At 36.8% G+C, this 144179-nt stretch overlaps 2 protein-coding genes across 2 annotated transcripts; one reads left to right on the forward strand and one right to left on the reverse strand.

Annotated features, from left to right (window-relative positions):
- Nucleotides 1-56807: 56807 nt before the first annotated feature.
- Nucleotides 56808-85716, forward strand: LOC114273419 (very-long-chain aldehyde decarbonylase CER3). The gene is made up of 11 exons (XM_028215201.2): nt 56808-57219; nt 58184-58410; nt 59107-59342; nt 65790-66009; nt 68536-68663; nt 79788-80044; nt 82506-82613; nt 83549-83755; nt 84596-84706; nt 84852-85025; nt 85298-85716. Exons 1-11 carry the CDS (start codon nt 57088-57090, stop codon nt 85451-85453), a joined length of 1956 nt encoding a protein of 651 aa, XP_028071002.2. The 5' UTR covers nt 56808-57087; the 3' UTR covers nt 85454-85716.
- A 104-nt stretch (nt 85717-85820) lies between these two features.
- LOC114273420 (ABC transporter I family member 17) lies at nt 85821-95274 on the reverse strand. The gene is made up of 4 exons (XM_028215202.2): nt 94983-95274; nt 94209-94556; nt 87028-87215; nt 85821-86295 (listed from the first exon to the last, which is right to left on the reverse strand). The coding sequence occupies exons 1-4, from the start codon at nt 94996-94998 to the stop codon at nt 86041-86043; spliced, it is 807 nt and encodes a 268-aa protein (XP_028071003.1). The 5' UTR covers nt 94999-95274; the 3' UTR covers nt 85821-86040.
- Between the last annotated feature and the right edge of the window lie 48905 nt (nt 95275-144179).

Genomic DNA, 144179 nt, shown 5'->3' on the forward strand with positions numbered 1-144179 from the left:
TATGGCACCTCAGCCAATGTTGCGACGCCCTTCCGGCCACTCTTTTCCAATCCCATCCTGGGGATATGTTGAAGTTTGTTCATGAAGTATACTGCTTGAGCACTGACATATACCCCCTCGTTAGCGGCCAAGATGTCTTGTACAACCCGAGCCTCAGCAAGGGTGAAACTTGACATAAACATGTCCTCCATGCCGTGCTCAATTTCCAAAACTGGCGTAGATACTTCCGGCGGTGGATGGATCGATGAATTCCCAAAAACAATGGCTACTCCCTTTCCATAGGGGTATTTCACCATTTGATGCAAGGTAGAAGAGACTGCCTTGACTTGATGCAGCCACGGCCGCCCCAAGAGTAGATTAAAAGTGGCAGGAACCTCTAGGATGTGAAAGTCAATTTCATGCTGCCTTGGCCCAACCTTGGTCTAGATCTTCACTGTTTCCATGACTTCTCGGCTTGTATTGTCGTATGCCCGAATCACCTGGGCTATTGGTACGAAGTCCGCGGTCTTCAAGCCAATTGCATAGGCAGTCCTTGCTGGACATACATTGATGGCGGAGCCTGTGTCGACAAGTACCATGGGTATCCACTTGTTTCTGCACTCCACGGAGATGTAGAGTGGCTTGTTGTGGTTCGCACCCTCAAGTGGCAGTTCTTTGTCAGAAAAGGTCAACATCGGGGTAGCTCCTCCCGAAAAAACTAAGCCTACTAGCTGTTCTGGCGTAGTCTCTATCGAAAGCTTTGCCTTGTCCATGGCTGATAGGACAGCCTGTCTGTGCACTCGTGATGCCATAAGCAGTCCCCAGATGGAGATGTCTGCCTGTATCTTTTTTAACTGCTTTAGTACAGCCTCTTCTTCGACTTGCTTCTCTTTCTGTCTCTCAGCTTCCTTATCTTTCCCAGATGTCTCCGGCTGGTCTAGGTGCAGGGGCTTGAAATACCGTCCGCTTCTTGTCATGTGGTCGACTTCTCCAAGGTACCAGGTGTCATCGGGTTGGTTGTTCTCCGAATCTTCGTCCATATGGGAAGACATAAATCCTCATCTTCCCACCACATTCCATCAACAGCCGACAGACACCTGTCTGGTTCTGGCATGATTGTTCTCGCACTCACGGTGTCTTCCACCCCTATGCTCGCAGCATTCTCTGTTCCTGCGCACACAGTAATTTCAGCCCTTACATGGGCCTTTGCCTTTCTGATTCTCGCGGGATCTTCAAATCTTTCTTGTTCCGACCGTATCAACACAGCTGGCTGCTATAATTCCTGCATTCAAAATGCTCCAATCTCTAGCGGAATTCTTAACACCGGCGCTCTCCGGCGATGTATTCTGTTCTCTGACTCTTTCGACTATCGCCGACATTCGTGCCCCTGTCGGACTCTGTCCTGGTTGGAACTCTTCCACTACATCTGGTTGATCATTTAACCACCCAGTGGCCTCTGCTGATTCCTCATAGTCAAACCAGTTAACTGTTGCGCCCCCTGGATCTTGGTCACTGTAAAACTGGAGATTGGCAAGGTCTTCTTCCACAGCCTTTAAATCATCTGTTCCCTGTCCCAGACTATCCCCTTCGATCACACACAGTTCTCCTCCTGTTGGTAATTCCACATCTGGCCCATCCTAGTTTGTTGATGAAATGTAGTCACCCGGACTATATGTCTTCTCAACACGACTTCCAAATTCTGCAGACTCTGACTCAACAACCTTCTTCTCCTTTGGGATCTCCCCTCTCTTGTTCTCGATAGTCACCACCATTGGCTTAGGTCGGGTCATGGAGGTGTCCATCATGCACAAGTCGGTGCAGTCGGGAAGGAGTACCTCTGGTTTAGGCAGGTGGGAAGGAGTGATATAGATGCTAGGATCGTAAGGCACGACCCCAATTTGGATGAAGTTGATCCTTTTAGGCGGTGGAGCTTGGTTATGTGTGGGGAGAGGGTTTGTTGTAACATTGGGTTTCTCGGGAGGCAGAATCACCCCATTATCAATGAGATCTTGAATCTCATGACGTAATCGAAAGCACAGATCGGTGTCATGACCGTGCTGTTGGTGAAATGCGCAATATTTGGCTGGGTTGTGGGTAGGGGGAAGTCTTTCTGGTAGGGGCCGCGGTTCTAAGGGCTTCAGATGCCCTTTTCTGATTAAAACCCCCAGAGCTTTGGATAGGGGCATATATAGTGGAGCGAAGGTTCTCGTGTTTTGGGTGGGTACTTGGCTGTTTGGGTATGGCTTCCGGACGCGCCGGAGAATAGCGCAGCTGCCATGGTTCTTGGAGGGGGGTTGTGGTGACCATGCTCACATCAGAGGCTCTTGTAGTTATAGTACCGCTCGAACCTGCATTAGTGTTGCGGTTGAAAGTTCTTCGGGGTTGCTCCCGGTCATTACCAATTAAGCCTTGCTTTAAGGCATCCTCAATCTATACCCCCATTTCATATAGATCAGAAAAGGTAGGGAAGGGGAGTACAATCATCTTTTGCATCAACTTCGGCTGAAGATTGCGCACAATCATCCGAATCTGGTCTTTGTCTGTAGGCCTTAGGGCCATCATTGGAGCCTTGGCCCTCCATCTAGTCATGAATTCTGAGAAGCTCTCTTTAGGCTCTTGCCTTGTTGTCTCGAGATCACGGGTTATAATCTCGATTTGTGTATTGTATGAGTATTGCGTAATGAAGGCCTCGACTATCTCGTCCCAGTTTCTCTTGACATCATCTTCTAATTTGGCATACCAAATGGCCGCCAAACCCGACAGGGTTCGGCCGAACAGAGACAGCTTCTGAAGTCTGCTGAGGCCCATTGGCCTTAAGATGTCTGAAAACAATCTCAGGTGCACCATGGGGTCCCCGGACCCATCAAATCGATCAATGTGCGGCATTTTGAATCTGTCAGGCAGCGTCACAGCTGCGTCGGTATACCCATCTTCGATGTCAGGGATGGTCTTGACTCCTTGAGATCTTTTGAACAGCTTTTCGAGCTTCCTCAACTTCAATGCTGTGGGATCTGTCTCGAACTCAAAGGGAGAGTCCGGTAGGTTGGTGGGTGTTTTGGATAACTGGGGTTGGATTTGGAGTAGGATCGGGGGTGGAGGTGGTCCCGTGGGAATGTCCGTGTCATTCTGAACATTAGCTGTCTCCCCGGGGGTGGGAATTCCTGGCGAGGGAGGAACTTGTTGCGAAGCAGATGCTCCGGTTTGCTGCTGTAACCTTACGATTAACTCTGCTTGTTCATTCATAACCGTGGCCTGCTGCTTGGCGAACTCTACCTGTCGGACAGCATCCTGCTGCATCATTTTCATACTCTCTTGGAGCTGGCGCACCATCTCCTCTAAATTGGCCATACTGTTCTGATCTGACTGAATTATCGGTGTATGTTCCCTTTCTATGGGAGAAACAGAACCCTGATCCCTACTGTACTCGGGTGGGGTAGACAATGCCCTCTGTACTGATTGCTGAACTGATATCCTCTACCTAACTGCCCTCCGTCTAGTAACCGGGGGTAGAGAGTGGTACACTAGTTGTCCGTCTACCAGATCCTCAGATCGATGGAGCCAACGACCTCTAATCCAGAGTGCTTGTGGAATATCTACTGGGTCAGAAGCAATTGTGCTCGACTACCTAGTAAAAAGATAAATAAAGCAAATAAATAAACGGGCAATTGGACAACGTAACAACGTAAAATAAACATAACACGCAGTTGGGTGTCACAACAAATTGCCCACAAGCTGAATGTACTGTTCCTTAATCACTGATCACCATTTCCAAATTGCTGTCCCAAAGTCCAAATCCGATACCCATAGATGACTGATTCCCAAAAACACTGATGCCCGCAGGCCTGACACTCAAACTTGCGAACTGATATGTGTGTTCCCCTGCATAGATACACTCTAAAACACATAGCAAGTAAAGAGAGCCAAAACACCCCTATAGAGGGGTAGGGTTTCCCTGTCCTATTTTGTCAGGAGCTAGGGTTTCACTATGCACGCAGCAGTTTTCAAACAACCTAACATCGGGTAAGCAACCTGTCCTAATTTGGAATGGTCACTATGGATTTCGATATGTACTAGGCCGAATGGTCGAAAAGGTTGCCCCGGTAAAACCAGGGTTTGTGTTCCCATACTGTCAGAGCCCACAACCGGTTAGCCTTATGGCATGCTTTGACAAAGTCAAGCCTCCGGCAAACCGTTCAGGAATGGCAGATGGCAAACACGGTGTCCTAGGCACACCAATGCACATGCAACGCAAAGAGACACATAAACGAAATCAAAACAGGATATCACGAGTTCGAGTCAAGCTCTCGAATCCCCAGCAAAGTCGCCAGAAACGGTAGACGTCCCCGAACGCCCCGGGAGGGTGAGTCCCGTTCTGTTCATTTGGGTTCACAACAGTTCGGACTCTCGAATTGTCACGGTTCTTAATCTGAACCAAAGAGTCCAAATCCGGCAAATCGTTTTGAGAAAACAAATTTTTGAAAGAAGTGCCAAACATGGACTGCTTTGCCAGATACAGAGTCGCCACCTAAATATTTTATTTTGGGGGAATTTAGGAAACCCTGACTCGGTGCCAAAGGCCACGTGTCCGTCATCACCAAAGTTGCCTCGGCTCGGGAACTTGGGTACTATTGGGGAAGGTCAGCTATGAGCACCCCCTCTCGCCCGATCCGAAGATCGGCCTCTACTAACCATGATATCCAATTTTGAAAACATTATGTGTTCTTATTCCGGTTATTAGCCTAGAATTACTATGTTATGCGCACAGCAAACAAGTATAGACCAAATCGCCTGAATTGGAATAAAACATAGCATGTTTGTTTTGAAAATGGTTTGCTACTCGCAAGTAGGCTAAAATGCAGGTTTTGCCACCCTCAAGTGGACTTTTAGAAAAAATGGTTCTACCACTATCGAGTGGGCTTAAAACTCACAGTTTTAATCCATTATCCCAATTTAGGTAAATCAGCCTCCATCCACAGGCATGCAAGCAGTTATATCACATAAGCAGCTAGCCTCATGGTAATCATGCTGTTATGGCAACACTCACACGCATGCGGTATGCTAAAGCATGAATGCTTACCGAGTACTCCGAGCCAAAACAAAACTAGTTAGTAATCATATGCATAATCCTAGTTCATGTTAAGATGGCTAATGCAACACATGAAAAATGCGACTAAGATAGGCTCGGCTAACCTATAATGACATGTGAAATGCTACAACTAACACGTATTCAATTTGGAATTGAAATACAAATGCAATTAGAATGATGCGCCGAGCCCGGTGCATGCAAGAGAAATGTATGAATGCACGCATGCATAGCATAAGGTATGCTAATTTAAATATGCCCTAGTCTACCATCATAAGCGGGTAAATAAAAGGGAAGAAAGACGTGGGGTTGGAAGACATACACACACTCACGCACACTTATTACACAATTCCCCTCGCTCGGAGGGTCCAAATAAATATTACAGATTTAACTAATTAACTAGCCGACTAACTAATTAATTAATTACAAAAATTCTAATTAATCAACAAATTAATTACAGAAATAGTCTAAATATGAAACTAAAGAGACCGCCACAGCTCTGCCTCGGAATGCGTGGATGATGCATGCTTGACTCGCCTTGCTCGGAAACCCGTGCCATGCCACTGTTGCCTCTGTTTACACTGCTCTGCTCTTCTGAAAATTGTGCAACTCCCAAGATGCACTCTCTGGACACTGGGGAGCATCACCGACCAAGTGGGATCACCACCGGCCATGTCCGGATGGTTATCGGCCATTTGTAAATCCATCGGCCAACAATGAATGGCCAGTCGGCAGTATAGGTGGCCGGTCGGCCAAAGCTTCCTGCAGAACCTGTTTTTGACAACAGCAGAGGGCAGACAGTGCATGGCAAGGAAATTCAAAGCAATGTATGCATGGCCACTCTCCCTAACATGCAATGGACTCAAGGGAGCATGGCCCTCGACCCTCGGGCCATCAATTGTGCACTTTTGATGCATGATGGCCTAAGAGGCCAAGTTAGCAACTTTGATGTAAATGCATGCAACAAACAAATGAGTGCCAATACCCTATCATATTGAGATCAAGGATATCGGCGACCGAGGATTGAGACGTGTTACGTCACCTTGAGTACGAACACTCCTCAATCTTCGTGCTTGGTTTGACACCCCAAACCAAGCAATGTAATGCATGTATACAAACATGGCTCAAGTGTACAAAAGACTAAGTTACAAAACATGCCAAATGCAATGTAAGCTACTATGCAAGTGTGCAATATGCCAAGCATGCAATGCTACAATACAACCTAGTTAGGCAACCAGGCAAAGTGGTAAACATGCAACAATGCATTGACTACAAGGATGCGACAAACATGCAATGTAATGAGTATATTACAAGATACAAATGCACGGACTTACACTAGGATGGAGGAACCTCAGCCACCTCCCCAAAACAGTGGCCAAAGTGCACTAAAATAATGATGCCAATCATACAAAAGAAGCATGCAAAGTAATGAGCCTAAGACTAAGGCATCAAAGGTAGCTTTCAAGGGCACTCAGAAGATGACAAACATGGATGCTAGGCTAACATATTAAGCTCTGAAAATGCATAGAGGAAGATGCCAAAATCATCCATGTCATGCAAGCAAGGCATGCAACAATGATCCAAACTTGAAGACAACCAAGAAGGGTCGAACCATGGCCATGTTAATCAAACCTTAAAGGACCAAAATGACCTAAAATAGTCCCAAGGGACCCCAAAACAAGACTAAAGCGTACATAGATCATGGTCAAAACAATGCCAAGGAATGAGTCCAAAACATGGGCATTTAAGGCCAAAAATGCGAGCGTTGCTCAACACCTCCCCCAAGCAAGCACGACATGAACTTTTCAATACAAAACGGAGTTTTAGCATGCAAAAAGGGCCCTCAAAACCCACTGATATGGCAGCCTAATGTCTAAACACATAGGCATGCACAATGACCATTTTCCAAGGCACAAAAGAACAACCTTTCAAGACAAGAAAATGATGATGAATGTGGGCATACAAGCATGGATTAGGGACTGAAATGGCATATGAAATGACTCCAAATCATTGAAACAACCCAACTAAAGCATGCTAGTGACTCACACACCCAAGGCTCGCAAGCCAAAATACAAAGGGGCTATACCAAACATGGAAAATATGACCAAACCAGCACCCAACAGACCTCAATCATGATAAATCATGACCAAAAGCTTCACAAAGCTAGGCGAGAATATGCAAGCACGATGGTCTAATGGCTAGATGCATTTCTAGGCAAAATAGGGGAATACAAAGCAAGTGTATTAAGCATGTAAGGGACCACAAATCCGACCAAAAATAGAGGTAAGATATGCCCAAATAACACCCAAAAATCTCTGAAATAGGGCCAAATACAACCAAGCATACATGCTACCCTTATGAGCCAAAACATGAGCAAAATGAGAGACCAAGGGAGAGGGGTGTCTCTCCCCTTTACAAGACCTCAAAACCCCTTCTTCACCACTGAAAATCCACTGGATTTCAGTGGTGAGAAGGCTAAGACTCAAGAGTAACCAAAGCTTAAGAAAGAAAGCACCAAAAGGGCCAAACAAGGCCTAAGAGGAGGAGGTCGATCCCAAACCACAAAAGGACCTTAATGAAAGATCTCAAGCATGCAAATACAAGACTTTTTCATGTTATACACAAAGCTTAAATCAGCATGCAACGCAGGTCAAAAACTAATGCAAGATTGGGGAAAATAAAGCAAAAGTCTTACCCTTGAAGAACACTTCAAGAATAGCTGGTCCAGCCACTCTCTTCTGACCAAAATCAGTCCAAAACTTCAAAAACAAACCCTCAAAGCCCCTCAAGGTCGAATCAAGGTGTAATGGTGTGTGTCTTAGTGCAAAAATAAGGTCAAAACACACTTTCTAGGCCTCCAAACACACACTAAGGATGAGAGCAAGGGAAATATAGAGAGAGAGAGAGTATATGACAGATGTATATATGTATAATCTCTGGTTTTTTGTTCAAAATCTCTAACCCTCTATAATGGAAGAAGAGAGGTGCTTATATAGGCAAAAGAAATGGTTCTAAGCTTCTCAAATAAGCTAAGTAAAAGGGGGCAAAAGGGGCAAGGAGGTCAAGGCTTCTTGAGGAAGCTAAGACAGCTGGCCAAGCTTCTTGTGGAAGCTTTGACAAAGGGTCAAGCTTCCTCAAAAGCTTTGACCAAAAGGGGGCAAAAGGGGCAAAACAGCCACATGTTAGCCCCGGGGTAGGTTAGGTGTATTCCAGCTGGCACAGCTGGCATGCACCATGCCTGAAGAAGGCAAAAAGGTGTTACCGGCCAAAAAAGGAGGTCGCCGGCCAAACAGATAGCCGGCCGGCCATATGGAGTGCTGACCGGCCATTGGTATTACGAAACCATGGCCGGTGTCCGCAATTAATGGCCGGTGATGCAAAGGGAAGGCCGATGGGGTGTGGGGATTGTCAACAAACCATTCCCTACCCCTCAAAGCAAAAACACAAGTATTTGGTGCGAAACCAAACGCAAGACGAACAAGTTGAGAGATCCTGAGGCAAGGCGCGCAACCAAGGCCTCCGAGAACTCAAAACGAAAACGAACATGGATGATCACCGAGTGTTCGAGCGGTGACGTCCAAGTCTTGAGGACGGTAAAAAATGGGGTGTCTACAGTATGCCTCATTTACCGACCATTGAATGAGCTCCATTTTTTTGCATTCTGAACCATCATTTTTTGTCATTTCCCCACTGTTTTAGACCTGCCTAGGGTCTATTTGGGGTTGGTTTTGCCATTGGTGCATTGCTTTGGGTACCTCTAGTGTGACGCACTTCACTAGTTTCGGTACCCGGGCCCTCTAGCATGCATTGGTAGACATACTTGCATGTTTCGGGACCATATTTTATGCCATTTCAGAGCGGTATCATGTGCCATCTTATGCCATATTTCATTCCTTTCCATGCCTTGTTAGAGTCGCATGTTGTACCTTAGGATTGGTCCTTTGCATTCGTGCATGTTCACATATATTTTGGTTGTCTCATTTTCACCGTGTGGCCACTGATGTGAGTGTGGCTGACGTCCACTCATATTGGTTTAAGTCCACCTTGCATTGTGTATGCCATTCGGCTCATGTTGTTGCATGTTTGACCATCGCATTGTGTATGCTTTGATTATGCCTTTGTGTATGTCCATCTTCGTGTGTTCATTGCGTATGCTAGGTTGTTAGTCGCATTGTGTATGCCATATAGTTTATAGCATTGCGTATGCTAGTAGCATGTTTGCATCTCATCCTTGCATGTTTGCATGGTTAGGTCGCATTGCATTAGGATTGTATGCTAGTTGCATTTGTGCATGTCATGCATATTGCATTGTGTTTGGAATAGGAGTTAGTCCAAACACGGGAAACGAGGGACGTTTCATACTCCAAGTGATGAAATGTGCCTCGATCCCCGGTCGTCGGCATTCTTGATTACCCATGATAGAATTGTTGGCTTCATGTATTCATACTTGCATTCATTCCATTGAGTCGTGCAATTCGACTCCTCGGCCATCATGCATCGAGATGCATGATTGGTGGCACGAGGATCGAGGTCTGCACTCCCTTGAGCTTGTACAAGGACGGGGAGAGTAGTCTTGCACACATATGTTGAAAATACCTTGCTTTCTCTCCCTCTTGCCTTTGTTGCAGAAAAACCAGAATCCAGGGACAGAAAGTGGTCGGTCGACCAGGTTTCCTGGCAGGCCGACCACCTTTTTTGGTTTCCACCACAAAGGGTGGTCGGCAGGTGTCTCCCAAGCCAATATCTAGTCGCTAGCCTTCCCAGGGTGGAGTTTCAGTCTCTTGGAGCCTTGTGTAAATTTCTAAAATCAGTTGCAAACAAAGGCGAGATGAGGCATCGCGATGGAATTTCCCAACGAGGCGACTCGAGCATGCATGCATCCATCGTCATCCAAAATAGAGCCGAGGCAGTCACATTCATGTAGTTTACATGCTTACTTAGCTAGTTTGTTAATTAGTTAATGTTGTGTAATAATTAGTTGTAGCTGTTATTTATTGAGACTGTATTATTTATTCGGACCCCTCGAGGGGGGGCAATGCTGTAATAAGTGTGCTTGTGTGTGATGTATGTCTTCCAACCCCACGTCTTTCTTCCTTTTATTTACCAGCTTATGATGGTTAGATTAGGGCATGTTTTAATTAGCATGCTTATGCTTGCATGTTTGCATCATTCATCTGTCTTTCATGCACCAGGCTCGGCGCGTCATACTGACGGCATTGTTTTTCAATTCCAAGTTAAATACTTATTAGTTGTAGCATTTTACATGTCATCCTTAGAATAGTCGAGCCTACTATAGTTGCATTTTGCATGTGTTGCATTAGGCATTTCTGTATAGTTAGGATCATGCATGGATTTCTAACATAGCTTTTGTTTTGACTTGGAGTACTCGATAAGTGTTTATGTTTCAGCATCCTTGCATGTGTGTGAGTGACTGCCATGATAGCATGCTTACCATGAGGTTATGTGCTTATGTGATATATCTGCCTGAATGCCTGTGGGTGAAGGTTGGGTTATCTGAATTGGAATAATGCATTGACTGTGAGTTTTAAGCCCACTTGAGAGTGGCAAATCATCTTGTTTTCTAAGCCCACGTAAGGGTGGCAAACTCGCATTTTAGCCTACTTGCGAGTAGCAAACCGTTTCAAAAGCAAACATGAGGTGTTTTATTCCAATTCAGGCGATCCAATCTATACTTGTATGCTGTGTGCATCACGTAGTAAATCTAGGCTAATAACTGTAATAAGAATGCATAATGTTTTCAAAACTCGATATCATGATTAGTAAAGGCCGATCTTTGATTGGGCGAGCGAGGGTGCTCACGAAGTGACCTTCCCCAATCGTACCCAAGTTCCCGAGCCGAGGCAACTTTGGTGATGACGGACACGTGGCCTTTCGCACGAGTCAGGGTTTCCTAAATTCCCCCAAAAATAAAAAATTTAGGTGGCGACTCTGTATCTGGCAAAGCAGTCCATGTTTGGCACTTCTTTTAAAAAAATCTGTTTTCAAAAGTGGTTTGCCGGATTTGGACTCTTTGATGATTCATCGGTCTTGCATTACACTCTGCAAGATTAGATACAGGACCGTGACATTTGAGTCCGAACTGTAGTGAGCCCAAATGAACAAAACAGGATTTCCCTCCCGAGACATTCGGGGACGTCTACACTTACCACGAGGCTATGTGCTTATGTGATATAGCTCCCTGAATGCCTATGGGTGAAGGTTGGATTATCTGAATTGGAATAATGCATTGACTGTGAGTTTTAAGCCCACTTGAGAGTGGCAAACCATCACGTTTTCTAAGCCCACCCGAGGGTGGCAAATCCACGTCTTAGCCTACTTGCGAGTAGCACCATCAAACCATTTTCAAAATAAACAAACATGAGATGTGTTGTTCCAATTCAGGCAATCCAGTCTATACTTGTATGCTGTGCGCATCACGTAGTAAATCTAGGCTAATAACCGGAATAAGAATGCATAATATTTTCAAAACTCGATATCATGGTTAGTAGAGGCTAATCTTTGATCGGGCGAGTGGGGGTGCTCACGCAGTGACCTTCCCCAATCGTACCCAAGTTCCCGAGCCAAGGCAACTTTGGTGATGACGGACATGTGGCCTTCGGCACGAGTCAGGGTTTCCTAAATTCCCACAAAATAAAATATTTAGGTGGCGACTCTGTATCTGGCAAAGCAGTCCATGTTTGGCACTTCTTTCTAAAAATCTATTTTCCAAAACGATTTGCCAGATTTGGACTCTTTGATGATTCATCGGTCATGCATTGCACTCTGCGAGATTAGATACAAGACCATGACTTTTGAGTCCGAACTGCAGTGACCCCAACGAACAAAACGGGATTTCCCTCCCAGGACGTTCGGGGATGTCTATAGTTTCTGGCGACTCTACTGGAGAGTTAGAGAACTTGACTCGAACTCGCGATATCTTGTTTTGATTACACTTATGTGTTTATTTGCATTGCATTTACATTGGTGCGCCTAGGACACCGTGTTTGCCATATGCTATTCCTGAACGGTTTGTCGGAGGCTCGCTTCGAGAAGCGTACCATAAGGCTGACCGGTTGCGGGCTCTGTCACGACGGGAACACAAACCCCAGTTTTACCGGGGCACCCGCTTTGACCATTCGACCTAGTGCATATTCGGAATCTATAGTGAATATTCCAAACTAGGACAGGTTGCTTACCCGATCATAGGTTGTTTGAAATCGTTGCGTGCGTAGTGAAATCCTAGTTCCGGACAAAATAGGACAGGGAAACCCTACTCCAACATAGGGGTGTTTTAGCTCTCACTTGTTTGCTATGTGCTTTTTGAGTGCGTCTCTACCGGAATGCATGTATCAGTTTACAAGTTTGGGTATCAGGCCTGCGGGCACCAGTTCAGTATTTTGGAAATCAGTTATCTGAGGGTATCAAATTCAATTTTTGGGGCAGTAATTTGGGAAACATTGATTAGTGGTTGAATATAGTTATCCAGCCATGCCTATATCTGTCCTAGTAAAATTGGGCTGAGCTACTGCCTGTTTTCTCTTTCAGCTCGGAGATTCAGTTCAGAGCAGTCAGTATCTTCCTTCGCTGAGGCAAAGTAGAGAAAGGTCAGTTAGGGCTCATCGGTTCATCTGATCCGTCAGTCACCAGTCACATCACCTCCAATCAGTTCAGCGAACTCGTGATGACACAGAATTCAGAGGAAATAGTGGTTATGGAAGTCGTATTAAACCAGGGAATCATCATACAGGGTGATACCGACGTTGAAGTGCCACACCCACCCGGTCACCTATTGCACATCCGATCTGGGAACCCCAGTTATTTTAAACCCGTGAGCCCACCACTTTCGAGTTGATGGGAATGATTGGCGATCTTCAGAGATCCGTGGCTGATCTAGCCTATGGAATGTCGGCCTTGCCACCAACCACATCGTATGCCGGGAACTTCATACTAGAGGAGCCCCCACTACTGGGGCGAATTGTAATCGAACTCAGCCAACCTGAAGCCATTCCAAGTTCCGGCAACGGCATGTCGATAACAATGGGGCTCCACTCTAATGTAACAACTCAAACCTTCTACCAAGCCGAGGCGAGTGGTAAGAACAAGGTGAAGGTGGACACCGATCCCTACGAACAACTCTTGTGGGCTGTTGAGGCTTTAAAAGCCGGAGGACTAAATAAACAGCAGGTGCTCACTGTTGCTGTAAAAACTATGGATGACACTTTTCCCACTCAGACCGAGAGCAGTTCAACCCAGATGGAAAATCGGGATAGGGACCATCGTACCAGAACAGTTCCTTCCAATCCTAACCCTGCACCTGGAAAAGATTAGAAAGCCAAGGCAGCACCTGCCGATCCTTTTGCTGGTGCGTCCGACAAAAGTCAGCAAACCTCGAAGTACTTACCCCGAGGTCGCAGGGTCTTCCATGCCCTCTACATGCCTTTGTCTAAGGCGCTTCAAATCCTTGTTAAAAAGGGGCATCTCAAACCCCTCGAGCCGTGGCCTCTCCCGAATCCCCTTCCAGCTAAACATGATGCAACTCAGTACTATGCATACCATCAACAAACCGGTCACAAAATCGACAACTGCTTCCGTCTTTGCCACTAAATGCATGATTTGATTGACAATGAAGTCATCCTCCCGCCAAGCTCAGCAAAGTCTGTCAGCGCTGGGTTGGTGGACTTGGAGGATAATGCAAGTTTGTGATCAGGGGTTAAACCACCTGCAGGCGGCGCCTAGTTTACTCCGGATGTGGCGTTTGGCACGCACTATTTTGAGCATTTGCGAATGCTAGTTTTGTAGTTTCTGACTTGGGTGTTAAGTCAGTTATGTAGTTTTGTTTCGAGTCTATCTCATTGTCTTGAGTCAGTCTTTTTGATTAAGGGTCTGTCTTGTTGTATCGAGTCAGTCCTGTTGTACAAAGGTCGAGTGATTCCGGGGGTGTTACCTTAGGCATCACCATTTTGTTTTGTGTTTGTCTTTTTGCTTTCTCTTGAGTCTGTTTCTGCCGTGGAGCCAGTTGTGCCAACAGATTTGAATGAACAGCAGTGATTTTCACACCCTTGTATTTGCTTCTGCCTTGCGCCAATTATGCCAGAAAGTTTGAATAAAACGACAGTACTTTTTTGCCTACTTTTCTGTGCCTCGAACTCATTGCATTGACCTAAGTTTTTCAAAACTTTTCAAACACTGTGATGAAAACGAAGAGGGAAGAATTTCTCGGGTTTTGCAAAATTTGATCAACTGAGAGAAAGAGAGGCATGCTAAGCCTTTAATGAATGAAATCATGTTTGTTAATGTGAGTACTGAGAAGGACCCTGACTTGATCCAAATTGGTTCTACACTATCTTCAGCGCGAGCGATTTGTCGCTTTCTTAAAAAAATTTCAAAAAAATGTTTTGCGCAGTCCTACGAAGACCTGTGTGGAATCGCTCTTGAGATTATGCAGCCTAGGATCGCTTTCAGCCTCGAGACTCGACCCCTTGCTTTTCAAACCTTGGACCTTAATTCAGAATGTTCAAAGGTCAATCATGATGTGAAGCCTGTGTGGCCAGATTTGAAGCAGCCCTCAAACTAGGGACAAGAAAGTCAGATCAAGAAGATCAGATGTCATCAAAAGAAGCTTGCGAAGCTAGATCAAAAGCAGCCCTTGAACTAGGGACAAAAATGTCAGATGCGCTCGAAGAGCCGAAGATGGATCATTGCTCAAGATAATGAAGATCGGCAAGAATGCCAAATCCCAGAAGGGGGGAAAGAAGAAAGTATTGCTGAAGGAAAATTGAGCTTCTATCCGCAACACCAGGGGCAAATTCAACCCCCATTGGATGAACTTCTACATCATCAGCGAACAGCAGCCATTCTCCTAGATTCAGATGGCTTCAAGATCCTAAAACCATTCAACATGGACAGAGCTAAACTTTTACCCTTGAGAGGCTCGCTGGGCCGAAAACCCGGAAGGGCAACCTAGGCAAAAGTTAGAGCAAGAAAAAGAAGAAAAAGAAAAAAAAAAGAAAAATGCGAAGAATGAAAAAAAAGAAAAGAAGAAAAATGAAGAAAATGAAAAGAAAAGATGAAAAAGAAAAAAGAAGAAAAGAAATGAAAAGAAAAGAAGAACAGAGCTCGCAAGGTTGAAAACCCAGAAAGGGCGGCCTTGGCAAAAGTTAGAGCGCAAAAGGAGAGGTTAAATACATGAGTGTACCTTAACCCCGAACTACGTAAGGCTTGATTCCCATGTTTGGGATACGTAGGCAACTTCGTTCTGAAGTCCAGCCGTAAAACACTTCAAATTCAACTGTGTCCATGTGATGGTTCTGGTCATCTTTGTCTTCTCTGTATCCAAGAGCTCGGTTGTGATCGTCACCTTGAAAACTGGTTACAGTGTGCTACGGTGCTATTCAAACAAGGGACAACTTTCCGTTGCCATACAGCGTGCTGCGCTGCTATTCAAACATGGGGCAAATTTTCGTTGCCATACAACGCGCTGCGGTGCTATTCAAACAAAGGGCAACTTTCCGTTGCCATACAGCACGCTGCGGTGCCATTCAAACAAGGGGCAACTTTCCGTTGCCATGTAGTGCCGTTCAGATAAGGGACAATTCTCCTTCGGATCTGAGGTTGTGCATCTCGAGAGTTGGTTCCGTGCTCGTTGAGCAATGGCCATTTGCAAAAATAGTTTTGAGAATTTTTACTGAGGTTGACTAATTCTCTCGAAAATTATTCCACTTTTCCAAAATTGGACCATTTCTTAGACCCAAAAAGGAAAATTTTCAATGCTCATAACCTAACTTGCATGATTTCAAATCAGAAAATTGAACAAGCATGTTAATCTAACTCTCATGTTGGTCAAAATTGTTTTAGTAGAAAGCCAAAAACAAAAAATGGTCAAAATGATGAACTAGGGGCACAGTTGAGTCAGGTTTTCTGTCTTTTCCCCTTTATCAACACACTTGCCAGAAAGGGCATCATACCTGCCAGAAAAGGGCACCATTGAAGCTGACCGCAAAAGGGCAAAAAGCTCTCACATCCTCCAAGCAACGAGGTATCAAGCCAAGTGCGAAGCACGAACTAGAATGGTGCAAGATATTCCACTCCCTCATCTGGACAAGATCTGATCACGTCTAAACTCCCCAGCAGAGCATCGTCAACCAATGTCAGCTGCAGATTTGCTACACACCCAATTGTAGCGCAGCCCCTCTGTGGAAGAAACTCACTGTTGTGAACAAGAAGAAGAATCTAGCGGAAGGCTAGGGGCAAGAGCCCGCAGCTTTCTATTTATCCATCAACCGCCTAGGGGAGGGATAAAAAAATGAGAGATTAAAGAATAGAGAGATGTGCGCTGAGAAGAAAAGCGAGGAAAGGGTTTTGAGAGAAAAATAGAGCCTGAGGGCCGAGTGATGTGAGAATCACGAATGAGAAAGGGTAGGAAACAATACCCGGAGAAACTGGCTCCTCGTGCACTGAGAGGTCTCTTGCCATTGGAACACGTCTGTGTGTCGTGTCAGTCGTTTTGTTTGTCTCGATTCTTGTTTTGAGTCGTTTCGGGTGTCTATAGATGTGTTTAGGTTGTCTTACCTTGCCTTTCTCTTTGTTGTTGAGTCGTGGTGTGTTGTGTCCAGTCATAGGCTCAATACCCAGTTGAGAATTTACTCTCACTCTCAATTTCAAAAAAATCGTTTTGTGCTCAAAGTGCCGTGTCGTTCTCCACATTTGTGTGAAACAAGATTTTGTTCTTTCAAAAACCGTAGGGTTCAACCCGGGTCATATGAGAACAATAAAACCAGGACCTATCTGAAGCTATATAGGTTCCAAACTTTGAAGGAAAAGAAAAAAAGGAAAATGTCGGGCATCTGAGTTTGTTTCAAACTTCTACAAGTTCCGTCATCGCATGTTGTATGTTCAAAATGAGCTGGGTGTTCAAAATTAAAAGAATACTGTATTATGAGCCGTGTGTTCAGATCGAGCAGTGTTGTGTTATGAGCTGCGTGCAAATGAAAACGCTAAGCTGCGTGTTCAGAATTGAAATGTGTGAGCTGAAGTGAATGAGCTGTGTGTTCAGAAATGAAAATTTATGAGCCACGTGTTCAGAATTGAAATGTGTGAGCTGCGTGTTCAAAGTGAAGTGAATGAGCTGTGTGTTCAGAATGAAAAAATGCTGAGCTGCGTGTTCAGAACAAAGAACGAGCAGCGTGCCCGAAAAGTGAGCTGCGTGCCCAAAGAACGAGCTGTGTGCCCGAAAAGTGAGCTGTGTGCCCAAAGAACGAGCTGCGTGCCCGAAAAGTGAGCTACGTGCCCAAAGAATGAGCTGTGTGCTCGAAAAATAAGTTATGTGCTCGAAAGGAACTGTGTGTTCAGAATGAGCTGTGTGCCCCAAATGTGTTGTGTGCCCCAAAATGTGCTGTGAGCCTGAAATAAACTGTGTGTTCAAAATGAGTTATGTGCCAAAAATGAGCTGTGTGCTCGAAAAATGTGTTGTGTGCTCTGAAATGAGTTGTATGCCCGAAATGAGCCGTGTGCTCGAAAAATGAGCTGTGTGCCCCCAAAATGTGCTGTGTGCCCGAAATGAGCTGTGTGCTCGAAAAATGTGCTGTGTACCTTGAAATGAGCCGTGTGCATGAGAAATGAGGTGTGTGCTCGCAAAACGTGCTATGTGCCCGAAATGTGTTGTGTGCCCAAAATGAGCTGTGTGCCCGAATGAGCTGTGTGCCTAAAAGAGCTATGTGCCCAGATAAACAGAGTGCTGTGTTTCGAGCTGCGTGCCGAATGAATAGAACATTGTGTTGTGAGCCGCGTGCCAAACAAACAAAGTGTTGTGTTGTGAACTGTGTGCCGAATAAATCGAATATTGTGTTATGAGCTGCGTGTTTAGAATGAGCAGTGTGCTGATCTGAGCTGTGTGTTCAAAGTGAACAGAATATTGTGTTGACTATTTCACTGTTGCAAATCAGAAGTGCTCTCCCTGAGTACCATTCCCTATCAGAGTAAAGCGGTTTACCGCCACTCACTCCATGAGGTGCTTTCTGGAGTGCGGCTTTGTCTGTTTATTGCATTCCCTTAGCATCATGCTCCACATTACAGTAGGCACCCCATTTTTGACCGTCCTCAAGACTTGGACGTCACCGCTTGAACACTCGGTGATCATCCATGTTCGTGTTTGTTTTGAGTTCCCGGAGGTCTTGGCTACGCGCCTTGCCTCAGGATCTTTCGACTTGCTTGTTCTGTGCTTGGTTTTACACCAAGGACTTGTTTGTTTTTTTTTGCACCTGAGGGTAGAGAGTAGCTTGCTAGCTACCCCTGATACCCACCGGCCGTGGCTTGAGGCCACCGGCCGTGTTTTGAGCCTACCGGCCATTGGAGAAATAGTCAATTGGCCGGTCGGCACTTTGTGTGGCCAGCCGACCATCTGTTTGGCCGATGGCCTCCTTTTCTGGCCGGTACCACCTTTTTGCCTTTTTTAGGCATAATGCATGCCAGCTGTGCCAGCTGGAATGCACGGACCCTGCCCCCCATGCACGGGTGTGGCTGTTTTGAACCTTTGCACCCTTTTGGTTCAAGCTTCCTAGAGAAGATTGCACCCTTTGCTCAAGCTTCTTGAGGAAGCTTGACCCTTTCTCATAGCTTCCTCAAGAAGCTTGCACCCTTAGCTTAGCTTCCCTTGGAAGTCTTGACCCTTTTTGAATAGCTTCCCTTGGAAGCTTAGTCTTTGCATTGTCTATATAAGAGACCCCGCTTCTCCTTTGATGGGTTCAGCAAAAAAACCAGGGTAAAATACATATATATATCTGATATACATCTTCTCTCTCTATATCTCCCTCTCTCTCTTCATTTGTGTGTGTTTGAGGGCCTGAAAGGGTGATTTGTTCTTACTTTTGCACTAAAACACACACCATTACACCATACTTCGGCTTTGGGAGGTGTTGAGGGTTTATTCTTGAGGTTTTGAGCTGGTTTTGATCAGAAGAATGTGGCTGGACTTACTGTTCTTGAGGCGTTCTTCGAGGGTAACACTTTTGCTATAGATTCCCCAATCTTGCACTAGCTTTTGACTTGCTTTGCATATTGATTTGAGCTTCGTGTATAACTGAAAAAAGTCTTGTATTTGCATGCTTAAGATACTTCATTAAGGTCATTTTGTTGTTTGGGGTCGATCTCCCCCTCTTAGGCCTTGTTTGGCCCTTTTTGTACTCTTTTTGCTAAGCTTTGGGGACTTTTGTGTATTGGCCTTCTCACCACTGAAATCCAGTGGATTTTCAGTGGTGAAGAAGGGATTTTGAGGTCTTGCATAGGGGAGGGACACCCCTCTCCCTTTGTCTCTCTTTCTTTTGCATTTTTGGCTCATAAGGGTAGCATGCATGATTAGTTGTTCTTGGTTTCATTTCAGAGTTTTTTGGGTGTTGTTGGGTCATATTATGCCTCTGTTTTTTGTTGGATTAATGGCCCCTTTCATGTTTAATATACTTGCTTTGCGTTCCTCTCTTTGGCCTAGAAGTGCATCATGCATTTAACCTACCATGTTCTCATGTTTTGGCCTAACTTTGTGAAGTTCTTAGCCATGTCTTACCATGCTTAAGGTCTGTTGGGAGCTTATTTGATCATATTTACCATGTTTGGTATAGCCCCTTTGTATTTTGGCTTGTGAGCCTTGGGGGTGTGAGTCATGAGCATGTTTTAGTTGGGTTGTTTCAATGATTTGGAGTCATTTCACATGCCATTTCAGTCCCTAATCCATGTTCCTATGCATGTATCCATCACCCTTTTCATGCCTTGAAGAGATGCCCTTTTGTGCCTTGAAATGAGCATTGTGCATGCTTATGTATTTAAGTTTTTGGGGCTGCCATATCAGTGGGTTTTGGGGCATATTTTGATGCATAAAAACTCTGTTTTAGGTTGCTTAGTTCATGCCATGTTTGCTTGGGGTAGGTGTTGAGCAATGCTCTCTTTTGTGGCCTTGAATACCTTCTATTTTGCATCCATTCCCTAGCATGTCTTGGTGTCATCTTTTGCATGCTTTTCAGAGTTTAACATGAGTGTTTGATGTCCAATCATATTGCCTTTAAGTATGCTTAGAGTTGTCTCCTTCCATGCTTAGATGATAGGCCTTGGTGTGTGCATGCTTGCATGCATAAGTTGTGCCATCTTTGATCCTTTTGGCCACTGTTTTAGGGTGTGGCTGAGGCCTCCCATTTTAGTCTAAGTCCATTCTTGTACATAGTTGTATGTTTGACTTGTTGCCTCTCTTTGCATGCTTGCATTGTACCATGTTTGCATCACATGTTAAATTACATTGTATTGCCTCTTGCATGATTAGAACATTGCATGCTTGCATAATAGATTGCATTGCATTTGGCATGTTTTGCATCTTAGCCTCATGTTGCATTCTCGAGCCGTGTTTGTATACATGCATTGCATTGCTTGGTTTGGGGTGTCAAACCAAGCATGAGGGTTGAGGGTGTTCGTACTCCAAGTGATGTAACACGTCTCAATCCTCGGTCGCCGACGCCCTTGATCTCAATATGAAAGGGTGTTGGCATTCAACTCTTTTGTTGCATGCATTTTACATTGAATGGAAAACTTGGCCTCTTAGGCCATCATGCATCAAAATGCATAATTGATGGCCCGAGGGCCGAGGGTCATGCTCCCTTGAGTCCATTGCATGATGGGGAGTGTAGCCATGCTCACATTTGCTTGAAAATTCCATACCATACACTACTTTTCCTCTGCTGCTGTCAACTGCAGGATTCTGCAGGAAGAAATAGCCGGCCGGCTACTGGGAGTGCCGACCGACCAAATACAATTAGCCGGTGGCTCAACTAATGGTCGATGACCATTCCCTTCGGCCGGTGGTGTTCCCACTTGGTCGGTGATGCTCCCCAGTGTTCAGAGAAGCATCCTTGGGACTTGTACAAATTTTCAGAGGAGCAGGCCAGTGTAAACAGAGGCAACAATGCTATGGCAGCGAGTTTGCGAGCAGGACGAGTCAAGCATGCATATTTGCGCTTTCTGAGGCAGAGCTGCGGCAGTCTCTTTAGCTTCACATTTAAATTATTTTTGTGATTAATTTGTTAATTAATTAAGAGGGTCTGTAATAATTAATTAGCTAGGATAGTTGATTCATTATTCGGACTGTATTATTCTTTCGGTCTCCCCGAGCAAGGGCGAATTTGTAATAAGTGTGGGTGAGTGTGTGCATGTCTTCCAACCCCACTTCTTTCTTCCCTTTTATTTACTAGCTTTCGATGGTTAGTATTAGGACATATTTAAATTAGCATACCTTATGTTATGCATGCGTGCATTCATACATTTGTCTTGCATGCATCAGGCTCGGGGCATCATACTAACTGCATTCGTGTTTCAATTCCAAATTGAATAGGTGTTAGTTATAGCATTTCGCATGTCATTTTAGAATACTCGAGCCTATTGTATTCGCATTCCTGCATGTGTTGCATTAGGCATTTCTGTATAGTTAGGATCATGCATGGATTTCTAACATAGCTTTTGTTTTGGCTTGGAGTACTCGGTAAGCTTTTACGGTTGAGCATCCTTGCATGCGTGTGAATGTTGCCATGACAACATGATTACCATGAGGCTATTTGCTTATGTGATATAACTGCTTGAATGCCTGTGGATGGAGGTTGAATTACCTGAATTGGAATAATGCATTAAAACTGTGAGTTTTAAGCCCACTTGATAGTGGCAAAAACCATCTTTTCTAAAGCCCACTTGAGGGTGGCAAAACCTGCATTTTAGCCTACTTACGAGTAGCAAACTGCTTTCAAAAAAATAAACATGAAATGTTTTGTTCTAACTCAGGCGATTCAGTCTATACTTGTATGTTGTGCGCATCACATAGTAAATCTAGGCTAATAACCGGAATAAGAACGCATAATGTTTTCAAAACAAGATATCACGATTAGTAGAGGCCGATCTTCGGATCGGGCGAGAGGGGGTGCTCATAGCTGACCTTCCCCAATCGTACCCAAGTTCCAGAGCCGAGGCAACTCTGGTGATGACGGACACGTGGCCTTAGGCAAATGAGTCAGGGTTTCCTAAATTCCCCCATTAAAAAATATTTAGGTGGCGACTCTGTATCTGGCAAAGCAATCCATATTTGGCACTTCTTTCTTAAAATCTGTTTTTCAAAACGATTTGCTAAATTTGGACTCTTTGGTTCAGATTAAGAACCGTGATGATTTGAGAGTCCGAACTGTAGTGAGCCCAAAACGAACAAAACGGGACTCATTCTCCCGTGGCGTTCGGGGACGTCTATAGTTTCTGGCAACTCCGCTGGAGATTTAGAGAGCTTGACTCGAACTCGTGATATCCTGTTTTGATTTCACTTATGTGTTTCTTTGCATTGCATGTGCATTGGTGCGCCTAGGACACAGTGTTTGCCATCTGCCATTCCTGAACGGTTTGCCGGAGGCTTGTCTTGTCAAGGCATGACCATAAGGCTGACCGGTTATGGGCTCTGATAGTATGGGAACGCAAACCCCGATTTTACCGGGGCACCCTTTTTTTGACCATTCGACCTAGTGCATGTCGAAATCCATAGTGACCATTCCAAGCTAGGACGCGTTGCTTACCCGATCATAGGTTGTTTGAAACCGCTGCGTACGTAGTGAAACGCTAACTCCTGACAAAATAGGACAGGGAAACCCTACCCCAACATAGGGGTGTTTTGGCTCTCTTTTACTTGCTATGCGCTCTTAGAGTTGGCCTCTACAGGACTGTACGTATCAGTTTGCAAGTTTGGGCATCAGGCCTGCGGGTACCAGTATTTTAATCAGTTATCCGCGGGTATCAGATCCAGCTTTGGGGACAGTGATTTGGGGAATAATGATCAGTGTTTGAGAACAGCGTGTTCAGCTTATCGACAGGGTGTTGTCATGCCCAACCATGTGTTATGTTATTTAAGCTGTTATGTTGTCCATTTATCTGGTCGCTTATTTCCTTATTATCGTTTTATTTATCTTTTTGCTAGGTAGTTTAGCACGATTGCTTCTGACCCAGTAGATATTCCCCAAGCACCCTGGATTAGAGGTCGCCGACTCCATCGATCTGAGGATCTAGTAGACGGACAACCAGTGTACTACTCATTACCCTCGGTGCCTAGACGGAGGGCAGCCAGGCAGAGAATATCAGTTCAGCGATCAGTACAAAGGGCTTTATCTACCCCACCTGAATACAGTAGAGATCAGGGTTCTGTTTCTCTCACAGAGAGGGAATATATACCAGAAATTCAATCAGATCAGAGCAGTATGGTAAGCTTAGAGGAGACGGTGCGCCAGCTCCAAGAGAGCATGAAAACTATGCAGCAAGACGCTGTCCAACAGGGGGAGTTCGCCAAGCAACAGGCCACGGTTATAACTGAACAAGCAGAGTTAATCGTAAGGCTACAACAGCAAGCCGGAGCATCTGCTTCGCATCAAGCTCCTCCCCCGTCAGGAGTCCCAATACTCGGGGAGACAACTAATGTTCAGAATGATACAGACATTCCCACAGGGCCACCTCCGCCCCCAATCCTACCCCAGATCCTACTCCAGTTATCCAAAACACCCACCAACCTACCGGACTCTCCCTTTGAGTTCGAGACAGATCCCACCGCATTGAAGTTGAGCAAGCTTGAAAAGCTGTTCAAGAGATCCCAGGGAGTCAAGACCATCCCTGATATTGAAGATGGGTACACCGACACAGCTGTGACGCTGCCGGACCGATTCAAGATGCCGCACATCGACCGGTTTGATGGATCCAGGGATCCTATGGTACACCTGCGTTTGTTTTCAGACATCTTAAGGCCGATGGGCCTCACCAGACTGCAGAAGCTGTCTCTATTCGGCCGGACCCTGTCGAGTGTGGCGGCCATCGTGTACGCCAAATTAGAAGATGATGTCAAGAGAAATTGGGACGAGATAGCTGAGGCCTTCATTGCGCAATACTCATATAACACGCAAATCGAGATTATGACCCGTGATCTTGAGACAACGAGGCAGGAGCCTAAAGAGAGTTTTCGGAGTTCGTGACCAGATGGAGGGCTAAGGCCTCAATGATGACCCTAAGGCCCATAGATAAAGATCAAATTCGGATGATTGTGCGCAATCTCCAGCCTAAGCTGATGCAGAAAATGATCGTGCTCCCTTTCCCTACCTTTGCTGATCTGCACGAGATGGAAGTACAGATTGAGGATGCCTTGAAGCAAGGCTTAATTGATAATGATCGGGAGCAACCCAGAAGAACTTTCAATCGCAACACCAATATAGGCCCGAGCGGCGTTACAACTGCAAGAGCCTCAAAAGTGAGCGTGGTCACCACCATTCCCCTTCCCCTTCCAAGACCCATGGCAGCTACGCCTTTCTCCGGTGCGTCCAGAAACAATACACAAACAGCCAGATACCCACCCAAAAACCAAAGAACCTTCGCTCCACTATATATGCCCATGTCCAAAGCTCTAGGGGTTTTAATCAGAAAAGGGCACTTGAAGCCCCTAGAGCCGCGGCCATTGCCGGAAAGACTTCCCCCTACCCACAACCCAATCAAATATTGCGCATTTTACCAACAGCACGGTCATGACACCGACCAGTGCTTCCGATTACGTCATAAGGTTCAAGATCTCATCGATAACGGGGTGATTTTGCCTCCCGAGAAACCTAATGTTACAACAAACCCTCTCCCACCACACAACCAAGCTCCACCTCCCAAAAGAATCAATTTTATCCAGACTGGGATCGTGTCTTACGATCCTAGCATATATATCACTCCTTCCCACCTACCTAAGCCGGAGGTGTTCCTCTCTGATTGCACTGACTTGTGCATGTTGGACATCTCCAGAACCCAACCAGAGCCAATGGTGATGACCATCAAAGACGGGATAGGGATGATTTCAGAGGAGAATGGGATTGTTGAGCCAGAAGCTGAGGAATCTGGGAGTTCAGCTGAGGAAGCCTACAATCCGAGTGATTATATTCTATCAGTAGGCCAGGTTCGGCCCATTGTAGAATTGCCGGAGAGGGCAGAGCTGTGTATGATCCGAGGGGATGGATTTGAGCTGAGGACAGGTAATTTGACGGCTATGGAAGAGGACCTTGCCAACTTCTAGTTTTTCAATGACCAAGACCCAGGGGACGCAGCAGTCAACTAGTTTGATTATGAGGAATCGACAGAGGCTACCGGGTGGTTGGATGATCAACCAGATGTTGTGGAAGAATTCCAACCAAAACAAGGTCCGGCAGGGGCGAGAATGTCAGTGACGGCCAGAAGGGCCGAAGAGCAGAGTACATCGCCGAGAGCACCGGTGTCGAGAATTTCGCTCAAGATTGGAGCATCTTGAACACAGGAATTATTGAACAGCCAGCTGTATTGACACAGTCAGAACAGGAGGTTTGAGGATTCTGAGAGAATCAGGAAAGCTAAGGCCCATGCGGGAACTGAAAGTGCTGTGTGTACGAGGACGGAGAGCGCTGCGAGCGTGCGGACGGAAAGTACTGCAAGTGTGATCATACCGGAGCCGGACAGGTGTTTGTCGACTGCCGATGGAATGTGGTGGGAAGACGACGATCTATGTCTTGCCCACACGGATGAGGATTGGGGAAGTAACCAGCCGGATGATACCTGGTACATCGGCGAGGTCGATCATATGATAAGGAGTGGACGGTATTTTATGCCTCCACATCTAGATCAGCCAGAGGCATCTGGCAAGGATAAGGAAGCTGAAAAACAGAAGGAGAAGTTACTTGAAGATGAGGCTGTGCTCAAATAGCTTAAAAAGATACAAGCAGACATCTCTATTTGGGGACTGCTTATGGCATCGCGAGTGCATCGACAAGCTGTCTTATCGGCCATGGACCAGGCCAAGCTCTCAATAGATACCACGCCCGAACAGCTGGTGGGCTTAGTTTTTTCGAGAGGAGCTACCCCGATGTTAACTTTCTCCGACGAGGAATTGCCACCTGAGGGAGCGAATCATAACAAGCCACTCTACATCTCTGTGGAGTGTAGAAATAAATGGATACCGGTGCTTATTGACACAGGGTCCGCCATCAATGTGTGTCCAGCAAGGACTGCCTATGCAATCGGTTTAAAGACTGCGGATTTTGTGCCGACAACCCAAGTGATTCGGGCATACGACAACACAAGCAGAGAAGTCATGGGGACAGTGAAAATTCAGACCAAGGTTGGGCCGGGGCAACATGAAATTGACTTTCACGTCCTAGAGGTTTCCGCCACTTTCAACCTACTCTTGGGGCGGCCGTGGCTGCATCAAGTGAAGGCAGTTTCTTCTACCTTATATCAGATGGTGAAATACCCCCATGGAAAGGGAGTAACCATTGTTTTTGGAAATTCATCGATCCATCCACCGTCGGAGGTGTCTACACCAGTCCTAGAAATTAAGCATGGTATGGAGGATGTGTTCTTATCCGGTTTCACTCTGGCTGAGGCCCAGGTCGTGCAGAACATCTTGGCTGTTAATGAAGGGGTGTATGTCAGTGCTCAGTCAGTATACCTCATGAATAAGCTCCAACACATCCCCGGGATGGGATTGGAAAAGAGTGGCCGGAAGGGCATCGCAGCATTGGTCGAAGTGCCACACAACGCACATACCTTTGGCTTGGGTTATCTGCCCACCAAAGACGATTGGATAAGGAAAGGCAAGGAGATGGCTAGAAGAACCAGAGCGAAGCAGACGGGGAAGCCTTTTGAATTAATGCACTAGCCCGTCCAAGGTACCCTAAACGGACGCTTCGTCCGGGAGAGGGAGGACTTTCCATTTTGTGGCTTCCCAGAGCCATGGTTGAATGCGAAGAGGAAGCGCGTGCTGGGGCTTGAGATCTTCTTCGACCTGCAGTTATCCGGGGATGACGTTGCCGAAGAGTAGGCGGACCTATTAGCTGAGGCTGAGCAAAGCAAGGAAGTGGAGTCTGAGGACTTTGAAATTGAAATGGGGGTAGCACTAGCTTGTCTACTTTCAGATCCTCCGATCGAACAAAAGTGCTTGGGGGATAACTTCTCGGTGTCCATGATCGGGAATGAAACGGCTGCGGGCCTACCAGCAAACATTTTGGATGCATCTATCGCACCCTCTCTCATTTGGCAGTATGAAGAGGGATTTTTATCAAGCAGCACTAGGTCAGGTAGTGAGCCGGAATCTGATTCCACCGAGTCTTGTGAGTCAGAATTAGGTTCCAGCTCAACTGAGTCTGAGTCTGAGTCTGGTATTCCTGGGGGTGATAACCAGGATGCCACAGTCCTGTCTAGGTCGTCTTTTTCTTTCTCTTTCGAGTCTGTTGTAACAGAAGAATCGGACGGTTTGGAAGTACTTAATGAGAATGATGTGGATGTGGTTTCTGAGTCCTTTTCTGTGCCTTTAATTTATTGCTTGAATCAGGACTTTCAAAATTTTGACAAAAACGACGAGGAATAAATTCCTACGGTTTTGCAATAATTAATTGATCAAGAGCAGGAGAGATTTGTTAAACCTTTAATGGATGCAATCATTACAGTGAATGTTGGTACTGAGAAGGACCCGCGGCTGGTCTAGATCGGGTCCACGTTGTCTTCGGAGGAACGCGAGCGCTTAGTCGCTTCATTAAAAGATTTCAAAGATGTTTTCGCGTGGTCCTACGAAGACATGCCTAGAATTGATCCTGAGATTGTACAGCACCGGATCCCTCTTGACCCCGAGGCCCAACCCATCAAACAGAAACTCAGAATGATCCGCCCCGACTGGGCCATCAAGATTAAAGAAGAGGTCACCAAGCAAATTGACGCAGGTTTCCTACTAGTATCTGAATACCTGACTTGGTTGGCCAACATTGTTCCAGTGCCGAAGAAGGATGGTAGGATCTGGGTATGCGTGGATTTCAGGGACTTGAACAGAGCCAGTTCGAAGGACGACTTCCCCTTGCCCCATATTGATAAGTTGGTGGACTTCACAGCGGGGCATGCTTTGCTTTCGTTCATGGATGGCTTCTCAGGCTATAATCAGATAGTGATGGCACCTGAAGACCAGGAAAAGACTACATTCACCACCCCGTGGGGGACTTACTGCTACAGAGTGATGCCATTTGGGTTGAAGAATGCTGGAGCTACATATCAACGGGCTGCGACCACAATATTGCATGACATGATCCACAAAGAGGTTGAGGTGTACGTGGACGATATGATTGTCAAATCCAAAGAAAGAAAGGGCCACTACACCGCCTTGCAAAAGTTCTTTCAAAGGATCAGAGAATTTCGGTTGCGGTTGAATCCTCAGAAGTGTACGTTTGGTGTTACAGCAAGAAAGATGCTGAGGTTTCTGATTACACAGAGAGGTATCGAAGTCGACCCTTCCAAAATCAAGGCCATCTTAGAAATGCCACCACCGAGGACTGAAAATGAGGTGCGAGGCTTTCTGGGTAAAGTGCAATTCATAAGGCGGTTTATCTCAAAATTAACATTGACTTGTGAACCACTTTTTGGTCTCCTGAAGAAAGGAACGAAGTTCCAGTGGGACGGCCGATGCCAAGCTGCTTTTGAACAGATCAAAGAATACTTACAGAACCCACCCGTGTTGTCACCACCAGAGTCAGGAAAACCGTTGATATTGTACCTTTCAGTAACTAAGACTATAATGGGCTGCATGCTCGCGCAAGAATCAGAGGACAAGGTGGAGAGAGCCATCTATTACCTGAGCAAGAAGATGCTAGAGTATGAGACCCGTTACACACCGTTGGAAAAGGCTTACTTAGCCTTGGTATAGGCTACCAGGAAGCTGTGGCACTACCTGTTAGCTCACTCCGTAATGTTGGTTTCACGACTGGATCCCATCAAATATCTTTTCGAGAAACCAACACTTACGGGTAGGCTGGCTCGTTGGTTGTTGTTGCTTTCCGAATTCGATCTGAAATATGTGACGCGCAAGTCAGTTAAAGGAAGAGCAGTGGCAGAATTCTTAGCCGATCACCCGGTGGAAGGGGGTAAAGCAGTTGAGTACTTATTCCTAGATGAGGCCATTTTGCACATCGACGACGTACTTTGACGGAGCGTCAAACCAGCACGGGTATGGGATAAGGGTGTTGCTAATAGCGCCCGACAATTCTCGTATCCCTCTAGCTTTCAAACTCCGATTCAAAGTCTCAAACAACGAAGCAGAACATGAGGCGTGCATTGCCAGTTTACAAGCAACCCTAGAACTAGGGGCAAAACGGTTGGACGTCATCGGGGACTCGAACCTTGTTGTGTCTCAAGCAAAAAGAGATTAGAAAGTCAAAGAAGAAAAGATGATAATGTACCACTAGACCTTGGACTTGTTGATTCCTCAGTTTGAGAAGTTAAACTTTGCTCATCTAGTAAGAGAGAACAGCAGGTTCGCAGATTCACTAGAAACTCTATCTTCCATGATAGACATCCCATTTGGAGTCCGGATGCATCCAGTCATTGTTGACCAGAAATTTGCGCCAGCCTACGAGTCGATTGCTGCTATAGATGAGGTTCAGGACGAGGACCCATGGCATTACGACATTTGGAACTTCTTGGAGAAAGAGGCGTATCTACCAGGGGCAAATGCCAAAGATAAAAGGGCAATCAGAAGAATGGCCGTTTAATTCATCATCTGTGGGGGTAAGCTGTATAAGAGAGGTCATCTGGGAATGCATAAGCTGTGCGTTGAAGCCGAAGAATCGAAGCGCCTGATGGAGGCCATTCATGGGGGGGAATGTGGTTCACATATGAACGGGGTAATGCTAGCCAGGAAGATCCTCAGACAGGTTTACTACTGGTCCACCATGAAGGAAGACTGTATCGGCTTTGTTCGGCGATGCCACAAATGTCAGATCCATGCAAACCATATGAACATTCCACCGTCGAAGCTGCACAATATGACTTTGCCATGGCCATTTTCGGTTTGGGGAATCGATATGATTGGGGCTGTCACTCCAAAGGGGTCAAACGGGCATGAGTTCGTCCTGGTCGCGATAAATTACTTTACAAAGTGGGTTGAGGCCCAATCCTATGCGGTGTTGAAGGCTTCAGATGTTGCGGAGTTCATCAGAAACAACATCATTTGTCGCTGTGGGGTCCAAAATGAGATAATTTCAGATAACGGTTCTCACTTCAAGAAGGAAGTGATTGACTTGTTGGAGAAATACAATGTGGCTTTTCACAAGTCATCCACATACCGGCCTCGAACCAATAGAGCGGTTGAGGCCGCCAACAAGAATGTCAAGCACATTTTATAGAAGATGGTGGAAACCTACAGGGACTGGCAAGATAAGCTGTCGTTTGCTCTGTGGGGCTACCAGACTTCAATTAGAACTTCTACCGGGGCAACTCCATACTCATTGGTTTATGGAATGGAGGCTGTTCTACCTATTGAAATTGAGGTTCCGTCTTTGAGAGTGCTGGCTGAATGTCAGATAGCCGAGGCAGATTGGCAGCAGAACAGATTTGAAGAACTCATGCTTTTTGATGAGAGAAGACTGAAAGCACTATACCATGTTCAAGGTTATTAACGTAGAATTGCCCAGGCTTTCAACAAGAAAGTTAAGTCCAGGAATCTAAAAGAAGGAGATTTGGTGCTCAAGGACAACCAAGCTCCCATCCATGACCCAAAGGGCAAGTTCAGGCCCAATTGGACTGGTCCCTACATCATTAAGTCGATCTGGTCAGGTGGGGCTGTGGTTCTGATGGATCTAGATGGCCTAGAGTTCTCACAACCGATCAACGTGGACAAGTTGAAGAAATATTACCTCCGAGAGACTCGCTAGGCCGAAAACCTAAAAGGGCGACCTAGGCAAAAGTTAGAGCACAAAAAATTGGAAATTATAAAAACTGAGCTCGCAAGGTTGAAAACCCGCAAAGGGTGACCTTGGCAAAAGTTAAAGCGCAAAAGGAGAGTGAAAATACTCGAGTGAACCCGAGCCTGAACTACGTAAGGCTTGATTCCCATCTTTGGGATACGTGGACAACTTCATCCTGAAGTTCAGCCATAAACACTTCCCCGATCAACTTTGTCCATTTGATCACCTCGGCCATCTTTGTCTATTCAGCATTCAAGAGTTTGGTTGTAATCTCCGGTACGGTACTACTCAGACTAGGGGCAACTTTCCAGTTGCTAGAATCCGAGGTTGTACATCTTAGTGACAGATTTCAGGCATGTCCAGTTCTGATCCATATCGAAAATGACTTTGAAAAGTTTTGGTAAAAGTTGACTTTGTTCAAATTAATCTTTTTACAACTTAGACCATTTTTAGACCAAAGCGAAAAATTTTCAGTACCCACAACCTTCAATTTTATTGATTTCAATACAGAGTTCTCCTGCTCTTGCATACAAATTGAAGTTGTTTTTTTTATTATTACATTCATAAATAAAACTTGAAAGTTCTAATAAAGCAATAAATCTGGGGCATAGATAGGTCAGGTGTTCTTGCGCCCCCTCCCAGAGCTGGTCGAAGCCTCTGATGCCAAGCTGGGCCCAATCTGCGCCTCTTCATTGAGCCAATCTATGCACTCGTCAGACAAGGTGCAATTGAAAGTGGAAGCGGGGGCCCAGAGCTCTCTAGTCCTCCACGCTATGGCCTACCGAGCAAGCTGCACACCTCGGGCTGGGAATGCAGCTGGATACTCTATCCCCTCTGGTGGACAAGTCTGATCATGGCCGAACTGGCGCTGGAACCGGAATGGAAAATAGAACACACAGTGAGTAAAGCCAATCAACTGAATCCCAGTCTGCCGGGACATGCTATAGCCCATTGCCGGTAGGTTAAGCCAAGGGCACCACCAAGCAATGCGGTCTGCGGGCAAGCTACACATCCAATCAAACCACCAGCCCTCATCAAGGGCATCGACTAGACGTTGTCAGAAGAAGTAACCGCGAGCTGAGTATGCTGAGCAAGAGTCCACGACCTGTAGCTTATCTATCAACCATACCTGGAAATGGATGAAAAATGAGAGAATAAAGAATAGAGAGATGTACGAGAAAAGAAAAGTGAGCAGAGGGTTTTGTGAGAAAAAATCGAGCTTGAGGGCCGAGTGATGTAAGCAGTATGCATGTGAGATTGGGTGGGAAACATTACCTGTAGCAGTAGTGGACTCCCCGCAAATCTGGTCGTCTCTCGGCGATAAAAGGCATCTAAGCCCATCAATGTCTCAGCCAGAGTCATGGCAACGCAGCTCTTGCCCTCCTTTAAGCCTCGGGCAACCTCGATCAACTGGACGCTAGATCCTCTGGAGCCTGAGACAAACAAAAAATGGGACAGCATGCACAAACAGAGGGCGTGTCGTCGGAAACCTTGCCAATGATGGTCGTCGCGGTCACCGGCGTCGGAAAATCGGCAAATCAAACTCGGAATATCCAACATTCTATCACAAATCAGAGACCGAGCATCGTACATAGTGAGTCCACACATTCGCCCTAAGGTTTAAGCATGGCCAAAGTCAAGCTGGGGTAAGATCTCCTCGTTGCGCTCAAATTCCATTAAAGCTTGGAAATCTTCAAAGGTAGGACATACTTCTTGCTCGTTAAAACTAAAGACATGCGTCACCGGATTCCAAAACCTCGCCGCGGCGTGAAGAAATGAAAAGTGCAACGGGGTGCGACTCAGAGTGAATAGTGCATTTATGTCGAAGCCCCGGAAATTCAACTTTTTCGAGCCGTCCAAGTTGGCAATCCAAGCTTGTGAGATTTTGGGCAAGAAACTCTTCCATTTGGAGCAAATCAGTGTGGAATTGAGAAAAACTACGAAGCTGAATCCTTTTGTAGAGGATAAGGTTGAGTGGAGGACAGATGTCAGCATTCTGCTGGTCTCTGCCATTTATGGCCGGCCGGCCAAATATAGTGCCGACCGACCACCACTTTTGGCCGATTGATCAGATCTGCTGGCCGATGGCCATTTCATGAGGCCGAAGGATTTCCCTAGTGGCCGGTGATCTTCCTTCTTGTCCCTTGAGCTATTTATATGGTTGAACATGCTAAGAATTTGGGGAATGCCACCACTTCCGATGCCCTCCGATGATGATTTTTGCAACGTCACACCTATTTGCTTATCGAGTTGTTGTAAATTTGCTTATCGAATTGTATTTCACATTCCCCAAATCTTTGCATTTGCTTAATCAAGTTGTATTTACACCTGGTCAGCTTATCGAGTTTTTTTGTTTTGCTTATCGAGTTGTAAGTCGGTTCGCTACCTGATCATCACGATGCAAGTGCTCAATTTTCAAACCAAGTTCAATTTCGTTCACATTGTTATGTGATACCATGCGATGTGATGCATAGAAAGCACAAATGTAACACCTTTTTGAACAAAATAGCTGTTTCATTTCCCTCATGTGTTTTGCAAAAATACACACTTTTGAAAAAGTAAAACCTGCCTAAGGCAGTGCAATGTGCTTAAACTACTAGAAAAAAGGAAAGTAAAGCAAAAGAAGAGCATGGCAGCAAAGTATCGGAATTGATATCGGTAAACCTCCCCTTGCAGTCAATACACCTCCCGTGCCCTTATCCGGGTCAACTATGTGGTTTAGCACCTTCATTACTCAAGACAGTGCAAGGAAGCGCACTTTCGGAACATTGGTAGGGCTTCGAGTTGACCTCAAGCCGTATCTTCTATGAGCGATGCTCGGTGCGTGCGAGGAACGCCCCTTCCCGTATCCTTTTCGTATCTTGTGAATTCCAAAAATCGCTTCAATTATACTGTGTTGTAGTGCTTTGCATTTCAATTTCATGAATAACATGTCTTTACCATGCTTCAAGTTGAATATGCCCCTTCAAGTTCCTTTTTATACACATTGCATGCGTTGTCGCGTTATGCTTTACTTACATGTGTTCAAGTTCCTTTCTGTATACATTGCATGCGTTGTCGGGTTATGTTTTACTTACATGTGTTCAAGTTCCTTTCTATACACATTGCATGCGTTGTCACGTTATGCTTTACTTATATGTGTTCAAGTTCCTTTCTGTACACATTGCATGCGTTGTCGCGTTATGTTTTACTTACATGTGTTCAAGTTCCTTTCTATACACATTGCATGTGTTGTCGCGTTATACTTTACTTACATGTGTTCAAGTTCCTTTCTGTACACATTGCACACATTGTCGCATTATGCTTTACTTACATGTGTTCAAGTTCTTTTTTATACATATCGCATGCGTTTCTACGTGTGCTTTACTTACATGTGTTTATGCGTCTCACAGGAGGTCACACATTGCTTGCGTTAACCCGTATGCTTTACTTACATGTGTTCAAGTTCTTCTTATACACATTGCATGCGTTATCGCGTTATGCTTTACTTACATGTGTTCAAGTTCTTCTTATACACATTGCATGCGTTATCGCGTTATGCTTTACTTACATGTGTTCAAGTTCTTCTTATACACATTGCATGTGTTGTCGCGTTATGCTTTACTTACATGTGTTTACCTTCATGGCATTGTCATGCTTGTTTCAAATCGTATTTGTCATGCGTTCTATTCGACTTGCGTTGTCATGCACTTTCAATTGCATTGTTATGCATATTGCTAATGATATTGTACCTATTAAGTTTTCTTTCTCTTTCAGGCATGATATTGTATGTACGGTTCATTTGAAGCTGGTGCAACCAGACGAGCTACACAGGTATTGTATTCTCCGCGTGAAACGTAGCGAGAATTACATAATTCTCTTATATCCTTTCTGCATTATAATGTAGTTGGATTTGTGTTTGATTACTTAAAACTGTTGCATGATATGCTTCGTTACAGCTTTCTTTGCATGATCATAAGTTATGTTCGGCTTCTTGCATTGTCAGTTGCATTTTGCCCCTACCCTCGGGCGCATATCTTATCTGTAGCTTGTATGTTTGTCTAAGTCTTCAGCCTTGTCAAAAATGGGTCGTCTCTGGGCTTTGACACTCACTCCCGTCATTGTTATGACTTTCGAGTTCTGTCAAAGAGGGGCAACTGTAGACACCCTATTTTTGACCATACTCGAGACTTGGACGTCACCGCTTGAACACTCGGTGATCATCCATGTTCGTGTTTGTTTTGAGTTCCCGAAGGTCTTGGCTACGCGCCTTGTCTCAGGAGCTCTCGACTTGCTTGTTCTGTGCTTGGTTTTACACCAAGGACTTGTTTGTTTTTTTTGCACCTGAGGGTAGAGAGTGGCTTGCTAGCTACCCCTGATACCCACCGGCCATGGCTTGAGGCCATCGGCCGTGTTTTGAGGCTACTGGCCATTAGTGAAATAGTTAATTGGCCAGTCAGCACTTTGTGTGGCCGGCCGACCATCTGTTTGGCCGATGGGCTCCTTTTCTGGCCGGTACCACCTTTTTGCCTTTTCTAGGTATAATGCATGCCAGCTGTGCCAGCTGGAATGCACGGACCCTGCCCCCCATGCACGGGTGTGGCTGTTTTGAACCTTTGCACCCTTTTGGTCCAAGCTTCCTAGAGAAGATTGCACCCTTTGCTCAAGCTTCTTGAGGAAGCTTTACCCTTTCTCATAGCTTCCTCAAGAAGCTTGCACCCTTAGCTTAGCTTCCCTTAGAAGCCTTGACCCTTTTTGAATAGCTTCCCTTGGAAGCTTAGCCTTTGCATTGTCTATATAAGAGACCCCTCTTCTCCTTTGATGGGTTCAACAAAAAACCAGGGTAAAATACATATATGTATCTGATATACATCTTCTCTCTCTATATCTCCCTCTCGCTCTTCATTTGTGTGTGTTTGAGGGCCTAAAAAGGTGATTTGTTCTTACTTTTGCACTAAAACACACACCATTACACCATACTTCGGCTTTGGGAGGTGTTGAGGGTTTATTCTTGAGATTTTGAGCTGGTTTTGATCATAAGAAGGTGGCTGGACTTGCTGTTCTTGAGGTGTTCTTCAAGGGTAACACTTTTGCTTTAGATTCTCCAATCTTGCACTAGCTTTTGACCTGTTTTTCATATTGATTTGAGCTTCGTGTATAACTGAAAAAATTCTTGTATTTGCATGCTTAAGATACTTCATTAAGGTCATTTTGTTGTTTGGGGTCGATCTCCCCCTCTTAGGCCTTGTTTGGCCCTTTTTGTACTCTTTTTGCTAAGCTTTGGGGACTTTTGTGTATTGGCCTTCTCACCACTGAAATCCAGTGGATTTTCAATGGTAAAGAAGGGGTTTTGAGGTCTTGCATAGGAGAGGGACACCCCTCTCCCTTTGTCTCTCTGTCTTTTGCATTTTTGGCTCATAAGGGTAGCATGCATGATTAGTTGTTCTTGGTTTCATTTCAGAGTTTTTTGGGTGTTGTTGGGTCATATTATGCCTCTGTTTTTTGTTGGATTAATGGCCCCTTTCATGTTTAATATACTTGCTTTGCGTTCCTCTCTTTGGCCTAGAAGTGCATCATGCATTTAACCTACCATGTTCTCATGTTTTGGCCTAACTTTGTGCAGTTCTTAGCCATGTCTTACCATACTTAAGGTCTGTTGGGAGCTTATTTGATCATATTTACCATGTTTGGTATAGCCCCTTTGTATTTTGGCTTGTGAGCCTTGGGGGTGTGAGTCATGAGCATGTTTTAGTTGGGTTGTTTCAATGATTTGGAGTCATTTCACATGCCATTTCAGTCCCTAATCCATGTTCCTATGCATGTATCCATCACCCTTTTCATGCCTTGAAGAGATGCCCTTTTGTGCCTTGAAATGAGCATTGTGCATGCTTATGTATTTAAGTTTTTGGGGCTGTCATATCAGTGGGTTTTGGGGCATATTTTGATGCATAAAAACTCTGTTTTAGGTTGCTTAGTTCATGCCATGTTTGCTTGGGGTAGGTGTTGAGCAATGCTCTCTTTTGTGGCCTTGAATACCTTCTATTTTGCATCCATTCCCTAGCATGTCTTGGTGTCATCTTTTGCATGCTTTTCAGAGTTTAACATGAGTGTTTGATGTCCAAGCATATTGCCTTTAAGTATGCTTAGAGTTATCTCCTTCCATGCTTAGATGATAGGCCTTGGTGTGTGCATGCTTGCATGCATAAGTTGTGCCATCTTTGACCATTTTGGCCACTGTTTTAGGGTGTGGCTGAGGCCTCCCATTTCAGTCTAAGTCCATTCTTGTACATAGTTGTATGTTTGACTTGTTGCCTCTCGTTGCATGCTTGCATTGTACCATGTTTGCATCACATGTTAAATTGCATTGTATTGCCTTTTGCATGATTACCACATTGCATGCTTGCATAATAGATTGCATTGCATTTGGCATGTTTTGCATCTTAGCCTCATGTTGCATTCTTGAGCCGTGTTTGTATACATGCATTGCATTGCTTGGTTTGGGGTGTCAAACCAAGCATGAGGGTTGAGGGTGTTCGTACTCCAAGTGATGTAACACGTCTCAATCCTCGGTCGCCGACGCCCTTGATCTCAATATGATAGGGTGTCGGCATTCATCTCTTTTGTTGCATGCATTTTACATTGAATGGCAAACTTGGCCTCTTTGGCCATCATGCGTCAAAATGCATAATTGATGGCCCGAGGGCCGAGGGTCATGCTCCCTTGAGTCCATTGCATGATGGGGAGTGTAGCCATGCTCACATTTGCTTGAAAATTCCATGCCATACACTGCTTGCCCTCTGCTGCTGTCAACTGCAGGATTTTGCAGGAAGAAATAGCCGGCCGGCTACTTGGAGTGCCGACCGACCAAATACAATTAGCCGGTGGCTCAACTAATGGTCGATGACCATTCCCTTCGGCCGGTGGTGTTCCCATTTGGTCGATGATGCTCCCCAGTGTTCAGAGAAGCATCCTTGGGACTTGTACAAATTTTCAGAGGAGCAGGGCAATGTAAACAGAGGCAACAGTGCTATGGCAGCGAGTTTCCGAGCGGGACAAGTCAAGCATGCATCATTCGCACATTCCGAGGTAGAGCTGCAGCAGTCTCTTTAGCTTCACATTTATATTATTTTTGTGATTAATTTGTTAATTAATTAAGAGGGTCTGTAATAATTAATTAGCTAGGATAGTTGATTCATTATTCGGACTGTATTATTCTTTCGGTCCCCCCAAGCGAGGGCGAATTTGTAATAAGTGTGGGTAAGTGTGTGCATGTCTTCCAACCCCACTTCTTTCTCCCTTTTATTTACTAGCTTTCGATGGTTAATATTAGGACATATTTAAATTAGCATACCTTATGTTATGCATGCGTGCATTCATACATTTGTCTTGCATGCACCGGGCTCGGCGCATCATACTAACTGCATTCGTGTTTCAATTCCAAATTGAATACGTGTTAGTTGTAGCATTTCGCATGTCATTTTAGAATAGTTGAGCCTATTGTATTCGCATTCCTGCATGTGTTGCATTAGGCATTTCTGTATAGTTAGGATCATGCATGGATTTCTAACATAGCTTTTGTTTTGGCTTGGAGTACTCGGTAAGCTTTTACGCTTTAGCATCCTTGCATGCGTGTGAATGTTGCCATGACAACATGATTACCATGAGGCTATTTGCTTATGTGATATAGCTGCTTGAATGCCTGTGGATGGAGGTTGAATTACCTGAATTGGAATAATGCATTAAAACCGTGAGTTTTAAGCCCACTTGATAATGGCAAAAATCATCTTTTCTAAAGCCCACTTGAGGGTGGCAAAACCTGCATTTTAGCCTACTTACAAGTAGCAAACTGCTTTCAAAAAACAAACATAAAATGTTTTGTTCTAACTCAGGCGATTCAGTCTATACTTGTATGTTGTGCGCATCACATAGTAAATCTAGGCTAATAACCGGAATAAGAACGCATAATATTTTCAAAATAAGATATCACGATTAGTAAAGGCCGATCTTCGGATCGGGCGAGAGGGGGTGCTCATAGCTAACCTTCCCCAATCGTATCCAAGTTCTCGAGCCGAGGCAACTCGGGTGATAACGGACACGTGGTCTTAAGCAAACGAGTCAGGGTTTCCTAAATTCCCCCATTAAAAAATATTTAGGTGGCGACTCTGTATCTAGCAAAGCAATCCATGTTTGGCACTTCTTTCTAAAAATCTATTTTTCAAAACGATTTGCCGGATTTGGACTCTTTGGTTCAGATTAAGAACCGTGACGATTTGAGAGTCCGAACTGTAGTGAGCCCAAAACGAACAAAACGGGACTCATCCTCCCGGGGCATTCGGGGACGTCTACAATTACTTGTAACATGTACTCTATCATCACACTTATTGCGTTTATTTGCATCTTGTGTTATCTTGTATCATTTATCCTTTTACACCGAGCTACGTTTAGGATCGTTGTCCTCCGAGACTTTCTCAGGTTTCGCCGAGCACGCGCCTGATAGTTTGTTGGACCTCCTCTCACGATTTCAGCGTGGTTTGAGTGCCCCGTTCCTTACACAATTTCAGCGTGTTTGGAATTTATCCCAAGTTGCGTTGTAGACGCGCTGGGCGGATTGTTGGACCTCCTCTCACAATTTCAGCGTGGTTTGAGTGTCCCGTTCCTTACGCGATTTCAGCGTGTTTGGAATTTATCCCAGGTTGCGTTGTAGACGCGCTGGGCGGATTGTTGGACCCCCTCTCACGATTTCAGCGTGGTTTAAGTGTCCCGTTCCTTACGCGATTTCAGCGTGTTTGGAATTTATCCCAGATTGCGTTGTAGACGCGCTGGGCAGATTGTTGGACTTCCTTTCATGTTTTCAGCGTGGTTTGAGTGTCCATTTCCTCACACGATTTCAGTGTGTTTGGAATTTGACTTAGGTTGCGTCGTATGCGCGCCTGATTGATTGTTTTTCCTCCTCTCATGATTCCAGCATGGTTGGAGTATTTTCCCCTTTACATTCACCATTGCATTTTGCATGCATTGCATCGCACTATCTTGCGCACCTTACCTGTATAGCACTATTTTGTGCATTCACCCTACTAGCACTGTTTTGTACACCTTTAGCTCGCACTATCTTGTGCACTCTCTGGTCCGGGAGACCTTACATCCTCTGGTCTAGGAGACCTTAAATCTTACATCTTTATTCACACTATCTTGTGCACCCTCTGGTCTATGAGACCTTAAATCCTCTAAAGGTACAATTCCTTTGGTGTTTGTCGTGCCCGAATGACTTCCGGTGGTCTGGTATAGCCACCTGTCTGTGTTTGCGGTGAGTTCCTAGGAGACTAACTGAGACGGTGGAAACTACAGTTCAAATGACTCATACCTAGAACGCAAAGGTTCGGGATTTCCGAGACTAAAGTCTGGTTTAAATACCCAGGGGTCTATCCTCGACTTGAAATCTATATGGCAGCCCCATAGATTAAGATAGCATGTGTATGCGCCTCAATTCTGGATACCGAATCAACCTAGTCTGCCACCCTGTTGGAGAATAGGGAAAGTTGCGACCATAGTCAGGGAGAAAAGTACTACATGCGGTTCAACTGAGAAAAAAAGGAAGATTCCCACATCAGCATGGGGTAGGACATTGCTGAGGTAGATCATTGCCAAATGCCCCTGTAAGGTACCTTCGCTTCCTAACTACTACATCGTCTAGTATGTCCATTGCATTGCATATAGAATACATTGCATTATAGTTTGCATGCATTTACTGTATTATCCATCTATGGCTTGTGCCTTTCCATGTTGAGCTTGGTCTGGTATGTGCTCATACTTTTCACATCGAAGCATGGTTATGAGATTTTGTGTACGCACCTATTCCACTAATGGGATTGTGGTTTGAGAGTGACAGCACCATTTCCGTGTTAGATGTGGTTTGTTTGTGTCCATGCCTTTCCTAGGCAAGATACGGTTTGGCCGCGCGCCTTATCCATTGCATTCAATGCATTGTAGTGTAGCGTGTTGCATCCAGCATTTAGGATCATGATCTTTCCTCAGCAGATCATCCCTCACTTATATCATGCCACCCAATTACTTGTATCTTGTGTTCCGTCTACACACACATAGTTCTGCATGTATACGAGCCTATTCCACTGATAGGATTGTGGTTTGAGGGTGTCGACACCTTTTCTATGGTAGACGAATTTTGCATCTCCATCATCTTTATGATATTTGTGTGGTTTTACACTGCTTGTGGTTTGATCTTCTCAAATGCATTGCATATCATTTGCATTGTTTCATTACATTGTATTGCATAAATTCTGAATTTTCAAACCGGCTTCCCGTAGCATATAAGTCCAATTTTCAAACCAGCTTCGCGTAGCGTGTAAGTCCAATTTCCAAACCGGCTTCGCGAAAGCGTATAAGTCCAATTATCAAACCAGCTTCGCGTAGCGTATAAGTCCAATTTTCAAATCGGCTTCGCGTAGCGTATAAGTCCAATTGTCAAAATCTTCTTGCATATCACTTTGCATTTTGCCCCCTGCCTGCAGGCGCATCTCTTTTATCTTGCCTGTTTGTCTAAGTCTTCGGCCTTGTCAAAAATGGGTCGTCTCTAGGCTTTGACATTCACTCCCGTCACTTATGACTTTCGAGTTCTGTCAAAGAGGGGCAACTGTAGACACCCCATTTTTGACCGACCTTAAGACTCAGACGTCACCAACTGAGCGCTCGGTGATGTTGCATATTGTGCTCGTTCTGAGGTTGCAAAGTCTCGGCTGAGAGCCTTGCCTCCAGGCTTTGGAACCTTTTCGTGCCTTGCCTCGGTTTGCAAACCAGGTCCTGTTTTCTCTGTTTTCTCTTCCTAAAGGGAGGGAGAGGTCTCGTAGACCATCTCTCAGTGGCTGTAGGCTACGTTTCGTGGTCGTAGGCCATTTTTCCCGTTTGGAGACCAGTTTCCGATTTTCGGAGCCGTCGACCATGTGCCTCGGTTCGGGACCGCTTAACTATCTCTGTTTGCTCCACTTTTTGGCACACCCCTTGTTTTCTCTCCTTAGATGGACACTGTGGCCGGGAGACCACCTTCATGGTCGCACGCCACTTTCAATGCTTATTAGTCAGTTTTCGGGGCCCCCGGCTGCGCGTTTTGGCCCCCGAACCTTCGTTTCGCATCGGTGTGGGTTCATTTTTGGCATGGACCCTAGTTTCATTGTTAGGAAGGTGGTAGTAGGGTGGGAGACCACCTTTTCTTCTTGGAGACCACCTTTCCCCAGTCGGCCGATTTTTCTTGACAGGTAAGTGGTCTCCCTCACTTTTGAGCCACAATTTCTGGTCTCCCATACCACCATTGAGTTGCATTCACCTGGGAGACCACCAATATGGGTAGGCTGACCACCTTTTCAACTTGAACCTTTTGACCCCTGGTCGGCCGACCAGGGCAAGTGGTCGGCCGACCACTTGAACTGGTCGGCCAGCCTTCTGCTTTTTTGTCTCTTTGAGTGCTATCCAGCTGTGCCAGCTGGGAGGCATTTGCCCCATCCTCCGAGGAATGACCCTCTTGTTTTGACTTCTTAAAGAAGATTGGTCCCTTTTTCTTAGCTTCTAAGAGTAGCTTGACCTTTTGTTAAGCTTCTTAAGGAAGCTTGGCCCCTTTGGTCTAGCTTCCTCAAGAAGCTTGAGCTTTTTGGTTTAGCTTCCTTTAGAAGCTTGGCCTCTTTGCTCCAAGCTTCTTAGAGAAGCTATGGACCTCCTCTTCTATAAGAGGGAGCCTCTCCCTCATGATCCAAGGTTGAGAAATTTTGGCTAAGGCATATATCTCTCTCTCTCTCTATATCATTCTCTTTTGGTGTCCAAAACTCCTAGTTCTTGGCCCCATTGCACTACACCTCCAAGCACAACACCTCCATGGTCAACCTAAGCACCTAGGAGCTCATTTTTAGAGGTTGAAGAGTTCCTATTTTGGTCCAGAAGCTGCTGGCCTTCTTCTCTACAAGGGTAAGTCTCTATTTCCCTCTTTGTAGCCTTATTTTGCTTCATAGTTTAGCTCTATTTGCAAGCATATTTAGGCTTTGTTGTAAACTGAAAAAAGTCTTTTCTTCGGCTTCTAAACATGTTTTTTTAAGGCCATTTTTCTATTGGGGGTCATCTACCCCCTTGCATGCTTCATTTCCTCTTGTTTTGAGCTATGCATTAGAGCATTTGTGTTGGCCTTGGTTTGGCCTTTTAGCCACTGAAATCCAGTGGATTTTCAGTGGCTAACATGTGTTTTTGAGCATCAAAATTAGAGAGGAGTGACCCTCTCACCCCTTGTTTTGTTTACTAGCTTTGTTGGCCTTACAAAGGAGCCCCCATTTTCATGTTTCAAAGCCATGTTTCAGGCCACTTTTTGTGAGTTTTGTGACCTGCATAGGCTCTTTCCAGAGCCCTTTTTGCCATGTTGAATGTCTATTATGCATGTATAGAGTAATCCTCTTCAAGGCCTTCCAAAGGGGCTTTTACTTGCATGCTTCCTAGACTTATTTCAGGCCCTTTTCAGTGAGTTTTAGGGCCCTCATAACCTCTGTCCAGAGGCAGTTTTTCCATTTTGTGTGTCCATCATACATGTGTAGAACAACCCTCTCATTGGCCTTTCAAAGGAACACTTCATTCTAACATGTGTTGACTGAGTTTCAGTGGGTTTTTGGTCATATTTTGGCATGCCATATTTTTGTTTTTGGCTGGTTTGGTGGCCCCTCATGTGCTTCATATACATGTAGTGTAAACCATGCTTACTAGCCTATGTTGCATGTTGTTTTGGCGCTTCATGTTAGCACTTTTTGGCCATGCCTTAAACTAATTTTGTGCATATTTTAGACTGCCTTAACTCTATTTTTGGGTCTCATGGTCGAATGATGCTTGTTTTGCATGCTTGTATTTCAATATCCATGCCTAGCTTTGAGATTTGAGGTCTATCGCATGCATATACTGAGGTGCTTTCATGTTTTGGGGCCACTGCACATCATATTTCAGAGCTTATATGCATGCCATATTCCCATGATTTCCACTCTTTAAGTGCATTAAAGAGTCGGGCTTGTATGCCTCATTTACCAACCATTGCATGGGCTTCATTTGAATCCATTCCGAGACATCATTTTAGACCAATTTTCCACTGTCTTGGACCTGCCTAGGGTCTGTTTGGGGTTGGTTTTGCCATTTGTGCATTGCTTTGTGTACCTCTAGTGTAACGCACTACACTAGTTTCGGTATTCGGGCCATCTAGCATGCATCGGGTGAAGTGTTTGCATGATTCGAGACCATTGTGCATCATATTTCAGAGCTAGATCATGTGCCATTCTATGCCATATTTCATCCTTTGCCATGCTTTGTTAGAGTTGCATGTTGTGCCTTAGGATCGGTTTTTTGCATTCGTACATGTTTGCATGTATTTCGGTAGTCTCATTTTCATCATATGGCCACTGATTTGGGTGTGGCTGAGGTCCACTCATGTTGGTTTAAGTCCATCTTGCATTGTGTATGCCATTTAGTTCACGTTGTTGCATGATTTGATCATTGCATTGTGTATGCCTTGTTCGTTTCATTGTGTTTGTTAGTCTTCATATGCATTGCGTATGCCATATAGAATCATCTTGCATTGAGTATGCCATTGATTATTTCATAGCATTGTGTATGCTAGTAGCATGTTTGCATGTCATCTCTTGCATGTTTGCGTCATTCAGTGGCATTTGCATCTAGGTTGCATGTTAGAGTTGCATTCATGCATGTCATGCATATTGCATTGTGTTTGGAGTAGGGTTTAGTCCAAACACGGGAAACGAAGGACGTTTCGTACTCCAAGTGATGAATTATGCCTCGATTCTCGGTCGCCGACACTCTTGACTATCCGTGATAGAGTCGTTGGCTTTAGTTGCTTATATATGTATTCATGTCCCATTGAGTCGTGCAATTCGACTCCTCGGCCATTATGCATCGAGATGCGTGACTGATAGCACAAGGATCGAGGACTACACTCCTTAGAGCTTGTGCAATGATAGGGAGAGTGGTCATGCACACATTTGTTGAAAATACATTGCCTTTTCTCTCTCTTGCCTTTGTTGCAGAAAAACCAAAAACCAGAGGTGGAAACTGGACGACTGACCATATTTTCTGGCAAGCCAACCACCCTCTTTGGTCTCCACCACAAAGGGTGGTCGACAGGTGGTCTCCCATGCTAATAACTGGTCGGTGGCCTCCCCAAGTATGCATGCATCCTTCATCATTCGGAACAGAGCTGAGGCAGTCCATTACACGTAGCATAGCATGCTAGTTTACTTTGCTTACCTAATTCATTTGTTAAGTAATTAGTATTGTGTAATAATTTGTTATTTATTTTGGTTGTGTAATATTCTTTCAGACCCTTCGAGAGAGGGCCAATTGTTATAATAAGTATGCATGTATGTGATGTATGTCTTCCAACCCCACGTCTTTCTCCCTTTTATTTACCAGCTTATGATGGTTAGTTTAGGGCATGTTTCAATTAGCATACTTATGATAACATGTTTGCATTCATTCATCTGTCTTGCATGCACCGGGCTCGGCGCATCATACTAACTGCATTGTATTTCAATTCCGAGTTGAATACTTGTTAGTTGTAGCATTTCACATGCCATCTTTAGAAATAGCCGAAACTATTGTAGTTGCATTCCTACATGTGTTGCATTAGGCATTTCAGCATAGTTAGGATCATGCATGGATTTCTAACATAGCTTCTATTTTGGCTTGGAGTACTCGGTAAGTGTTTATGCTTTAGCATCCTTGCATGTGTGTGAGTGACTACCATGATAGCATGCTTACCATGAGGCTATGTGCTTATGTGATATACCTGCCTGAATGCCTGTGGGTGAAGGTTGGATTATCTGAATTGGAATAATGCATTGACTGTGAGTTTTAAGCCCATTTGAGAGTGGCAAACCATCACGTTTTCTAAGCCCACTCGAGGGTGGCAAATCCACGTCTTAGCCTACTTGCGGGCTGCGCCATCAAACCATTTTCAAAATAAACAAACATGAGATGTGTTGTTCCAATTCAGGCGATCCAGTCTATTCTTATATGTTGTGCGCATCACGTAGTAAATCTAGGCTAATAATCGGAATAAGAATGCATAATGTTTTCAAAACTCGATATCATGGTTAGTAGAGGTCGATTTTTGATTGGGTGAGCGGGGGTGCTCACGAAGTGGCCTTCCCCATTCGTATCCAAGTTCCCGAGACGAGGCAACTTTGGTGATGACGGACACGTGGCCTTCGGCACGAGTCAGGGTTTCCTAAATTCTCCCAAAATAAAATATTTAGGTGGCGACTTTGTATCTGGCAAAGCAGTCCATGTTTGGCACTTCTTTCTAAAAATCTGTTTTCTAAAACGATTTGCCAAATTTGGACTCTTTGATGATTCATCAGTCTTGCATTGCACTCTGCGAGATTAGATACAAGACCGTGACTTTTGAGTCCGAACTGCAGTGAGCCCAACAAACAAAACGGGATTTCCCTCCCGGGACGTTCGGGGACGTCTACATTGAGTAAATTATTTATGCAAAAAATCAAGTTAATTAGACATTTGCAACCATTTATTTGTGGTCAAATTATTATACTTTGCCCCCTTAACTATCTCTGTTTTTCACTTTATCCCCTCAAACTAAAAATTAATACAATGGATCCTCTTCATTTTCTTAAAGTTTTCAATTTAACCCTTATGTTTTCATTCTGTTAACAAAATAGACAAAAAAAATTATATATAATGTGCACATATCATATTTATGATGATATTTAAACGGTATTTTCGTCATAACTATGACATGTGCACATTGCATACACATATTTATGACGATATTTGTATTAATTTTTAATTTGAGAGGATAAAGTAAAAAATAGTAATAGTTGAAGGGAATAAAGTGTATTTTGTCCATTGTTTTTCAAAAAATAAGTTATCATAATTTTGATAATTTTTTAAAAGTAATTAAAAGTTGATAAATTAATTTAATTTTTTGTAAATAATATATAATAGAAATAATTCGAATTATCAAAACAAGATAAGAAAAAATCTCCAAAAACGCTCATAACAAGGTTGTTGTGCCTTCAGCAACCCCATATCAGAAGTGTTTTTAAAAATAAATAAAAATAAAATATTTAGTTCGTTTAAGGTGATTTGCGTGTTGGACTTTGTCACCTTCACAGACAGTTGGAGAAATAATCACTCTCATAAAGAATTCAGAAACAGTTTACAAATAAATAAAGTAGGTTATTTCTTTTTATATGATTGCTATGAATATCATTAAATTTTGAACATTTCGTAACATATTATTTGAGAGGTATGCATTTTTTTTTTTTTCACTTTATTTGGCAACTACGTCCCTTTTACTTAGGCAAAGTTATTGGTTGGTCTTGAAGTATTGTCACGTAATATTCTAACGGTATTGTGATTGGTGGAGGTAAAGTTTATGAATTTGTGTTGGGTGATTAAAAAATATAAAAATTTATAGTAAATTGTGATTAATAAGAGGTACAATTATGTGACATTTTTGAATTAACCAATAATTTTTATTCGGCATTAGGACCAATAAATTGCATGCTTGAATATTCCATCACCATTGTTATGAGTGTTTCTAGCTAAATTGACAATCCACATGTCAATATTTGATTCGACATTAGGATCAATAAATTGTAAGTGTCCTTTCAATATTTATTATAGGATTGGATTCTCTTTGCTTTGGATTCCATTGTTGCCCCCTTTTTTAACATAGAAAAAACAATGATTTGAGGTGTCATCACTATATTCGTAAATTTAGATTCCGAGATAATCAGTGGTCGACTAGATTTAACACAATTCAAAGGAAGGGACCTATCACCGAGGCACTAGTGGAGCTCAATCACAAGCCACAGACGAACTCAGCGTTCAAGAGGAGTACATGCGAGGTTTTTGAAGAAAGCCAACTGCGAAGTAGCATAATTCACCCCTCCCAAAAATCAAACCTAGGTCACGCTTGTGGAGAGGGATGGCTTCTCCACTAGGCCACCACCCTGGTGGTCATTGTTGTCCCTTTGTGGAGTTCATTATTAGGATAGTTGGAACGTATAATTCAGGTAAAAAAATTAGATTTTGAAATATTTTAATTATATGATCAAATTATATTTATTTTTTAGAAAAATAAATAATTAGTATGATTATTTTTTAATGTAAATGTGATCAAATTATATGATTACAAATATTCAATTATTATGATTTTTATCAAATAAGTCTTACAAAATGAATTATTCAATTTAGAATCAATATCACCCTAACTTGGAAATCCTAACTGTAAAATTTTTAATTAGAGATAATCACAATCCTATAGTAAAAACAAAATGCGACAATCCACTAAATGCACCCCAAAAGTTTGATTAAGAATCCCATTTTCTCAAAATAATAATAATAATAATAATAATAATAATAATAATACCATTTTACTCTCATACAAAATTACTAAAAGAACCAAAAAACCCCAACTCCAGCAAGACCAACCCAACTTCAACCAGCCTCCCAGCCGCCACCTTTTCATTCTCTTGTTGTTACTGCCACCACCTTCCCTCCTTTAACCGTTGTAGCCACCATCTTCTACTTTCGCCGTCACTATTGCTACCTTCTTTTTTCCCCTATCGCAGCACGCCACAACCACCTCCTCTATCACAACTACCACCCTTTTTTTATCATTCTCCACCACTATGAGTCCCTCTCCCACTGCAAATCTCCCTGCGAACGACGCTGCAACCTAACCTCTCTCTCCATCATGAACCAGCCTCCCTCTAGTTGCGAACTCTCTCCCATGCTCATAAACCCTATATCTATGGTTTGAGAGGAAGAAGAAGAAGAAGAAGAAGAAGAAGAAGAAGAAGAAGAAGAAGAAGAAGAAGAAGAAGAAGAAGAAGAGAAGCGGGAAGAGGAGAAGAAAAAGGCGGTGGTGAACGGCAGGGAGAAGAGAGGTAGAGGCATAGGGGACGGGGTAATGGAGATAGAGGTGTCGGAAAACAGCGGCAACAGAGTAACCGGTGATAGAGGTGGCTGGGAGGGGTTTGGGAATGGTGGAGGTAGGGTTGGAATTATTTGGGGTATTGAAAGGGAAAAAATCAAAATTTGAATTTGAAAATGGAGTGTCTTGAGTAATGGAATGTCTAACCTAATTTTTGGAGTGCATTTAAAGCTTCTCAAAGGAAACTATGTATGGTAAATTCTAATACCAAACTTGTCCAAATAAAAAAGATATTTTGCAATTATTTAAATAATAATTATTGATTTGTACAAAAATATATCAAAATCACGACCAATTGCACTACTTTATTTTGTACACGCATAATTAGTGCAAAGGTAAATTACAAATACACTTTTGAAATTTCTGTAAAACATTAATTGTCCCTATGGTTCTGTAAATTATATCATGCCCCTTGACGTTTCAAATTTCATAACAATTGGCCCATTGCATTGAAACGAAAGTGAAAAATCTAGATTTAGTGTGGAAAAGCCTTTTGAAATCTAAATGCGTCCCAGATAACGTGATTATCGATTTGGACAATCCAATTAAAAATTAATGCAACCATGATCAATATAGAAAAGAGAAAAAGAGTAAGAAAAAAACAATCCACGACACAAAAGATTTTTTAAATGGAAAAATCACAATTGGAATCCACCAACTTGTAATAAAAAACAATGGGCCCTCGACCAGACGAATAATCCATTATGCAAGAAAGGTAATACAAGAGATATCTTATAAAGGCCAATCCTGGCAACACGAGTCCACTCACCGGCGCACGTCTTTGCTCACTCTACAGGTACCTCCACAGTCTCCACTGGATATCTGTCATGGTTGTCGAATTGCCACGACACCAATGACCTTGGAATCCACTGAAGTCTACAATCTTGGAATCCACTAAGAAGGTTCACTTTTTGAAAGGGGTGAATAACTTATTATAGCTTGATGATTAGCTTTGAAGCTCCTATAGACTTAAGGCTCATCAAGCAAATGAGAGTAAGAGTAAGAAAAAAAACAATCCACGACACAAAAGCTTTTTTACGTGGAAAAATCACAATTGAAATCCACCAACTTGTAATAAAAAACCATGGGCCCTCGACCAGACGAATAATCCACTATGCAAGAAAGGCAGTACAAAAGATATCTTACAAAGGTCAATCCTGGCAACACAAGTCCACTCACTGGCACACGTCTTTGCTCACTCTACAGGTACCTCCACAGTCTCCACTGGATATCTGTCATGGTTGTCGAATTGCCACGACACCAATGACCTCGGAATCCACTGAAGTCTACAATCTTGGAATCCACTAAGAAGGTTCACTTTTTGAAAAAGGTGAATAACTTATTACAGCTTGATGATTAGCTTTGAAGCTCCTATAAACTTAAGACTCATCAAGCAAATGAGAGTATTACAAGAAATTCTCACTATTCAATTCACTCTCAAAACACTCTACAAAATCTCTCTACAAAAAATATGTCACTCTTTAAAAATAATTCTCACTCATAAAAACAAACTCTCTCAAGGTTGGAAGTATTTAAGAGAGATGAAGAGAACACTTAGAAAATATAAGTATGAGTGATACTAAACAAAACACCCTGGAGGCCTTTAAATAGACTTGAGCAGGGCAAGTTGACGGGAGTGGTCCTATGGTCACGGGAGTGAGGTTCCTTTGCGAGTTATACAGACAAACTTATGAGAGCTAGACTTTTTGGGCATAGCTGATCACTGGCACGAGTAGTGTGATCTCGAGTGCAATTGCCAATGGTTACAGGCGTGAGAGTGGTCCTCGCAGGCACGATGGACTTTCCTGCAAATCGCAGCCACGAGATGCTATGTCGCGGGCGCGACTATACGTGCATGCTGAGTTGTTTTTGCTGACTATTTGCTCTACAATTTCGGCCATGCTTTCCTCCATGCGTTGTCACCTTATCCCACAGACAAGTAACCACCCTAAGCCACCATTTAGCTCTATAAAGCGAATCCCTTTGCTCATGCTTGTCATCCATGAAATGTCAAAAAATTTCCACATGTGAAGCTCTATCTCTTCACCAATGTGTTGCCACCAAAAAGCTGAGATAAACAGCCAACAAATCTTTGTCCCAACATGCTCAACTCAACTTTGAGCCACCAAAATTAAAAATTTTCATTTCATAAAGTCAAGAAGATAAGAAAGGAAGAAAACCAACTAAGAAACAGTTTTGTCAATTTTGTCTCGGTATTTGCCAAAATAAATCACATGCAATTTAGGATTAAAAATCCTAATAGAAGGGATGCCTTTAATGATATAAGAAATGACAATTTACAATACATGTAAAACGACAAGTGGCTGGACAAATTTATTTTAGTTCAGCAACATGACACTAAAATAATCTAATTTGTATAGTAATATCACTGACCATGCACTTCACAAATGGACTACAACTAATTTCTTGTCAAGTAAAATAAAATTATTCAATCGAAAGGCAACAAATGACTGGAACAAATTAGTTTGTCTAGTAACATGGCACTGGTGGAATTCAAATTCTTTAACATTGTATTACCAAAAGTTATCGGTATAAAGAGACAAAATTGAAAAGGTTTTGAAGAGTTTTTAGTTTATGGCTAGTCTTGGTAGTATAATGGGTGTAATGAGAATCATATTTTTTTTAGTGGTGTAATGAAATAGAAGTTACAAAGGTAAACTAGTGGCGTAAGTAGAATGTAACAACCCTCATTTTATCATAGTCATGCTCACGTGCATTTGCATGATCTCTGTCTTTCTTAAACTTGTATTTGCAGACCTTGTTTTGTTTTGTCTAAAATGTTGCTTACATGCTTTGTTCCTTGCTTGGTGTGTGTTAAGCTGAGGTCATCTTAAGCCTAGGTCACACCCTTGAACCTCTTATATCTAGGACCATCTTGGAACCACTTTGGTTGACTTCCACCTTCGCCCTGGCATATTGGCCGAGATGTGCATCACATAGGCCGAGATGTGTATCATCTAGGCCGAGATGTTATCATCTAGGCATCCTAGATTTTTGATCCCTGCACCTAGTGATCTTGTTTCTGGACTGATATGACCTAGACCGAGGTGTGGCACATCTAGGCCGAGGTGTGGCACAGTTAGGCCAAGTGTTATCCTTCCTAGTCGAGATCATCGAAACCTTCTTGTCGAAGCCTATGACTTGACCCGAGGTCATTGCCTTGTCAGAGTGCCCTTGTCACCTTACTTGTTGTACACACTCTGTCATACTCTTGTCTTGTCATTCAGTCACGTTTTTGAGGAAACCCAATCCGGTAGTGCCATGTGTCCCGGCAGAGGGTTAAGTCAGCCGGCAGTAGAGAGAACATATCATTTGCTATATCTTTGTCCTAGAAGAGAGAGAAGCTCTAGGAAGAGAGGAAGAAGAGTTCTTAGAGTGAGAATAGATTTCCAAGCTTGATCTTCACACATTGAACCGTTAGATCCGTGTTTTGAGGTTAGATTCTTGATCTACTCTTGTTATTCTTTATGTTCTTATGATTGCATTGCATGATCTAGCATGATTCATGAGCCATGCATTGATTTAAAGCTTGTTTTAGAAAGAGAAGATGGTGTTCTTGTGTTCTTAAAATAAAACCATCCTTTGATCCGAAAGTTTATAACAAGTTCCATGTTTTGTGTTTGTTTTCAAGAAGATCTTCAAGTACGGGTACCTAGGTCCATGCTTTTGAACCCATATCATGAAATCTCAAATTTTGGATAAAGAAGTTATGATTTTAGTATTCATGTTCTTCAAAAAGAAACCCAGAATTTCCAGACTCCGTTTCCCTAAATGTGGTCATCGGGACCATACCTCGGCCAAGACCTGGTTGGTATCCAGCATGTTTTCCCGAGATAAGAAATAGTGTTTTAACTCCCAGCATGTGTTTTGCTTTGTCTTAACTGAGTTTTAAAAGAAATGCCGAGATCATTTATACTCATGCAAAGCTTGTTTTAGAAATGCATTTCATATCCATCTTTGAGCATCTCTTCTTGTCTTCTTGAAATGCATTCAATGGGATTTATTATATACTTGTTGGCCTTGGATCCTTGCTTGTAATCTCCACACCCGAAGAGCTATGTGAGTGGTATTTTTAATAAAATTATGTTATAAAGTTTTGATAAAGCTTTGCTTCGTTTTGGAAAAGTATTTGATCAAGCATAAATGATTATCCTCTAATTTTTGTATCAAGTATTACGTTTGTTTTGATGACATTCTTGAAAAGTCTTTAGTGTTGGGGGACTATAATGCGACTAGCACGTTTGTCTTGGAAAGTCCTTAGTGTTAGGGGACTATAATGCAACTAGCACCCTTATTTGAGATATCTCATTTGTCTTGCCATCGACGGTTTACCGCGTGGGTTTGTCCGGAATGTCATCCCTTGTATTATGTAGATGCTAGTAAGCATCCCTTGAAGATTTGAAAGACTTGATAGATGAACTTGATTCATCCCATGTTTGTACAAGTTATGCTATGTATCGCTTTAATAAAGATCTTGGATATCATTCATTCAAACCTTTATTACTAATATCATTCACTGAGTATCTAAGCTCACCCTCTCCTTATATATGTGTAGGTGACGAGCAAGAAGGCGGTGACGCCTAGATGATTATTTGCAAGATGTTTTTGGATTCATATTTTGTAGCATCTTGAAGATTATGCTTATTGGCTTGGTAGTTTATTTCTTTTGTATATGTGGGTTTGAGAAGCCTCTTGATCAAGATGTAACATGTATCTTATTTTATTTGTATCCAGGTTGTAAGTCATGTTAAGTTGTATGTCATTTCATTTGATCTATGCACAGCTCTTATGGACTATTTAGATTTAAATTTATTGCTTTCGCACATGTAAGCCCCATATGTATACTCTGATTGTGTGTAACTTTGTAAGTTGGCCTTTGGTAATATCGGATTATTGGTCATCATGGCACCATTCTACTAGGGGCGGAATGGGATCGTGACATAGAATCACTTTTATCTTAACATTCTTACATAATCAAAGTATAATAATAATAATAATATAATAAAATAAACTAAGAAAAAGACAAAAATATCCTTTGCTGTTAGCATCAGAGGATAATTAATTCTTGATAACTAAAGAGATAATGATACAAAAAATTTGAAGCAAGTGTCCCCATCATGTGGGCCGTTAGGTAGGATAGCAGTTAAAGCTTAGTTACTACATTGATATATGCACAAAATTAAAATTATAAAAAAAATTCAAAAATATTATATATAATTTAAATTTATTTTAAGTATGACGCACGCAACCCTCATTAAAAATCTGAATTACATATTATACTTTTTATTCATTTTTTATATTTAAATTTTGTATAATTATTATTTTCTGTATTTGAATTATGGGCAACATTATACTTGTTGGTGCCCTGACGTTTGTACCGTCTACGTTGTAACTAACACTTCCCACACAAAATCTATGAGCACAAACAAACGCGCACACACACTACACTCCCATTATCCAATTCACTATTAATCAAATTACTGTAAACTCATTATTAAATTATATTTATTTTTTAAATAATAATTAATTAATTTTTAAACTTACACTTGTTATTTTTTAAAATAAATGTGATATAATCATGTTATTACTATTGTCTAAATAATCTAATTTTTTGTAAAAATAATTTACTTACGAGTTTTATACTATAAATAGTTTAGATTATCAAGATGGTCACGGTGGTGGGCCAATGAATACCAACAACAAAACTATTTTGAGATTTAATTGATGAAATGTTTATTCTTATGATGTCATATGTTATTTTATCCAAAGTTTAAAATTATTTTTTCTGACAAGGATACGTGTAAAAATCATTTTCAGGTTTAATTGATGAAATGTTCATTCTTATCAATATGTTATTTTATCCAAAGCTTAACATTATTTTTTGTGACAAGAATGCGTGTTGAAAAGTCATCAGTACCAAAAAAGTTATCAAAAAATTGGTCAAAAAAGTCACTGGCAGTAGCAACTGGTGTCAGCGAGGTTGCCAAATATTTTGACAAATAGGTGAATATATTGGTGACACACATACATATAAGCAATATTTGAACCAATAATTAGACAGATAAGTAATACGTGTATATATATGTGATATTTTAGATAAATATATGACATTTGAACGGATAAACTGATATGCAAGTTTCGAACTAGATTGATGTCCTTTTAACCCCCAAAAATTTAAACCTATTAACTCAAAAGTTTCATAGATAGACCTCTTACCTCAGTGTCTTCTTTTTTTCTTTTTCTTTTTTTGGAGAATTATACTAACGGTTCTTATAGTTTGGGACTTTTATCATTTTGGTCTTTGACTTTTCAATTGTGATACATTTAACCTTAAATTTTGAATCTTATTCTAAATAAGAACAATTGAAGATACTGTTGCTTCATTTAAAAGGCAGAATAGTTAATTTGATAAAATATAAACTAATTTGATAAAAATAAATGTCAAAAAATTACTTTTGAATTCCTAAAAATTATTTCTACCTACCAAAGATAAAATTATATAAAAATGATAAATCTTTTATATTTTTATATTTTTACCAAATTAATTTTTAATATATTTGGATGATGATCATGTGTAATGTGTGGTTGTTTTTGTTTATGTTTCTAAATGGTTGTCATATAATTTATGGTTATATCATGTAATTGATGGTTATTAGGCTTTTAATGTGTAATCGATACATTTAATATATAAAATATTTTTAGTTTTGAATTTTTTGATTTGATAAATTAGTTTAATAATGACATCAAAATTGTTGTCATGTTTAACTTTTGAAAAAATAAAAACTAATTTAACGAAAATAAATATAAAAAAAATTAAAAATTATTTTTACCCTTTCAAATGATAAAATTATATAAAAATGGCATGTTTTGAAATTTTTTTCACCAATTTAATTTTTTGTTAGAAAAAAAAAATTTGAAAATAAACTTTAAAACTTAACCAAGCAAAACTTTATAACCAAGAAATTTCTAACATTATTTATTAAAAAATGGCTCATTACATTTCAAACAGTATACAAGTTAACCAATACAAAATAAGTTGTATGGCCACTTTGCTATTGAAATGGACTACTTGCAAATGAAATATCTTTGATTGTCTTTATTTAAAACAAATTCAAAATTCATGATCAATTACATCACAATTAAAAAGTCAATGATCAAAGTGACATAAATATTAAATTATAAAGATTGTTAGTGTAATTCATTTTTTTTTAACACCACTCTCCCCAAAAAAAAAAACAAAATAAAACAAAAAATAATTTATACCACGTTTGTCAATTATATATTTTAATTAAAAAAATATTATAAATTATCATGTCACTCTTCTTATATTTATATATATCTTTATATTAAAAAAACTAAACAAATATTAAAATAATTTGTTCCTGGGCAAGACTCGAGAGAAAAAAATATTAAAAAAAAAAACATCCACAGCCCCTCAACCGACCCCCAAATAACTGACCCCTCTCTCTCACATATTAATTACTTGGAATTTCTTGGCACCGCAAAACAGCTGTCGGCTGCTACATACATGCGGAACAGGGGTCACTGCTGTGCTCACGCACAGCAGTGACTGTGGTGCATCCATTTAGTGTGTATTATGACTTTATTTTTATGATCCAAACCGTTCATTTTGTAGGGTTTGTTGAGTACTTCATGCCTACCAAAAATCATATTAATCGGATATCAAAAACTATATGATCGAACTGCATATTATTTATGTTATTTCTCAAAATAAAACTTATTAGTTATTTTTTTGGTTACTGATCATATAGTTTTTGATATCCGATTAATATGATTTTTGGTAGGCATGAAGTACTCAACAAACCCTACAAAATAACGGTTTGGATCATAAAAATAAAACCATAATACACGCTAAATTGAGGCACCACAGTCACTGCTGTGCTTCACGCACAGCAGTGACCCCACACAAATGTGAAATGTCTTTAAATATAATAGGAGGTTTTGTCTGATCAACCTAAATTTGTATACTTTCCAAAACTGAACCCATAAACACTACTCTCTTTGATCCACAAAGCACAACCCACTTTTGCCCTTCAATTTCTTCAAATCCCACTTCAAGCTTTCAAGCAATATGTATATGTATATGCATACTTGGGTGAAGCATTGAAGAATCATTGGGATTGGGATTGGGATTGGGATTGGGATTGGGATAGGATTCAACAATAACCAACCAACCGAGCAATTGTCTTTCTATCTTTTGGATTCTGTTTGGCAACTGTCATTCTTTTTCTATGTATCGAATGGAGAGACAGGATAGCAGAACAAAAGAGAATGGAATTGTTGAAGATGAAAGTGCCTGTTTTCCTGGGGAAATGGGTGCCCCTTTGTTTGCCTGGCCTTGGCAGAATTTGGGAATTTACAAGGCAAGTCTCTCCTCTCCTCCTCCTTATCATTCTTCTTTTTGTTTTCCCCTATGCTATAAGTCATGTTTGGTTTGATTTTCGGTTTAATCACAGAAAAGTGACCTCTGTGCTAAACCAAGTAGTCGAAATTTCAGAAGCCATTTTAGATATTAAAAAAAAATAAAAAAAAAATAATAAAGAAATTAATTTAATAAAATAAACATTAAAATGGTATTTTAAATTTGTAAACATTAGTTTTGACCTCCAAATGATAAAATTATATAAAAATAGTAAAAAAAAATTTATATTTTTTACTAAATTACTTTTTATTTTTTTTTAAATCAGAAATAAATTTTTAAAAATCAAATCAAGCATGCTCTCTCTCTCTTTTTTCTTTTTCATTTTTAATGGTGAAAACTATTTATGTATTTTTGATGATATGACAGACAATAAAAGTCACTGAAAATGTTTTCCTATAATTAAAGGAAAGTAAATTTAGGATTATTTACATGCTAACTCTTGAAAAGTATCATTTTGACCCCTCAACTGTACAAATATATAAATAGACTCTAAAACTATTGAGCAAGGATCCTCTAGAGTGATTTTTCTCTAAAGTTTCCTAGAGTGCTACATTGTGTGGTTGAGATTTACTGGCAAATCACATCAATTTTTCTGATGTGACTTGCCAGTAAATCTCAACCACACAATGTAGTACTCTAGGAAACTTTAGGAAAATTTCACTCTAGAGAATCCTTGGTGAAAACTATTGAGAAGTATCGTTTTGCTTCCTAAACTATAGAAATATACAAATAGACTCCCTAAACTATTAACGTGTTTCATTTTGATCCCTTCCATTAAGAATCTAATTAATACATTTTTATAATTTAAGGAATCAAAATGGTACTTGTTTAAATCTAGTGTTCTTGTTTTAGTACTTCTGTTTTAATTTGTTTGCTAACTTAATATGGGGATGAAACAACAACAGTATTTGCTATATGGAACATTCGTTGCAAAGTTGGTGTACTCTAGTACTAGTTTGGAAGGGACTGAGAAAGATAGTAGGCTTTGCGAGCATGTTCTCCACCTATGTATACTCAGAGGCCTTGTTCATCAGCTATGGAGCTCTTACAATGCCATGCTTTTTCTTAATCGCACCCGTCGTGTCTCTCCACGTGGCATAGATTTCAAGCAAATTGACAGAGAATGGGATTGGTATTTATTTCTTTTCTTCATTTTCTTACTCCATAATTTGTTTAAAATCACGTGAATATATATATATATATATATATATTGTAATTAATTATTATGTTAATTACACTAAGACTTTCTTAATTATTAACGAATATCACTTCATCTCTTTCCTTTATGAACTATACATACTAACCTTTCAATTACGAAAACCGTACAAATTCACTTTTTTTTGGAGTGGTTTGAAGGGGACAACATGGGTGAAAGTGATACATATTTGTGTGAATTATGCTGACATCTCTTTAGATTTAGCAAAAATACAATAAGATTCATAATTTTGATATAATTACATTAAATTCCTTTCAAATTTTAATTCATATATTATTTTACTTCATTTTCATCAATAATTTCGTAGTTATATGGATAAAAAGTGATGATATCATCTTTTTACATGAAAATGTGTACTTTAAGTTATTTATTGTTGTGTTTTCATATTATCTAGATTAGTTTCGGTCCATTTACCTTACTAAAAGGGAGGTTAGTGTAATTATGTCAAAACTGTATGACTTCTTACTATATTTTTTTCAAATTTCAAGGAAAGTTAGTGTAATTTACCGTATATTTTTTATAATTGATGAGGTTAAATGTTCAAATTTATAGATAAATAATATAAAGTGAAATTTACTAGAAGGGTCTTGATATAAATAATTATTTTGACAGGGACAATTTCATAATTCTTCAATCTTTTGTGGGTGCATTGGCCTGTCTAAGCTTCCCATCATCCATGGCCAATCTTCCCATGTGGAACACAAGGGGGTTAATCTGCTGTGTAATGCTTCACGTGGGACTCTCAGAGCCAATTTACTACTGGGGACACAGATTTATGCATTCTCAACACCTCTTTACTCATTACCATTGGTTACACCATTCCTCCAGGGTCACACATCCCTTCACAGGTACCTAACGATATACACAGTATCCGTACGAGTTTCTCTGTTCTTAAAATTTATGTCGTGGTTAATTCAGTTTCAATCACACGGTCATATCTTGAGATTATAATATTTTGATATTTTTACTATATCGTACCATCTATACTTACTATGTATTAAGTAAAAAGAGATTTTTAATCCTCAAGATCTGTGGGAGTTTCAATATATTAATTTTAATTTTTTAATTTTTTATTTTTTAAAAAAAAAATTAACTTCAACATTTATTAATTTCTCTCAACCCATAAGACTTTTTGACTTATTTCATAATTACTGCAGTACCTTTTTCAAAACAAATAATTTGTATATTAAAAAAAATTAAAACAAATATAAATATCTATATCTATATCTATCTATTTATTTAGATGTATCTCTAACCCTCAAGTTTTGTAAGAGTTCTAATATCTGAACCTTAATTTCTTAACTTTTTTTATTTTTTTTGAAAAAAAAAAATTTAACACTTATTAAATTCTTCCAAGTCTTTTTAACTTCTCCAATACACATACTCTTTTTAACTTTTCACATACCTATTGCAAACAGTGAGTCTTCTTTTTGTTTTCTCCTTCTTGACTTTTCTTTTTGTTTACTGTTTTAATATTGTAATTAGATAGCGCATAAAAATATTTGTGATTTGTCTAACGAATAAAAAATTATAACTTGATTTTTTAATATGATTGAAATTAGATAAATATAAACCCTCATAAAGAGAAAATGTGATTATAATTAGTTGAGTAATTCTTTTTTTTTTAATATGATTATAGTTAGTTTAATAGTTCTTTTTTTTCATTTACTTATTTTATTGTGGGAAAAATGTGATGTGATTGTAGTTTGTTCAATGGTTCTTTTTTTTAATATGATTGTTGTAGTTAGTTCAATGATTTTTTTTTTAATGTTATTTAATCTTTTTATTTACTATTTTAATTTTATTTTTAACATGATCGAAATTAAATAAACATAAACACTCACAAAAAAAAAAACGTGATTGCAATGTGATGTGATTGTAGTTTGTTTAATGGCTCTTTTTTTTAATATGATTGGTGTAGTTAGTTCAATGGTTTTTTTTTTAATATTATTTAATCTTTTTATTTACTATTTTAATTTTATTTTTAATATGATTGAAGTTAGATAAATATAAACACTCACAAAGAAAAAAATATGATTGTAGTTAGTTCAATGATTCTTTTTTTTTTTTAATGTGATTGTATTTAGTCGATGGTTATTTTTTTCATTTATTTATTTTTTTTATTATGAGAAAAATGTGATGTGATTGTAGTTTGTTCAATGATCCTTTTTTTAATGTGATTTAATCTTTTATTTACTGTTTTAATGGTTTTTCTTTACAATTATTTATGAAAAAAATATGATTGTAGTTAGATAGTATAAAAATATTTGTGATTTCATTTGATTTTTTTCTGATTTGATTTTTAAAATACCAATTATTGATAATGATTAGATTGTATTTTAAAAAAAAAATTGTAATTAATTTTTTTAACTCACTGTGTTTTTTGAAAAAAAAATTATTATGTTTTTTTAACTATCAATTCACTTTATTTGTGATTTGATTTTTAACTCACTGTGTTTTTTGAAAAACAAAATGGATTGTACTCATTAGGATCACATAATGTACCAATTATTGATGATGATTAGATTGTATTTTGACCAAAAAAATTATAATTGATCTTTTTAACTCACTATGTTTTTTGGAAAATAAATTATTGTGTTTTTTAATTATCAATTGACTTAATTTATGATTAATTTTTTTAATTATTGATGATAATTAGATAGCATTAAAAAAATTGTGATTTGTATGATTGAAGTTATCTTCTTTTGTTTATAATTTTATTTTTTAATATGATTGAAGTTAGATAAACATAAATACTCACAGAAAGAAAAATGTGATTGTAGTTTGTTCAGTGGTTCTAAATAATCTTTTTTATTTACTATTTTAATGGTTATTTTTTAAAATTATTTTTTTATTATGAGAAAAATGTCATTGTAGTTAGATAGCATTAAAAAAATTGTAATTTGTATGATTGAAGTTATCTCCTTTTATTTATAATTTTATTTTTTTAATATGATTGAAGTTAGATAAACATAAACACTCACAAAAAGAAAAATGTGATTGTCGTTTGTTCAATGTTTCTAAATAATCTTTTTATTTACTATTTTAATGGTCCTTTTTTGAATTATTTTTTTTATTATGAGAAAAATGTGATTGTCGTTAGATAGCATTAAAAAAAATGTGATTTGTATGATTGAAGTTATCTCCTTTTGTTTATAATTTTATTTTTTTAATATGATTGAAGTTAGATAAATATAAACACTCAATAGGGTTTTTAAGGAAAATAGGATTTTTAACCCCAAGGCCTGTGGGAGCTTCAATATTCCAATCTAAATTTTCTAAATTTTTTATTAAAAAAAAAAGAAAAAAATAGCATTTATTGATTTGGTCAAAATCTCCTAATCAGCATTTATTAACTTTTTTTCAATCCACATGCCTGCATATATTGATTTGGTCAAAATCTCCTGATCAATATTTAAAATCTTCTCATACAAATAATTATAGATACAATCTGTGTATAGTTACTGCAGTACCATTTTCAACTTTTTTTATGCACTATGGTTAGTGATAAGATTGTTAAATTATTTTTATAAAAAATCTTAAAAAACATAATTTATATATTAAAAAAAATCTAAAACAAATATAAATATATATAATTGTCCCGTGCATAGCACGGATGATAGGCTAATTAAAAAATATAATAGATTCAAGATAATTGAATTTTCTGAGTATAATTGAATTTTTAAAGCTTGGAAATTTCTATTTTATCATATTGTCAAGAACATATTAGATTTTACTAGGCTCTTTATAGCCCTTGATTAAAATTGGGAGTGTGGGATGGGTTCGTTGACATCCTCCCCCAGATTGGCTTGGAGGGTCGGGTCTAAAGGGCTCGGCATTTGAAGTTTCCGAGTCATCATAAAAAAAGGAAAAAAAATATGCATTAAATACAACAAGAAAATTGGGATTTTGTGTACTGAATGGTTACTCTAGCAACCATTTATATATAAATGTATATTCCATTTATTTATTTTTAAATTCAAAATTTTACTTCCGTTTTTTTTTTTTTTTTTTTTTTTTTGTGATACTTTTTTTTAGATAGAGGTGTGGAACTTAAAACCTCATATGACATGCTCATACTTACCAAAAATTTAAAAAAGAAAGATATGTCTTTTTTTAAAAAACTTGAGTGGGTAGTGGGTCAGGTCCCAAACTGCTCAATCTCAAGACTAAGGGTTGGGTTGGAAAGTCGATTGGTTTTTTAATTTTTTAGTTATTTTATTTTGTTGCTAAAAAATTTTATTTGGGTTAAATTTTTTGATTTTTTTTTATATTTATGAAAAAAATATAAAATGATTATGATTTGAATATAATATTTTATTTTGTTGACTTCTTATTTTATTTTATCTTTTTATAACTATTTTAGACCACAATCTCATTTTAGTCTCATGCCAAACGAGGGCTAAGGTCGTCCCATTTGCATGAAAATAAACTTGCAACTTTATTACGTTGGGTTTTGTTCCCTTGGTATATGAGTTTAGATAAGAATTTGAAAAGACAAAAGAAAAACATATGCAAAATACGTATTATTTCATTCATATCAACTTTATAATTTTTATTTTTTGAAAATAAAAAATATCTTTTCAAATCCATGAACCAAACAAAACTTAAAGTGGAATTGGGATTGGCTTATTTACTATTTTAAAAATAAAATAAATTAAAAAGACTAATGTATTTAAAGAATTGTTATAAAAAAAAATTGTAAATAAAAAAATTGATATGACTTTTAATTTTCTGTAGTCGATAACAAACAAGTTAATGATTTTTTTATTATTATTAAAATTAATTAATTTTTATTTTTTTTTTTATTTTTTTATTTTTTTTTAAGTTTTAAAGATTCCTTTGTTAGCAAGTTGCTATCACAGTGGGCCAAGTGCTGGACCACCTCATAGACTCATGTTTAATGTCTGAGATTCAGTGGTGGACCACATAAGGATTAGCCTATGTGTTTCTATTCAATTGGTGGACCACATAAGGATTAGCCTATGTGTTTCTACTCAATTTTTTAAGAGAAAAATAGAAAATAGCGGTAATTTCATAAAATATTTTAAAATTCATGAGAAAATAATTTTAAGTGTAAATTGTATTTACTTCCATTAATGTTTAATAAAATTACAAAAACATCCCCCAAATTTTTTGAAATGACTTATAGCTTTCCTGAAATTTAGTTTTGAATTGTATTGACTTCCTCTGAGATTTAATGAAATGTAGAAACATCCCCTTAAAGTGTTTGAAATGACAAAACTATCCTTTGAGTTTTAGTTTTCAACTACACTAACCTCTCCCGATGTTTAATCAAATTGCAAAAACCTTTCCTAAGGTTTGTGAAATGATAAAAACCTCCCTAGAGGTTTAATTTTTTATTATTGATTCCCTCTTCTGTTACTTTATTGTAAAAAAAAAACAGAAAATACAATTTCTATTTTTTCTTTTTATTATTCATGTAATTACTGTTGATTGTATATACCTCCTTTATCCAAAACCCTTTGATATCATTTAAAAAAATGACAAAAAAAATGTTGACATCATCAAATAATTTAATTACGTTTTCAATTTTACCCTTCAAAATTGTGTCCAATTACAAAGAAATTAAATATATATATATATATATATATATAATTTCTATTGGGGTTTTGGACAAACATACATTCACTTTTTAAATACAAAAATATGTTGATTTTTTGTATTAGTAATCTTTTTATATATAATTTGTACTTTTTAAGTGTATTTAGATTAAATATCTCTAAAATGTAATAAAATTTGATCAAAATATTAAAAGAAAGAAAAACCAGTAAAAATCATTAAATATAAATAGAAAACTCAAAAACCGTTTTAAAAAACTCCAAAACCAAAACTGAGTTTTGAATTAATTATATCTCCTCTTCTTTTCTTTTCTTTGCTTTTCTTTTTTCTTTTTTATTTTCTCTTCTATTTTTCCTTTTTTTGTTTTAAAAAGATCATTGCTATTTGTGTTAATTTTGCTAAAAATTTCTTATAAATTTTATATTATTTTTCTTTCATTTATTTCTCCACACTCTTTACCACCTGTTTTATTTTTATTTTTTTATCTTGTGTAATTTCACTCTCATTTTTATTTTTTATTTATTTGGAGTAATAGTGATTTCTCACCATGTTCAAAAACTAAAATAAAATCCTAAATGAAACGAAAGTTGGATCTCTAACATATAACTTTGACATCACCTTAATATTTAATTCAACAATAATAAACACCCCAAAATGTGTACCATATGTTTGACATTTGCGATTTTTTATTATGATTTATTATGCTATTAGTTATGTATTACTTATGATTTAGTTATAGTTCATTATAGTTATTAGTTATAATTTATTGTACTGTTGATTATGAACTAGTGCCATTATTATTTGGAAAGTGTTTATGCAAGGGCATATATAATTTGTGTAAATTTTAACAAACACACGTAAGTTATCTTACAAAATAGAATAATTTAAACACAAATTTACGTAAGTTAACTCATAAAAATTTAAAAAATCACAACTTGACGTAAGTTTTCACAAATATCTGTAAGTTACCTCATAAAATCAGGTAACTTAACACAAATCGCTTAAGTTAACCCATAAAACATAACAAAAGTTTGTAACTCAAGTCACAAAAATACATAAGTAAATAGGGTTGCACAACCAAGAATTACCCTTATTATTTTGGTTATACCTAATGTGGTGTTTGTTTATGGTACATTATTTTATTTTTTGTTATAATTAAAAATGATTTAGTTATGACATTTATGGTAATTGACTCCACAAATGTCATAACTTGCACTGTTAGTTTCTTTATTTTGACCCTTGTATCATTTTGGTCTCTATAATTTCAATTTACCCAATTTTAATCCTTAATTTATGATTTTATCTCAATTTAATTCAATTAATTACAATTGCTATTTTAAAAAAAAAAAATAGAAAATACACACATGAACATGAAAAACATGTGTTATGCTTTCGTATGCAAAATTATAAATTTGTTTAACTTAATGAGTTAACCTCGACCAATTTAGTGACAATTTTTTTTTCCGACAATTCTAATTGTTATTATGTATATATTTTAGAAAGATAATTATTTTTATCAATTGGACCAAATTTATACAAAATTTAAAATTAAAACTTAAAATCAAACTAATTGAAATTATAAAGACGGTAATAATACAAGAAGTATCATGTAAATACCAACAATATAATTTGCCCTTTAAAAAATGTAAGGTTTTGTAAATATAGATTTAGTGACTAATAATTCATGGTTGTGCATTTTGTGTATGGTGCAGCTGGGTATGCTACCTTTCTGGAACACATATTGATGTGTGTGATTGTAGGGTTGCCCATCATTGGGACTATCCTTGTAGGGTTTGGATCGATAAGCATGATCTATGGCCATGTTTTGATCTTCGATTTCCTAAGATGTTTGGGGCATTGCAATGTTGAAATCATTCCTCATCAGCTATTCGATGCCTTCCCACTTGTAAGATACTTCATCTACACTCCCACGTAAGTATCTATTTATTTTCTAATTTGTGTTTGGATTTTGAATTTGAATAATAATTTAAAATTGGAAAAAAAAAATGAAAAAACATAAACTTATATATTTTATTTATATTTATTTTATTTTTTATTTTTTCATTAATTCATAATTCAAACATAACAGTAATATTAATCTTTATTCATTTCCATAGATGGATTGCAAATAATCAATCAGGTCTCGTGGCTCTCACTGATGGTTTAATTTGTTAATTTATTATTATTATTATTACTATTATTATTTTTAATTTTATGTGTATAATAGACAACAAGTATGATTTTGAAAATAAACTAATCCTTTTTACCATGACAAATGTGATGAAATCAAGTGCTACAAATGTCAACAATCTAATTTTTTTTTTTTTTTATGGATAATCTGCACATAAAAATCTAAAATTCAATGAATTAAATCATTAAAGTATGGCTCGTTGAGGACCATAGGCCTGGATTGCACTGTTCAATTCTTTTAAGGATGGGAGATTAATTTTTATAAAAACATAAGAGAGTTGGATGTTATAGATATATTGAGCAAGTGAAGAAGAAAATAGAGTATAGTGAAGAGATATTTTATTATGATAATTTTAAATTATCATATTTAAATCATTATCATAAAAAATAAAAAAATAAAAGAAGAAGCTAACCAATCTAAATTAAACCAAATCAAGCCTTAAGTCTCATTAAATTAGATCGGCTATATGAATTTTTCTTCTCCACTCGACTCTATCAATGGCCATATGGTTAGTTAAATTAAAGAAATTCATATCTCTATTTACTACACTCGCCCACATCAATTTCGGTATGTCCCTTCCCCTAACACTTCCATATACTATCACTGTATCACATCTCTTCACTACTGTCTCTGTTAGTCTCCGTTGTAGATGACCAAACCATTTCAATCTATTCTCTCTCAGCTTATTTTCTATTAGTTCTGCTCTATCCATTAACAAATATACTAATTCCTAATTTTATCTTTTCTAGTCTTACCACATATTCACCTTAGCATCCTCATCTCAGTAACACTCATCTTATCTACATGTTATTCTTTAATTGTCTAACATTCCGTTCCATACAACATTGTTGGTCTAATAACCGTTCTATAAAACTTTTTTTTTAATTCTAGTGGGTACTTGTTTATCACATAGTATCCCAAACACACTCCTTCACTTAAGCCACCCTACCTTAATTCTACGGACCACATCTGCTCCAATCTCCCATACCATTGTAATAATCAATCCTAAATAACGAAAATGTTCACTATTAGGTAGTTCTTAGTCTTCAATCTTCACTTTTCCTCTACTTCCATTGTTACTGTTGCTAAAATCACACTCCATGTACTCAGTCATTGTTCTGCTTATCATAAACTCTTTAGATTCAAGTATTTCTCTCCACATCTTCAGCTTAGTGTTAACTCATTCCCTAGTCTCATCCATTAACACGATATCATTTGCAAAAAATATACATCATGGCACATCATCCTAAATAAAAATAAAAAATAATAATAATAATAAAAAGAAGCTATCATATCTAAATTTGAGTTATTTTTCTTAAATAATTAGTCTCCAAATCATTTATTTTAAAGGAAAAATTATCAAAAAATCCCATATGGGAATCAATTACTTCAAATAGTATCATAGATTTTCTAATACACTGATAGGTTTTGTTTTTTTGACAACCTTACCGTGAGATTCTATTTTAAATTTTGATATGATTTAGTAGACGTGTCTTCCCTTCCTCATTAGGGCACGCCATCTTAGGAAAGTTGGATACAAGTTTTGAATCACGTTTTCGTTACTCCAATGTAACAACATAACACACTAAAAAACTCCTTAGTGTATTTTTCAAAGAAGTAACACTCTTCCAATGGAACACACTAAAAGACTACTCCAACGGAACACACAAAAAAACTCATTTGTGCACTTTTTCCAAACGTAACATTGCAACATTCTAACGCAATACACTAAAAAACTTTTTAATGCACTTTTCACAACGTAAAACACTAAAAAATTTCTTTGTGTACTTTTTACAAACGTAATACTCCTCCAATGTAATACATTGAAAAACTCATTCAACGTAACACTTCAATTTAACACACTATACTAAAAAAAACTCTTTAATGTACTTTTCACAAATGTAACACTCCTTCAACGTAACATATTAAAAACTCCTCCAGCATTACACACAAAAAGACTCTTTAGTATACTTTTCCAATGTAACACTAACATACTAAAAAACTCTTTAGTGTATTTTTTTCAAACATATCACTCCAACGTAACTCTCCAAATGTAACAATTCAATGTAGGGACAAATGAGCCATTACATACCTGAAAAGACTAAATGGATTCCAAAATATGATATCAATCTCCCTATTTGGTGAATCTATAAAATCTAGCAATTTTTTTTTCCATGTAGAAATGAATTGTGGCAATATATAACTTATTGGTACTCAAACATAATGTCATTAAATTTATAGGTTTTTTTTTTTTTTTTAATGTATAGATACCACAGCTTGCACCACACAGAGATGGGAACCAATTTCTGCCTCTTTATGCCTCTCTATGATGCGCTGGGGAACACCATCAACCGCCATTCTTGGCATATTCACAAAGAAATTAGTTCAGCTGCAGGTGAGCAACATCAAACTATTTTTTTATCTCTTTATTTATTTATTTTTCTTAATTTTAATTTCTTTGTTTTGTGAAATAATAATTGGAGAAAGTAAGAGAAGATAGAGATGAGCGAATAGAGAGAGAGAGAGAGAGAGACACAATTGTTTCTATAAGTTGTATATTTCATTTACACAAAGAAGGCACTCTATTTATAGAGGATGCCTTGGATGCCTATGAACAATTAAATAACACTACACTAACATAATGCTATAATGCTACACTAACATAATGCTACACTACACTAACATAATGCTACACTAACATAATGCTACACTACACAAAGATAATGCTACACTAACATAATGCACTACACTAACATAATGATAATGATACACTAACATAATGCACTACACTAACATAATGATAATGATACACTAACATCCCCCCGCAAACTCAAGGAGGGAAAGCATCAACCAAGTTGAGTTTGGAAACAAGATCATTGAAGCGGCCAGGAGGATGAGCCTTAGTGAAGATATCAGCGGGTTGATCGACGGAAGCGATAGGGAAAAGACGAACAGTACCACAGGTAACATGCTGGCGAATGAAATGACAATCAATCTCAATATGTTTGGTGCGATCATGAAAAACATCATTGTGAGCAATCTGAATGGCACTCTGATTGTCACAATAGAGAGGGGTAGGATCAGAAGAAGAAACACTCATATCAGCAAGGAGCCAGCGAAGCCAGAGAAGTTCCTGAGTAGTATCAGCAAGAGCTCGGTATTCAGCTTCGGTGCTAGAGCGGGCAGTGAGGGATTGTTTTTTGCTACGCCAAGCAAGAAGAGAGTCCCCTAAGAAGAAGCAGAATCCCGTGGTGGAGCGTCGATCCGTAGGATCCCCAGCCCAATCAGCATCGGAAAATGCACGCAGTTCAAGAGAGGAGGAAGCAGAGAAGTGAAGACCATGGAACAGAGTGCCTTTGAGGTAGCGAAGGATGCGGAGTAGAGCAGTATAGTGGGGAGTGCGAGGAGCCGACATGTACTGACTGACAATGTGAACAGCATAGGCAATGTCAGGACGAGTTACTGTGAGATAGACAAGGCTGCCGACGAGTTGGCGATAAAGAGTAGCATCAGAGAGAAGAGTCCCATCAAGAGGAGTGAGACGAATCTGAGGATCGACTGGAGTAGAGGTAGTTTTGCAATCAGTCAGACCAGCACGAGCCAGAAGATCGGATGCATATTTGGCCTGGGACAAATAGGAACCAGTAGAATCATGAGAGACTTCAAGGCCTAAGAAGTAGTTAAGAGTACCAAGGTCCTTCATCTCAAACTGGTGGTGGAGAAACTGTTTGAGGTGGAGAATACCAGCTTCATCATTACCAGTGATAATCATATCATCCACATACAGAAGAAGAAGAGTGGTACCATGAGAAGTAGTCCGGATAAAAAGAGCAGAGTCATAGGAGCTAGAGGTGAACCCAAAATCATGATTGGTAGAACTGAACGTAGCAAACCAAGCACGAGGTGCTTGCTTGAGGCCATAGAGAGCACGCTGTAGTTTGCAAACCTGATGAGGGGGAAAAGTGGACCCAGGTGGAGGTTGCATGTAGACCTCCTCAATAAGATGACCATTGAGGAAAGCATTTTTGACATCCATCTGAAAGAGCCCCCAGTGGCGAGCAGTAGCAACAGCAAGTAAACTGCGAACAGAGGTTAGCCGGGCAACAGGAGAGAATGTCTCCTCATAATCAATACCATATTCCTGGTTGAAACCCTTGGCAACAAAACGAGCTTTGTAGCGTTCAATAGAGCCATCAGAATGTGTTTTGATTTTGTAAACCCATTTGCAGCCAATGGCAGTCTTGCCAGGAGGAAGATCAACAAGATCCCAAGTATGAGCTTTGTCCAAGGCCTGTAGTTCATCGGTCATAGCTTGTTGCCAAAGAGGATTAGTACAAGCCTCACGATAGGAGGTAGGTTCATAAGTAGAGAAGGCAGCAGATCCAACAATATAATCACGAAGATGGATAGGAGGTTGAGTTACCCGGCGTGGTCGACCCGTAGGAGGATCGGTGGGAGGAAGAACCGGTGGAGAAGGAGGTGTGGCAATAAGAGGTAGACCTTCAGGGAGAACAGGCTGGACAGGATCAGGAGTGAGCAAGGGCGTCTCGATGGAGGAGGAACCTGTATCAAAATCAGCAGAGAAAAGATCTACAGAAGGATTAGTAAACAGTACAGTAGTGGAGAGTGCGGGTAAGTGAAAAGAGGATAGCGAGGAAAACATTTGGTGCTCCCAGAAAACGACATGGCGGGAGATACGAAGACGTTTAGAGAGAGGATCCCAACAGCGAAAGCCTTTATGTTCAATTCCATACCCAAGAAAGCAACAAAGACGAGAACGAGGTTCAAGCTTGGTGTGTTCATGGGATTGAAGTAGAACAAAGCAGGCAGAGCCAAAAACCCGGAGATTGGCGTAAGGAGGGGGAGTGCCATGTAGACGTTCAAAGGGAGTTTGATTATGGATGACAGGAGAAGGAGCACAGTTGATAGTGTAAACAGCAGTGAGGGCAGCTTCCCCCCAAAAGTTTTCAGGGCAGGAAGAAGAGAGAAGAAGGGCGCGAGTAGTGTCAAGAATATGCCTATGTTTCCGTTCAGCACGGCCATTTTGCTGGGACGTGCCAGCACAAGAACGATGAGGCAGTGTACCATGATGCTGAAGAAAGGAAAGGAAATCAGAATCCCGATATTCCATAGCATTGTCAGAGCGAAAAATTTTGATGGTTTTGGAGAATTGGGTGTGGACCATTTGGGCAAATCTATAATAAATGTGTTTAAGTTCAGACCTAGTTTTCATGAGAAAAAGCCAAGTAAACCGGGAAAAATCATCAATAAAGACAACAAAATAGCGGGATCCCCCCATAGTAGTAGTAGGGGAGGGCCCCCAAATATCAGAATGGATAAGATCAAAAGGTGCAAGGGAAACTGAAGTACTTTTATTAAATGATAAAGCAGGTTGTTTGGCAAGTTGACAGGGGATACAATCGAAATTATCGGGAATTACATGACCCAACTGTCCACTAGAAACCAAAGACCGTAAGCGATTAACAGAAATATGCCCTAAACGACAATGCCAAAGATGAAAGGGAGATAATGAGGAAGTAGATGTAGGAGCAGCAATCGGAGGAGAGGCAGGAACATGAAGGTGAATGAGTTCATAGAGACGTCCATGCTTACGGCCGATCCCAATAGTCTGCCCCGTCTGAGGGTCCTGTACCAAACAATCAGTAGCAGAAAATGTGACAGTTAGACCAAGTTCACATAATTGACCAATGGAAATAAGGTTTAAGGTAAGAGCAGGGATATGATAAACTTGAGGGATAGATAAAGAAGAGGTGGAAACAGTACCAACATGACGGACAGACATAAGGGAACCATCAGCAGTATGTATTGAGGGAATATGAGGAGATGAAGAGAAGGAAGAAAAGATAGTAGAACTGGAGGTCATATGATTACAACAGGCAGAGTCAAAATACCAAGAAGAGTTACCTGGGATTACAGACAAAGCAGTAGGAGGAGGTGTACCAGATGGGGAGAGAAGTTGTTTGAGCATGGCCTCTACATCCGTTGGAGAAAAGCGAGGGGTAGACGGAGCAGACGACTCAGAGAACCCCGCAGAGGTGACAGCATCAGTGTGGGGAGACTGATTCCTGGAAGCAGCAGCAGCAGTGGGATGAGGCTGATTCCTAGAAGCAGTAGTAGCAGTGTGATGAGACTGATTCCCGGAACGATGAAAGCTTCCCCGGGCAGAGCCACCGCGAGAGGAGTGGCTATTGGACGATGATCGGGATGGATTGCGAAAACAATCCTGTTGCAGATGACCAGGACCAAGTTTGTTGCAGTAGCGGCAGGATCTGACGGGGCAATTGACCAGGAGATGGGTTGAAGGAAGACCCCGATTCTGACAATAGAGGCAAGCAGTGGTCCGTTGGGTAAATGATGGCCGGTACGGAGGAGTGGCCAGAACAAAGTCCACATGATGAGTTTGGAGAGTACCGAGACGCGTCTCCTCTGATAGCAACTCAGAAATTGCTTGTTCAAGAGTGGGCAATGGATGGCGATGAAGCAGAGAGGCACGTACGGGCTCAAAGGAGGAAGTAAGAGCCATAAGAAAATGCACCAACCTTTGCTGGTTGCGATAGATAGTAAATAAAACAGCATCTTCGGGGGTATGCCAAGTTGGTTCTGAAAGAGCAAGCTGATCCCAAACAGAGTACATTTGAGAAAGGAAGTCATTAATGGACTGAGTGGATTCTTGGCGCATGCGGTGAAGTTGGTTCTGAAGTTGATATTGGTGGGCAAGACCAGTAGTCTGGTATCGTTCTTTCAAGAAATCCCAGATGTCTTTTGCAGGAGTAGTTACAGAGTCAAGCTGAAAGCGACCAAACTGAAGACTGATAGATGTAACAGAGGTATTACGAAACCAGGTAATGATTTGGTAATTCTTACTGTCCCATTCCTCAAGTCGGTCTTCAAATGTAGCAGTAGGAACAGTAGTTTCATTAGTGTCACTGTCTTTCACCGGTTTAGTCACATCCCCGGTGACAATTCGCCAGAGCTTCTTCCCTTTTAGGAAGGAGGACATGGCTTGGGCCCACAGAACATAGTTTGAACCATTCAAAATAACGGAAATAGGATGGGAGGCATCATGACGATCCATAATACTAGTTGAATAGGGTTTAAAGTAATATGATAGACCTGTAGGAGCAAAATTAGGTAAAACAGAGTGTACCAGTGAGTCCGGAAGGTCGAAAATAGCCAGGAAAGGTATGCTGGACAGAGATGATGTCAGCAAATATGTCAGCGGCGCACGTTAGCAGAGTGCAGGAAGGAACACGTTAGCAGGAAGCGGCGGTGCACGGTAGCGGCAGACGCAGACGCGGCGCACGGTAGCGGATTCGGCGCACGCGGGTGCACAGTAGTGAAACGGCGCACGAGAGGCGCACAGTAGCAGGTGCGGCGTACGGGAGAGACAACGGATGGCGCGTGCGGGCACGTGTGAGAGTGGTGGCGGAAATGGTGACGCGCAGTGGACACTGGCGACGCGTATGGGCGCGTGAAAGGTTTTCTGAGGCTGGGCTTGGTGCCGTTGGAATCGTGAGGAAATTCCGAGTGGTTTGATGTAGTGCCGCTGTGGATGGGACTAAACACCAAAATTGCAAAATGCCAGAAATGTAACACTGTGCTCTGATACCATGAAATAATAATTGGAGAAAGTAAGAGAAGATAGAGATGAGCGAATAGAGAAAGAGAGAGAGACACAATTGTTTCTATAAGTTGTATATTTCATTTACACAAAGAAGGCACTCTATTTATAGAGGATGCCTTGGATGCCTATGAACAATTAAATAACACTACACTAACATAATGCTACACTACACTAACATAATGCTACACTAACATAATGCTACACTACACAAAGATAATGCTACACTAACATAATGATAATGATACACTAACAGGTGCCTCATGTCTCTTTATGGGTTTGACGAAGTACAATGAGTTTGTTCGGATTTAAAATCAAACAGGTCAAGAGGTGGAAGTGAGCTAACCCAAACTTGAAAAACTTCAGATTTAGGGATGGACTCAGTATTTTCATATAAGGGAGGCAAACATATATGTCCTAACAAATTTTTTAAAAATAAAGTATGAACAATAATATCAATTTCTACTAGTGTAAAAAGTGAAAATATATATAAATTACATGTGTTTTTGTATTCACAATTAGTTTAAAAAATAGAAACTATAAAACAATCTATATAGTAAAGTGAGACATTTTGAGTTGTAATACTCGATACTCTTTCATGTTATTAAAAATATCTATAATAGAATTGATATTAAAATTTCTTACAATATATTTCTCAATGAACCTGATTAAGTAATTAACTGATACCTTATTCTTTTGTTTAGAAACTTGGACTTGTTATTAACACTAGTTATAAGAAATTAATTTTTTTCATTTTTTTAAGGGGTATTTACACATAAGTCTTAATTTATAAATTTATACTCCATTAAGCCTTAACTAAGATTTTTTGGACCTTTAAGTCCCATTACATTTTTAATAAGCAGAATTACCTTCGAACAATGATTATTCATCATCTATAAAGGAATATGATGATTTGACATATATTTTGATTTTCAAAACTTTAAAACATCAACTTTCAAATTGAAAAAACTAATATATATATATATATATGTGCAAAAAAATAAAAATAGAAATTGAAAAAACTGAATTATTTTTTTGTGCAAAATTAAAAATTTTGTGTCTATAAACGAGCATGATGATAGAATATTGATATGCAAAACTGAAGAAAAAAAATTTAAAATGAAAAAATTGATAATGTTCTTGATTTTATTAGATAGTTGAATCAAATCAACAAGTAGAAGGGCAAAAACGTATAATCTCATGCTTTGTTTTTTTTTCATCTGTTAGTGAAACAATTAGCTGGAACATTACTATGCACAATTGATAATATTTTTAGTTTTAAAATTAGAAAATTTGATAATATCTTCAGTTTTGCTAAATAGAACTTTTATGTAATTAACTCTTTTTTTAATGTTACATTTTGATTTTTATGTTTCTTAGATATAGAGCAGCATTCACTTAAAATTTCTAAAAAAAGAAAAACTTGGGAACGAGTCTCTTTAATATGTAGGTAATTTTGACTAATATTACTGCAATAAAAAATGTTATTGAATTCGTAAGGGGCGATCACCCCCTCTAGGTCCATCCTAATTCGGATTGGTTCAAGTTGGTTCCTTAGGTCTAATTTTTTAGTATATGACTTGACTTAATTAAAAATTATGCCTATGCATCTTATTATAAATTTGCATAATTTTATTACAAAAATTCTTAACATTAACCACAAAATGCATAACTTCATCATAAATTGGTGTAACAAAAATTGTTATAACCAAGTCACAAACTTTTATAACATGAACCAAAAAATTTTAGACATTTTTTTATACTAATTTGTGACGAGATTACGTATTTTATGTTAAAATTACGTCTATTTATGATATGGTGGATATGATATATATCTTTGAAGGGGTGCACACCAAAGCTTTTTTTACTCTCTATTGAGTAATTATGTCAAAATATTTTATACAGCTTTTTCTACTAATTTATAATTCAAAAAATGACTTAAGTACGGAGGGAAAAAAATGACTAGAAAATAGATGAGATACTTTTAACTTGGCAAAAGAGTTAAAAATATGGCAAATATCAATTGCTTATATACACACTAAGACATGTCAATTAATAAATAAAAAATTATATGAATCCACCTCATCAATTCATAATTTATTCAGAATATATTTGTATGGTGAAAATTAAATTATTAAAGTATAGAGTTCATGAGTAAAATGAATATGGACCATTTATTCATTTTTTTGAATAAATTCTGATTTAATAAATTTAGATTTGTAGTGTTGTGGATTAATAAATTATGGATATTGTTAACATGTGTACTTGGGATACATTTTGGGATCTACTAAAAAAGACAAAAAGTTAAAAAAAATTACTCAAAAAGTTAAAAAGTTATCACTATTCATCTAAAAAAAATTAAAAAAATAATTTTTCACACATCAATTCACACAGCCGTACAACTCATCATCTTCACCCGTGAAGCTTGTGCTGTGTTTGAAAGGAAAAATTGCATAGTTTGGTGCAATTTTCACACACTGCTGTTCGGCTCATGGGAGCCATCACGGGTCCCGTTTTGATAATCTGAACTGCTACATGTGTAGAAATTGTCGAGGACTATATGTCTATAAAAAATCACATTGATCGGATATCAATAACTATATGATCAAATCAATTTTGTATAAAAAAAAATAAATGGTGTTATAATTAACGATTGAAAAAAAACACATATGATCAGATAGCTATCGATATCCATCAACGTGATTTTTTATAACCATATAGTACTTGACGAGTTCTACGTATTGAACGATTCAGATTATCAAAATGGGACCCGTGATGGCCCCCTTGGGCCGAATAAAACCGTTCAGTGCAATGTCTAAAAATTAGCCAATAATTTCTTACCATCAATTCGTCCCCACAAATTGTACGACTGTCGACTTTTCACTTCTAATCTTCTCCTACACACTTCTTTATACAATTTTTTCATAAAAAGTCAAAAAGTTAACCCAACCATCCATATTTTTTTCCTCAATTTTTAAGTCCAAAAAGATAAAAAGTGCACTTATTTAGGACATCACAAACAACAAGTAAAACTCAAATAGAAATATATATGGTGATTTTCAAAAACTAGATATTTTTCTACATAAACAAAAATGTCCTTACTTTTGCAATACCGAAATTCAATAATTTATAAAAATATAAAATGGTAGTACCTTCTTGAATAAAAAATAAAAAATATTAATGTTTCATTATAAATAAAAATTAGATTTATAAATCACACAAAATAATAGTGCTTTCTCTATTTAAAGGCTCATTTAAGCTGAAATAATTTCTTGAAATGGATTGATGAATTTTATTTACAATTAGGTATTCATCCATTAATGCTATAATAATCCATTGATGTTATAAATTACAACAAAAAATAAAAAAGTATTTCAGTGATTTCAAAAATTAATAAGTTAAATAAATAAAAATACTTTCTTTAGAATTACATAATTATTGTATGTGTTACAAATTAAAATATATATATATATATATGTAATTATAATAAAATAAAATAACAGGTGGGAAATTAATGAGTGAAATTGAGAAAAAATACAAAGAGGGTATTTTGGTCTCTATGTAGAAAAAATTATTTATTCTTTAATTGTTTAAAAGTTTTTACTACTTTATATACAAATGGGCGTAACTGTACCCATTTAATGTCGTTCTCAATATATACCGAACGAATAATGTTATTTGTATTAATTAGTATATCAATTAGTGTATTAATAAATAATATAATATAATTTTATAGGTTTTGAGTCTTTGTAATTTATATAATAGGTAGTGTCATAATTTTAAAAATCGGTGTTGCCACATGCACCAATTAGTATATTAACTAATGTACCAACATATGTTATGACATTATTACTAATTTCACCTATTATACAAATTATAAATATTCAAAATATCTGAAATTATGTCACATCATATGTTAGGACATTAATTGGTATATCAATTATCACATATAACATTATTTTTTTAAAATAATATCATAACATATGTTGGTATACTAACTGATATATCAATTAATGCATATAGCACCACCAATATAAGACACATGTTAACAAAAGTCATAAATTCTAATGGGTTTTGTTAACAAGGATGCATTTAATATATTTAACTACCTCCACTATCATAGCCAAAAAGAAATACTAGTATAAATATATTTTGTTAGAGACTAGACTACATTTTTCTTTAATTTCTTCTATTTAATGGTATATATACTTTTATAATAGAGTTTGCTTTTTTTAAAACATTTTTTTATCATAAAAATAAATGCCTTTTATTTTTAAATAACATTTTGTGGATTTTTTTAAAAAAATTTTAAATGCTCTTTATTTTCAATCATAATTAAATTATATGGGGTAAAGAAAATGAATCTAAAAATTGAAAAAAAAAATAGAGGACATATCAAACAATTTTTTTAAAAAAATACGAAAATTATATGTCCATTTTCTTTACACCATATAATTTAATTATGATTGAAAATACATGGCATTTAGAAATTTAAAAAAAAAAACTCCACAAAATTTTATTTAAAAATAAAAGACATTTACTTTTATGATAAAAAAATGTTAAAAACAAAATCCATTATCAAAAATATATAATGTTAAAATAGAAGGAATTAAAGAAAAGGGTAATTTCTAGCAAATATATTTATAATTTTCTCTATTTTCTATGATAATGAAGGTAGTTAAATATATTTAATGCATCCTTAGCAATTAATAAGAGCTCTTCTTAACAAATACGCAATTATTAACAACCAATAACTTAGGTCAATTATTGAGTTGTCTAGAATTAAATTGATGTGATTAATTCTAAGACTTTGGGGCTAAAAAAATCCAATTCAAATCAATGACTTAAATGAGGTTTGTTGCAACTCGTCAATAAATGAGGTTTGTTGCGTTATGTGATACATGGAAAATATAATTGGTGTTTGGCAAGTTAAGTTTTGGCTTTTTGGGGGTTAAAAATAAATAAATAAATAAAAAGAAGAAAAAGAAGAAGAAGAAGAAGTTAAAATAGTTAATAAGACAAAATGTCATGTCAAATCTTTAATTATTTCACTTTTTTCTCTCACAAATATTATATCTAACTACAAAAAAATTTAATCATCTTCCCACATACAAAAAATTTAGCTTACTAAAATAGCCTACTAAAATAGCCAACTTTCCAAACAAGGCCATAATAGTCTTGTAGTATCACATAACTATACACTTTCATCAATTACCATTCACTATGCCTTCTCATATTCCTCAACCACCCAACATAACCTCCACCTTCTATTACAATCATATTACTATAGAGTATCACGTGATCGTACTCCCAAACTACCGAATAATCACCCGTGATACATACACCTTTTAGGTGCCTTAAATGTAGAAAGTTCACTTTGTCTGCTAATTGTGTAATTAATCATTAGTACATGGACAAATCATTCATCTTACATAAATAATTGAGAAATAAATAATGAACTATTGAAGTTTTTCAATTATCCAGGATATTATTACATAAACAATATCATATGATACTAGGAGAGTATTTAATAATTTTTTCAATTAATCTCACAGGAGTCTTCTATTCAAAAATATTTTTATTTTTATTTTTGTTTGAAAAATACTCTCAACAACATAATTATGTTTGGATATTTTCATATTTCAAAATTATCGCATGATGCAACGCAAAAGAGTATTTTGAAACAGCAAGATTTAGAAACAAAAAATACTTAACCATGCTAATATTTATTTATTTATTTATTTATTTATTTTTATAGTTGTGCTACTTGCACAGAAAATATGCGTAAACGCATATTTTCTGTGCAAGTAGTTTTTATGGGTGATATTATTTAATATAGTAATTTATTTTATTTATGTTTTATTTATTGATGTGAAGGTAAAAAAGGAAGAGTGCCTGAATTTGTGTTCCTAGTACATGTGGTGGACGTAATGCAGGCAATGCATGTGCCATTCGTATTCAGGTCATTTGGGTCGGTCCCATACAGAGTACAACCTTTCTTGATACCAATGTGGCCTTTCACTTTCTTGGTCATGCTTGCTATGTGGGCCCAGTCCAAGACTTTCTTGCTCTATTTCTACACCCTCCGAGGCAGCCTTCTCGAGTCCTGGGTTGTTCCCAGGTATGGTTTTCAGGTATTCCTCCTAAGCCCACCACCCCAACTCCTCACACTCCCTTGCTATTCCTTTTTGAAATCAACCGTTAGATTGTGTTTGAAATATGGATTTGAGTAGAAATTTTAAAAATAAAAAGAAAAAAATGTGCGAAATATAGATGAAATGTAACTATATTTCATTAAAGGCTGGGCTTCCCTCCAGTTTGTGATCGGACTGGAGGATACTATTGGACCCGTGGGGGCCCACCACGGGTCTCGTTTCGATTATCCGAACCGTTCAATGTGTAGAACTCGTCGAGTATTATATACCTGTAAAAAATCACGTTAATTGGATATTGATAGCTTTCTCATCGGATTAGATTTCTGTCAACCATTTATTTTTTCACCGTCTATTTTTTTTTTTTTATACAAAACTGATTTGATCACATAACTATCGATATTCAATCAACGTGATTTTTAACAAGCATATAGTACTCGACGAGTTCTACACATTAAATGGTTCAAATTTTTGAAACGGAACCCGTGATGGACCCCCACAAGCTCAACAGTACCCTCCAATCCGATCACAAACTGGAGGGAAGCCAGCCCCGTTCATTAATATTTCACCTACATTTTCGTTCATTTTCAAAATCTCTACTCAAATTCATATTCCAAACACAACTTTATAGATATATTATTCAGTAGATTATGTACCAGTCCTATGTGATGGATTTAAATACTTATAAGCTTTGTACACTTTTTAAATGTATCATAAAGTCTTAAAATGCTAATTTCGTCTCAACACCTTTTGGGGATATAGATACGTAAAAAAGGAAATAAGCCTTATTGGTAAATAAGTTCGGTCAATAAGACTGACCCATAAATTCACTTTTATGGATTGACAGTTACAAAGGATTCATATATTTGATTTCGACAATTACAAGAGTAATTTAGGAATAAGAAAAGCTATGATAGAAAGGTGTTCATTCTAAGAACTCTATAGCCATGTTTGTTTGGGCGGACTGGATTAGCATTCTCATGACTAATAGTCCTAAGACTACGAATTCGTTGGATTATGTATCCTATCTTAACTAATAGTCAAGTTTAAAATAATTAGTCCGTACTTCAATTATTTAATCAAACATCGGATTAGTAATTTTATTGGATTATTAGTCCAATCCCAAGCTCATGTCCACCCAAACAAACATGACCTATATGTTTTATATAGGGCAAATTTCATATACCTCTCTCGAGCTTTAGCTAAATTACAGATACTTTCTGAGGTTTCAAAAATTACAAATACCCTCTTTAGATTTATATTTTTGTAACAAATTGTCCCTGAGGTTTATATTTTCATAACAAATTGCCCCCTAATTTGTTATGAAAATATAACCTTTAGGGAGGTATCTGTAATTTCTCAAACTTCAAGGAGTATCTGTAAATTTGCTAAACCTCAGGGTATATGTAATTTGCCCTTTTATATAATACTAGAAGTGGTCACACATGCAATTTGTGTGCATAAGATTGTGGAGTGTATAATTGAACTTAAAATATGAAAATTGGAACATTTTACGAATCTAAAAAAATCAACAGTTGAGAGATTAAAAAATAATAATAATTTAGGGCATAACCGTAAGTAACTGCTTTTATGGGCATTTTGGAGGGGAAAAAAATGGGCATCTACACGAAGTGTTGTGTTTTTTTATTTTATTTTATATAATAGTAGTGTCCGTTTTGCAACTTCTCTTTTTTGGCCTCCGTTTGGCAAGTTGGTTTATAGGTTTTTTTGACTATTTTAGCCACAAAAGACAAAATAGGCTATTTTAGCTACAACAAACAAAATATCACATCTAACCCATAATCATTACACTCTTCTCTCACAAAAAAAAGTTAAAAAAGTCAAAAAGCCAAAAAGTCCTTTCCAAACCAAGCTTTTTAGCCCAGGCTAAGATAGCCAAAAAAACCAAAAAGCCAAAAAGCTAACTCACTTCCCAAACGAGATGAAAATAGTTAGTATGTTTGGAATGATTTCTCTCATATTCAATGTTGATGCAAGTCACTATTTTTTTAAAATGATAGATTTATAAAATAGGCTTTTACAATTTGGCTAGTCCTTTGGCGAGGTCTTGGGTTCTATTCTTAGTAATGGAATGGGGGAACAAGATTTTCTTGCAAAGATGGATGGATGTGAGTTTCAATTCTCTTGAAATGCTAATTTAAGAATTAATAACTAACTTTCGCCGATCAAAAAAATAAAAACAAACTTGGCAAATAGCATCAGCCAGCTAGAGGAAAAGTTTAATAGTGATATTATATCGATATTTTTCTTATCAGATTGTTTTATTATTAGCTATAAGAATTTACATTACAAGGTAAAATTTACTATTACTTCTATGTCTAATAATAAAAATAAAAATTAGTAAAAAATATGTTTGTGTAGCAATTTTCAAAATTTGTTGTTATATGAAATTGATTGTGATATATATGTATGTTTGGGGCAGTATTTCTTACCATTTGCTAGGGAAGGAATTAATAAACAAATTGAAGAAGCCATCCTCAGGGCTGATAGACTTGGTGTCAAGGTCCTTAGCCTTGCTGCATTGAATAAGGTTGCTCTCTCTCTCTCTCTCGCTCGCTCTCTCATCCTAAATTTTTTTGTTACTATCTGTAATTAATTTGGAAGTTAGGTAGTCAATATTGTTATTGAAAACCATGTGTCAAGCTAATATTTACTCTCACGTGATTTTATTATGAGTGATTATTTGCTATTGGGGCTCGTAGACAATAAATTTTTGGACAATTTGCATCGGTAGTCCCTACAATTTGTTGCTTATGTCATTTTGGTTTCTATACTTTTAGTTTTTGTGCCAATTTGGTCCAATTGATAATGTCATTAATGTTTTGACGGAAAATAATCACTAAATTGGTTGATGTTAGCCAATTAAGTTAAGCAAATTTATAATTTACTCTTAAAAACATAATACATGCCACTTATATGTGTATTTTTTATTAAAAAAAATTGCTAATAATTATAATCAATTTGATCAAATTGAAATAAAGTCATAATTTAAGATCAAAATTGAATTAATTAAAATAATATGGATCAAAATAATACATGAACCAAAGTATAGAAATTACTGTCATAATTGCCCTAAATTTCTTAAACCTTTAGGTAGTGAGGGGTTTCTTTTTATTGCAACATCAGACAAATTTTTTTATTAGGTTTTGAATTTTATTTTATTATTATTTTTTTAAAGCTTTTAGACTAGTAACTTAACATTTTGAAACCTTTCAAAAAAGTGGAACCTTCCCCAACTAAAAAACAAAAACAAAATAAAATGAATGGAGCCTTAGGCTGTTGTCTTGCTTATCTAATGGTGGATGGCATTAGCTTTCATACCACAATAGGATACCAAGAAATGGACAAAACAAACTATGAGTTTGATGTTCTATTGAACTTTATCCAATTATGTTGTTACTTGTTTTTTTGAATGTTTGATTTGAGAATTTAATGTATATGAAAATGCTGTTGAAATTGTAACAGAATGAAGCTCTGAATAGAGGGGGAACATTATTTGTAAACAAGCACCCAAACCTTAAAGTTAGAGTGGTCCATGGAAACACATTGACAGCTGCTGTGATTCTCCATGAGATACCTAAAGATGCACAAGAGGTCTTCCTCGCCGGGTCTACTTCCAAGCTTGGAAGGGCCATTGCCCTCTACCTTGCTCGTCGTAAAGTTGCTGTCATGGTAAGACCCAGTACTCAATGAATTTTGAGGACTGCTATATGTCACTGCATCGATTTCACTATGTATTTATTTATTTATTATTTTAACTTCCCGTTACACAGGATGCTAGAAAAAATTGTGAAACAATAATTTTTTGTGAATTTTTTTTTACGCTAGTTGAAAATTGATATATCATGTACACATGAATGCTCAATTTGTTTTGGCTAATATTTTTCAACCTAAAACGTTTTTTATGAAAAACTTTTTTGTAAAAAATATTTTCGTATCTTTGGTTACATCCTTGAAACTAATATATTAGTAGGGGTGGCATGGTGGCATCGGTAGCGATGGTGGTGGTGTTAGTGATGGCAATGGCAATGGTAACATTTCTGAGCTAAAAACTTACCAATGCCAACACACTATACTACAACTGCTACCGCCATTGCCACCACTACGTGGCGGTGATAGCTATGGTATAGTGTGTTGGTATTGGCAAATTTTAGTTAAGAAACATTATAAACGTTTTAAAGTGAAAAATATTTTTACCTAAATAATCTTGTTTTCTATTGATTATAGAAAACATTTGTCGTTCATTTTCATTTTCCGTGTACAAAACACCTGAAAATGCAAAATTATTTTTCAAAAAATGTTTTTAACTAAACAAACGGAGCAGAACTTTATGTAAGTTTCTTCAGTTCTACAATGAAAAATGCAGCAAGTATTGTGGATTTTGACAAAGCTTGAAATAATACACTCGATGTGACGGTTGTCCTGGCAACATAGGAATTTTAGCAGACGTCTCGTGCATTAAGTCCCGTGTTTTCCATCCTAATTTTAATTAAGGTAAGTTATAATATGCAGATGTTAACTCAATCCACAGAGCGATTTAAGAGCATTCAAAAGGAAGCTCCAATGGAGTACCGGAAATTTCTTGTCCAAGTGACAACATATCAAGCAGCAGAACACTGTAAGGTAATGTTCAATTAATGCATTCGTTATTCACATATCCTTGTTCTTTGCTGAAGATTCAAAAAGAACTAGGAATACCACAATATTAGCACATTAATACTTAATAGTAATCGACACTATTTTTTTTTTTTCCTGTAAAATTTTATAGATTTGGATCATTGGTAAATGGACTACACCGCGAGAGCAATGGTGGGCTCCGGCAGGGACACATTTCTATCAATTTGTGGTTCCACCCATCATTCCCATGAGAAGAGACTGTACTTATGGAAAACTTGCAGCCTTGAGGCTCCCTGATGATGTTGAGGAGCTTGGTTCTTGCGAGGTATATCTACCACCGCTACATTCTTCTCCTTTGATTTCAAGTTTCATTTTAATTTCTAACAAATTCATAAAAGAATCAAGCCCTTTGATTTCTAACAAATGCCATACTTGCAATGATCTTCGCTAGATCATTGAAAATTGCCGCCTTTTTTTTTTTTTTTTTTTGAAGATTTTTCACAAGAACTACCATAACTCAAGTACTTTCCAAGATGAAAAAGGGAAATGATTCAAAATTATGATTTTTTTTTTCCGTTTTGATTTGGATTGGAACAGTATAAACTCGAAAGAGGTGTTGTTCACGCATGCCACGCCGGTGGGGTTGTTCACCTTCTGGAGGGTTGGACCCACCATGAGGTTGGAGCGATCGATGTTGATCAGATTGATGTTGTATGGAATGCGGCATTGAAACACGGGTTTAAGCCATTGTAGGAGCTCTATGCAGAAGTCTTCCCTTATATATATATTTTCTGCAAAGGAAAGAAATCGCATATTTATGTTTTTTTTCTTTTTTTACTATTTGTCAAATTGTCATGTGTCATTTTTTGGATTAAAAGTCCAAAAATTTGAATAATTCAAGCAAAACACTATGTTATATTGTCTCTGTGATTTGCAGACCATAAAGCTATTACACGAATATGTATATGAATATATATATCCAAGTTATATTGTCTCTGTGATTTGCAGACCATAAAGCTAGTTGAAGATACATAATCTTTCTTGAATGCCTTTCACTAAATCTATTTTTGAAATTCACCTCACTAATTAAGCCTTGAAATTGAATCTAATGGAGATGATATTTGAATCAAAGAACAAACTCACCAATGCTATTGCCACAAGAAAATCTCAAGAACACATCATTACATAAATCACGATATAATACAACATAGGAAGAACTAACGAATAAGTCTAATAATACAGAAATCAATCACAGAACCAGATATAATATAATAGTCGGACAAGGGTTTTTAGAAGTGTCTCTAAAACTTCTTCGGGTTTTTGTGTTCGTAGCAGAACTATTAGGAGCTGAGTTGAAGGAACCTTTGAGCCATAGGGTGCTTGGCTTCTGAGAGTTGGTCAGGTTTTAAGACTTCAACAACCTCACCATTGACAAGGAGGGCTACTACATCAGCAATCCTCTGGATTTGTTTGATGCTGTGAGAGACCATGACAATAGTCATTCCTTTATTCTTCTTCAGCTTCACAAGAACATCCTCTATGTTTTGTGTTGAAATTGGATCCAAAGCACTTGTTGGCTCATCCAATAGCAAAACCTTCACAGAAAAGAGAGAGACTAATTTCAATGGCTGAAACTTTCATCATATGTTTGAAAACAGCCTCCCATTGATAGACAGTTTGCTTGTGTTTTCACCAGTTGTTTTCTGCTTTTATTTCAAAAAACACAAAAAGCTTGTTTGGCGAATTTTTTTGAAAACTTCTTGAGAAAATTTTCCTAAAAGGCCCACTTTTAGGAAATATTAGAAAGTAATGGGTTAATTACACTTAACACTTTCGTATTTTCACTAAAATTTTACTCCTCTAGTTTCAATCGTGACAGTCAATCTCCTTGCAACCTTGTTTGGAAATATGCTATTTCATTAACTTTTTAGTTTTTTTACTAAAATATGAGGTAACAAAAAACTAGTATATTTGGAATGATCTTTTGATTTTTACAAAAAAATAAATGTGCAAAAAATTAGAGAGAAAAAAGAATTTTTGACTCTTTTATATAGTTTGTTGGCTTTTGACATTTTTCGTGAATTTTTGCCTTTTAGGCTAAAATTTTAACTTCTCAAACAAGCTATTTTTAGTTCTCATAGAATGAGTCTTGTGTCATTTTGGTCTCTAATATTTAAATTGTGTCAATTTAGTCCCCCAATGCATAGAAGGTGTTTAAATTTTTGGGATCAAAATGATATAAGACTCATAATTTTTTGGAACAAAAAAATGCAATTAACCCATTTTACATACTAGAGAAGTTAAGTGTGTTATGGGGGTGAGCTTACCTCTGGTTCATTAGCAAGGGTTCTAGCCAGAGCAACTCTTTGAGCTTGACCAACAGACAATTCACCACCAGGTTTATTGAAAAAGGTAGAATCAAGGTCAGCAAGGGTGAGCAACTTGTACACCTCATTGTCACTCAGCTTCTTTCCTCTCAGCTGTGGTCCATACCTCACATTGTCTGCTACTGTCCCTGTAGATATATGATCAACAATTCCAAGGTATGGTGAGTTGAGTGAAAATATGTCTTAACCAAGTCCATTTTTTTAAGGTGGATGAGCCAGTCATATCACACACATTTTATTTATTTGTATATTTTTCAACATTTGAGGAAGTTAGAGTTGTTAAGTTTGTTAGTAAAGTTAGTGTACAGAAATATACCACTTAAATGAACTGTCGTTGATCTATCAGCTCAAATCCTTGATCTCTCCTCACTGCATCCTGAGGTGCAGCTACTTCTACCACACGATATGTACAATGTATTGTGTGATTGAAATCTATTTTAAGTGTGATGTAAATTATATTTAAAATAAAATTTACTCGTACAATATATGTTCAGTGCATTATGTATTTTAATTTTGTATTCCTTATATTGTTGATCGTGTGGTAGTGTAAGAGTTTAAAACAAAAGAATAAAGGTGATTTGAAAAGAAGGCTTCCTATCAAAAAATTGTATTTAAGATAACAATACAGCCACGCATTGCCTTGCTACTAGAGGGGCACCACATATTTTATAGATCGGACATATCAGATAAAAGAAAATACAATTTATTATATTTTTTATAAACAAATTAATTAATAGACTATTTTATATTATTTATTTGTATAATTAAAGACATTTCAATAGACTTTTTATTCCAAAAAGATAGACTCAGCCAGATGTAATTTGGTTAAGTGTCCAAGTGTGATTCTTTCATTAAGGACCTTTTAATTGTCCATGTGGCTAACAAATTAATGATAAAATTAATTTAATTATATCAAAATTATAAATTTACTTATATTTAAGGCATTTTTATTAAGGGAAATGATTTGGAGCCCTAAAAACTTTCCCCCTAATCCCCCTAATTTCCAATTTTGGCAACTTTTTCCTTTTTTTTTTTTTTTTTTTACTTGATATGGAAATTAGGGGGATTAGGGGGATGTTTTTAGGGGGATATAGCATGACCCTTTCATTAAATAGTGAAAATCATTTTGACTCGTTTATCTATGAACCTGAGTATTTTGATACATTCAACAATAAAAATGTATTACTTTTACCCTTTCTGAACCATCTTAGAAAAAGGGGCAAATTACATATACACCCCTCGAGGTTTGGTTAAATTACAGATACCCCCCTGAGGTTTCGGAAATTACATCCCGCCCCCTGAGGTTTGTATTTTCATAACAATTTACCCCTTGAGGTTTATATTTCATAACAAATTACCCCCTAATTTCTTATGCAAATATAGCATTCAGGGGGGAATTTGTAATTTCTCAAACCTCAGGGGGTATTTGTAATTTAGCCAAACCTCGAGGGGTGTATATGTAATTTGCCCTAGAAAAAGATATCAAAGTAATATTTTACTAATAATTAAAAGGTGTAATTAATTCTATTTTTTAAAATTAATTTACCCTTAATATTTTAAAATTTTTGGAGGGTGTGGGGGTTCCAAACCCTGATGATGTAATGAGCACGGGTGAAATTGCCCTGCTACTTGCCCATCCAGCTCATTTATTAACTTTTGTATTTCTTTCGGATGGTGATATATGTTTATTTAATATAAAATAAAAGAGAGGGATGATGCTATAAGTGTGTATTATATGATATTCGTGAAATTGATTATCATGTATATTATAATTTAATTTTATAAAAATTATAATTAAAAAAAATTAAATTACAATCAAATATTATATAAAATATAATTAAAAAAATTTAAATGATAAATAAATCAACATCATTAAAAATTCCAATAAAAATCACAATATGTATAATTAAATCATAATTAATATTCAAATAAATTAACTAAACACTTCAAATATTGTGCCGAAAGAACATATAATACGAGAGAGACGGTGATATATGATGTTGACCAGGCGAAATAGTTACAGAGAAAACGCTCTGTTCATTAAAAATAACTAAAAATAAAGATTATACATAATTAATCACAAAAATAGTAGGGCTGAGCAAGGAATCCGTGAAATCCGTAATCCGATCCAGTCCAGTCCAATCCGATAGGTTTGGATTGGTTTTTTGAATCCGTGGTTCGGTTCCGGATTGAAAAATTAAAAATCCGTAGTACACGGATTGGTTCCGGATTGAACCCCACGGTTCCGGATTGGAACCGATCCGGACCGTATACAAATAGTATATATTTTTATTATACATTCTCCCCCATAGTATCTTCTCTTATTCTATATAAAATCTAAACTCAAACCTAAAACCGTATAATATCTTCTTTTATTACTTTTGTTTGTTAGTTTTTAGTTTTAATTTGTAATGGTCTAAATACTTATGGTGAAACCAGTTTTCTTATGGTTGTTTAAATTCTAGCACAGTATATCGCTATTATAGAAATAGATGTTGCTATTGTGGAACTAATATAGCTCTATGTTTATATTTTTATGAAATTAAAGTGTTATATATATTTTTTTGTTATTTAATAATGTGAATCCGTGGTCCTAAACCGATCCAATCCGTATTTAAATGGATTGGTTCGGATTGGTTCCATGATTTAAACGGATTGGATTGGTTCCAATTTTTCAGGAACCGTAGATAACGGATTGGTCCTGGTTTTACCCCAATCCGGTCCAATCCGAACCATGCTCACCCCTAAAAAATAGTATGCTAAACGAATAATCACTCATTGGTTATGACATAGAAAGTGTTTGGAGTGCACTATAAAAGTGCATTTATTTATCTTTTTGTATTTTTAAATCATATCGTCTCTTTGTTTTTTTTACATATATTTTTATAAAAAGTCAAAAAGTACACTTATTTAAATCATTCTTAAATAACTCCTTAGTCTCATCAGTGTGCTTGGTTTGAGTTCTTTGAATTAAGTTTTTTGAAAACTGAGTTTTTTAGTTTTCGTGTTTTTTTGTTTTAATGAATATTTTTAAAATTTTAAACATTTTTTTTACATTTTTAGATGCACCTTACTTAGATGTATCTAAAAAGTAAAAATTTGTGAAAAAATATTTTTAAAAATTAATAAATACATAAAAATATTTAAAAAAATGTACTGAATTCTCGTTTTTTTTTTATATTTTTGGTATTTAGTGAATTTTTCAAAAGTTTTTTTCAATTTTTTTTTACTTTTTAAGTATATTTATGTTAGGTATGCCTAAAAATTAAAAAAATTACTTAAAATATTAAAAAAATTAAATAAAAACAAAAAATACGAAAAATAAAAAAGTAAAATTTTTTGAAAAGTATTTTTAAAAAATGATACTCAAGCATAGTCATTGAATTTTGACCTATTATGATTCCTTATAATATTTTGTGCCATAAACACTATAAATTATCATACCTTACACATATTTCTTTTTTTAAAAATATATATAGTAGAAGGATCCCTATTGAGATCCACATATTTTTGAATAGGTTAATCATAAATAGCTTATTGATCAAAAAAATATAATTTTTTAAGTATTAAAAATCGTACGAAAACTGTACAACTACTGTCAATTTTATATTGTCATTCATTGTTATTATTATTAGGAGTTGTAAAGTTAAGTTTCACATACTTAAAAAAAAGATAAAAAATTAAAAAATTACTATTCTATTTAAATTATATCATCTTATTTAAGTCACATCACTTTTTTAATACATCATTTTAAATTTAACCTAAATTTAATTCATATTTCATAAAAAAATTAAAAAATACACTTGTTTAAATCAACCCAACAATTCTTAAATTAGCGTGTCACACTATGCTTATTTATTTTTAAATAAAAATGGTGCACTTGTGTAAACCACGTTCCGTAGCCTTTTGACAAAAACCTCCTAGGCCTACTCAAAATTTTCAGCCCAGTTAACCATGTACTCAGTTGTACCACCACAACAATAATTTTACTTTAATAATAATCTAATACTATTATTAAAATAATAATAATAATAATAGTTTAATACTGTAAATATTTATATATATACACGTCATATTGGTTAGTGAGTCCAAAAATTCATCCTTGTACTGGTTCACCAAATTTGCCCTACCCACTTTTTAAAACTTTTTCTCCTGATGATAAGGCTGCAAAAAGTATTGACCTTAGAAAGATATAGATTGCGTTTGATTCTCTTTTTTAAATTATGATTTTAATTTTAAAAAATTAAAATTTATAATCAAATTCATAATTTAAAATTACTTAAAATTCAATTTAAAAATTATTTTCAAAACTTATAACCAAACATACAACTCAAAAGTCTTTTCAAAATTCAAAATCAAACTCCTTTTAAAACTCTATTTTTTTTAAAAACAATCAATTTTTTTTATTTTATTTTTTAAAATTATTTTTAGAATCGTGATTTAAATGTGGAGTAGTGTTTTGAATTTTGAGTCTTGAAAATAAAAAATTTTATTTAATTATGAATTTTGAAAAGAGTTTTGTTTTGAGTTTTAAGTTGTATTTTAAATATTTAGCGTATTTCTTAACTTTATTTTTTTATGGTAAATATTTTATATTTTAATAGTTATTCATTTATTTTAATGTGCATTATATTTCATACATTTGGGTGCTATATTTTTTAAAAATATTTTAAATATATTTATTAAATATTAAAAAATTAAAAAAAATTATTTTTTCCTTTAAATATTTTTTATTTTATAAATATGTTTTTAAATATTTTAATTTTTTTGCTATGTGTTTGATTACGATTTGAATGTGGAGTTTTAAAAGTATTGTAGAATTTCGAGTTATGTGTCTGATTATGAGTTTTGAAAATAATTTTTTAATTGTGTTTTGAGTTATGTGTTTAGTTATAATTTGAGTGTAGAGTTTTGAAAGTAGTGTGGAATTTCGAGTTATGTGTTTGGCTATGAATTTTGAAAATAATTTTTGAATTAAGTCTTAAGTTATGTGTTTGGTTACAATTTAAGTATGGAGTTGTGTTTTGAATTTAAAATATTAAAATTAAAAAAATAAAATATTTACAAAATAAAATAAAAATTATATATTTGAAATAAAAAAATAATTTTTTTTATATTTTAAAAAAATAAATCTAAAAAAATTCAAAATACAACTCAAAATTCAAAAATTCAAAACTCTTTTCAAAACTCAAATATATTCCCTCTTACCAAAAATAAAAATAAAAATAAATATTGACCTCATTTGTTTTTTTTTTTTAAATAATAAAAAAATCAACTATAATGCACATCCCTTTCTAGCTAGCACTTTTATTAAAATGTAAGGTTCACATGAAGCTTTGTGCCAAAAAAAAAAAACAAAAAGTTCACATGTGCTAGCAGCACCTTCAAATTCTCATTTGGGAATCTTTCATGTTCTATGTTCTAATCCATCCATCTTTCTTTCTTTTTCAGATAGGATGTCATATGAAAAAGTGCAGTGATAGAGTCTAATAATTGTTTGAAACTTTTTAATTTTAATTTTTATTTAAAAAGTCATTATAAATTATTAAATTATTTTTCATATATTCTTTTATAAAAATTAAAAAATTATTGAAAAACTCAATTTCCAAACACCACACAACACAACACACTTGATAAGAGAAATCAGCGTTCAACTATTTGGTCTTAGCAATTTATCCATTTTACAATGGGTTTTTGTAATTTGAATGATAAGAAAAGTTTTGACTTGAAAAAAAACATAAGGGATCAGGAGAGAAGTTTCTTGGCCCAAAACACAAAAATTTGACACCTAACACACAGGCTCCGTTTGGCAAGAGCTAAACGGGGTTATTTTAGCACAAAAGATAAAATAGACTATTTTAGTCACAAAAAATAAAATATCATATCCAATTCATAATCATTACATTCTTCTCTCACAAAAAAAGTCAAAAAAATCACAAAAATCAAAAAGCGCTTCTCAAATCAAATTTTTTAGCCCAGACTAAAATAATCAAAAAAGCCAAAAAGCCACTTCCCAAACAGAGGCATAGATATGTAACTGTTGTTTGAATATTAATAAAAACACTAACTGGATCCCAACAAACATATTAACTAACACACAAGATGTGAATATGAGATCCACCCCTTAATGTGTGACCAATCTAACATTATGGGTCGTTTTGGAAACTTCATAAAAAGTTAGTTTTTTTAGTATTTTTTAGCCAAAAAAAAAATTACAAAAAAAGTTACAAAAAGCAAAAAACACAAAAAAGTCAGTTTTTAACCAATTTTTCAAAACACTCTTGTATCTAATTGAGATGTTTGTTAGTCTAATTACCATTATGTCAATTAATTAAATGGCTTCCAAAATATATTAACCAAGTTTAAGTGAACTTAATTATTTGAATAGACTAAAGTAACTAAAAAGTCATCAACTTATCACATCACTCTCTTTATTTTTTTTACATATTTTTTTATAAAAATTTAAAAAATTAATCATAATAGTCAATTTCTAAACGAACTAGTCAAAAAATTAACTGCCAAACCAGACTTCAGAGAATAGAACAAAGTCTAACAAGTTGACAAATTTCATGTCCGTTGTATGTACCGCAAAGGAAACAGATTCTCTTCGGTCTACGTAGTGGACTAGACTATATTGTTCAGATCCATAGGGCTCACCAAAGGTCTTATTTTGATGATCCAAACCGTTTAATATGTAGAGTTTGTTGAGTGTTTCATTCCTATAAAAAATCATATTGATCGGATATCAATTGCTACTTGATCAAAACTGATTTCTGTTAGTACTTTATTTAAAAAATTATATTTACGGTTGATAGAAATATAATTTGATCAAGTAACTATCAATATCCAATTAACGTGATATTTTGCAATGATAAAATAATCGGCGAATTCTATATATTCAACGGTCCGAATTATCGAAGCAGGACGCATGGTGGGCTCTCACAAACCCAACAACGAGCTTCAATCTGATTTCGAATTGGAAAAAAGCCTAATCCTATTGGCAAATGACAGCCTAATAATCATATTTTAAGACCATGAGAAGGTAGAGGATGAGAGAAAAAAAAAATAGAATAATTCAAAGAGTAAATATGTAATACATTTATACATAGGGATAGGATTACCTTCAAATAGAGCCGGAAGTTGGAATAACATTCCAACCTTACGGCGAAGGGCAAGGACGTCCATACTACAAATGTCCTCGGCATCCAAAAAAACTGCCCCTTGGGGTGGCTCCCAGAGGCGGTTCAAGGCCCTGAGCATGGTGGATTTGCCGCTACCGCTAGGGCCAATAATCCCCATGATAATCCCTCTGGGAATGTCCACATTAACCTTGCTTAGTATCAAGTCTCCCTTGTCAGATTCCCTCACCAAATCTCTTATCCTAATCTTCATCATCTCCGATTTTCCATTGCATGCATTTTCAACATCATCCGGTACGTCCACCACCACTAGCGGCTCTCTTAAACTATCTGCACCACTCTCACCGTCACCATCACAACAAAACATTATTGGAGAAATAAGAAATAAAACTTTATATATAAGACTACTTATCAAAAAAAAAAAAAAAAAAATCAAGCATAAAATTGAACACAATCTTCTCAGTGGACCCATAAAAAACGTAGGCCTCACGATGGACCAAACAACTAAGTTGATTTTACTTTTAGAGTTGTATTCAGTTCTATGATCAGTTTGTATATTCTTAAAAATATTCTAAGCGTTTATACACTTAAAAAAAAAAAAAAAAGTCTAGAATAAAAATTAATCACATAATTAATTACAAAATGTATTTATTTTTCTGTTTGATTTCTATGTGGTAAAAAAAATAAAAAAATAAAATCAATGCAGCTTGGTTGACCTAATAAGAGAAATTTCAACAACAATGATATTGGTGGTACCTTGGAATGTCTCCATAATAAATGAATCCAAGCTTGAGAAACCAGGCAATAGGAGAGAGAGAGAGAGAGAGAGATGTGGGAAAAATGAAGGGGGTGATACCTATATTTAAGGAGAGGAGATAAAACCTTCCCCCATTAACACAAGGCTAGAACAACTTTTGCCTACCCACAAAAAAATATTGTATCAATTTGTCTGTGTCTCAGTTAGCACCAACAAATAAAGTATAGAGAACATGGCTTCTTTTCTCACTCGTTTTTATTGTGTGGACCTGTTGTACTAGAAAGGACCTTCACTGAATTACGGTCGAAATGATAATATCAAAATTAATTTTTGACAGTCTATATTATTAAAATATTATAATTTGACAATTATATTATATTGGTGTTTTCAATTGTTTATTTTCTTCGTAATATGCTAAATAAAAAAAATAAAAAAATAAAAAAAAGAGACTATTTGCCAATGCCTTTATGAACTTTGTGCCAAACTTGACATAATACTAATAATGCTGTAATTTGTTAAGAGTTGAGGCATACTATTGAAGAATAGATTTTTATAAGACTTATCAAATTTTCTAGATTCTGGAGAATTATGGTGTAGTTGAGGCCAAATCTCAAAAGTTTCCTTTTAATATTTAAATAATATTTACTAATTTTAAAAATAAAATTATTTATTTATTTTTTGCATATCTATTTTGCAAATATGATGATTAATGCCTTTTTATTAGAGCATTTGAATAATGAGTTTTATTTTCTTGGACATGAAAAATATTTTTTTTTTTTTTTTTTTTGTAAATTTGTACTTTTAATACACATGTTATACAAGTTAAAAAAAATTATTCATTCAATATAAAAGTATATGTAAAAAATATATAATTTAAAATCATTCAACATAAAAGTATATGTAAAAATATATATATAATTTTTTTAACATTCTTAACATATATTTTAGAAACACACTTTAATAAAACTCTTTAAGAAAACTCTAGTTTTATGCTTTGCTCAAAATAATATTTTTTTGTGCCTCTAGCAACGAGAGCTATAGATGAGGACAATTTTTATTTTATTTTATTTTATTTTATTTTATTTTATTGGTTATAGACCAATTACATGATATACGCGTTTGCATGACTAAGGTGATACGTAAATGATATGCATATTTATAGAGAAGGTGATGTATCATTTATTTAGGATATAACTTGTGGAGTAATCGAAGTCAATGATAGAACTCAACCCTCCTTATCTAGGTACATCTTATTTGGGGGAGTATTGGAGGTAATAATAATTGAAACAAATATACTCGTTTTTTGGAGGAAAGTGAAAGGTCATTTCTACATTAGGTAAGCTGTGAGGTTTTGTCGGAGGATTTTTTTTTTTTTTTTTAAATCAAATTGATTGAATATTTATAGTTCAGTAACAAGTTTTGCATTTGTTTTTTTTAAAAAAAATAAAATAGACGGTTAACATAGTTTTGATAAAAAAAATTCTAAAAACAATTAGAGTCGATATCATGAGGATATAGATGTTCAATTAACACAATGTGTCAACTTGATCCCTGTCAAAATCGAGCAAATTAAAACAATAGAGACCAAATTAAAATATTGTGTAAACTGCAGGGACCAAATTGACACATTGTGTAGACATTCCGTCCACCAAACTTAACAACCGTTATTTATTGGACTAAAATGACACAATCTGTTAAATTAAGAGAACAAAATCGAGCAAATTAAAATAATAGGAACCAAATTGACACATCATGTAAACTACAGGACCATTTACATAATTTACCCATTTAGGTATTATAAATTTTTACAAAAACTTTGGTTTCTCATCAAATCTCACTATTTTTTGTGAGAAATAAAACAAAAAATTTTAATAATTTATCTTTCTGACTGTTGCTCAAATCTTTAATCATCTAAACAAGTAATAAGAAACATTTTTCCCTCCATTTCTTTTATTTTCTCATCAAACCTTCAATACAACAAATTAAGATTTTAGATATAAAAATTTAAAAACGAAATCACTTTTCAGTTGCCAAAAGTGTCGTTGCATATTTAATAACAAAATTGGACATTTAGTAATAAATTATTATCATTTTGAGACTGAACTTTGTGTCAAAGTAAACCCTTTCGGCACAAAATTAATTTTTGGACAAATTGTAGTGATAGCCCCTGTAGTTTAATTGTTTTATCATTTTGGTTCTTGTTCTTTTAATTTGATCAATTTTGTCCTTGAATTTTACGGATTGTGTCATATTAGTCTAATAAATAACGACGGTTGAGTTTGATGGACGGAAAATCAAATGATGTGTCAATTTGATCTTTGTAGTTTACAGAATGTGTCGATTTAGTCCCTGTTGTTTTGACTTTCCTATAAACTACAGGGATCAAATTAACACATTCTATAAACTATAGAGACCAAATTGGCACATCATTTAATTTTTCGTTCATCAAACTTAACCGCCATTATTTATTGGACTAATATGACACAATCCGTAAAATTTAAGGGCAAAATTGATCAAATTGAAATAACAGGGACCAAAATGATAAAACGGGTAAATTACAAGAACCATGTACATAATTTATCTTTTTATTTTCTTCTTAAAAGTGTATTTATTAGTAATATTTTTTAAAATTTTGTCGCTACTTTTTTTTTTTTTTTTTTTATAACTTTTTGAAGATGACATTTTCATGACAACTAGATGGAATTGGTCTCCTAATTTCACTTTGGAAACGAAAAAGTTTAGTCTGCAAAAACATAGTATGTTATAGGGCTTTAACCCAGACAATTTGTAAATATGTGTTGTAATTTTTGATTTGCCGAGAACAACATATAAATAATAATTTTCCTAACTCAATACCTATTTGATAAATAAATTTTTTGTCTTAAAATATTAGTTCCTTATTTTATTTTTTATTATTCCAAAATATTAATCTCTTTCAAAAATTAAGGACTAAAACAACATAAACTTTCTATCTTACCTTTTAAATTCATTAACATTAATATTTTTGAAGTGTAATAATTGTACTACTAAAGGGTAGTTTTGAAAAATTAATATTTTTAAAATGTAATAATTGTACTATAAAAAATAATTGAATTAACTAAAAGGGACTAATATTTTAAAACGGAGAGAGTAATAATATTACAAATAAAATATAATTTTTTTAAAATGTTTAAAAAAAAAAAACAAAGGATAAGATTTCTCTAACCAATAAGAAAAGAAAAACCAAGAGAGATTGAGAGAACCCAAACGTTTAAATCGATGTAGGGGTAAGGGCAATCAAATGAGACGTTAGGATCTTGCTTCCTTGATCACACATATCATATCTACAAACATATCTATACTTCTCTCCTTCCTTCCCTATAAAAAATATGGGTGACTTACGTGCCATTTTTAATAGGTAAATTTATTATTTAATAAGTTGTGTAAGAATTAATGATATTTTTTATCAAATATTATTAAAAAAACGTCACTAATTATTAATTTTTAGCGATAGTTTGAAAATTTTGTCACAAAAATGTCATTAATTATAAGTTTTAACGACAGTTTAAAAAAATTATCACAAAAAAAGTAATTAATTCTCAACTTTTAGCGATAGTTTGAAAATTCGTCACAGAAAAACGTTATTAATTAAAGTTTTAGCGACCCTTTATAAAAATCATGACAAAAAAGTCACTAATTGTCAATTTTTAGCGGCATATGTAAAAATAATCACAAAAAATTATTTTTAGCGACGATTCTACTAGGACTTATTTTCAATAGGACTTGATAGGAATTAAGTTAAACTATTAGGACTCATTGATAGTTTACTTTAAAAAAAAAGGGCATTTATATATAATGTGGGAAAAGAGCTTCCATTATTCATTTATTTTTGTGCACTTACGTCATAAGTCCATTTCTTAATGTTTTGGGCTATCAAGGCCAAGCTTTAATCTCTTTAGGCCAAAAGGATACAATTTATTCAAAAGTATAATTATCTGTTAAAATCAATCTATCTGTCTATCTCTTGAAATCACCTAATTTATTTATCTGTTGAAATTCACCAAGCCTATTTGTCCATCTGTTAAAATTTACCAAATTGCCTATCTGTTGAAACATGACACGTGCCAATCATTCAACACCCTATCTATTAAATATCACATATTTCTTTACCTTACCACCACCACCACTTACTACTACTAACTGCCAGTCGTCAGCCACTGTCCCAACTGACTGTTTCAGTGACTTTTTTGGCACCGATGACTTTTTTGGCATGTCCTTATCACCAAATAAGATTTTACATTGGATCCAATATCGTATATCCTTTTTAAATTGGACTTTTCACCAATTTTCTCTTTATTTTTCCACATTATTCAAAAAATACTAAATTTTGTATATGAAACAAAAAAAAGTTTCTCTTGTTTTGTAAATAAGTTGTCACTCCTTTAATGCTCCTTCTCCTCTTCCATCACATCTTTTGTTCAAATGATTTGAATTCTCAATGTAGCTGGTTCGAATTGTAACTAATTGTTTCATATTCCAATGAGATTGGTTTAAAGTCTCATAGAGGTTATTCCAAAATTGTGCACTTGTTCATGTACCTAGGTGCTTTGCATTAATTTTATCTTGATCATTTATATGTCATTGTTATCTCTAGATTAGGGGATGTTTCTAATTAATGTGGGTAAGCTAAAAAAAAAGAAGTAAAAACAGATAGTGTGTGATATATAGGTATCAAGTCAAAAGTTTAGGTAATAGAGTGTGTTCTTCAGATATGAGAGTAGATGTACAAGTGGTTTGGATTTGGATGTTCAAACTCAAGTTTGTTCATGTACTATTTAGGTCTCATAGTGAAGATAATTCCTCTCATGAATGGGTATAGTATGAAGGATGATGATTAAGGAGAATTGTAGTCATGATGTGTAAGAAACCATTTGACTCTATGTTGCTAATAACATAATTAATAATGGCCCTGTTTGGTACAGCTTAATTTCAGCTTATTTCAGCTTTCAGCTTAATTTAAGCTATTTTGATGTGTTTGGTTTAGCTTATAGCTTATAGCTTATAGCTTTGTGGAAGTCAGAAAACAGCTTATTCTTTGAGTGGGGCAGGAGATGCTTTAAGAATAAGCTGGAAATCAGCTTAAGCTGAAAGTTATAAGCTATAAGCTGTTTAGGCATAAGCTATAAGCACTTTCCCACAGCTCTACCAAACAGGGCCAATGTGATAGATGTAGATTCTACAATAGAGTTATGAGAAAAGCTAAAAAAAGTTTTATTTAGCTAAGAACTTGACCAACAAATTGCATTTCGAAGTGACATTTATATAAAGATGAAAGATGGTGAAAATATCATGGAACACTATCATTGTCCTTCGTGGATAGTGCTTGTAGCAATTGAACTAACTTTGAGGTCTTGTTGGAAACACGATTAATCAACCTAGTTTCTGATGAAAATTCCTTGAGAGTTCTGGGACGAGTAGCTATCATTGTGGACGTGATTCGATTATGTGATTAAATGTTTAAACCGTTTATGTGCAATAGTGTGATATCCCGAATCTTGGACTTGAAAAGTATGGTGTAGTAGAGTAATGTGCATTGCTTTCGGGGTTTTGTTTAGCGTATTAGGTTGTGAAATTTCTTTTCCTACTCTTACATTACCTCTCGTAAACTTTTTCGGATTGAAAATTTTTGAGTTTTGGGCGTTAGAACTTGTCTTGGGTTGCAAAATCAAACTCTTGGTTTCTGGGCAATTCCGCTCAGATGGAATTAGGAATCACTCGAGCGGATTTTGGGTCCCGCTCAAACGAATTTTGGTGAAATTTTCTAGGAAACTCTTTGGAGCGAATTTCTCATGAGGCAAAAATTTTCGCTCGTGCAAAATTAAACTGCACACGTGCATATTTCGACGCGTCTGTCTCTAATTTTGTGCTCTTTTCCTCAAAACTGATGCCAAAAAGTGTTTTTGCACAGATTTTTCACTTTTTTCTCTCTATATACTCGTCTTTTCTCTCCTTTCTCTCTATACTCGTCTTTTCTCTTCTTTCTCTCTATAAACAAACCCGAATCCAACTTCTCTCTAAGATTTAGTTCAAATCTTCAAGAGTTTGAGGGGGTTTTTTACACCAAATCGAAGAGGATGACGAGGGCTACGTTTGTAACTGATTGGATCGAGTTTTCACCAACCTTAAATTCTAGGGTTTTCTACCTCTTCATCTCTCAAGCTTGAGGTAGGGATAATCTTAGAGTTATATATATGTTTTTGCAAGATTATGTTTGTTTGAAGCATTTATTACTTGTTTGAGTTATGATTTTGGATTGTTGAACCCTAGATGGTGTTAGAAGATGATTGTATTTATTTTCCCCAAAACTTTTGAGAATATGAGCTATGTTCTAAGGTGTGGGTGTTGTTTTGAAAAAATCTTTTCAAAAATGGAACAAAAACCTTGTTTTGGAAAAAACCCTAGAATTTGGGGATTTTGAAAAAAATGTTGAGATATGGTGAAATTTATGCTTGATAATTTGTTATGTGAAGAAATTGCCACGACCCAACCCCAGGGGCTTAGGGTTGGAATCGCAACTTACTAAATAATTCTAATCGTAACAAGTTAAATGGCATAGGCGGAGGCAAAATGGAAGTAAGAAAATAATTAAACAAAAAATTTACTTCATTCGACTATTTTGATAAAAGAAAGTACATCTATAGGGGTTTTTTTTTTTTTTTATTCAGTGACCGACCCTTAGTAAGAAAAACAAAAGGAAGAAAAGGAAGAAAAACAAAATAACGGATCAGCCTCAATTCTTGTAATGGTTCCACTATATGAGGTTACGGGTTTTCCTTACATCTCGTCACCTGAGAGGGTAACAGCTATAAGGATACAGTAAAGTGAGAAATATTATGCCAAGAGTATAACGAACACGAAATAACCATGAATAATAGTTAAGTGAAAACATTTACATAACTTAATTTGAATAAACAAATTATTCAAAATGGCAGAAACTGAAATACGGAAATTATGTAAATAAATAACCATAACTACGGTACAGAACAGAGGTCACAGAAGTGACAATCAAAATAGAGGTCAATAGATCCATGACAAACAGAGGACCACATGGTGGTCAAATAGAGGTCAATAGTTATTTAAGTCCTCCAAGGCATGTGACTCCCGTGGTGATACTTACAAAACATAATTGTTTATAAAGCCATTGTCAAATAATTTCTAAAAATTAAACAAACATATCCATGGGTTTCAATTTAAGCAAATAGAGTTTAGAAAATAATTAACATAATCAAAATATTAATATAATTTATAAAATATAGATTGCGTAAAATAATTTATGATAACCCAAAATATACGTAAAATATATTATGGTGACTCAAGGTATAATATAACTCATTTTAATATTGATCCTTACTATTTTCTTCTTATTTTTGCTACATTTTCACGGTTGTTCCTTCGCTTCCCTTTTCCTCTCTCTCTCTCTCTCTCTCTCTCTCTCTCTCTCTTTTCCTCATTCGTTTGCTCACTAATTTCACAGTCCCATCCCCTCCTTACATACACATTCTTGGGTGTTGACTCACTCCATCATGATGACCACAAGGTTGATGACTCACCTTCCCTAATAATTTAGATGGCGCATGTCACGATCCAACCCAGGGGCTTAGGATTTGAATCGTAACTTACTAACTTATTTTATCTGTAGCAAATTAAATTGCGCAAACGGAAATAAAAATAAGTAAACAGAAAATTTACTTCATTTTACTATTTAAGAAAAAGAAAATACATCTATAGGGCTTTAGTTATTTTATTAATCAGTGACCGGCCCCGAGTAGAACAAAAAGGAAGCAAAAATAAAAAAATAAAAAAAAAAGATAAAAAAAAGTGGTTCAACAGCAATCCATGTGCGGGTTCCATTTTGTGGGATTATGAGTTTCCCCTACATTTCATCACCTGAAAAGGTAACAGTTATAAGCACACAACAGAGTGAGAAATATTATGCCAAGAGCATAGGGAATACAAAATAACCATGGATAGTTAGTTAAGCCAAAACATTTACATAACTCAATTTGGTAAATAAATCATTTAAGTAGCAGAAACTGAAATACCGAAATTATGTAAATAAATAATCCTAACCACGGTACAGAATAGAACAGAACAGAGGTCACTGAAGTGACAATCAGAACAGAGGTCAATGGATCCATGACAAACAGAGGACCACAAAGTGGTCAAACAGAGGCCAATGGTTATTTAAGTCTCCCAAGGCGTGGGACTCCCGTGGTGGTACTTACAAAACATAATTGTTTATAAGGTCATAGTCAAATATTCTTTAAAATTTAAACAAACATATCCATGGGTTTCATTTTTAACAAATAGAATCCAGAAAATAATCCACATAACTGAAATATTAATATAGTTTATAATAATTTATAAAACATAACTTGTATAAAGTAAACTATGGTAAGTTAAAACATACGTAAAATATATTATGGTGACTCAAGGTATAATATAACTCACCTTAAGATTGAGTCTTACTATTTTCTTTATATTTTTCCTATCTTTTCAAAACTGTTCTTCCTCCTTTCGATCTCTCTTTATTTCACTCTCTTGTTTCCCTCAGTTCTCCCCCACCCCCCAACTTCTTATGTACATGCAAATTCATGAGGCCTCCATAGGGTGATTCATTACCCCTAACGATAGGTGACACAGATGGCATCCAACCATCTCTCCTCACAGATTATAATCTAAGATTATAATCTTACTAATTAATGGTGAGTAATTGATGAGCCATATCTCATCAACACACTTATTATTATTATTTACTCTAACTTTTAAATTTATTTATTTACTATTTTTTACTCTAATTTGATTCAACTAGTATTATAATTTTATATTTGTGTTAATTTAGCCTCAAATAATAATCCCTAATTAATCTCATATTTGATAACCCAATGCCAATTTAGATTTATATATTTATTTATTATTATTTATTTATTTAATAATATATCATCACATACAACCATAATTATATTTAACTATAAATATTTATGTGGTATTTAATTCTTTTAATTATATTTATACATGTTAATCTTTTCACATAAATTAGTGATTAACTTAGCCCTACATAAATTTCCTCGTCACATATTTGATAACCACAATGACAAATAAATTTACATAACACATATAGCTTATTTATTTTATTTCTTCTATAAATTTTACTTTATCGCATACAATCACAAAATTAATTCTTCTATTTTACTATTGTAGATTATTATTATTTTTTATTAATAGTCGTGGTTGGTTGTGGTATTAATTAAATATTTTGAGGTGTCACAGAGCAGATGGCCTACCTTGTAAGAATATCCATAGTGGCCCATATGCCACATGTTTGTTTTATTTATTTATTTATTTATATTATATATATTTATTATAAATATTTAATTGGTTTAATGACTAATTAATTGGTTTAATGACCAATTATTTAGTTTAATGGTTAATGGGTAACTGATGTCTGTTTAATATCCCATATGGTGGTTTCATGGGACTTTACAACTTTTCTGATGGTGGGAAGTTATAAGGAGTTACACTTGGATATGGGTCCAAGCCTATCTATATATATATGCTTGTGATAGCCATCAAACACAGACGTTGTTTTGTGCATAGAATAGGCTTGAAACTCTGTCCCTTTCACTTTTCCCATATGGTTCTGTAAAAGTGTTATGTGAGTGGGCTTCTTTATACATTCAAGATTTGATCATTCAAGGATAAAGAAAAAAAGGCTTGAACATCATGGCAAGAGGTATTTTTGTTTCTGAATTAAAATTAATTTAATTCTCACAATTGGTATCAGAGCCAACCTTCTGTTATGTTGTTTAGTATTTGTTTCATCTACATAAAATCAACTTCTGCATCTTACAGTGTAGAACGTTTTATTCAATAATTTACTGAATGTTTTGATGCGTACAGTCGTGCACTGAATCTAATTCACACCATAAAATTTAACAATTCAGAATCATTATAGAATCAGAATGAGTAATTTATATTACATAACTTTTGAATATCACTATTAAAGAAAAAGGAAGCACTATTGCAATAGGAGTCCATCGTGATTTGTGCTAGTGGTATTTACATTTATTTAGAATTTTCTCCTACTGTGAATCTATTTTATTTGGGAGACTTGTTGTGTGTCATTAACTATTATTTTTGACACACACATTAAAAAGCAAAATATTTAATCTGATTCTGTATAAAATCTAGAAATTCTCATACTTTTATTTTTTTTATTTCTAGAATTTTCATAAAGAAATTTTAACATGCTGTTAAGGATGTTTTGTTTATTATCATTGCATGTTTAAATAGTAAACAAATTCAATTGAATCTCATACTGTGAATTATAACATGTTCTTTTAGTTTTTATAATTTTTGAGATTCATTGGCATGTTATCTAAAATAATGTAATATTATATTCCATGCATTAAAATAATTATTTATGCATTAAAAATTCATGTGAAATAAGAGTATGAATACACTATGTGTTGGGCTTATGGAATTTATTTTGGTCCAATTTTTAAGCAAACTCTAGTATAAGGTTGAATTACATGTGTTTGGTCTTGGGATTTTTCATGTGATATTACTCTGATTGTATGTATTATACATTTTGTGCATTGAAAGATCATGTATTTGTTGCGACTATAAGGATTTGCTCACATTAATAAATTATGCCATATTTAAAAAATTTATTCTGTTTTAAGAGTAGCCACAGCATCTTAAGACATAAAGATGTGATCCTCGGTATTTTGATCACATAAAGTTAAAAATTAATTTGACATTTTTACATTGCAATTATGTTTTATAAATAATTTCTTGGTCCCACGGGAAAGTAATTATTTATGAAATTTAATTGGAATAAGATAATGGATTGGGTTTTAAAGGGATTGCATACTCTAAACCCACAGGTATGAGTTTTCTTTTCCTTACATATTTCGGAACCCATTAGTCTTATTATAAAGTAATAGCAAATCTAATACAGTTTAGTGACCTCTACCCACAGAAAGGTTTAGATTTGTTACTGAATTTGACATTGGTTGATTCAGACTATAGCTATTGTTTCAAAGCATTAATAATGTTCTTGGTAATTGGAGCGATTTCTACATCTGTACTATCTAATGAGTCTTGTATTCCATTCTTGAATGGTGATAATTTTTCGGACTGGAAGGACAAAATCCTTCTAACATTAGAGTGCATGGACCTCGATCTGGCACTCCGTGTGGATGAACCTCCTGAACCCACGGACGAGAGTTCCGCTGTAGAAAAGAGTGCTTATGATAAGTGGGAGCGATCCAATTGCTTAAGCCTAATGCTCATAAAGTCACATATTAGCCAGAGCATTAGGGGCTCAATCCCACCATCGGATAAGGTCAAGAACTACATGAGGGCTATTGAAGAGCAATTTGTTAGTTCTAACAAAGCATTGGCAAGCACCCAAATGAACAAACTATCAGGAATGAAGCATAACAATTCTAGGAGTGTGTGTGAGCACATTATGGAAATGAAGGACATTGCAGCTCATCTTAAGTCCTTAGAGATTAAGAAGAAAGGTAATCCCATGTCTCTTGTGTGTTATGAATCTAATTTTGTTAATACTCATCAATATGATTGGTGGATTGATTCGGGTTCTACAATTCACATTGCTAATACCATGCAAGGCTTCCTCAGCCTAAGGAAACCGACAGGAAGTGAACAAGGCATCTATTCGGACAATGGGATGCGTTCGCACGTCGAAGCTATTGGAACTTTCAAACTTGTTTTAAAAAATGGCTTTGTTTTGGATCTTGAAAACGTGTTTTACATTCTATCTTTTTCAAAAAAACTTAATTTCTGTTTCTAGACTAGTACCATTTGGATTTGAATTTCAATTTGTTGGTGCAAATTTTAGTTTGTTTAAAGACTCTGTTTCTGTAGGATTTGGTACTTTAATTAATGGTTTGTACAAATTAAATCTGGATCCTGTTTTTGAACAAAATCTTTTAACCTTGCATGGTGATATTGGCATTAAGCGTAATATTTTTAATAAGTCCTCCTCTATTCTTTGGCATAGGAGATTGGGACATATCTCCATTGAGAGAATAAAGAGGTTGGTTAATGATGAAATCCTTCCGACTCTTGATTTTACCAACTTTGGTATTTGTGTGGATTGCATAAAGGGAAAGCAGACCAACAAGACCAGTAAATGTGCCAAAAGGAGTGAGAAAATTCTTAGAATCATACACACTGATATTTGTGGACCATTTACTCCACCTTGTCTGAATGGTCAGAGATATTTTATCTCATTTATTGATGACTTCACACGATACATGTATCTCTACCTCTTGTTTGACAAGGTTGAGGCACTTGATGCCTTTAAAGTTTATAAAACAGAGGTAGAAAAACAACAGAAAAGAAAATTAAAATTCTGAGGTCAGACAGGGGTGGAGAATATTATGGGAGGTACACAAAATTGGGACAATTACCTGGTCCATTTGCTTAGTTCCTTAAGAAAGAAGGCATTATTGCACAATATTCAATGCCTGGCACACCACAACAAAATGGTGTTGCTGAAAGAAGGAACCGAACACTTATGGATATGGTAAAGAACATGCTTAGTTATTCTAATGTGCCTATAAATTTGTGGAGTGAAGTTTTGAAAACCGCTGTGTATATCTTAAACAGGGTTCCATCCAAAGTTGTTCCCAAACCACCGTTTGAGTTATGGAAATGATGGAAGCCAAGTTTAAGACACTTACACATTTGGGGTTGTCCAGTTGAAGTGAGGGTGTATGACCCACATTTAAAGAAATTGGACCCCAGAACAGTTAGTGGTTTTTTCATAGGCTATGCGGAAAACTCCAAGGGTTACATATTTTATTGTCCTTCAAATTCACTTAGAATTGTTGAAGCCATAAATGCTAAGTTTATTGAGGAAGTTGACCCTAGTGGGAGTTACCCTCGAAAGATAGAGTGGAAGGAATCACGGGATCTTGATACAACACCCGTGAATATAGGTGAATTGGTTGTCTTTCAAGAAAATCAACCCGATAGTCTTGAAAATCAACAAATTCAAGAACTTCCACCACAAGAGAAACAAGTCAACATAGAGCCTGTAGCTCAAGTCCCAATTGAGACTACAGGATTAAGGAGATCCTCACGAGCTAGAAAGTCAGCAATTTCTGGTGATTATTTTGTATACTTAATGGAGTCTGATTTTGACATCGGACCTAAAGATGATCCTATTTCATTTCCCACTGCCATGAATAGGGATGATTCTAAATTATGATATGATGCCATGAAGGAAGAGTTGGAATCTATGGCTAAGAATCAAGTTTGGGAAATTGTCGAGTTGCCTAAAGGAGTTAAAGCGGTTGGCTGTAAATGGGTCAATAAGACCAAGAAAGACTCCAATGGCAATGTCGAACGATATAAAGCCAGACTTGTAGCTAAAGGTTTCACTCAAAGAGAAGGCATCGATTATCATAACACCTTTTCTCCGGTTTAAAAAAAGAATTCATTTAGAATTATCATGGCATTAGTGGCTCATTTTGATTTAGAGCTACATCAAATGGATGTGAAAACAGCATTTCTGAATTGGGATCTTGAGGAAGAAGTATACATGAAGCAATCTAAAGGTTTTTGTTCTGAGAAAGATAGTCACTTAGTTTGCAAGCTCAAGAAATCCATATATGGACTAAAACAAGCTTCCCGACAGTGGTATTTAAAGTTCCACAATGTTATTACTTCATATGATTTTACGGAGAATGTTGTGGACAATTGTATATACCTTAAGGTTAGTGGGAGCAAATACATTTTTCTAGTTCTATATGAGGATAACATTTTACTTGCATCTAATGATTTGGGATTGTTGCATGATACTAAGCACTTTCTTTCTCAAAATTTTGAAATGAAGGATATGGGTGAAGCTTCTTATGTCATTGGCATAGAGATTCACAAAGATAGGTCCAAAAAGACATTAGGACTATTTCATAAAGCCTACATTGAAAGAGTTTTGGAGAAATTCAAGATAAGTGATTACACTCCTAATGCAGCACCCCTTTTAAAGGGTGACAAATTCAGTTTAAGTCAATGTCCGAAGAATGATTTGGAAAAGGAACAAATGGTTAGCATTCCGTATGTGTCTGCCGTAGGCAGTTTAATGCATGCTCTAGTTTGCACACAACCCGACATTGCATTTGCAGTTGGGATGCTTGGAAGATACCAAAGTAATCTAGGAATGGAACATTGGAAGGCTGCAAAGAAAATCATGAGGTACTTAAAGGGAACCAAGGACTACATGCTTACTTACAAGCACGTTGACTGTCTTGAGGTGGTTGGATATTCAGACTCGAATTTTGCGGGTTGTCAAGATTCCAGAAAATCCACTTTAGGATATGTCTTTCTGCTAGCAGGCGCTGCTGTTTCATGGAAGAGTGTCAAAAAGACGATAATTGCATCGTCAACAATGGAAGCAGAGTTTATAGCATGCTTTGAAGCAACCTCATAGGCTGTTTGGTTAAGGAATTTTATCACAGGGCTTCGAATTGTGGATTCAATTTTTAAGCCATTAAAGGTTTACTGTGACAATTCGGCTGCGATTTTCTTCTCTAACAATAACAAAAGTGGTAGCCAAAGCAAGCATATTGACATAAAGTATCTTGCTATTCAAGACCGTGTTAAGAAGCAAGAAGTCAGTATTGAGCATATTAGTACCGATATGATGGTTGCAGATCCCATGATGAAAGGTTTTTCTGTAAAGGTGTTTTCAAAACACGTTGAGGGCATGAGACTGATTGGTTAGCTTAATAATTTTTCTAGTTGTTATTTTATTTTGTTTTGTCATGACATTTTGATTATTATTAGTGAAAAGCATCATTTTGTGCACCTAAAGTATTTGTGATGCTATGCAGTCCATTGGGACTATTGATCCGTAGGGATCATTGGACCCAGAATAATTTATTAGAAGTAATTCATAAAGAATGACACCACATAAAGTTGAGAGTGTGATACAATATAATACATGGAAGGAAATACTTAATTGATAGAGTATAACCGCCATGATTCGTGTATTATACCTCTAAGGTTTGGGTATTTTTATTTAATGGCCATCATCAGTTTGTTAGTTACCCGACAGTCAACAACGTGTGTTATATGTGCCAAGTGGGAGAATGTAAGAATATCCATAAAGTGGCCCATATGCCACATGTTTGTTTTATTTATTTATTTATATTATATATATTTAATTGGTTTAATGACCAATTAATTAGTTTAATGGTTAATGGGTAACTGATGTCTGTTTAATATCCCATATGGTGGTTTCATGGGACTTTACAACTTCCCTGATGGTGGGAAGTTATAAGAAGTTACACTTGGATATGGGTCCAACCCTATCTATATATATGTTTGTGATAGCCATCAAACACAGACGTTGTTTTGTGCATAGAATAGGCTTGAAGCTCTGTCCCTTTCACTTTTTCCATATGGTTCTGTAAAAGTGTTCTGTGAGTGGGCTTCTTTATACATTCAAGATTTGATCATTCAAGGATAAAGAAAAAAAGGCTTGAACATTATGACAAGAGGTATTCTTCTTTCTGAATTAAAATTAATTTAATTCTCACATACCTTCCTTCTCTCGAGGTAATTTGCAAATCTCTCCAATTAATTGCTGCTTATCTCCCTCAGTAAATCTATACATTAGATTTGTCTTTATTTGTTTATATAATCATTAATTCTAATGTGGCCCAACTAATAGTATTGTTCCATAATTGTGTTAATTTGGCCCTAAATAATTAATTACATATTTGATAACCCAATGCCAAATTAGATTTATTATTCTTTATATTATTATTATTATTATTATTATTATTATTATTATTGGAGTTTATCACACTGAGGTTTATCTTCAACCATCATCTGCTTAATTCTACATTGCTCCTAATGTAAACTAAATTACATATTATCGCCTATCATCATAAATTAATTATTTAATTTTTTTTTTTTTTTATTATTATTATTATTATTATTATTATTATTATTATTATTATTATTATTCTTATTAATAATCGTGGTTAGTTGTGGTAAATATTTAGGATGTCATAGAAATGATAGAGAAATCTCTATAATTGTATCAAATGAGAAATTTCATGGAGGAAATGAGATTTGATTTTGGAACTTATTGTTGGTTAGTCTTTGAAAAACCAAGTTTAGAAAATGATATTGAACATATGGAGAATACACGAATGTTGATGTTGTTATATCATCCTTTGGAATTATATTATGATGATTAATATACGAAAAATGCATGAAAACTAATATTGTATTATTTTATCTCTTGTAAATGTATCATGATGTTGCATTGATAAGAGATGTGGAAATTTAATCACAATGGAGAATTATGCGGGGGAATTAAAAATGGATTATATTATTGCATTGGATATTTGCATTGCCATTCCATTTTATCATTAATGCAATTGATTTTGAATCTTGCATTGGAAAAGTATTGCTCTGGAAAAGAAAATTGTTTTGTGAAACAAGATCATATTTATTTGTTTTTGGGTAAATACATTGGTAAGTTCGGATGGGAGGTGTAGTTGGTATTGGTTAAGTTGGCCTGAGTGTCCATAGTGAAAGACCAAAACCACACATGGAGGAGGTATTACATGCCTTCCGGTTAGCAACCATTAAAGTGGGGATTAGTAGTACTAGTTATGCGTACTTGCAAACGCTAACCTAGGGATTACCTGAGTTGCATTTACCGCCCTTTTGAACTACATTGAAATTATTGAATTGTTGAATTTTAAAATTGCATTGTGTACAAAAGTTTCAAAAGATATAGATGTATGTTTTTTGAACATGACATAGCATATGCATTCATCTCAAGAGATTATATAAAATGTATATACTTTGTTAAGATTTTTCTACTGGGCTTTATGCTCACCCTATGAGATTTTGTGCAAGAAAGGATATGGTGATCCCGCCGAGTTAGAGGCGTGGAATATATTTTGAGAGCACAAGGCTCTTTTCTTTTGTTGTAATTATTTTGACAAACCAAGGGCTTTATATGTATGGGTTCAAAAAACCACTTTTGTGTAACTGAGCTTAAGCCTTGGAATTTGTAGCCCTTTAGGGCATTAATTTATACTTGACTTGTGGTGCCATATGCTATAGATTCATATTCTCGGAATGTTGAATGTATAACCGCATGTGGAAATTTTTTTTGTAAATCTTTGGAGTTTAATGAATACACATAATAGAGATTGATGATGTGGTTGATGTTGAAACTTTATATTCCTTATATATGTTAAGCATTGAAAGGGTCGAATTGGAAATAAGATAATGAAATTGGAAGTTGATGAATCTATATTGTGTTAATTATTCGGGGCGTGACAAATAAGATGGTGTGGTTTTGTGTTAAGTGTGTTTTCTAATTTAGAGGTGGTGAGTATATGCCTTGGGGAAGGCCATTGTGTTGTTCACTAAGTTTGGTTTTAGTTTTATAGGATATTTACACAAGGGAGTAGAGGTCGTGTAGGGAATAGAGGTGTCGGTAGGGGCACAACAATTCCGTTAGCACCTGTCTTGGCAGCATCGACAGTGAGCGAGGAAGTTACACGCGAGATTGTAAGAGCGGTGAGAAATACTCTAGCTCGCAATGAGAGGCACAATGGACGTACCCTTAAACTTACCAAGGAGTTTCTCTGCTCCAATCCGCCTGAGTTTTTAGGAGAACCTGAACCGTTGGAGGTAAAAGACTGGTTAGAATAGGTTACCAAGACTCTTAATATGCTTAGAATCAAGGATAAGAAGTTGGGGATTTCTTTAGCAGGTTTCCAACTGAAGGGAGATGTTGGTTATTAGTAGAAGTATGCGAAGAACACTATAGATACCACCTGGGTTCCTTTCACTGAGGTCTCTCTAGCCAAATACTTTCCTCTTTCCGCTTGGGCAAAGTTAAGTGAACAGTTTGTTGAATTGTGTCAGGATACTACTTTTTTGGCATAGTTTGAGAAGAGGTTCACTAGTTTGTCGAGATTCACTCCGGAGTTGGTGGCAACGGAGGAGCATCATTGTATTGAGTTTGAGAGAAGGTTGTGTGATGATATTCTTGAAAAGGTTGTTAGATATATGTGGAGAAACTGTTACATGCTGGTTAAGGTGGTGGCCCATGTGGAGGCCATGGTTTCAGTTGTTGGTCAAGATAGGAAGGAGACCATATCGACAACCCCTACTGATCGTAAAAAGATGTAGAAGAGAGTGCAATCTCAATCTCAAGCACAATTTTTGTCTTCGTCGGTGGTTTCAAACTTGTCCTTTGGGAGGTTTAACGAGGTCTGGGCTTCAAGCCAGTCTCGAAGTAGGGAGTCTACTGTTAGTTTCGGTTATGGTCAGTTGGACCACGTTAAACATTTATGCCTTCAACGTATGAATTCTTCGAGTGTTTCAGAATCCAGTTGGACTCAGTCTCATCAGTTCAGTTAGGGGCAGTATCGGTACCAGACCCAAGCAGGCCAAGCTTCAAGGGTCTCACAGGGGTCGGCTTCCTAGTTAGCATAGTAGTATTACCCTAGAGAAGGGCCTTTTACTAGAAATCGGTGATGTGATCCTTGGGATTTTTTTGTTGTTGACAAGTGTATTGTTGGATGCTAAGGCATCATGATTACATGTTTGTATCTATATGCTGTTTATTTATCCCCTTGTTTTGGTCATGTACTAAATTTTGAACTATCTTTTAAATGAGGATTTGTTATTGAGATTGGTGATCCTAGTGGTGTTGTATATATGTTTATTGTTTCATAAGTTGATTATACGATGGCCTGTGAGCCTTATTCTATTTGAGAGTTATTTGTTAAGGATGGGTAATCCAGGAGTCATTGTGATTAGTTTTACTATACTGTGTGGGAAAAATTATATAGTTCTAAGTGCGTGTTTGAGGTGGTGTGAAACCTTAGAGTGTTATGGAGTTAGTAGGAGCTACTTGATGGAATGTGAAAGTATTTTGAGAGAGTATGAAACACGTGTCTCTTAATGATGAGAGTAGTGTTTGTGTTTGTGGTTTATTGAGAATTGATAGCTTGTGTGTAGTTGCGATTTAGTTTATGGTACTTAAGTGTTGAATGGCATTATTAAATTAAGAACGTTGTTGTTTTAATTGAACTAAATTGTTGTAACGACCCCACCACGTATAATGATTAGCACTTAATTAATTAAGGAGATTTGAAATTTAATTGCCAATTATTCTAATTTAATCTGAGATTTACGAAAATTATGGAGATTGATTCATATATGATTCTATCGATGATTTATTTTGGAATTAGAAATTGAAAACATAAATGGCTCAAGATAGTACAAATAATGAATTGAATTATTTTAATTTCGAACATTGGACCATATGGGAGTTTAATTCAATATTCGATTCAGATTTATAAAATTGAGATTTGATTAATTGGGTCCGAATTGGAGTTAATTAAGTTATAAGAATTGAGAATTGAGATTATTATGGTATTCAATTGAGTATGTAATTTATTGGCAAAGATTTTGGAGTTTAATCTGAAATTGAAGGCCTTAATGATTTAAGAAACCAAAATTGAGGATAGAAATAAGTTTAATTTAATATTTGGAGCTTTTTGGGAGTTTGATTAAAAATCTGATTCAGAATGATAAAATTAAATATAATTAGTTGGGCTCTAATAGATGTCAAATTAGACAAATTAAATTATGTGGGACTTCTAATTAGTTATGATTAATTTAATTATGATCAAGATTAAGTAAAATTAAGGAGTGATTTATTGAGTTAATAGATAATTAGTGATTAATCTAATTCTACTCAATTAATTAAAATTGTTTGTGTATATTAAAGAGGGTTTTAGAGAGTGTAAGAGAAGTGAATGAGTTCAATTATATGTATTAGTGTTGGTGCTGGAGCCCATTCATTTATTTTGTTGCCTAAGACTCAAGAGAGAAAGAGAGAGAGAGAGAGAGAGAGAGAGTTTGATTCTTTTGTTGAAAAAGAACCCTTATTGCTGGAAATAATGAGGCAAGCTCAATTGAAAAACTAAAGGAATAACAGAGGTATTAGAGAAAGTCAAAAATTGAAAAGGAGGCTCAAGAAATCAACATCATTAGGTAAATATTTACCCTAATTCTTGTAGATAATTTAGTTAAAAGCTGAAATTAAGAAAGTTATGGAATCATTCTCATGAATTTTGTGAGAAATTGGGTTTTGAGTAAGAATTAAGTTAGGTTCATGGTTGTAGAAATTTATTTGGAAATTAATTATTTTGGGTTTTGATTTTGATTATTAACTCGTGCATGTAATGTAATTTAAGAGTTTGACTCAAATTAAACATATTTTGAAACATCTATGATTATGAATTAAGTTGAGGTTAAAAATTGAATTAAGTTTTAGATTAAGAAAATAAGTTTGGAAAGTAGTTAGTTTGAGTCTGATTTTGTCATTCTTCATAAATTTGAAACTCAACCTTACATTCATCATTGAATTTTAAGGTTTTGAGATTCTAATTCATGTTTTATGAGTTTGAATTTGGATTTGATATGAGGAAAATTAATAAAAATCTAAATTAGAGCAATTCAAGATTTTAATTATGGTTTGAGCTTGATTATGTAGAATAGGTTGGATTTTGATAAATGTTTCATGCATGCAAATGATTTTCTATATAGCGATCCTGGTATTCCCTGTTATTGTTTAACTGTAATCCGGACTCGGTACCGTAGATTCGTTGTTGCCTTATCCTCATTTCTATCCCTTACTCTTTGTGTTAGAGTTTTGGGTTGTGTTGGGCAAGTTGGGAATAAGTTGGTTGTGTTTTAAAACTTAGAATTTTTGCCCAGGTTTTGGTCTCTACAGTCGAGCGGCGATTTGACGCTCGAGCGGGTTTTTGTTGTTGCCTTTCCGCTCGAGCGGCAGTTGGGACGCTCGAGTGTGAATTTCCTTCTCTCAGCATTTTGGTCGTCTGCAGAAAATTCTGGGAGAGTGCATCCGGCGCTCGAGCGGATCTTTGTACGCTCGAGCGTGAACCTGTGTCTGACGCTCGAGCGGGGTGTTTTACGCTCGAGCGGACCTGTTTTTATATCAGTCCGTGAAATCACTTTTTTTTATCACTTTTTGATTTCCTTTCTCTCTCTTACTTTTTTAAAACCTCCATTGGAGAGCAACTCACTCTAAAACCTAACTTCCCTCTTAGGATTGATCTAGCTAGAGTGTTTTCCTCACCTTGGGCCTTTGTAAGAAGCGTGTTGATCGTCGAGGGCTTCGTTGTGATCCAAGAAATTTGGGATTTGGAGCACTTTGATTTCGGGTCATCTTCTCTATTTGAGTTCTACATTTGAGGTAGGGATTCTCCTTGTTCTTTTTCAATACTTCGTCTATAAATAGACATGTGGTAATTTTGTATTGCATTAAAATCATATCCATGTTGGATTTGTTTGAAATCATGAGAAGGAACCTAGGGTTGGGTGTTGGAAAATGGTTATGTTGTCATTGATGGATGTTTTGGACTCATTGGAGTGTAAATTAGCATGTTGTAGTTGATGGAAGAAAAGCCCTAAATCATATTTTGATTGATAAATTAAATTAAAATGGAGGATAGTGAATCTATATTGTAAACCTCTAGTGTTGATGTGGGTTGGGTGAATGTGTAAATGCCTAAGGGATTAATTTTGGCTTTGGAATGGTTGAAATGAATGTAGTGGATTAATGTGAGTTATGACTTTATCATCAATGGAAGTGGTTTTGTAAAACAAAGGAATGAATTTGGTTTTGTAACAACAAAAGGGACGGAGTTGATTTTGCGAAAACAAAAGGGATATGGAACTTGTTTTGTGAAATGGGAAAGGTATTTTGAAATACGTGTGAAAATTGGATTGTTGTTCATGAGTGTTGAACACACACATGTGTGGAATTGTATCTTGAATTTCCATGTTAATGTTGTTGTCGGGTTTGTGGTCTCATAGTAATTGAGTCTTTAATAGATGTACTAAATATTTGCATCTAGAGGTTTTGTCCTTGGTCATCGGTGGAGGATGACGTGGTTGTGTTGAATTGTTGTGTATGCATTACACCATTGTTAATTGAACATCTTATGTGATGAAATATTGAGATGCATTTTATATGTATACTTGTTAGGGAGGAGAGAGGGGTTGTACTCCAGTGTGTGTGAGAAGATAGGGGATGGACTCCACACACCTATGTGTTCATATACTTTAACACATTGTTTGTATCTGGATGGTTTATGTATATAAGTTGTACATGTTGGTTATGCCCTGTTGCATTTCGATTGGTGGTGTTATACCCTGCGCTGATAATCAGAGGTACCGTTACCTTCCAGCTAGCGCCTGGTAAACTGGTATGTTGTTGTGAGAGTTGTATCCTTGGCTTACTACGCACATAGCTAGTAGAGCAAAGTTTTATTGTTGATATTTCAATGTGTTTGGGAATATCATGGATTGTGTTGATTATGGTTTTGGAGGGGCGAGTTGCCTCACTGGTTTATCTTATGCATGTCGGTGAGTTGTTATCTCTTTTTATAACAGTGCATGTATAGATTTGATTGTATCGAGAAGAAGCCAAAATGTCATCTTTGTCTTTTGGAAAGTGTGAAGGAAAACAGATTTGTTTTAAAAGAAATTATAAATTTCGAGAAGGGATATTTGTGTATGTGTCGAGAACGGAAGAGAATAGTGGGCTTAGTGAATTTATTTCCTAAGGTATTGTTAATGTTATGAAAGATTGGGAACGGGGATTAATGAAAAGGAAAAGAAAATTGAATCGCCTATGGCGTTGATTGAAATGGTTTTTTTTCAAGAAAAGTGCATACTTATGATATTTTGTATAAATTGTCACATTACTATTCCAGTATGAGAATGGGTGTTCATAATCATAGCTATCTGTATGTTGTTATTGTTGAGGGCCATGTTGAGATCCCTACTGGACTATATGTTCATCCCACGTTGTTGAATCTTTTTCAGGTGTTAAGCAGAATGTGCTGCAAGAATTGGGTTTTCTGATTTGTTGGCCACGGGGCCTCTCTTATGTGGGCGGAATGCCATTGTTGTAAAAGGGTTACACCCTTCTTCTTGTACCTTATGTGATGTTAGCCCAAGGGCAATTTATTAAGTATGTTCATGTAATATTTACTTTGCATACGAATGAGAGTATTGTTAAATCACTTCTACAGATTGAATGTATGAGTTTATTTCCGCATGTTATCCTTGAAATTGAATTAAGTTAATGAATTTGGTAATGACTTCGAGTAATAAAAAGTGGGGCGTGACATTCTAAGAAGTTTATAACTTTAATTTCATGTTTTGAAGGAAAATAGAAAGAACTTGAAGCTAATTTTATGTAATTAAAAAGAAAATGGGGAATTGGAGCCATATCCAAATTTATGGAAATTAATTTAGAAAGTAATCACTTTGGGTTTGAATTTAGTTGTCTTAACATGAAATTGAGTTTCAATTGTACATGCATCATGAATTTTAAGAGTTTTGGAAGATCAATTTATGTTTTAGAATTTGTGGCTTTGAAATTGCGCTTGATATGAAGAAGATGAATTAAACTTAAATTTGGACAAATATGGAAATAAATTGTAATTTATATTTGAGAATCAAAAATTAGTTTGATTTTGATTTAATTTCTTACATGCAAATATTTTTGAAAGGGCTTTGTAAATTCAATTTTAAGTTTCATAAAAACAAAGAAAGAATTGAAAGATAATTTTTTAAATATGAAATCCAAGGTTTAAATTTGATTTAAAATCATGGAATTTTGAAGTATAAGTGGAATTAACTTTAAATATATGTAATTGGGAATGTTTTTGCATATACAAGTGAGTCATGCATAAATTTGGAGTCTTGGTAATGTGTTTTGAAGTTTAAACAACATTTTGGAAACCTAGAATTCGTCACCATCGCTCGAGCGAAGAAGTTGTCACTCGAGCGTAGAATGCAAGCAACCAATATTTTTGCAGACTAAGGGGTCCACTCAAGTGACCGATGTTGCGTTCGAGCGAAGAGTCCTGTTTTAGAAAATTTTGAAAAGTAGTTTCATATTTCGATTTTCGTTCTCTTTCACTTCCAAGCATTTTTAGGCAAGAATTATAACTCAACAAGATTAATAAACTACCAATCAATATAAATTAGTTGGTTAAAAAATAAGTCATTCACTTAGTAATAATTGATTAAGAAGCCAAGTAAGAAATTGGTTTATTCAGAAAAGTATAATTTAGTAATGAAAGAATATGTGAAACGAGAACCTGATTCATTTGAATAAAGAAAGAATGAGCGTAGTAGACCTTCGGATTTTTTAGTCAGAAGACAAGAAAAGTCAAGTCTGATCAAGAAATTAATATTGTGTTTCAATGTGTATATGTTATGTGTTTGTGTAGGTCATGCGCTATCATTTGCCTGATCTATCTAATTTGTCTGCATTATCTGATCTGCTACCAGAGCCATCTGTGAGTAATAACTCTGTAAAGCTATGTTTGATTATAAGTATTTTCTGACTGAAATGATATGATCTATTTTCTGAAATGTTATTTTATGAATCATGAATGAATGTTCATTTTTCTAAAATGTATTTTTGGCATCTTTAGTTCACGTGGCCTTCGCCCGAGGGTAACAATACCATGGCCAATATACACGTGGCCCTCGCCCAGGGGTAACAATACCGTGGCTTATATTCACGTGGCCCTTGCCTAGGGGTAACAATACCGAGGCTTATATTTACATGGCCCTCGTCTGGGGATAACAATACCATGGCTACTTGTAAGCAATATATGGACCTTTATGGTCGTCGGTACCAACTATACATGTGGGTCTCAGGACCAAGTTAATATGATAGCTAATGGGTGTACCACGTATGATCTTATGCAAAATCTGAGTATGAATATGAATATGAATATGAACATGTATATGAATCTATTTCTGATTTGAAATCTGAATATGCATAAGACTCTGTTTCTGATAAGAATATGTTTATGATATAAACTCTGATTTCTAACTCTGTGATGGACATCATTCATTAAAACCCTTTACTTTGTTATTATTCACTAGGCTCCAGCTCACTGTATTATTTATGTATGTAGGTGATCAGGCACGTGACCAGGCTTAGAAGTGTGTGCCTGGAATCTATTTTTTTGTCAGCTAACCTATGTACCTCCCGTGGAGGTTCCAGATATGTTAAGTGGTTATGGCTATGTGATTAAAGTTCAAGTTTTGTTTTCTTGTTTGTTTAAACAAGTTTTTGTTTATTTTGTAAATAGGGCTAAGTCCCTTTTTGTCTAATCTATATATATATGATGACGTATGGATGATGTGTAGATATGTATATAAAAAGTTTAAAAATTTTCTGTCTCATATAAGTTTGCATAGCTCAATGGATGCTGTATATTTGTTATTTGCTTCCGCTAGCCCCTAATATTATGTTATTCTGTCTCAGAGGCCTTCTGTAATCCTAGGATTACTGGCCGGTTACAATGCTAAAACCATAGGGATGGGTTTGGGCAGTGACAATTATAATAAGGAGTTCATGGTGAACTAATGTGATTGGTTATGTGTTGTGGGTAACACTTATCATTTTCAGGAAATGTTTACGAAATTTTTAAGTTTTGCATGGAAATCGCAAACATCTTTTGTTTGTGGACAGTGCAAGTTTGAACATCATTTGAGAAAAATATTATACAAGGAAAAGATCTTCAAAGAAGGAGGAAATGAGGATTTTTTTTTTTAAAACAAGGATGTGTTGTTAATTATTTCACCTTGTTTAGTGGAGTTATGTAGTGACTTAACTTGGATTGCTAGTTATGTGTTTATACGTTTCATTTGAGAAAAATATTATACAAGGAAAAGATCTTCAAAGAAGGAGGAAATGAGGATTTTTTTTTTTTTAACAAGGATGTGTTGTTAATTATTTCACCTTGTTTAGTGGAGTTATGTAGTGACTTAACTTGGATTGCTAGTTATGTGTTTATACGTTTTGTTTTGAGCAAGGTTTGGTGTTGTTAGAGTTTGTTGTACTGGAGCGTTGTCTTTTGGACTGTATGTTTGTGGTGGGTCCCCTTCTTTTGTGAGAATTGACCAAGAGTTTTGTTGTGAGGGTGGTTTTCTTTCCCACAATGTTCGAGTGTTGAGCACTCAGTGGTAGATTTGTGTGTTATTGGCAGTTGGGACGTGGTTGGCATCTTTGGGTGCTCGTAGAAACCGTTGTTCATTTATAACGATCCCGGTTGTCCCCTTTACTGTTCTGTTGTATTCCGGACTCAGTTCCGTAGAGTTGGTAGTTGTATCTATCTTGTTGTCATCCTTTAATTCCATTTGTTCGGGTTTTAGGATGTATTGGGCAGAGTTGTTACAGGTTGGTTGGGCTTTGGTTTCAATTCTTTGTTGCCCATTTTTTAAGAGGTTCGCTCAAGCGGGTCTTAGTGTGCTCGAGCGGAGATTGCACACTCCCTATATTTTGGTGCTCTGCAGAACTTCTGCAAGCATGTTTTTTACGCTCGAGCGGGTTTCTTTGCCCTCGAGCGGTGGCGCTCGAGCGCGTACTTTGGCGCTCGAGCAGGTAGTACTTTTTGGTGTAAGTTCTGGGAGGAGAAAATCTACGCTTGAGCGGACTGGTTTTCGGGCTCGAGCGGATGTACTTTATTCTTGTGTCTTGGCGCTCGAGCGGGCCTTATTGCGCTCGAGCGGACCTAGTTTTTTGTTCTTGACGCTCGAGCGTTGTGTTCTCCGTTCGAGCGGGAATGTCGTATATCAGTTGGCAGCTGGGCATTTTAAAATCACTTTTTACATTCTCTCTCTCTCTCTTACTTTCTAAAAAGACTTTTTGAGAGTTCCTCTCTCTAGAAACTCCCTTCTCTCTAGGGTTTGATCTAGTTAGAGTGTTTCCCTTCCCTTCGGCCTTTGTAAAAGTTGGGTTGATCGTCGAGGGCTACATTTTGATCCGAGTATATTGAGTTTTGGAGCACGTTGAGTTTCGTCATCTTCCTTCCTTGAGCTCCGAATTTGAGGTAGGGATTCCTACTCACTCTTATGGTCTTTGACATAGATTTTTGGTTGTTTTGATAAAGTGTTGAAGTGGGGTAAATTTTGGGACTTAGGGTTTCAAAATGTTAAAAGAGGATTTGTTATTTTGAGTCTAATATGTGTATTGTGGGTTCAAAATGATGATATTGATATTGGTTATGGATATTTAGACCATTGGGTCAATATTGGAAAATCGGGTGGAAAACCCTAATTTTGGGAAAATTGTGACTTTATGGAATTGATTTGGAAATAATGAAATTGGTTCATTATATGGTTGACTAGTGGAGTTAGATTTATTAATCGCTCACTTTTGAAAACATCGATAGTTTATCTGTTGGAGCTTTTATTATCTGTTTAGAAATAATTGCTTGGGCTACCGGTGGAGGGTAGTTTTGATTGTTGTAGACAATGCATGATGATTAGGCAAACTAAAACTAATCAATTGGATATGTCATAGAGTATGACGGCTGATAGAATACATTAACGTTATGTATTGATTGATTGTGTATATGACCTTTGTGTATATACGTTGTGTGTGTGGGAGGAGATAGGGGATGTACTCCACGGTTTAGGGGAAGACAGGGGATGGACCTCTAAACCAGATGTTGTTTGGGAGGAGATAGGGGATGGACTCCACTGATACAGCTCATATGCTTATCATTGGAAATGTTGATATAGCTAATATGCATATCTGTTAAAATGTGGATACAGCTTGTATGCTTATCTGTTGAGATGTTGATACAACTAGTATGTTTATCTATTGTAAAATGGGAAATGTTTAATATGAGTCACTGTCTCATATAAGTGGTTGGCCAGGTTCTGAGCCGTTGATATAAATTGTGAAATCGATAAGAAATGAAAATTTAAATGAAACATGAACATAGTGGTCATGAAATGGAAATGGGTTATGAATTGGTTTATGGAAATTGAACATTTATCAATTGCTAATGTCTTAGTCATTGCTCATACTGTGTTTAGCATATCTCTACTGGGCGTTGGCTCACCCTTTATGGGACATTATTTTCAAGTATAGGTAGTATGTCACCTCCAAGGACATAGCTTGGATGATAATGAGAGTTGAAGACTCTTTTTTGTTTATTTTGTTTATATTACATGTATATCAAGCCAAGGGCTTATTTTGTATAGAGTTAGTACTCTTCTTTTGTGTAACCAAGTGTTGACCTGGAAAGCTGTAAGCCCATAGGGCATTTGCTTTTGTTGTTAACATGTAATACAGTGTAAGAATTACTCTGATGAATAGAAATGGTTAGTTTCTTTTATATCAATGCATGTTTAAAGTGATGGGTTTTATGTATTATTTTGAGGGCGTTACAACTTGGTATCAGAGCGTACCGGGTTCGAATACTTTGGATACGTGGAAGTGATTAGGATCACAATGGGTTTGTCTCGCTTGATAGAGACTGAGATGTAGTGTCATATGCTATGTGCTTAATTGATAACATGCTTATGTGACTATGTGGGTAGGGAATGTAGTTTCTAGGATGTTGATTGGATCCTTGGGTTTCTGGGAGTCTTGTTGGAAAAGCACTTGATCAATGCTATTTCTAACCGGAACTCTAGTAACGCCTCGGGACTATCATTATCCGGAAATGAAATTCGTAAGTGCTTATGTGTTTATGTGCTTACGTGGAGTGAATTACAGTTGTCCATGTATTAGGACGCGAGTGTTTAGTTTTGGCACATTTATGAATGTGCTAACGTTCTTCGTTACCTTTATTAGGATGTCAGGACAAGGACGTGGTAGACGAGGCAGACGTGGTAGGCAGGAGATGCCTTTACTGGATGATATTCCGGCACAGCAAGAGGGGGTTGGCCAGGCCAATATGGCCGAGCCAGCAGGTCAGGAGGCTATGGGAGCTTTAGCCCAAGGGATAGCCGATGCTTTGAGGCAGTCTGTGGGTATTTTCTGAGCTGAGAATCCAGTTCAGGCCCAGGTTGTTGAGGCAAGGCCTTCCTTCTTGAAGAGGGAATTCTTCCGATCCAATCCGAACGAGTTTATTGGGGATCCGAAAGAGCCACTTAAGGCTGACGAGTGGTTGGAACAGATAGAGAAGACGTTCGAGATGCTTGGCATCGAGGACGGGGCTTTAAAGGTGACCTTGGCATCCTTCTAGCTGAAGAGAGATGCGGGTTAATGGTGGAAGTATGAGAAGGGCAGTGTTGTTGGTGCATGGAAGGCGTTTGTGAATGCTTTCCAGGAGAAGTTTTTATCTTCAGCTGCTAGGGAGAAGCTGAGGGAGCAGTTTTGCCAGCTTAGACAGCAGGGCTTGTCAGTGGCCGAGTTTGAGGCTACTTTTACTAGTCTGTCCAGGTTTGCACCTGAACTGGTGGCGTTCGAGGGACGCCGTTGTTTTGAGTTTGAGCGGAAGTTGAGGTGTGGACTCAAGTTGAGGGTTGGAGGGTCCTTTATCCGAGAGTACAGACGTTTGGTTAATGCTGCTGCTCATATGGAGATTATGATGCAGGAGGAAGATGAGGGGCAGAGAGGCTCCAAGAGGAGCCAAGATGTTCAGGGTGATGGCAGGAGACAGAGGGGTTCTAACCCTCAGCAGTCTCAGGGTGGTTTGGCTAGATCGACCTTCCCAGTGCCGAGTGCGGGCCCTGGGAGAGGTAGTCAGGGAGGCTTGACTTGTTTTACGTGTGGCCAGCTGGGTCACAAGTCTTCGGTTTGCCCGCAGAAGGGAGGGGGTCAGCGAGCTGCTTCTTCTTCAGCTAGACCTCAGGGCTAGAGTCAGGGCAGGGGCCAGCCTTTGTCGTGCTATCAGTATGGTCAGCCTGGGTACCTGAAGAGGTATTGTCCACAGTTGAGTGCTACTTCAAGAGCGTCTGGTTCTAGGCAGACGCAAAGTTATCAGCCAGCTCAGTCTGTGCAGGCCTCGATGGCCAATCCGGGGGCTTCGTTATCCCAGTCAGTGCAGTAGTCTTTTGCTCCTAGAGGTGAGCAGGTAGATCAGGGGCCTACAGGGCGCGTGTATGCTGTTACCGCACAGGATCTAGTACCGGCTCCATCAGTAGTGAGAGGTACCTTTCTGTTTTGCAACTCGGTTGCTAGTGTTTTGATTGATACGGGTGCATCTCATTCTTTTGTGTCGGCTGCATTTGCATCTATTTTGGAATTGGAGTTGGCACAGTTAGCATCTCCTATTGGTGGTGAGTTGATCTTGAAACAAGGTGTTAGAGGTTGTGATATAGAGGTCACCGACCATAGGCTTCCTTTTCCTTTTGTTGTCATGCCCATGAAGGGTTTTGATGTTATTTTGGGTATGGACTGGCTATCGTCATACCGGGCTGTTATTGATTGCTACCGCTAGAGGGTCACAGTTTGTACCTTGAGCGGGGAGTGTTTCCATTTCTTGGGGGATCGGGTTAGTAGTGTATTGCCACCGTTGTATGATCCGCGAGGGCGGAGTGAGCTTAGTGGTCTACTTGCTAGCGTTTTGAGAGGTGAGTGTGATGAGACCCAGATTGTATTGCCGAGGGTGGTTTGTGAGTATTCGAATGTTTTTCCTGAGGATCTCGTTAGTTTGCCACCTCACCGAGAGATAGAGTTCTCTATTGATTTAGTGCCCGGCACAGCGCCGATTTCTATGGCACCTTATCGTTTTGCCCCAGCCGAGTTGAGTGAGTTGAAGATTCAGCTCCAGGAATTGCTAGATAAGGGTTTTGTTCGCCCTAGTGTTTCGTCGTGGGGAGCACCGACCCTCTTTGCTAAAAAGAAATATGGTGCCTTGAGATTGTGTATAGACTACCGGAAGTTGAATCGGGCTACGGTCAAGAATAAGTACCCTATGCCCCGTATAGATGATCTGTTTGACTAGCTGAAGGGTTCCCGTTGTTTCTCTAAGATAGACTTGAGATCAGGTTACCACCAGTTGAGGGTCAGGGAGGAGGATATTCCTAAGACGGCATTCCGTACGCGGTATGGCCATTATGAGTTTCTGGTGATGCCATTTGGGCTTACCAATGCACCGGCAGTCTTTATGGACTTGATGAACCGGATCTTCCAGGAATTCTTGGATCGATTTGTAGTCGTTTTCGTGGACGACATTCTTATCTATTCGTCTTCTAAGGAGGAGCACGAGGAACACTTGAGAGTGGTGCTTGAGTTGCTTAGAGCCCATAAGTTGTATGCCAAGTTTGGGAAGTGTGAGTTCTGGCTAGGAGAGGTCAAATTCTTAGGCCATGTGGTATCCGGGAAAGGGGTGTCTGTTGATACATCCAAGGTAGAGGCAGTGCAAGATTGGGCACAGCCTAAGAGTGTGTTTGAGATCCGCAGTTTCCTGGGATTAGCTGGGTATTACCGTCGGTTTGTGAAAGATTTCTCCAGGCTAGCTTCGCCGTTGACTAGATTGACGCGAAAAGGGGTCAAGTTTGTGTGGAGTGAGACTTGTGAAAAGTCGTTCCAAGAGTTGAAGGTTAGATTGACCACCGCTCCGGTTTTGATTATTCCGGAGAGAGGGTTGGGTTATGCGGTTTATTGTGATGCCTCACGAGAGGGTTTGGGTTGTATGTTGATGCAAGAGGGGAAGGTGGTAGCTTATGGCTCACGTCAGTTGAAAATACACGAGAAGAATTACCCTACACACGACCTAGAGTTAACAGCAGTGATCTTTGCCTTGAAGATTTGGAGGCACTACCTTTATGGTGAGAGGTTCGAGGTGTTCTCGGACCACAAGAGTTTGAAGTACCTGTTTACACAGAGAGACTTGAATTTGAGGCAGAGGAGATGGATGGAGTTCATTGAGGACTATGATTTTGAGTTGCACTATAACCCAGGAAAGGCCAATGTTGTGGCCGATGCCCTTAGTAGGAAATCCATTAGTGATGTAGCTTGTATAGCCATCCGGGAATGGGAGATGTTGGGTGCACTTGGCGAGTTTGACTTGCTTCTAAGTGAATCAGCTGAGGCTGCGGCCTTGTTTTCTATTGTTGCGCAGCCTACACTTGTGACCCGAGTGTTAGAGGCACAGAGAGGTGACCTTGAGGTAGAATCCCTCCGAGAGAAAATCTCAAATGGGAAGGTTGAGAAGGGTTTGACGGTGTATCCCGACCTGAGTGTGAGATACCGAGACCGTTTGTTTGTACCGGAGTCTTGCTGAGAGGAAGTACTTCGAGAGTTCCATCATTCACGTCTTGCGGTGCATCCAGGAGGCACTAAGATGTATCGGGATTTGGGTCGCCAGTTTTGGTAGCGGGGTATGAAGAGAGATGTGGCTGTTTTCGTGTCTAAGTGCCTTACTTGTCAACAAGTGAAGGTCGAGCATCAGAGGCCAGCGGGTTTGTTGCAACCCTTGCCTATTGCCGAGTGGAAGTGGGAGCATGTCACTATGGACTTCGTTGTAGGTCTTTCGAGGACTCAACGGGGTAGTGATGCCATTTGGGTGGTTGTAGACCGGTTGACTAAATCGGCGCACTTCATTCCTATGCGCGTGAGAGATTCGGTAGATCATCTCGCCGACTTGTATATTCGGGACATAGTGAGATTGCACGGGGTCCTAGTGATGATCGTCTCAGATAGAGATCCTCGTTTTACTGCTAGGTTGCGGCAGAGTTTGCAGAGTGCCATGGGCACTAGGTTGACCTTTGTTACAGCTTATCATCCTCAGACTGACGGGCAGTCCGAGCGTACTATTCAGATCCTTAAGGATATGCTTCGAGGTTGTGTCCTTGACTTTAGTGGGATGTGGGAGAGGCACTTGTCCTTGGTGGAGTTTGTCTACAACAACAGTTTTCAATCTAGCATCAGTATGGCACCGTTTGAGGCCTTGTATGGCCGACTGTGTAGGTCTCTAGTGTGTTGGGCTGAGGTGGGTGATGCACCTTTGTTGGGTCTGGAGTTAGTTAGGGAGACGACGGAGAAAGTTGAGTTTATCCGTAGGAGGCTTGTTACAACCCAGAGTCGCCAAAAGAGTTATGCCGACCGTAGGAGGAGGCCTTTGGCGTTTGAGGTAGGTGATCATGTCTTCTTGAAAATATCACCTAGGCGAGGTTTGATGAGGTTCAGGAAGAGTGGAAAGTTATCCCCTCGGTTTATTGGTCCCTTTGAGATCCTTGAGAGGGTTGGCGAGGTTGTTTATCGTTTAGCTTTACCGTCGTAGTTGTCCGGAGTGCATGACGTGTTTCATGTGAGTATGCTTCGGAAGTATGAGCCGGATCCGTCCCATGTGTTAGATTGGACCGACTTGGAGGTAGATGAAGATGCCTCATATGAAGAGAGACCGGTTCGGGTCTTGGATAGGCGGGATCAAGTCCTGCATGGCAAGACCATTCCTTTGGTAAAGGTTTTGTGGAAACATCACGAAGTGGAGGAGGCCACTTGGGAACGTGAGTTGGAAGTCTGCGAGAAATATCTGGACTTGTTTGTTGATGTGTAACCATGTATTGGTAATTTTGTAATATCGTTGAACTTTAAGAACATTATATGTGTCTTAAGTTGTAAAACATTGTGAATGTTTTGGTTAATGAAAATTTGTTATAACATTGCATATGTTCAATGTATTGTGGAAATGCAGGCATGATGTTAATGTTGCATGTAATATGGAATTGTGGAAAATGAGTTGAAATTGGTAAATTTCAAAAGAATGCATGTTGATAATGCAGGTTGTTATGAATAATGTGATATGCCTCTTGAAAAGAGATGGGATTGACCGGTAGTGAGTCGGGTTGTTTAATATTATGTTGTAATATTGTTGAGAATGGAGAAAACCTGTTTTTGAAAAAAAAAACTTGTGTCTAATTTCGGGGACGAAATTCTTTAAGGGAGGGAGGTTATAACGATCCCGGTTGTCCCCTTTACTGTTCTGTTGTATTCCAGACTCAGTTCCGTAGAGTTGGTAGTTGTATCTATCTTGTTGTCATCCTTTAATTCCATTTGTTCGGGTTTTAGGATGTATTGGGCAGAGTTGTTACAGGTTGGTTGGGCTTTGGTTTCAATTCTTTGCTGCCCAGTTTTTAGGAGGTCCGCTAGAGCGGGTCTTAGTGCGCTCGAGCGGAGATTGCACACTCCCTGTATTTTGGTGCTCTGCAGAACTTCTGCAAGCATGTTTTTTACGCTCGAGCGGGTTTCTTTGCGCTCGAGCGGTGGCGCTCGAGCGGGTACTCTGGCGCTCGAGCGGGTAGTACTTTTTGGTGTAAGTTCTGGGAGGGGGAAATCTACGCTCGAGCGGACTGGTTTTCGCGCTCGAGCGGATGTACTTATTCTTGTGTCTTGGCGCTCGAGTGGGCCTTATTGCGCTCGAGCGAACCTAGTTTTTTGTTCTTGACGCTCGAGCGTTGTGTTCTCCGCTCGAGCGGGAATGTCGTATATCAGTTGGCAGCTGGGCATTTTAAAATCACTTTTTACATTCTCTCTCGCTCTCTCTTACTTTCTAAAAAGACTTTTTGAGAGTTCCTCTCTCTAGAAACTCCCTTCTCTCTAGGGTTTGATCTAGTTAGAGTGTTTCTCTTCCCTTCGGCCTTTGTAAAAGTTGGGTTGATCGTCGAGGGCTACGTTTTGTTCCGAGTATATTGAGTTTTGGAGCACGTTGAGTTTCGTCATCTTCCTTCCTTGAGCTCTGAATTTGAGGTAGGGATTCCTACTCACTCTTATGGTCTTTGACATAGATTTTTGGTTGTTTTGATAAAGTGTTGAAGTGGGGTAAATTTTGGGACTTAGGGTTTCAAAATGTTAAAAGAGGATTTGTTATTTTGAGTCTAATATGTGTATTGTGGGTTCAAAATGATGATATTGATATTGATTGTGGATATTTAGACCATTGGATCAATATTGGAAAATCGGGTGGAAAACCCTAATTTTGGGAAAATTGTGACTTTATGGATTGATTTGGAAATAATGAAATTGGTTCATTATATGGTTGACTAGTGGAGTTAGATTTATTAATCGCTCACTTTTGAAAACATGGATAGTTTATCTGTTAGAGCTTTTATTATCTGTTTAGAAATAATTGCTTGGGCTACCGGTGGAGGGTAGTTTTGATTGTTGTAGACAATGCATGATGATTAGGCAAACTAAAACTAATCAATTGGATATGTCATAGAGTATGACGGTTGATAGAATACATTAACGTTATGTATTGATTGATTGTGTATATGACCTTTGTGTATATACGTTGTGTGTGTGGGAGGAGATAGGGGATGTACTCCACGGTTTAGGGGAAGACAGGGGATGGACCTCTAAACCGAATGTTGTTTGGGAGGAGATAGGGGATGGACTCCACTGATACAGCTCATATGCTTATCATTGGAAGTATTGATATAGCTAATATGCATATCTGTTAAAATATGGATACAGCTTGTATGCTTATCTGTTGAGATGTTGATACAACTAGTATGTTTATCTATTGTAAAATGGGAAATGTTTAATATGAGTCACTGTCTCATATAAGTGGTTGGCCAGGTTCTGAGCCGTTGATGTAAATTGTGAAATCGATAAGAAATGGAAATTTAAATGAAACATGAACATAGTGGTCATGAAATGGAAATGGGTTATGAATTGGTTTATGAAAATTGAACATTTATCAATTGCTAATGTCTTAGTCATTGCTCATACTGTGTTTAGCATATCTCTACTGGGCGTTGGCTCAACCTTTATAGGACATTATTTTCAAGTACAGGTAGTATGCCACCTCCAAGGACATAGCTTGGATGATAATGAGAATTGAAGACTCTTTTTGTTTATTTTGTTTATATTACATGTATATCAAGCCAAGGGCTTATTTTGTATAAAGTTAGTACTCTTCTTTTGTGTAACCAGGTGTTGACTTGGAAAGCTGTAAGCCCATAGGGCATTTGCTTTTGTTGTTAACATGTAATACAGTGTAAGAATTACTCTGATGAATAGAAATGGTTGGTTTCTTTTATATCAATGCATGTTTAAAGTGATGGGTTTTATGTATTATTTTGAGGGCATTACATCGTTTTTCTTGTCTCATAGACCCCAACGAGTTATGTTGGTTGAAAAGGCATTTGTGACCTCTTTCTTATATTCTTTTTATTCGGGTGTCTTTGGGGCTCTAAAGTGTTGGACTGGAAATCGAAAAATTATTCCAAGTATGGATCTAGACTTGGGTTGATGGTTATATTCCCTTTTATGGTTGGTTTGCCCTGCGTTTTGGCATTTTCTTAATTTCGATGAGGAAATTTCCTAAGGTGGAGAGGTTGTAGCATTCTGTGGTTTTTTTTCTCTTCGTTCGAGTGAAGGTTTGTTCACTTGAGCGGTCTTTCGTTTCCTCTAGTATTTTGGTTTTCAGTTCAAGGTTTTGTGAGTTCTTGATGTTTTCTCGAGCGGTAGTTTGTTCATTCGAGCAATATGTTCCTTGTATAGTCTGAACTTCTAGGAATTTGGTTTCTTCGCTTAAGCTTAAGTTTTGTAGCTCGAGTGATCTATTGTGCCTAACGCTCAAACATAGAATTCATTGCGCGAACGGTCTATTCAAGGTCAACCACTTTAAAAGTCACTTTTGGCTCACTTTTCTTCAATTTTTTTATTCTCTCTTTTCTGTCTCCCTTTCTGCCATTTTTGTATCATTTAAGCTTTCAAGCTTGGGTTCCATCTATTTTTACCCATTTTCCACCCCTAGTTCCATATACTAAGATGTAGAGCTCAGCGAGAGTTTCTTTTTAATCTGAGCAGATCGTGTTTTTGTTACCGCGAGTTTTTTTGGCTTTTCTCCTCTTCGCTTCAAGAGGTAGGGATTTCTTTGCTCCTTTTCAATACGTTGTTATAGATAGACAAGTGATAGTTTTTATCGTATTAAAAACATGATTTGGTTATGTGGTTTTCGAAAGCATGAAATGGGGTTAGGGTTTTGAGTTTTGGGAATTTAAATAACTGTTCTTATTGATTTGGTAAATTGAAAGGTATATAATTGCATTTGTGTTGATAGTGGTGAAAAGCCCTAATTTATAATTTAGGGTTTAATAAAACGAATTAGTTAATGTTGGGTAGTTGTTGGGCTATGTGTTATATTAATGAATTAGAGCTTTGATTGCCAAAAAAGAAGTTAACAAGCCTTGTGATTGTGTTAGCTGATGTTGTGTAACGTCTCAAAATTTTATACAACAGACACCCTCATAATACCCAACATATATGCAAAAGCTAATAAGATTCAATCATTCAATATAAGATGCATTATTAGAATTGCCATTCATTCATTAATTCCTTTGATGTGTTATAAAAGATGATATCACATGCATTGATATATTCATTAACCCTAACATATGAATCTATAGCATGTGACAGATATACATAAAAGTGAGTCGATGCCCAATATAGATAAAAGCCCTAGGCATATACAAAAATATTTACAAAACAAAAGGAGATAAGTCTTCAACTCCACAATCCTTCCAAGCTAACTCCTTGGCTGAGACATATCATCAACACCTAAAAGTTGGTTTCTACAAAGGGTGAGCTAACGCCTAGTAGAGATTAATTTAATATTCTGTATAATGTTTAACAATGCCATACGGTGAATACACATGAATGCTATTTACCAAAATGATGCATTTCCTGTTTCAAGCAATGTAATGCCATGTGTATAATTTAATTCATAAACCATTACTTCCAAAACAAAAAACATGGCTGTAGATACACACATTGGGAATCTCTACGTACGTGTCTACAAATAGGCTGTACAAACACTACCAAAGCCATTAAGGATCAGCACCTAACCGTGCAAGTTTTTGGACTTTCACCAGGGACACACAAGTCAACATAAAAAATAACCACAACCACACTCTCTAACCAGATTCTCCAATGTATTCACATTTTTTTCTCAAAAACAATACATTTCAATGTATAAGTATGAAACAATGTTCAAATGAGAGATGCATGAGTGAATGCTTTTAATTAACCTAGTCTTCATGCAATTTCTATAACAATTAAAGATATCCTTCACTGATAGCCCAAAACAGATATCTCTATTCAAAATTTAAATTTCAAGCAATAGATATAAATTCATAATTTCGAATTTGGAGTAACAATACATTTTCAACTCCACTATCCAATTCAACAAGGGTTCAAACATTGCCCCACCATTTTCATCCTTATTCAAAACCAATAATTTTCAAAGATTTTGAAGGTTTTCCAAAACAATATTTGTTTCTTTCCAAAAACCCCATTTAAAATCCCATAATTTTCCATATTTTCAACATTTCTCATCAACAAAGCCATTCCAACAACATATCAAAACCCTTCTTTTATAGTCCAAATCAAACCCAAAATACTTTATTCAAGAGCACATAAAAAAGCTAAAAATCATGCAAAGATGTTAAAGAAATCGCTACCTCAATAGAAGAAAGAGAGGGGAAGAACAATCCCAAAATCAACGAAAGCGGATCTTGAACTTTTTCATATCAAAACAATCACTTCTTCGCACTCTGCCTTTTATCTCAAAGTACCAAAGTTGCGAGATTCAAGGATTGGGGCGCATGGGGTGATTTATACAAGAATTTAGAGAGAGAGCAAAAAAACTGGGTTTAGAAGCCTTTCAGAGAGAGAGAGAGAAAGAGAGAGAGAAAAACAAGAAGTGAAATAAAGATATTTTCTCTGCAGCTTTATACAAATAGACCACTTGAGCAACCAAAACATCGCTCGAGCGTCAGACACAAGACATCGTTCGAACGAAGATACCAAACTCCCAGAAGACTAACCCTGCAGAACAGATCGCTCGAGCAAACAAAACACCACTCAAGCACAGAATCCAAACTTTCAGAAGTTCAAACTACAAATAGACCGTCACTCGAGCGATCAAACCACCGCTCTAGCGAAGAAAGACCCACTCCCAGAAGTTCAACCTGCAAACACAGGTTCTGGGAGAAATAAAAGACCGCTCGAGTGACCAACTCACCGCTTAAGCGAACCTAAGAACAACAGACACAATTCTTCCAGAAACACTAAGTCCCAACCTGTTCAAAACAACTCCAAAACCACATTATTAACTTCCAAGCAACAATAAAAGACTAGAACAATTATAAACAACAACAACAGATGGCAGACTCCAAACCAAAGAGCATAAAAGGGTCGAGTCTTAACCCTGGCCGCTATATGTTGCCTTGTGTTAGGTTGTAGTTCTATATCATAAAATGGGATTTTAGGGGTTTAAAAGGGGATCTTGGCTAATGGTTGCATATTAACAAAATTGGGATTTGGGCACATAAAAAGGGATTTTTGGCTTATGGTTGTGAGTGTTGGAGATTGAATTAATGGGCTTTAGTTTTGAAATAAAAAGGTTACTTGTAACTCTTTTGGAAATTATGAATGAATGTGGGTTTAACATAGGCAATCGTTTTTGACGTTTTAGTAATTGAAATTATGGTTGTTGTTGAGCTTAATGCCTACTGGAGATTGTATCATCTTATTATGTAAGTTAGACGTATAATGTTAGAGGTTTTGTCCTTGGCTATCGATGAATGATGATATTGATTGTTGAATCTAATATACATGTTATGTCGTATAGAATGGTTGGGTAATTTGGACGTAAAATGTTAGAGGTTTTGTCCTTGGCCATCGGTGAATGATGGTATTGATTGTTGAATCGAATATACATGTTATGTCGTATAGAATGGTTGGGTAATTTGGAAAATATGTGGAACTGTGGCGAGTCGATGATGTTGTTGTGCTTCTAATAAGAGATGTCATGCCCTTCCAGCTAGCACCTGGTAAATGATATGCGCTTTGAATCAGAGGTGCTACTCCCTTCCAGCTAGCATTTGGTTAATTTGGCAGAGATATCATTACCTTCTAGCAAGTGTCTAATAAATTGGTATTGTTGTGGAAAGATGTACCGTTGGCTTACCGTGCTTAAGGCAGGTAGAGCATGGATTTATTTCTCATTGTTGTCTTAAATTGTCATTATATATCTTGTGTTGTGATGGCTAAGGGTCAGTTAAGCTGGGTTATTCTATGTGTTAATGTTGTGTAGTGGTTATTGTATGTGTTGCTTTCCGTTAATCACGTATATACATATATGTTTATACACAGAGATTTATATTGCATTGTTTGAGGTGTTCCTTTACCATTGTGCTTTAGGCCAGAGAAGGTGGTGGATGTGTTGATAAGTACATGTATGATAAGTTGGGGAGCAAGAAATGAGAGGGTGATCGGGTTATAGGAACGTGTTTTCAAAACAAATTGTTGTGCTCAAACAAATTGTTAAGGGAAAAGATCTTTAAAAGGAGAAACTCCAATATTTTACCAAAACCCTTGAGTTGTGCTCAAGGTTGTACAGTGAATTATGTGGTTAGACTTATTGTAAACTCATAATTTTAGAATTATATGGAGATTAATGAAGTTTGAGAAATGTGAAACAAGACGATGTTAATATGAAAATATTGTTGGAATTATTAGTTATGCTCTTGATTTATATATCGGCCATTTATATTGAATAGAGATAATTGTTTTGACTATTGGTGGAGGATAGCATTAATTTATTGTAGAAATTGCATGGCAGCTAGGTTAACTAAAGCCAATTCACTCATGCATTTCGTTTATTCAACTATTTCATGCCTATGCATTTGAAAAGTATTGTTTTGTGAAAAAGGGGTGAATACTGTGGTGAATCTGGTTAAAGGGTATAGTTGTGGTTAATTAGCCTTTGTATCCTTGGTGAAAGTCTAGAAATCTGCATAGTTATGATGCCTTCCTTTTATTTAGTTGTCGGTAAAGTGATTTTGGTAGTACTTTTATAGTCTACTTGCAGACACGTACCTAGAGATTACTAGTGTGTGTATTTACTACCCTGTTTTCAATTTTGAAGCAAAGATATTATTTGTAATTTGAACTCAGGCATAGCATTGTTTCAAAATGGGGAAAATGCATGTTTTGTAATGGCATTTCATATGCATTTACCATATGGCTTTATCAAACATTATACATGTCATTAAGCTTGTCTTTACTGACCTTTGACTCACCCTATGTGGAAAAACATTTCAAGTGCTGATGGTATACCTCCACCAAAAAGATAGCTTAGAAGGAAGTTGGAGCTGAATGCTCGCTTTGTATTTTATTTTTGTGTAAATCAAGGCTTTTGGTGTACTGGGCTTAAGACCCACTTTTGTTGTAACCAAATATAATCTTGGAAACTTATAGCCACTAAGGTATAGAACTGTAATAATTTAGATATAAACCTTTATCACTCACATGCTATAGATTCAGGTTTTAGAATCATTGAATGTATCAATGCATGTGAAATAATCTTGTAATCTCAACAGGAATATCATGAATATAATGTGTTAGCATTTCATTAAGCTTCTGCTTGTTATTGAGCACTGTATATATTTCTGGGGTGGGACAAAGGTTGGCACAAGCTCGGTGCACGTATTATATTCATATTGTATTTTTAATTATGAAATTGGAATCAAAAGAAATGTAACTTAAATTATTGTATATTTTTATAACAAAAAGAGGTATGTCATAGTTCATTTAACCAGGTTTAACCATTTTTTTAAATACAAATTATCAAAATTGCACTAAATAGATTTAAAAATTTTAAGTTTTTTTAAACTAATAATTTAAAAAGTTAATAAACATAAAAGTTAACTTATAAATTTCATGTATTGTACAAGACAAAATATTAAATTACTGCAAAATAATTATAATAATTTATTTTCATTTATAAAGTCTCGTGCATAGCACGGTTTGCCGCTAGTTACATTATATCAAAAAATTGAGCCTTTCCAAATTTGGGAGCATAAAGCCTGGGCTTGGCTAGCCTTATGGTCCAACTGGCCTTGCCACAACCACCACCATCACCATCACCATCTTACCACCACCACTACTATCATTACTGTCACAATATAAAAATTAAAATATACAATTTGAAAATAATAAATTTCAAATTTAATCCTATATATGTCAAATAATTTATTGTTAATTCAACATTTAAATTTTTATCAGGCTGTTTTTCGGCTTAAAAAATTTAGCATTCAGTTTTTAATATTTAATTTTTAATTTTCAGATTTATGAAACACTACGTATCTAGTGTATTGTTTAGACTTAGGTCTCGTTTGGGAACATGCTATTTTAGTAACTTTTTAGCTTTTTATGAAAAAATGTGCAATAAAGTAGATAGCGTAATTTGACAACTTATACTGACTTTTCAAATTTTTTAACTAAAATACTTATTCCCCAAACAAAGCCTTTCCGTATTTAATTTAAATTTCTAAATTACTGTTAATTTCGTACTAAATTTAAGGGAGACTTATTTATAAGTCCTTTTTCAGACATTTATGGTAGGCTAAGTCCTGTGTAATTTCTTATAGAGTCTCAAGTCCTATTTAGATAGGAATGTATTCCACAAGATCCTACATAAATGTAACGTGACATGACACTTACATAAGCGTAACGTAACGTAACGTGATACCTATATAAACGTAACGTAACGTGACATTTACATAAACGTAACGTGACACCTACATAAACGTAACATAACGTGTCACGTTATGTTTCACAAACTTAATGAGTTTTTATTTTTTAAAATTGAATGTGAAAATGTTGCTGGTTTATGTTGGTGTCACGTTACGTTTCATATAAATATGATCTATGGCAACATTCACTTTCCTGCCATAGATCATATTTATATGAAACGTAACGTTTATGTAGGTGTCACGTTACATTACGTTTATGTAGATATGATCTATGGTAACATTCAATTTCCTATATAAGAAATTGAATGTTGCCATAGATCATAGGTGTCACGTTACGTTTATGTAGGTTTCACGTTACGTTACGTTACGTTTATGTAGATATGATCTATGGTAACATGCAATTTCCTTTATATACTACCATAGATCATAGGTGTCACGTTACGTTTATGTAGGTGTCACGTTACGTTATGTTTATATAGATATGATCTATGGTAACATTCAATTTCCTATATACGGTTTTACTATTGTTTATGATATTAACAACTAATATTGAGGGCAAATGTGTCAACAAACTTCTCACAGGACTTATGGGAACATAAGTTTTTTAGTAGGACCATATGTAGCATAAGTCTCCCTAATAAGACTTATAAATAATTTATCCTAAATTTAAAAATATACTATCCAATTTTTAAAAAAATTGAGACTATACTCGAACTTTTTAATTGGACCTGCAAAGTTATACTTGTAAGTATTGTCCAACACTCCTAATTTCTAGGTTCGATTTCACTTCGAACATAATTGTGCCTCTTCTTTGGAAAATACATTAATTTTTTATTACTTGAACAATTGTTTGTTTTTTTTGGAACTAGTAATTGGCCAATTGTTAGATTAAACATATTATGTGCATATTTCAAGCAAATAATGTTAGAAATTCTTGAAATATCATTTTTAAATTTATTCATTCTGACATTGTAAGAGGTTGAATATTAATTGATTCCTAAATAAAATAACAATTAATATGAAAGAATTTACATCATCTAAAATAAATTTAAAGGTGAATGTTACAGCACCCTAATAATTTGTCTTCTATATATTATAGTAAAAGGAATTTTCCGTAAAAAAAACCTTGTGAGAGCTTTAAAAGTTTCAACTAAAATTTTGAATTTTTGAATTAAAAAATGATTTTAAAAAAAAAGTTATTGGCTAATACATTAATGTAATAATTATAAAAATACTAATTATTTCATGATTTATGTTTTTCAAAAAAAAAAAAGTTAAAAGAAACTATTTCTTGATTTGTTCAAACCTATTGTCTCTTATAAAAATTCAAAATGATATATTAAAATTCCTTTTTTCTTCTCTTTTTCTCCAATATATTTTCTCTCTACACAAAACCCTAACTGTTATACAATCAAGCTTTTTTTCACACCATATAAAACTTAGGGGTGAGAATTTAGCACGTAACCCACTAACACAACTCAAATCACACACGTAATTAGAGGGTTAGGGTTAATCATTTTTTTAACTCGAATCCGAATATGATACGACCTGAAAACTATTGGACAATCTTCACTGTAATTAAATTAATTAATTCTGTTTGGGTACTAAACGACAAACAGAATACAATAGAAATAAAAGAAAGGAGAGAAAAATATTTGATTACAAAAATCAAACTAGAAACAGAATTAAATAAATAAAAATAGATTTTATTTTGTTACCAAAACAAAATTAAAATCTAATTTAAAAAATAATAATAATACAGAAAATAAATAAATAACTTACTTGATTAATATCTTGAATATTATTTTGATCAAGTCCAATGTTTGACACTGTGTCCTTAAGACAGATTCGCCCTCTCCACGGTGATTTCAGAATATGGACGTCCATCTCCCAAGATGAAATGATCAACAACAAATATATGCAGCATTACAATATATTTGTACAACAAACACACTATAAGTGTTTTATACTCTCTCTCTGTCAAGAAAATAATGCAGCAAAATGAAGAGTACGAATGCAGAATTTTATGGACGAAAATTAGTAAATAAATCCAAATGAGGGGCTAGTCTATTTATAGGCAAAATTGTGGCTGTTAGTTTTGAATTAAACAGGTGCAAACCTGTTCAATTTAAATTAAACAGATAGGCACTGTTTGGACAGGTTCAAAACTATTCGGTTTTGAATTTGCACAGTAACCGAATCTGTTGCTCGGAATTAAACTTGTTTCGGACAGATAAATTCTGTACAGAAAACCTGGACAAATTTGAATTTAATCTGTACAAAATTTGAAGAGGTGCAAAATAATTTGAATTCAAATAGATTTTATTTACCAAAAAAGAAATTAAATTCAAATGTTTTTGGCCGGACAAGCCCAACCCAACCACACACTACACACCCGCGCCCAGCCGGCCGGACGGCGGCGCGCGCGTTGATTTTTGGGTCCAATGGGTCTAGCCCATTTTGCCCATAACCTCTCCCTTTTACAAACTTGGGGCCCTCCCCAAGTTATAATTCCAAGCTATATAAACCCATTCAAAACTTCCCACCAAATCAATGTGGGACAAGCTATTTACACAAATCTTAAGGAATTTCCACCAAAAACTCCATTTCCATGGAGCACACTTTGGCTTCAAGTTTCCATTTACTCGATAATGGTTTTGAGCAACCAAATATGCCATGTGAATCACAACGCGGCATAGAACGCATTACCACTTTGACCAGCGAAAATCGACGCACGGGGCCCACCTAAATATTAGACCAAAGTTTGGAAAAAATCTATTTTTTTACCCAGATTTTCCAAACCATTTCCAACAAAAACATGAATATTAAATGAGTCGTGTTTAGATTGAACATGTGAAACCTGTAATGGACTCGTTTGACCAACACAAAAATTCATGTTGACACGAACCCACTATTGATTCGTATGAATGTAACTCAAATACAACTTGAATTTAGTAAGCATAAAATTTTAAGTAATTCATTCTCATCCGTTAGATTAAAACTTGAATCTCTATATAATATATACCTAATAAACAGCAACCCTAAATTAATAATAAATTGGCAGAAGTCAAGGTTGGTAGACAGGAGAATTTTTGAATGTGTGGTAGCAGTGCTTTTGTGGCAAAAGTCAATGTGAGAATCACAACAATATTACTTTGGATGTGGCATAACTACAACATTATTATTTTTAGTTTGCTATTAACTACAACATTAGTATTTTTAGTTTGGTATTAGAGCTTTTAAAATTTTATTGGATATTTAAATATTAATGAGTGACAATAATTTAGATTAGATGTATAATGTATTAATGATGAATATTTTTTGATTAGTTTCATAGATGTCGATTTATATATATTATCATTGTGTATCAATATTTAAACAAGTTATTCTTATGTGATGTGAAACATTTAAAAAAAAAAAGAAAAAAAAAAGGCACTATTTGCTTATGATCTGAAATATGAACTTTTGCCAATCATATTAAGCATGTTGTGTTAGAGTTAACACGATTATAAGTAGGTCAGGTTAATGTTAAGATAATTGACACGTTTAATTAAATGGGCCATGTTAGTGTTGGATTGTTTGAACATGAACCCGATATGACATGACATGAAAATGACACGACATGAAACGATTCCCACGCCTAAAACTTGTTTATCGCTCAAAATATTATTTCATGCAATAGATTACCGCAACGCTTTTAAACTTTTTTGGTAGAGATATTCAAGGTTAGTTAATGTTTATTACTTTGTATTAGGGGTTTAGGGTTTCACCGGGCTAGGTCGGCTTCGGGCCCAATTGGCATTACCTGATAAGGGACTTTGTGGCTACCCAAGACCACCTGGCCCGAACATTGGGCCTATATAATTAATCCAAGCCTAGCTCTAAATAACTTATAATTCTCAAGCCCATCCATCGAGCCACATAAGCTATAAAATAAATAAATAAATAATTAAACATTATAGTATTTGTTATTTTTTCATAAATAGACAAAGGCGTATAAAGCAACTAACCATTAAAGATTTGAATGCCATGTTAATTAAGACATTACAATTTTTTATAAACCAAACACACTCATAATTCCAAAAGTTCAAATTTTTTTAAATCAAACTGCTAAATGCATCAAGTTAAAAAAAAATATCCATAATTTAAATTTTAAATTTCTTCAAACATTTTTTTTTTTTTGAATATTCTGAGCAAAACAGTGACCACTTGAATCTTACAAATCACATGGCCAACAATAAAAGGGTATATATATTTTTTCAATATATTATATAAATTAATTAATTATTTAATTTAATTAAATATGTAGTGGGTCGAGCAACAATATAATTCTCAAGCCCAACCTATTAATTAATCGGGCTAAACATATCAACTCAGCCTGGCCCTATCGGTTAAAATAATATTCTTAAGCCCTCAAAAATAGGGTTTGACTAAGCGGGCCGGTGGGCCGATGCCCACCCCCATACTTTTTTATTGATTATGTTCCAATTTTTTCTTCAGAATTCATGACTAGGTGATAGCTATGGGGTGGAGAAGGGAGGGTGACATCAATGAATTTAAAGTGTAGATCGACACTATTAAAAAAGTTAATATTTTACTATTTTTTTTAGAGAAATATGATAGAGTATTTGTGACGATTTAGTATGTAAAGAAGAAACCTCCGTGTTTGCATAAAAAAAAATTGTGTGTTTATATTTTTTAAACAATAAATATTTTAATTGTTGTAACGCCCTCAAAATATGGTATAAATCAACCCAAGAGATTTACAAGCATAATATGAAATGTATTACATTCATTCATCAGAGTTTATATTACAAAAGAGATTACATGCATTATACTTTCATAAATGTTCATTCTGAAACTACAGCATGTAACACTAATTAATAACAACAAAATAAATGTCCTACGGGCTTACATCTTTCCAAGAGATAACTTAGTTACAACAAAAGTGAGAGTCATAAGCTCTTTACAATTAAAGCCCTCGGCTTAAAAAGAAAACATATAAACATATAGGTAACAAAAATAGAGCCTTCTGCCTCGTCCTTTCAAACTATGCCTTTGGAGGTGGCATGTCACTTGTACTTGAAAATGGTTTCCTAAATAGAATGAGCCAAAACCCAGTAGAGATATGCTAAAACAATATATGAGAATTAACTAAAATATCAGCATCAGATAAATGTTCAATACTTGCAAACCAACTTACACCCTGTCCATGACCAATCAATATCGACATTCATATTTCAGTCCATTTCTATTCATTTATCCAAATCAATTCATTGACATAGTTCATTGTTATCTAAACAATTCAAAACGAGACTATAACTCATTTATTAACACTTCAATAACAAATATTATTCAAACACTTCCATTTTCTTGCCATTTCACGGAATCACATCCGAGGGAACCGGTACCCATATATATATATATATATATATAAGATTTCGGGACTTTTACCATGGACACTCCGGCCAACTTAATTATCAATGGAGTCTATCCCCTATCTCCTCCCAAACAATGATACGTATACAATGTATTTAAAAGCGTGCCATGTACAATGACTACCAAAATTCACACATTCAACAATTTAACCAAACCGTCATATTCAACGACATAATTCATATGACTAGTTTCAATTTACCTAGTGTTCATGCAATTTCTACAACAATCATAGCTATCCTCCACCGATAGCCCAAAACAGATATTTCTAAATAGATAAACAAATCTATCAAACAGAAAATTTGCCAAACTTTCCATAGGTGAGTGATTTATAAATCCAACTACACCATTTATTTATACGCTCCTCCAATTTCATATTTCTCTTATAAATTTCATGGTTTATACAAATAGTTCATTTAACTCATATTAGGACAAATCTCCCTATTTTTCATATATCAATCCCCAAGGCTCAATCTCACTACTTATTCTCATATAACATCATAATCAAGACCACACATACATATATGGGGCCAAATATAGAAAACCCCTCTTTCAAAAATTCACATCCTGTCACGACCCCAAACCGCCCCTAGTAGGATGGTGCCGTGATGGCCAGAAATCTGAGATTACCGAAGGCCAATTTCCAAAATCCACACACAACAGAGTATAAATATATGGGGCTCACAAGTACGGAAGCAATATATACAAATCAGATTAGTCCACAAGAGCTGTGCGTAAGTCAAATGAAATAGCAAACATCTTCACATGAGTTACGACTTAGTTACAAATGAAGCAAAGTACAAATTATATCTTGATCAAAAGGCTTATCAAGCCGACGTGTGCAAAATACAAGTATTACAAGTCGAGAAGCATAATTTTCAAGACTGCCGATGTGAATACAAGTCAAGCCGACATAACAAAAATCCAAAACAAGCTCGGGAATCACATCTAGGCGTCATTGCCTTCTTGCTCATCACCTACATATATATAAAGAAGGTGAGCTTGGATACTCAGTGAATAATATAAATAATAAAGGGGTTTGCATAAATAATAGCCGAAGTCTTTTTCAAACGATACATATCAAAACTTTATATAACAAGGGATGGACCTTGTCCATCTAGCAAATTTTTAAAGCTTCAAGGGATGCTTACTAGCATCAACATATTGCAAACGATGACATTCCGGACAAACAAACCCACACGGTAAACTGTCAGTGGCAAAACAAAACAAAGCAAGGGAGATATCTCAAACAAGGGTGCTACAAAAGTTTAGAGTCCTCTAGCACAAAGGACCTATGTTACAAAGGCCCGTAGCCCCCTAACACGAGAGTACTACGAAAG

Source organism: Camellia sinensis, chromosome 15, assembly GCF_055761805.1.
Source record: "Camellia sinensis isolate YWXY chromosome 15, ASM5576180v1, whole genome shotgun sequence".
Classification (NCBI taxonomy): Eukaryota; Viridiplantae; Streptophyta; class Magnoliopsida; order Ericales; family Theaceae; genus Camellia; species Camellia sinensis.

Bases quoted from the DNA above. Each gene is read 5' to 3' on its own strand.
- LOC114273420 (XM_028215202.2), bottom strand. The intron at 87,216-94,208 runs GTAATCCTATCC...ATATATCTACAG, and splicing joins ACTTCCGGCTCTATTTGAAG to GGACAGTAGCAGACAATGTG. The intron at 86,296-87,027 runs GTAAGCTCACCC...TTTTCTGTGAAG, and splicing joins CCCTTGCTAATGAACCAGAG to GTTTTGCTATTGGATGAGCC.
- LOC114273419 (XM_028215201.2), top strand. From the start codon at position 57,088: ATGTATCGAATGGAGAGACAGGATAGCAGAACAAAAGAGAATGGAATT. The intron at 68,664-79,787 runs GTGAGCAACATC...ATTGATGTGAAG, and splicing joins AGAAATTAGTTCAGCTGCAG to GTAAAAAAGGAAGAGTGCCT. The intron at 80,045-82,505 runs GTATTCCTCCTA...TGTTTGGGGCAG, and splicing joins TTCCCAGGTATGGTTTTCAG to TATTTCTTACCATTTGCTAG.